Source organism: Anolis carolinensis, chromosome 5 (assembly GCF_035594765.1).
Source record: "Anolis carolinensis isolate JA03-04 chromosome 5, rAnoCar3.1.pri, whole genome shotgun sequence".
Taxonomy (NCBI): domain Eukaryota; kingdom Metazoa; phylum Chordata; class Lepidosauria; order Squamata; family Dactyloidae; genus Anolis; species Anolis carolinensis.
This window is the reverse complement of record NC_085845.1, coordinates 60737677-60881855: the sequence shown is the minus strand read 5'-3', so window position 1 is coordinate 60881855 and position 144179 is coordinate 60737677. Positions and strand designations below refer to the sequence as shown.

Here is a 144179-nt window from a genome sequence, read left to right as displayed (position 1 = left end):
AACTGCCAAAGAACAGCTGCTTTATTAACTGTGTCGAGATAAGAAATATGATGTGCTGTGTGTCCAAGAAATACACAGAGATAAACAACAGAAATGACCAAAAGTCCCAGGAATGAACTTAGTGGCGGAAAGGCCACATGCGCAGTATGGAAGTGCTGTCTTTGTAAAACCAGGCCTCCAAGTCAGCAGTGTCCATAACACTGAAGAAACCAACATAGAGATTATAACAGTAGAGCTTAGTAATGTCACAATTACCTCTATGTACAAGCTCACAAATGAAGAGTTTTGTTTCTCCTCTCCTGAGAACTTTGATAGGCACCAAAGGGCAGTAATAATTAGTGGGTTTAACAGCCATAGCCACGTATGGGGCTATGCTCAAGAGGATAAAAATGGAGAGCTTGTTCTTTCCTGAGCTGAACTGCATAAATTATTACTTATTCATAAGAGTAAGCTTGCACCATACTACAACAGTGGGAGATGGCACCAAGGATATAACCCAGACCTTCTATATGTGAGTGACAGTATCGTGCAACAATGCACTAAATCAATGGGACCACCTATACCAAACACACAGCATTTGGCTGATAATATGCCAATGGTTTCCAATTGTAAGGGCTCAGGAAGTTTAATTTAAATGAAGATTCAACTTCAGAAAGGCAGATTGGTCTAAATTCTCATATATGTTAGATGACAATATTATATTGATCACTCCAACCCCTGAGGAATGCGAGCGCTTTATTGAAATAGTCGAAATCTGCTCATGGGCTTCTATACCAAGAGGCTGCAGAACACACTACCTTCAGGACATTACTCCTTATACAACTGCCTTTTTGGAAGACTATTACAGACTCCACGATGAAGACCCATTTAGGGAGCAAACTCTTCAGGCAGAACAGAGCATTCTGTCCTCCATCTCTGAAGCCAAGAAAGAACAGTGGATAAAGCTGAAAACAAAATTCGATATGGGCAGGAGTATTCAGAAGAAATGGAGACTGTTAAGACGGTTGAGCAATGATCCCTCACAAACTAATATCAGAGGGCTTATCAACTTCTGAAGAATGGGAAAACCAACCTTGCCCCCAAACTAGAAAGTGCAAAAAAAGAAAAAAGAAAGTGTAAAAGCTGGGTTGCAGTTAAACATCAAGAAAACCAAGATTATGGCAACCAGTCTGATTGATAACTGGCAAATAGAGGGAGAAAACATGGAGTCAGTGATAGACTTTGTATTTCTAGGCACTAAGATTACTGCAGATGCAGACTGTAGCCAGGAAATCAGAAGACGTTTACTTCTTGGGAGGAGAGCAATGACCAACCTCGATAAAATAGTGGAGACATCACACTGGCAACGAAGGTCTGCATAGTTAAAACAATGGTTATTTCATGTAGTAACCTATGGATGCGAGAGCTGGACCATAAGGAAGGCTGAGTAAAGGAAAATAGATGCTTTTGAACTGTCATTTTGGAGGAAAATTTGGCGAGTGCCTTGGACCGCAAGAAGATCCAACCAGTCCATACTCCAGAAAATAATGCCCAACTGCTCACTGGAAGGAAAGATATTAGAGCCAAAGATAAGGTACTTCGCCCACAAAATGAGAAGACAGGAAAGCTTGGAGAAGCTAATGATGCTGGGGAAAATTGAAGGAAAAAGGAAGAGGGACCAACCAAGGGGAAGATGGATGTTTGGTATCCTTGAAGTGACTGGCTTGACCTTGAAGGAGTTGGGGGTGGCAACAGCCGACAGGAAGCTCTGGCGTGGCTGGTCCATGAAGTCACGAAGAGTCGGAAGTGACTGAATGAATAAACAACAACAGCCTTTTAGTGAATATAATGTTTGAACTAACTTCACTAAAAAATACTGTATGTGTGGAAATGTGAGGTGATGTTAAAGTTCTTTAATTGTGTTTGATATATCTCATTCATGTATAGTGCAATCATTAAATAATAAAAAAAATCCATGTGGGAGTCAGCCTATGAGTAGATTATCCAGTTTCTTAGGCAATTATTAGATATAAGATAATATATGATTTTACAATATAGGTCATAAAAATGCAAATCATAAAACAGAACCTGCAGTAAAAAGTTATTCCAGTGGGCAAAGAGGGAGAAACGTTGTGCACAATGTGAGAATAGCTAGGCAGTGAATTAAAATTCAGGTAAAGACAAGCTTATGATCCTTTCCCATGGTTCAATCAATTACACTTATGTTGCTAAATCCAATCTGAAAGCAGTAGTCTTCTGCTTTAATGTGTCTTTAACTTGGCCTCTTTGCAGAAAACCAGCATATATGCCGCAGAATCTCTAAACCTTGTAGAAACGTGCTCTCAGGCAGGGGCTCTCAGACTGTGGTCTGAAAGGCAAACCTACAGTTATCAAAACATGAGTTACTGATGTCTTTGGTTAGCAGAACAAAACAGCATCTGTTAAATGTGTTGTCGAAGGCTTTCATGGCCGGGATCACAGGGTTGTTGTATGTCTTTCGGGCTGTGTGGCCATGTTCCAGAAGCATTCTCTCCTGACGTTTCGCCCACATCTATGGCAGGCATCCTCAGAGGTTGTGAGGTATGGAGAAAACTAAGCAAAGAGGTTAATATATATCTGTGGAAAGTCTAGGGTGAGAGAGGTCAGTGTGAATGTGTGTAGTTAATCACTTTAATTAGCATTGAAAAGCTTATCTGCTGTCTTCTTCCTGCCTCTGGGGCATCCTTTGTTTAGAGTCGTTAACTGCCCTTGGTTGATTCATGTCTGGAAATCCTCTGTTTTCAGAGTATTGCTTTTTTATTTACTGTTCTGATTTTTGAGGTTTTTAATACTGGTAGCCAGATTTTGTTCATTTTCATGGTTTCTTCCTTTCTGTTGAAGTTGTCCACATGCTTGTGGATTTCAATGGCTTCTCTGTGTAGTCTGACATGATAGTTGTTAGAATGGTCCAGCATTTTTGTGTTCTCAAATAGTATTCTGTGTCCAGGCTGGTTCATCAAATGTTCTGCTATGGCTGATTTCTCTGGTTGAATTAGTCTGCAGTGCCTTTCATGTTCTTTGACTCTTGTTTGGGCGCTGCGTTTGGTGGTCCCTATGTAGACTTGTCCACAGCTGCATGGTATCCGGTAGACTCCTGCAGAAGAGAGAGGATCCCTCTTGTCCTTCGCTGACCGTAGCATTTGTTGGATTTTCTTCGTGGGTCTGTAGATAGTTTGTAGGTTGTGCTTCTTCATCAGCTTCCCTATGCGGTCAGTAGTTCCCTTGATGTATGGTAAGAACACCTTTCCTCTGGGTGGATCTTTGTCTTGACTCTCATGGCTTGTTCTTGGCCTTGCAGCTCTTCTGATGTCTGTGGTGGAGTATCCATTGGCCTGTAGAGCCCAGTTTAGGTGGTTGAGTTCACCTTGGAGGAGGTGAGGTTCGCAGATTCTTTGTGCACGGTCTGTCAGGGCTTTGATTGTGCTCCTTTTTTGACTTGGGTGATGGTTGGAGTTTTTATGAAGGTATCTATCTGTGTGTGTAGGTTTTCTGTAAACTGTGTGGCCCAATTGTTGATTGGGTTTGCGGATGACCAGAACATCTAGAAATGGCAGTTTTCCTTCCTTCTCTTTTTCCATGGTGAATTGGATGTTTGGGTGGATGCTGTTAAGATGGTCCAGGAACTTGCTGAGTTCTTCCTCTCCATGGCTCCAAATTGTGAAGGTGTCATCTACGTATCTGAACCAAACAGTTGGCTTTTTTGGTGCTGTTTCTAGGGCCTGTTTTTCAACTGGGCTCTACAGGCCAATGGATACTCCACCACAGACATCAGAATTGCTGCAAGGCCAAGAACAAGCCATGAGAGTCAAGACAAAGATCCACCCAGAGGAAAGGTGTTCTTACCATACATCAAGGGAACTACTGACCGCATAGGGAAGCTGATGAAGAAGCACAACCTACAAACTATCTACAGACCCACGAAGAAAATCCAACAAATGCTACGGTCAGCGAAGGACAAGAGGGATCCTCTCTCTTCTGCAGGAGTCTACCGGATACCATGCAGCTGTGGACAAGTCTACATAGGGACCACCAAACGCAGCGCCCAAACAAGAGTCAAAGAACATGAAAGGCACTGCAGACTAATTCAACCAGAGAAATCAGCCATAGCAGAGCATTTGATGAACCAGCCTGGACACAGAATACTATTTGAGAACACAAAAATGCTGGACCATTCTAACAACTATCATGTCAGACTACACAGAGAAGCCATTGAAATCCACAAGCATGTGGACAACTTCAACAGAAAGGAAGAAACCATGAAAATGAACAAAATCTGGCTACCAGTATTAAAAACCTCAAAAATCAGAACAGTAAATAAAAAAGCAATACTCTGAAAACAGAGGATTTCCAGACATGAATCAACCAAGGGCAGTTAACGACTCTAAACAAAGGATGCCCCAGAGGCAGGAAGAAGACAGCAGATAAGCTTTTCAATGCTAATTAAAGTGATTAACTACACACATTCACACTGACCTCTCTCACCCTAGACTTTCCACAGATATATATTAACCTCTTTGCTTAGTTTTCTCCATACCTCACAACCTCTGAGGATGCCTGCCATAGATGTGGGCGAAACGTCAGGAGAGAATGCTTCTGGAACATGGCCACACAGCCCGAAAGACATACAACAACCCAGCATCTGTTAATTGGTCTGCTGAGACATTCAGCCATTTTCAACTGCCCCACAAAAATACCAAATGTGTTTATGAAGCACTGCTCTAGGATGAATACCTACTGGTCTCACTATTGCTGCACATAAACTGAACACACAATAGATCACAGTCAATGCTCCCTGGAGTATTGTTAGGGAAAAGTCATGGTGGCAATGGGCAACATGGTTTCCAGGAAAGGACCATTGCTGTAGTCATCATCTGGGACCTCTGGCAAACCTCTGGGGAGCACAGTTTAGAAAAGCCTGCTCTACAAAAATGCCTATATGAAGTTCTGATTCACAATTGCAAGAGTATGCTCTTTTAAAGCAAATCAAGTGAAATGTGGCATGGAATCCAAAAATAGGAAAATCAGTTCCCATAGTGCTTGTGCATAAAATATTTATTAGAGAAATCAAACAGAAACAGAATCCCTACAGATTTCTCTTCCCTTCAAATATACATATATTTAATCAGTTAAAAGCCTGTGCCAGGCTGCAATCTTACGCACACTTTCCTGGGAGTAGGCTCCATTAATCACACGGACTATGTAGACAATCCCCAAGTTACAAACAAGATAGTTTCTGTAGATTTGTTCTTAAGTTTCAATTGTATGTAATTGTAACTCTAGCCATGTGTGTGTGTTTGGGTGTGTGTGTGTGTGTGTGTATTGGATAGCATAAGGAAGGGTTAACAGCCCTGTGGTGTTTGTTTGGCTGGGCTGTGTCCCTGTTCAGAATATTTCATAGAATCATAGAATCATAGAATAGTAGAGTTGGAAGAGACCTCATGGGCCATCTAGTCCAACCCCCCACTAAGAAGCAGGAAATCGCATTCAAAGCACCCCCGACAGATGGCCATCCAGCCTCTGCTTAAAAGCTTCCAAAGAAGGAGCCTCCACCACAGTCCGGGGGAGAGAGTTCCACTGTCGAACAGCCCTCACAGTGAGGAAGTTCTTCCTGATGTTCAGGTGGAATCTCCTTTCCTGTAGTTTGAAGCCATTGTTCCGTGTCCTAGTCTGCAGGGCAGCAGAAAACAAGCTTGCTCCCTCCTCCCTATGACTTTCCCTCACGTATTTGTACATGGCTATCATGTCTCCTCTCAGCCTTCTCTTCTGCAGGCTAAACATGCCCAGCTCTTTAAGCCTCTCCTCATAGGGCTTGTTCTCCAGACCCTTAATCATTTTAGTCGCCCTCCTCTGGACGCTTTCCAGCTTGTCAACATCTCACTTCATCTGCGGTGCCCAAAATTGGACACAGTATTCAAGGTGTGGTCTGACCAAGGCAGAAAAGAGGGGGAGCATGACTTCCCTGGATCTAGACGCTATTCCCCTATTGATGCAGGCCAAAATCCCATTGGCTTTTTTAGCTGCCGCATCACAGTGTAGGCTCATGTTTAACTTGTTGTCCACGAGGACTCCAAGGTCTTTTTCGCACACACTGCTGTCAAGCCAGGCGTCCCCCATTCTGTATCTTTGATTTCCATTTTTTCTGCCGAAGTGAAGTATCTTGCATTTGTCCCTGTTGAACTTCATTTTGTTAGTTTCGGCCCATCTCTCTAGTCTGTCAAGATCGTTTTGAATTCTGCTCCTGTCTTCTGGAGTGTTAGCTATCCCTCCCAGTTTGGTGTCATCTGCAAACTTGATGATCGTGCCTTCTAACCCTTCGTCTAAGTCGTTAATAAAGATGTTGAACAGAACCGGGCCCAGGACGGAACCCTGCGTCACTCCACTTGTCACTTCTTTCCATGATGAAGACGACGCATTGGTGAGCACCCTTTGGGTTTGTTCACTTAGCCAATTACAGATCCACCTAACCGTAGTTTTGTCTAGCTCACATTTAACTAGTTTGTTTGCCAGAAGGTCGTGGGGGACTTTGTCGAAGGCCTTACTGAAATCCAGGTACGCTACATCCACAACATTCCCTGTATTTCACTTTACTTTCTGTCCCTGTGATCACTAGATTTTGAAAAACATTGCCTTGTTATGGAAACAAGGATTGGTGATAAAGCTTCAGTGGAGACACCTTTCCCATGATAACTCTTTCAGGAGTGAATTTCCCTTCTGAGGGGTAGATGTTTGTAACTCAGGGACTGCCTGTAACAGATGATACAACAACTACATTAGCAATTTGCTAGCTTTTGAGATTATTTTGTGGTGCTGGTTTTAATTTATAACCTGATACAGAATCTGAGCCAGATGTATATTATTAACCTCAATGTTCACATGAGGGGACTGAAATCCACCCTTGATGGAAGTTCAAAGAAATGTTTAGTCATGAAATTCCCAATGATATGGAATAGGTGATGCTATCGAACCTGCCACTGCAAATATTTGGAAAGATGTGTGAAATTGTCTTCCAGCAGGATTACCAGGAAATGTCATAATGTACTCAACTGATTGCTTTAATCTTATTGAGTCAGGTGATGGGAGGAACAAAATGTTACTCATTGATTAAAACATGTACATTTCTATGTTCTAATCAAGTTTCAAGGCAGTCAGCAACCATAACAAAACATAAATGCAGAACATTTGTTTAGTTAAAAAAAAACACTGAAGATGAATAAAAGTAATGAAAATGAGCCAGTTAAACATAAATATCAGCAATGAAACAAAGGCAAATAGAGGTGTCTCAGAACACTTAAACAATTTGTGTCCAGCAAGACTAAATTGGAATTAATGAGCCCCTCTGAAAAGAGACATAGGCATCCATTGGAAACTTTTCATTTAAAAAAGAATACAAGTCAAGCTTATTGCTATTGTTGACTAGGATCAAAGGAGGCAATAGGTAGGCCACCTATGTTGACAGTGATTTTAGGGGGGGGGGGGGGGGAATTGTGCTCAGAGAGAAAAAAATTATTCAACTTGTTTTGAAGTCTGAAAAAGCACGATCAAATAGAAGGATGTTTCATTTTGAATATAATCTTATTCTATTTTGCCTTTCATAATCATAAATGAAAGGGAGAATTTCAAGATATATGGAAATTAGAAGGCAAGCCACAGTGAATATAGGCCACTTATTGCCAATCTTTGAGATTCTGACCTCATTCACAAATAGTATAATAGAAAGAACGTGCAAGATGGTAGACAAAATCGCCATGCTAAAATTATAGCTATTTCACTTGCTGTCTAGAGAACTGCATCAGACACAGTCTTCTCTGCATATTCTCCCCATTTCTCTGTGCTGCTGAAATGAGAGTCTGGTTGGCAAGGTCTTTTGTAGCTGGTGGTTTAACGCACAATGCTAGCCGCGGCCCCAGTTTGCAGCCACAGTTGATAAACTCTTCTGTAAGATTAATGCCACAGCTAAAGAGAACAGTCTGTTAATATTATCTTACCCCTTTATATCATGTATACACTACACTATAAATATCTCAAAACTGTACTACCCATTGGGATCATGTTTATTAGTAGTTTCTGTCCATTTGAGATAATGAATAATCTCTTGGCTTCTGTGAGACTCCTGAGTCAATCCAAACCACTCCCACACTTAATGCTTTAGCTACTATTATTTGAAAGCATGGGTATAATATTCTGTCCACATTACTAATTAGTAATGCTATATAATGTAATTCATATCTGTTTTTGCACACACACACACACACACACACACATATATATATATATATATATATATATATATATATATATATATATATATATATAAACAAGTCATGCCTCACCAGGTGCTCACTGAAACTCTGCATCATGTGAACCACCATGCCCTGGAGCTGGATGCCACACCTAAAATGGTTCACTGTTGAGGTAAGTGGTGCCAACCCCTCACTTAAGACTTGTACTGACTGCAGCTGAAGATACCAGCAAAGGGGAAATGAGGAGACAAGGCAAAGATGACTTTGGAAGACAAAGTGGAAAGAGAGGGTAGAAGGTGAGGGAAGGTAACAAGCTCTGATCATTTGCCTCTTCAGGTCACACTGCCCTGAAGGCTTGGTTTGCCTCGTTTTAAGTAGAGTGGAGCCACTGTCAAGGCAGTTTGATGATAGATTGGATTGGGAGTGGAAATATGTTACCTCTGTAACCAGGGCCATAGCCAGAAAAAAATTTCGGGAGGGGTTTTGAAAATTTCGGGGGGGGGGGGGGGGGTTAACCCTTAACACACGCCCCTCCCCGCTACAAACCTGTCAATATCTGCTTGAGATAGTGCCTGGAGGGGCTCTTAATGTTTTGTGTCTCATAGACTTAGCATGGGCATTTGGTTAACCAGTTAAAATTCATGAGTAAACCAGGTTTTTTTTTATAACCTGAAAAAATTCGGGGGGGGGGGGGGTTGAACCCCTAACCCCCCCCCCCCCCCCCCTCTCTACAGGCCTGTCTGTAACACACGAGAAAGCACTTACCTGGAACACATTTTCTCTCTTTCATCTGCATCCTTGGCCTGATTTTATCTGAACAAGATAGTGTTAAGGCTTCATCCCTACTTGCATCAAGGGACCTGCTTTCTGCCCTTTGTTGGTTTGGAAAGAGGGCTGCTTCACAGTCAACCCCTTTCCCATCCTTTCCATGGCCAATGAGCCCATGGTCTAGGACAGGGCAAAATATGATTCACATGCATCTCTTCCTTTTAATTGTTCATGGTTTACTTAAAGGTAGGCCAAATATGGATTCCATCAGTATTTTCCTCTCTGCTTTCTTCAGCTATACAGTGAACATTGTTATGGATGTGTTAGTAGTGGTTAATACAGATGGCCGGGAAGGATTTTTCCTTTGTTCACATTGGCTTCAGCAGCCCAGGGATTTTGTATTTCTTATAAACAGACTCTATAAAAGTATTTCTTGCTGCACAAGGATTTATTTCTTACATCACAACTGTACCCTGTCATTGATATTTGTCATTAGGGCATCACATATGAACCAGACCATAGAAGTACAGCTAGATTCTCCACTCATGAAAAGGGGACCACCTTTAGATGAATTGTGGATATATAATCTGTATTCCGTTGCCATTAGAAACAACAATACAATCAAAAGAAAGGTTCAAGTTATCGCAGTTTCACACCTTCTGGCATTCACTCAGTTGGTATGCTGGGACATATCATTTTGACATAACCCATGTTCATAGAAAAGAAATACTTGCCTCAATGCAACACTATGATATGCAACAGATATGAATTACAATTGTAGCAGTTTCCTACCATGTCCCAGTAATGTGTAATATGTTTTTCTTTTATTTCTGTGTATTTCTTCTTCTTCATCAATTCCATTTTGTCCTAAACAATGCTCTTTACACTTTTTTTTTTTTTTTTGGGGGGGGGGGGGGGGGGGAACACAACAATAACATCTAATCTATCCCTAAGATATTACTAGTCAAACTATCTGATGTAGCGGACTTAGTATTTTTTTTCAATGTGCCATTGACTGATATCTTATTTGTTTATTTATTATTTAAGATTTAAGTTGTCTCACAATAATTTAAAACAAAGTGCAATGAAAAAATCATAAATACAAATGTTAAATATGGAATTAAACCAAAGTTCTGTTTAGAATGCACATGTTAGAAGCAGTTTGACAAGTATGTTTAAAACACAATATAATATTTATGTTATATTAGTATATTTGCATAGCTTCCTGGAAACCATCTGCAGGCGAATGGCTAATTGCTTGTGAACAGGAACCGGATCACAGATCTCCACTTTGAGTTGCACTGATTTCATGCGTGTTGAGGTTTCAGACGAGAATGAGTTCACTTGATTAAAAATGCAGGTGATTTTGCCTAGAGAATAGTCCACTGTGGACTGTCTAAGGAACAGGTATTCTTCAGATTAAATAGATTGGCATCTATCCACTTAAGAAAATAAAAAGAACTTCTGAGACTGCCTTCTTGCCAGTTGAATAACCTGATAGTATCTTTGCGGACTATGGTTTTGAAATATCACACAATGAAGTCTTGATTTATTCTGCAATCTAAAGGGCTGTCTAGAATCCTATTTTGAAAACAAGGCTGAGATGTAGTTACACTGCTTTTTTTTTGGAGGGGGGAGGGGAGTGTAACCAACTGGCAGACAGTACATGACAGGATAAATGGAAAATAAAATACAAAACTGAGAAAGCCCCTAGAAGATGATCTAAATTCATAGCTGTTCAATAAAAGCAGTGTGCCCATTCCTAAGATGAAGAGCTACCTTACCCTGTTCCCTTGCACACTGTTCCCTTGCATTGACACGTCTCCCATCTCACATGGGAAGCATTACCTGAGTGGCGAGTATCTGTGCTGGCTCCATTGAAATGAGCACAACACAGGAAGGCTCCTGTGTTGGGAGAAAAGCACCATATGATTTCTCCACTCCAATTGTGGGCAGGGCCTCTGCCGGAAGTTTATTGATGTCGTGGGATGGGCAACATGCCCATCCAACTCTGGACTGGCGGAGAAGTATCTTGGTCTCCCCTTCCTATTATAAAACATTCAAAAATTATAGGTTTACATATCAGGTTATTTTATTTTATTTTAATTAATTTGGTGGGGGGTTTTTTTACCCCATCCACCAGGAGAGACATATAGTGACAATAACTACTAAGGCTGCATTATAGAACTTCTGCTATGCATTTGACAAATGCCACATCTGGGGAGGGGGGTTCAATCTGAATCTAGTGCTGCAGTCCAAATGACGTATAGCTACTTCCAGGGAAGATTCATATTTTTGGTGTTACCCCAACTTTGCTCTGAGCTAAACAAAGGTTGAATCTCCACTGATATATAATGCAGTTTAGAAATATATTATATGGGTTCTACAAATTATATGGATCTACAAACTGTAGATCCAGCCAAAGACAGGGAAATGTCTTTCTTGGGAACTCTGGACTAGCCTTGGTTCTTTTGCTGTGTGGACAGCTGAATCAGGTCTCATTCAACCCAATTGGTCATCCTTACCTCTTGCTCTCCTTGTCACAGCAGCCAACAGGTGAAGTATAGGTCATACCAGAAACTCATTGCCTAGAGTGACATTGGCCAGGGCACTAGAACAATGAGGGATAGGAAGGGTAAATGACTCTCTTCTCTTCTGTGATCACCTTGTCACTCCATTCAGGGTCACTAGAGGCAATGAATGACTGGAACAACCCATGTCACACTGTTAGCTGTTGTGATGAAGAGCATGGGGTGGAATGGGTAGTGAGTGACATCCTGTGACCCTGGGTTGCTTGTGCCTGGAAATTATGAGATGTAAATATGGTAGTTATAGGCTGTTCCATCTTGGAGCCAGCCCAACTGTTTACACGGGTGCAAAGTCATGGTTTGTTTTGGATTCTAGATGAAAATGGCTTTGATTAATGCAGTTAAAGGCCCATTAAACAGCTTTGGCCCACATTAACCTGGTTCAGCTTTGTGCATCATTTAGTTGTCCTAGAACTGATTCATCAGCCTTAGCACTAAGTGATCAGTGCAGATCTGATCCCAGTTGGCATGTGTACATCTGCCCCTAACCAAGGTCAAACCAGGAGCCACTATACCTTGAATTAAGTGGCCAGTGTGGACATTGCCAAAGTGAATTGCCAAGTGACTTCATCGCATGATGAGCTGCACAGCTGATGGATAGAGCCCCATGCCGCCCATCACACAATGCAGGCTGACTTCCAGTGCGTTTCCGTTGGTGAAATCGGGCACAAGCATCCTATGACACTGAACCACGGGGCCAGTGTAAGAGGAAGCCACACAGCAATGCTTCCCCACATGTGATGGGGAAGCATCACTGCCTGCAATGCAGGGTGCTGGGTGCTGGGATTGCCCAGCTGCCCTGCCAATTTTCCATGTAGGCTGGAGAATTGCCCCGTGGGACCTCACATAGCAGATTTGGAATATTATGAAAAGGGGCAGCACATGGTTATTTATTTTATTACATTTATACTGTTAGAGATAGGAAGAGATGCTTTGGTAATGACCTGCCTCAATTGCTAAAATAAATTGTTGCCTCTGAGTACTATTTACTTTGACCTGGGAAAATGAAGACTGCTATTTGTTATTCTGCCTTAGGCAGTAATATGTTTTGGGCCAACCCTGGTGCAATTTGTTCCTGATATTTCTCAGGCTTATTTAAATTTAAAATGGCTTACTAGTACACCATGTAATAGGCATTTTTTTTCAGGTTCCCTCTCAGTCACATTTTTTTCTCTTCCAAAACATGATATTCCTAACAGTAACTGAATGACTGATATAGGTCATGAACTCCTCAGAACAAGGACTGCTTTGTTTTTGAAGGTATATACATATGTGATGTTAGCTTAAGCTTTCTAGGTCATACTGTTTGGCAAATAAAGAAAGGCCATAGTGATCAGGAAGGGTAATATTTACAAATGCTTCCTTAGGTGCCACCAACAGCTGCCTGTAAAGACATTAATCATGAACCAATTTTAAAAGCTTCTGGGATCAAAACTACAGGTTCTTTATTTAGCTATATAGTCCACTCATGACCTGAAGTCATAGCTACAGAAACTCCCTTTTCTTCAGGAAAAACATATTTGGTCATTGGTTTCATTCTGTTGTCACCATGAAATGAAATACCACATTCAGTCCAGTATCCTGTTCATGATTTAAGTCTACCTACCGTGTTTCCCCGAAAATAAGACAGTATCTTATATTAATGTTTGTTCCCAAAGATGCACTAGGTCTTATTTTCAGGGGATGTCTTATTTTTCCATGAAGAAGATTTCACATTTATTGTTGAACAAAAGAATGAGCATTTATTATATACTGTAACTGTACAGTAGTTGTCATCACAAACCAGCATAACCAGACAAACTGTGAATCCTATCAAGAATTCCTTGTTACTGCCATTATTTCCATGTAGAACAATCTATGGTACGTACATTTACCAATCCTGCATGCTCTGGTGTTCTGTTTGGCGGGCATGCTTCCAAACACAAACTTTGCTAGGTCTTACTTTCGGGGGATGTCTTATTTTTGTTAATGTGGGATTTGTGTATTGATAGTGTTTAAATGAAATTTGTGTCTTGCCTGTATTGCATACTGATTGCATCATCCAGAGTGTACTATAGTCTGGAAAGAGTTAATTGCTAAGAAGTTGTGTTGACCTTGATGTGTGGCTGGAACCTGGGGAGTGTCCAGACACAAGTGTGTATGCATTACTGATTGCATCAGTTCAGTTCTGAGTTGAGTGCTGTCTGCCTAGGTGTCAAATCCTGTGTTTGTCTGCAAGCTTGTTTGTTTATTACTGCTTACAGTAAAACTTGTATATAGTTTTACCAAAGTCTCTGGATGTCACTTCATTCTGCGTTCCACTGATTCCATCCAACTACTGCTGCGCTGCTATTACTCTGACAATTTTCGGGAAAACAGGGTATGTGCAACACACAGCAAATGTAAGTTCCTTTTAGGATTAAACACAGAGGGAGGATTGCTACATTGGATTCTGAATGGGGATCCTGTAATAGACATGTGCACAAAATTTGTTCCTATCATTATACTATTCTTTCATGACTTCCATTTCTTCAGAAGCAGGAAGCCCCCCCCCCCACATTAAAATCTGTTTGACATGAATGCCTGCTTACGTGTGCATCTGAACTTGTCTCTTTGCCTTGCAAAGAGAGTGTGTGTGTTGCGGGGTGTGCAGGCAGGCAGGCCTGGAGCTTGGCTGCCCCTGCCACACACGCATTCTCGGAGAGTGTGGTGGTGAGGCATTTGTGGTGGGGCAGGCAGGCGGGACAGCAGCTCGGATGCAGGCACGTTCCAGGCCTGCCTGCACGCCCCGCCACACAGACACTCTTGGAGAATGTGTGGGTCGTATGTGGTGGGGTGTGCAGAGCATGCCTCCAGCTGAGTCCCTTTTACTCAGCAGGTGCCAGGTATGAAGAATGCACTCTGGGAAGGGGAGCCAGTAGGTGGGGAGCCCCCTCCCCCAATAATTGTCTGATTTTCAGGCCCTGAAATGAAAGAACCAAAAACAACACTCCTAATTTCGGGTGGCTTACAAAAAATGGACCGGGGCCCCCAACGAAAGCCAGGTCACAAAACGGGACAAGGTTTCCCCTGAATGCACATATCTATCCTGTAATGCTAAACCCGAACAGATTTTAGAGAAGAATGAGGTATGATGGAGCTTCATTGAACCCCATAAAGTCAACTATGGATGCATCCACACTACAGAATTAACACCATTTGACACCACTTGAACTGCCATGTATCAATGCTATGGCATCCTGAGAGTTGTAGTTTGGTAAAGCACTAGCACTATTTGGCAGGAAAGGATAAAGAGTTTATAAAACTACAATTCCCAGGATTCCATAGTATTGGGCTGTGACAGTTCAAGTGGTGTCAAACTGCATTAATTCTACAATGTAGATGAACCCTATGTGGAGTTTTCATTGGAAAATCAGATATAAATATTGTTAATCAAAAGAGATGAATGTTGAAATAAAGCTTTATTCTTTACTTACCGGTACATAGATATTGAAAGAATGAAGTTTTATTTCAATACTCAAAATTATGCATCTTTTGTTTCTTGAATGGAAAATGCTTGTTTTTCCCCCCATACTTAAAATTCCCTTGTAAAGACTAATGAATTAGGATGCTTTGCAAAAGTACATTTTGTTCTCTCTCACCCAGTTTAACCCCCTGGTAGTTTGTGGTTGTGAATATGCATAATTCTTAGAAAATAAGAACCTGAAATGCTGAAATCTTGTAGATGTAGCTTCTCAGAAATTCTAAAACTGCCTTATCTAACTTGATAGCCTCAAAAACTTTTGTACTAAAGCTCCCAATATTCACAACCAACATGCCCGCGCTGGCTGGGAATTGTAAAAAATGTAAACCATCATGTTTGAAAGAAGGACAAAGCTATTGTGCAAGAAAAATAAAATATTATGAATTAGAAGACTAAAATTTGCTGATATATACTTTTTTCTTTAAATCATACTACAGACAATGTTTTGTTTTTTTAAGCGATTTATTTATTTAATTGCCCTCTTTTGATATGCCTGGTAGGAAATATTTTAAAAATAATTTAAGCTGATGTGACAATAAATCTACTGCAGCCCAATTGAGAGTTTGTATATTCAGAAGACAGTGCTACTAAGTTCAATGGGATTTACTCCCAAAGAAATATCCATAAAATAGTCCCATTAATCTTCAAAGTGGCACAAGACTAAAAAAACATTTTTTGTTGCAACTGATTAGCATGGCTTTAAAGTCTGGGGCACATTTATCTAAGCGTCCAGCTAACATTTACACCCAAAGTACTCAAGAGATACAATTAAGATAAGAAGTTTTCCTGTTTGTGAAATACGAGTTCCTTCATTTTCCTGACTGATTTGAAGGAGAGAGAGAAAGCAAGGGGGCTGGGGAGAGACTTCTCCCTTCACTATGCTGTACTTGAAAGATAAACATAAAACAGGAAAGAACAAAGGTCAGCTCTGTGTCAGAGGCAGTGGCCACTAGCCAGCATGTGATTTCAACTTATGTGTTTAAATGCGCTGTTGGGTAACAAGCTGAGCTGATACTTAATCAACTATGAAATAATGTAAATTCAGATCCAAAGAATCATGGAACTAGTTTACCAAGCCAAGGTGGCTTAACCTGGATTTTTATTTAAACTACACATGCTCAATTGAATTTGAACATTGACATCAACAATATAATTTGATTGAAGGGAAGTCTAAACAATTTTTCAAAATACCAAGGCCAAAATCCCATTCAGGGAAGACAAATATCTAATATGACCCTAAAACCACAATCCTAAATGTACTTTCCTGTAAAGACATCCCTTTTAATTCAGTGGGGCTACAGGACTGGTAATCACTTGTCCCACCTATTGTAATATTTGTTTATATCAAGCAGAGTGCAGAATAGCCACTGCAAAATGAGCTTGTAGTAAAAAAAAAAACAGGAGAAAATACTCATGATGCTCTTGTAAGGTAAAACAGATATGAAAGGAGATAAAGAAAAGAAAAGAAGGTGACCCAACTTTTAGTAGAAGAGCCTATTTATTTATTTTATTTATCATGTCAGAAGTGAATTGAGAATACAGTTTTAATGTATAGAAAAAAACCCAAAGTTTAAAACTTGCCCTTATACTAGATTTCCTTTGACCAGAAGCTGGCCACTTGGAGTGCCTCTGGTGTCACTGTAAGAAGGTCCTCCATTGTGCATGTGGCAGGGCTCAGACTGCATTGTAGTAAATGGTCTGTGGTTTGCCTTCTCCACACTCGCATGTCGTGGACTCCACTTTGTAGCCCCAGAAGAGCCCATAATGCTAGCTCTCATGTGTTTATGCAATCCATCCTGTAGCTGGAGCCTCATAAATATTCCCTTTCTAGGCAAAGGGAGACAAAGGACCAAACAATTTTGGAAGGAAAGAGGTTCTTTCTAACGCTCCCTCTCACTAATCACTGAACACTAGCATTAATGCCTCTGCTTCCAGCACTGCCATCCTCACAGCAGGCCCTTCTACGCTGCCCGATATCCTGCAACCCATCATAGGTTAACATGAGGCATCCAAACGATGCCTCAGGTTAACCCGGATTAATAAGGAATATATTTTCCAATTTACTCCACATTAATTTGATACCTGCAAATATCCAGACCTTAAGGTAAAGTCTGGATCCTGGAAATCTTCCCTACCCCCCCCCCCCCCCTCACACCATTTTCACACATCAGGAATACTCTCTGGAGGAGGCTTCTCTGCCAACAGATCCCTTAGGTAAGTTTTGAAAGGGAAAATGAAAGGCTGGAGAAGAACTGGAAGCCATCCTGGGTCAACCTTTGGTTGACCCGGGATGGCATCTAGCCACCCCCCCCCCCCAGGGATATCTGGGGCTTTAGATTGGGGGGTAGGGACAAAATCTCAGGAGGAACAGGCAATATAGATGGGCCCAATTTCAACAGGTGACAGTGCTCCCAAACTATAGAACTCCCTCCCAGAAAGCCTAGCCTTACTATCATACTCTAAGCCAGGGGTCCCCAAACTAAGGCCCGGGGGCCGGATGCGGCCCATCGAAGCCATTTATCCGGCCCCCATGGCACAAGGGTAGAAGGGGGTTGGGCTAAATGACCCAAGGGGTCTCTTCTTCTCTTACAACCCTTATTATTATTATTATTATTATTATTATTATTATTATTATTATTTGAAATACAACAAGATGAGTCCACAGCAGACACTCTGCTGGCTGTTGTATTGGATCACACATCGGACACTTGCCAAGTGTCTAGGACTGTGTGATGTATCGGCAAATAATGCGTGCAGATCCCAGTAAGGTAGCCTTCTGCATCTGGCAGGTGGTAATTTTGTCAGCACCAATTGTGTTTAAGTGCAGGCCAAGACCTTTAGGCACTGTGCCCAGTGTGCCGATCACCACTGGGACCACCTTGACTGGCTTGTGCCAGAGTCTTTGTAATTCAATCTTTAAATCCTCATATCGTGTCAGCTTTTCCAGTTGTTTCTCCTCAATCCTGCTGCCACCTGGGATTGCAACATCGACAATCCATACTTTGTTTTTAACCCGATTGTGAGGTCAGAGTATTGTGTTCCAAAACCCTGAGTTGTTATTATTATTATTATTAACATTGAAGCTGGGTGGCCATCTGTCAGGGGTGCTTTGCTTGTGCTTTTGGTACACAGAGGCAGAAGGGGGTTGGACTAAATGGCCCAAGGGGTCCCTTCCAATCCTCTTTATTATTATTATTATTATTATTATTATTATTATTATTATTATTATTATTATTAACATTGAGGCTGGGTGGCCATCTGTCAGGGGTGCTTTGTTTATGCTTTCAGTGCACAAAGGCAGAAAGGGATTGGACTCAATGGCCCAAAGGGTCTCTTCCAACGCTCTTTATTATTATTATTATTATTATTATTATTTATTAATTAATTAATTTATTATTATTGCTCGGTGGCCAACTATAGTCTGGCCCTCCAACAGTCCGAAGCATTGTGAACTGGCCCCCTCTTTAAAAGGTTTGGGGACCCCTGCTCTAAGCAGTTAAAAAAACCTTTTTGTTCCAGCCTTTTTGTCTATTGTTGTTTTAATTTGTTTTAACTGGGTTTTAAATTTTTCATTTTAACCTTTCTTGGGTGCTGTTTAATTACAGTCCCACTACCTGTAAGCAGTCACTGCAACCAACAAAGGTCTGTTCTCCTTTGACTTGGGAAGCCGCTGGGTACCATTCTGACCCCCTCCTATGAGCAATCTCTAGTGTCACAGACAGAAGCAGGACTTCCATCACAAAATACTCTCATGTCAGAGACTGATCACACACTGGTAACAGGTTCCCGAACAATAGGGAACAGATCTCCATTGATTGCAGTGACCGTTTTCAAGGAAATAAGGATTGAGAGACTCTCATGGTCCCTACAAAACCCATAAAGTAGAGACTATAGGGACCATAAATATATAACAGTCACAAGTACATAACTTCAAGTTACATATTAGTAGCTGCCATAGAGGATTTCAGTCAAGAAGAAGAAGCAAGAGGAGGAGGAGAATCACCTTCAACAGCAGCATGTTTTCTGTTAATCACTTTTAAAACTGTATTCACACAAGGAATTGGGTTCTTAAAGTTGTATTTGAAAAGACAACCCCACATTTACAGGTTTTGTATGAGTTTATGGCAACCTGGAAACACAGTGTCTTCTGTTGGTTTGAAGAGTCAACTAGTACTGCAGCCAGTATACTCCAGTCCAAATAGCTGTTTGCTGATCCAGTCATTATAAGATGGAGCCCCAAGACAGATGGTGGTATGCAAAAGGTTTTTCCAATATGCACTCTAATCCATCATGCTTCACTAAGTGATGAGGACACAGAAGAACTACCTGCAATCCTCTCATAAAACACAATTATTACATCAGTCACCGGTCAGATCCGTTACTGAGTGTATCACATTCTGTAATATCCATAATATGTTTCAATTAAGCAAGTATGAAAACACTTACACCATATAAAATAAGCACAATTATTATCCTTCATTTAAGAATGTGACATTGTGGGCACTATAAATGTTTTATTGCCATTAGGTTTGCTACAAGACACGTGCCAGGGCTGTAAGTGAGTCATGGGGCTTCACAAACACAGCAATAAAAACTTTTTAACAGCTTATGCTATCCCATAATTTGACATGCTCAATTTGTCCCAGCTTTACCTGCCTTTAGTCTTTCCACTTTTCTACCTTTGAAGTAACTAAATGACTATGTAGGAACAATGAGGTCATTCATTCATTGGCAAAGCTACCTGCAATCACCCACGGCATTTAGTCCAGTTAGGTAATGCTTTTCTCTCTCTCTCTCTCTCTCTCTCTCTCTCTCTCTCTCTCTCTCTCTCTTTCTTTTTACAGAACTGGGGCAGATGAAATACTGTATTAGGGTGTGAGTGTGCAGGGCCCCTGGAACTAAAATGTCTATATTCTGTCTGACTCAATGAATATACCTGTATGACTCAAGCACCACTGGCATCAACTAATAACAAAAGTTGGACCAATATAATAGTGCTGTCTTGCTTTGTTTCTATCACTGAAGTATGTTTGTCTACTTTGATCAGACCTGTCTCTCTACTTTTAACATAGAAGATAGCTATCTTGATGTTATTAGTTGTCCTTGTGTCAGCTTCCTCTTTTAGCAACCTAAACAAGAGGCCTCCAAGAGTGTCAATCATCGGTTGTGGCTTCCTTGGTTGAATCAGTACACACGCAAGGTGCTTTCCCTCTTTTCCTACTGCCTTCGACTTTAGCAGAATTATTCAATTTTTGAATGAGTCATGTCATAACAGCTATCTCATACCAAGTCAGATATTGGGTTCAGCTAGTTCAACACTCTCTACACTGTTTGCTTTTGCCTAAGCCTATTAAGAAGGGTAAGAGTCCCCTTCCTCCTAAGTACAAACTATTTTTTGCATTTTGTTTGTTTGCTTATTTGGTCCATATGTTGGGTTGTGGGATGAGGTTTTTGCATTATTTAGTTGTGTTCTTCTGTATGCCGCTTTGAGTCCCATTCATGGGAGAAAAGCGGGATGAAACTATAATAATAATAATAATAATCCCCCCCGCAGGTGCCACCTTGACGTGGTGGGGGGGGGGCTTAACTGCTCCAATGATGACTGAGGGCTGTGCTGGCGGTAGTGTAACTGCCGGTAGGTCCAACCAAGCCAGAGAGGCCTCAGCTGAGGAGCAGAACTAAGAGCACCTAACCCATTAGCATTATGGAGAAACAAACCCAAACGAAGTCTATACTGGCTCGGTCGTCGCCCAGGATAAAAAGGACCGCGGTGGATGCTGCTGATTCTGGACATCCATTGACAAGTGGGCTACGGAATCATCAAACCCCAAATGAACAGTCACAGAAGCGGCAGAAATACACAATGCCAGAAAACCGCACAATTATGAAATGCTACTACAAATCTGAACCTCAAAGGCGTGGCTACCAAAAAAGGATGCATCAACTGTGGAAACAAGAGTACCCTGACTCACAGATAACAGAACCCCGACTGGCTGACCAACGAAGATTCATAATCAGAAACAAAGTGTTCAGTGAAGTTGAACTTGAAGAAATCCAGAAAATTTGCAAAGTAAATTACCATCAGACCACAGCACAGACAGCAGCAGAGACTCCAGCAACACTTGGAATGGTGGAACAGATTGAACCAGAAGAAAGTGTGGAGCTTTTGCAAGAATTACATGAACCAGCACTTGAAACATCTGCTGAACCACCAGGAACCTTGACAGCAAGACAACAAGAGCTCAAGGATAAGATCATGGCTCATGCTGCAGCAAATGCAATAAGAAAGCGGCTCCCAACTCTAAAAACAGTGCCCAAGAGACACCTGGCGCCTCTCATGAAAGATGTGAATGCAGTACTCTCCACTGTCCAAATAACATCAATTGAACAAACAAACCAGTATGCCTACAGTGCAGCAGTGATAGTAACAGAAGAGCTTGGGCTCCTACAACCAAGGCAGCCCCAAAGAAAATCGACTGGAAAACCAAAGTGGAAGGTCAGGCTAGAGTTGAAAATCAAAAAGCTTAGATCAGATGCAAGTAACCTGAAAAATATGAAAGAGAAGAAACTGAAGAATGACAAAATCAAGCAATACCTGATCCGAAAGTACTGGCTGAACACCAGAAAAATTGAAGAAGCTTTGGAAATTGTGAAAGAACAAATTACAGCAACAGCCAGAAAAATTGAAAGGTATGAAGCCAGAATCATCCAGTACAGACAAAATCAACTGTTTCAATCAGACCAAAGACAGTTCTATCAGAGCCTGAACCAAAAAACAGACACAGTAACCATAAAGCCAGAGAAAACTGCAACAACAAAGTTCTGGAAAGAGCTTTGGGAAAACAATAAGAACTACAACAAAAACGCTGGGTGGATAAAGGAGTTTGAAGGAAAATTCTCACAGAACAAAATGGAACTGATGGAAATAACAACTGAAATGATCAGCAAACGAGTGCAAAAAGTCAAGAACTGGACATCGCCTGGTAGTGATCAACTCCATGGATTTTGGCTCAAACATCTGATTAGTTTACATGGAAAAATGGCCCAACAATTCAATGAGATGCTGCAGAAAGGAAGTATCAGTGAATGGCTAACAACTGGAAGAACATACCTGATACAAAAGGATTCAGCAAAAGGAGCAGCACCAGGAAACTACAGGCCAATAACGTGTCTGCCCACTATGTTTAAACTACTGACTGGCATCATAGCTGACAGAATTCAAGACTATCTTGAAGAAAAAAACATCTTGCCAGATGAACAGAAAGGCAACAAACGGAAAAGCAGGGGCACAAAAGACCAGTTATTGATTGACAAAATGATTCTGGAGAACTGTAAGAGCCGAAAAGCTAATCTTCACATGACGTGGATTGACTACAAAAAGGCCTTTGACTCACTCCCACACAGCTGGATCATCAAGTGCCTGGATGCCATCGGGATCAGTAAAAACGTTGGCACCTTCATTGAAAACATGATGGAGCACTGGAAAACTGAACTGTTTGTTGGAAATGAAAGTTATGGACTTGTCAACATCAGGAGAGGAATTTTCCAGGGAGACTCATTGTCCCCTCTGCTTTTCATTATTGCCATGATCCCTCTGTCAACAATCTTACAAAAAACAAATCTCGGCTACCAAACATCTAAGAATTCTCACAAAATTTCACATTTGATGTACATGGATGGCCTGAAGCTATATGGGAAAACGGAAACTGAAATCCAATCTCTGACCAACACTGTCCGAATTTTTAGCACTGATATCAACATGGAGTTTGGTTTGGACAAATGTTCGACAGTGGCATTGAAGAAGGGAAAAATAATTGAAAGTGAGGGCATCAATATGCCCCATGGCCAAACAATAAGGTGTCACCAGCCAGAGGCCTATAAATATCTGGGCATATTACAGCTGGACAACATCAAGCATGAACATGTGAAAACTGTGGTCAGTAAAGAATACACACAAAGGGTCAGAAAAATTCTCAAAAGCAAGCTCAATGGAGGCAACACCATCAAGGCCATAAACACCTGGGCCATACCTGTCATAAGATATACTGCTGGCATTATAAACTGGACACAGATGGAACTGGACAATTTGGACAGAAAAACAAGAAAACTCATGACCATTCATCATTCACTGCACCCTCGCAGTGATGTTGACCGGCTGTATCTGCCTAGAAGATCAGGGGGCAGAGGACTCTTGCAAGTAAAACAAGCAGTCAAAGAAGAAGAACATGCCCTGGCAGAATATGTAAAACAAAGTGAAGAACCTGCTTTGATTGAAGTCAAAAATCAGAAACTCCTCAAAGCACAGCAGACAAAAAACCAGTACAAGAAAACCGCACTACAAACTAGAGCTGACAGCTGGCACAACAAAACACTGCATGGAAAGTTCCTTGACAAAATTGAAGGAAAAGCTGATAAAGAGAAGACCTGGCTCTGGCTCACGAATGGGACCCTGAAGAAGGAGACAGAAGGCCTGATCCTTGCAGCCCAGGAGCAAGCCATCAGAACAAATGCAATCAAGGCCAAGATCGAAAAATCAGCTGATGACCCAAAGTGCAGACTGTGCAAGGAAACCAATGAAACCATTGATCATATCCTCAGCTGCTGTAAGAAAATTGCACAGACAGACTACAAACAGAGGCACAACTATGTGGCCCAAATGATTCATTGGAACCTATGCCTCAAGTATCACCTCCCTGCAGTTAAGAACTGGTGGGATCACAAACCTGCAAAGGTTGTGGAAAATGAACACGCAAAGATACTGTGGGACTTCCGAATCCAGACTGACAAAGTTCTGGAACACAACACACCAGACATCACAGTTGTGGAAAAGAACAAGGTTTGGATCATGGATGTTGCCATCCCAGGTGACAGTCGCATTGAAGAAAAACAACAGGAAAAACTCAGCCGCTATCAGGACCTCAAGATTGAACTTCAAAGACTCTGGCAGAAACCAGTGCAGGTGGTCCCAGTGGTGATGGGCACACTGGGTGCCGTGCCAAAAGATCTCAGCCGGCATTTGGAAACAATAGACATTGACAAAATTACGATCTGCCAACTGCAAAAGGCCACCTTACTGGGATCTGCACGCATCATCCGAAAATACATCACACAGTCCTAGACACTTGGGAAGTGTTCGACTTGTGATTTTGTGAAACGAAATCCAGCATATCTATCTTGTTTGCTGTGTCATACAACGTCGTTGTGTCAATAATAATAATAATAAAGCCCATCTTCCTCCTACCATGGAATCCAAGATCTTGAACACAGCTTGCAGCAATTTAAATAAGCTGAAGACAAAGATCTCATCTACAAAACTGCATTATAGTATCGGTGTAGATGCATATAATGCAGTTAAACTACATTATATGAGTCTACACAGACCACATAATAGAGCCCATGTTGACATAGTGGCTGAAGAAGAGAAATTTGTTTTAAAATCAACTGAAAAATGGGGATGGCAGAAGATCAATTGGAACTGTTCCTGCTAAGTCAGGAGATATTTACCGGGAACAAGAGCCTTTTCAGCTATTTGGAGAAGGCAAGGACTGAATATGGGGGCTTTTTGCCTAAATCCTATTCTGATTCCTAATTAGAACAGACTCATCAAATCAATGCAAACTTGGTAAATCAATACAGACATATGTCAATTAACAAAGCCTTTGATAAAGAAGGTCCTTATTACAAAGTCTTTGTATGGGAGCCTGGCCCAGCTTCCCTTTTTCTTGTCTTTTGTCAGCTGCAAAAAATTTTGCCGCATTGGCATTACAAGATGATGAGGGTAGAATGGAGAAAGATAGATTTTTTTGATTGACTGCAGTAGCAAATCTATAATACACAATGAAATAAATCTTGTCCTGGGAAAGAATGGGATTCCTCTCTAAGTCATCCTAATATCGTAGTTTGACATGGAATAGACTTCCTCGGAGAGGAGTGGACTCTCATTCTTTGGATATGTTCAAGCAGAGGTTGGATTGTCATATCTCTCAAGAGTGCTTTATCTGTGTTTCCTGCAGGGGTTTGGATTAGATAGCCCTTGTGGTTCAGGAGGAAGAGGTCTTAAATGGGAAAAAATTCCAAACAGTTAATTAAGAATGAAACTTGCTGAGTAGTCATAGAAAGTTTAAAAAGAAAAACAGGGAAGGGGTAGATGTATAGGATGGGATAATATAAATGGAATGCCCAGAAGAAGATATGCCTGATTAGCAAGAAGCCTGAACAGGAGCAATCCCAGAAAAAGTTGAAGATACACCACAATATTTTGTGTAGGTATGATGTACCCATGTGCATACAATTTAACCTCTAATGGTCTATAACATTTGTAATGAAAAATTCCCTGAATAAACAACTTTGATATGTAAAAAACAGTTTCACATAGATCTCTGTTGCTGGATTCGTAACATAAAAATTACTGCTATTTGCCAACATAAAAATGAACAAACTGGTTCAGTGTTATATTGAGTTTTTCAGTCAGAACTATGTGAAGCTATGGAAAGGTATATTATATTTCATTAGCATCTAGTGCTTTTATTATTTGTTTATTTATTACACTTATATACTGCTTTTCTCACCACTAGAGGTACTCAAAGTGGTTCCCAACATAATCAATGGCAAAATGTATAAAACAACACATATCAAAACAACAGCAATGACAATATATTAAACAATAGTACTTTTATACTGTTGCACTTTTGTATTGTCAAAACAGCGGTCAACTCCCCTGTTTAAGGAGCTCCACTGGCTGCCGTTCATTTTCCGGGCCCAATTCAAAGTTCAGGAGATCACTTACAAAGCCCTAAACAGTTTGGGACCCGCCTACCTTCATGACGGTATGATAGACCTTATATTTGCAGCCATTTCTTCATTTTCTGCACTTTATCTTGCCCTATCAGTTTGTTTACAGTCACAGGGTCTACCCTTCCCAAGTTGCTTTCTCATTGACGGTTGTATTCAATCAACTACCTTGTGTTATAATATTCACTCGTTGCACTTTGCCCAGTTCATTTTTTACCTCTTTACTTGGGTGCCAAATCCATGTTTTATTATGTTTTAATATGATTATTATTTTATTCTTTTGTTATGTTTTGTTATGTTGAATTTTAATAGCTATGTCTGTATTTTTGATGTTTTTATTTAGGTTGCTGTTTTTATCCGGGCTTCGGGGAGATGGAGGCAGGGTATAAACATTAATAATAATAATAATAATAATAATAATAATAATAATAATAATAATAATAATAATAATAATAATTAGTTTGTATGCAGATGGTCTATGGTCTAGGCATTAAGAAACAACTAACCATTCACTCTGTGTGCAATCGCATCTGGATACTGCTCAGGACACCATGATTTCTTCAAAAAGAGAAATAATCCAACTCAGCCATAAGCAAAAAGCATAACTATTCCACAAACAATGATCTCTAGCAGATGTAGGCTGTCAAAATTAGAATACACCTCTAACCATTTCCATTGCAGATATTACTAACAAAGCACAGTTCTTGCCAGTACTGTACTAAAATATAGACAAGAAAAGTAAGGAAAGCATAGGAATCTCAAACTAATTTCAATGTTAACATGAAATTGTGGGGATAGTCTTTCCACCTTTTAGGTACTGTATCAAGCTGTTTAAAATTCCTTTATTGCCACCTTGTGGCAACTTCAATACATGCATTAGACATATTTTTCCTTACCCTTTATAAAGCTACAGGACAGTACTGCAACAAAATATTACAGCATTGTAGGATTGAGTTTGGAATACAGCTACTCCCTGTTCCATCAGCTTTCTAAACCCTTTAGAGGCAGGATTCCATGCCTGTAGTGTATTATAAATACTATATACGTTGGGTTGCTGTGAGTTTCCCAGACTGTATGGTCAAGTTCCAGAAGCATTCTTTCCTGGCGTTTCACCCAACATGGCCATACAGCCCAGAAAACTCACAACAACCCAGTGATTCTGGTTATGAAAGCCTTCAACAACACTATATACTTTTTAAAGGAACTACCACAGAGTCCATTTTCCAAACAAAGGAATTATTAATAATATTAGTACTCTTTTATAATCATTATCACTGTCATTATTATTATTTTTGCATATTTGGGGATTTTTCCCAGACCTAATTATTATCTCTCATTTTGATATAAAATCAAAGAGGTGGAAGCAACCCCAAGCGCTATCCAGTCCAGTCCCATTCTGCCATGGAAGTATACACATTCCAAGCTCTCCTGGCATATGGCCACCCAGAGGAGGAGACTTCACCCCCCTCCAAGGCAATGAATTCCACTGTCCAATAGTTCTTGCCATCAGGAACTTCTTACAAAAGTTTCAGTGGAATCTTTTTGCCTGCAGTTTGAATCTGTTGCTCCGTGTCATAGTCTCCTCTCATAAGGAGAAACATATATTTCAACAGTGAAAAATTCCCCTATATTGTTTATTAAATGAAAATCAAAACTGGATTCCCAGCTTCTTCCAAACTTGAGTGCTTTGGACTAACTCTAGCCCACAGGGTCCTAATTTGTCCCACTGGAGTTTCTCAGTTGTACAAGCCTCTATTGCCATTGTTTTGATAATTCCCCAACTTTGTGTGGCTATTTCTCCATTTTGAAAGGTTGAATTGCTTCTTTTAAGATTTGCTTGCTGGTAGCAAGAGTTTTACTTCAATGTGTGCTACACCCTTTTACCATAGTCAATACTGGAATATGTTCTGCAAGAAATCAGAGGTCATTCAAATCTTGCTACTTTTATGGGGTGATTTGAGGGAGTATTCTAGGGGACAATTTTCCCCTCAAATTTTAGGTCCTTTTGTTTATTTAGATGGACTTTAATTTTTTTAAACTCCTTAAAATGGTGCAAAATAACACGTAACATAAAGAGCAAAATAATTAGTTGCCCCTTTTGAAAATCCATAGCAAGTAGTGGCAACAAGCAATCTTTTTGTATTGCAGTGATTAATATTATTGATTCCTTTCCAAAAGAAACTTCCAAGCTTGGGACAGAGTAGAAAACAACACACTGAACTTTGTAAAATAATTTCTCTGTTCATTTTAGTGCACATGTTTAATATGGCCTTTTCAGGGGGTTTTCACATTCACCTGTGTTTCCACTACTAAAATCTGTGATGAAAAGTATGGAGGTTTTTATTGAGACATTATCACATTATGGCTCACAGCAGAAAAGGTACTCAACTTTCCTGGACATTAAACTGCTGCAAAGGGAACCATTTTGGAATTGTTCCAAATTTTGTATACATCTTTGTCAAATATGAGGCCCTGGAGATTATTTGGGAGGGGAAGGAATATTAAGAATGAGACAACGCTTGATTTATGAGAGAGAGAGAGAGAGAGAAGATAGTGATGATAGTTCAAGACACTCTCACCAAGGAGATGATGACTTAAAGGGAAGAAAACATGAAACTGAACAAATGTTTTCCCCATTGCATTGCGAAATCTGCTTAGCTTATTCTCAATGGAGGAAACATAAACCAGGTTGCACTGTATTTCAATTAATGATAAAGAAGCAACTTCAGCCAGAAAATAAAAATGATATGTTATAGTGTGTCTGCGCTCGCGCGCACACACATTAATAATAGGAAGGTTTCATTGATTTTTGCCAATATCTTGTTTGTTTGTTTCCTTGTTATACAAATGTGTATATAAATGTAAAAAACAAACAAACTAAAACTGTGGGATAAGTTCATCTCACAGGTGCCATGAGTCATACACAACAACAATAGCACACTAAGTGCATTTGGTTTAAAACTGCACAGAACTGGGGAATTGTATTCAATTTGATGATGAATTCTTGCACATGCTAGCTAAGTTTAGCTGTCAGTATCATATTTGTAAGAGGAAAGATGATTTAAAGGTGGTTTGTGCAAAGCAAAACCAAGAAACAAGTAATCTTTTGTTAAAGAAATCACTATTGGAAAAGATCATTGAAACTTCCTCATTGTACTGAAAGAATATTCTCAGTAAAAGTGGCCTTACCATTTTATAACTCAAGTTGGTTGTCTCAGGCTTGAGAGTATTCACCAAATGTTGTGTCAAGCCATTGGAAGACAGACCTGTGAGGGACAGAGAGCCACTTCTGTACCCTATACTTACTACGTATATTAGTGTACAGTACAGGGCCGGCCCCACTCATGCGGCAGCTGACGCCGCCGCCTCGGGCGCAGGCCCGGGGGGGCGCCGTCAGGCTGGGCGGGAGGCGGGGCACCGCCCTGACGGTGCCCCGCCTCCCGCCCAGTGCGCCCTGGCCCGTCTGGCCTGCTTGAAAAGGCCAGACGGGCGAGCGGGAGTAGCGTGGGAGGCGGGGCCAGCTCTGACGCCGCTCCCCCCCCCCGCCCAGCGTGCCTTGGCCCCGCCTCCCACGCTGCGTGGGAGGCAGGGCCAAGGCACGCTGGGCGGGGGGGGAGCGGCGTCAGAGCTGGCTCCGCCTCCCACGCTACTCCCGCTCGCCCGTCTGGCCTTCCTAGAAGGCCAGAAAGCAGCGGAGGTCCCTCCAGGCCGCGATTGCGGCCTGGAGGGACCTCTGCTGCTTTCTGGCCTGGTAGGAAAGGCCAGACGGGCGAGCGGGAGTAGCGGAGGCGGAGCCAGCTCTGACGCCGCTCCCCCCCCGCCCAGCGTGCCTTGGCCCCGCCTCCCGAGGCGTGGGAGGCGGGGCCAAGGCACGCTGGGCGGGGGGGGGAGCGGCGTCAGAGCTGGCTCCGCCTCCGCTACTCCCGCTCGCCCGTCTGGCCTTTCCTACCAGGCCAGAAAGCAGCGGAGGTCCCTCCAGGCCGCAATCGCGGCCTGGAGGGACCTCCGCTGCTTTCTGGCCTGCTAGGAAGGCCAGACGGGCGAGTGGGAGTAGCGTGGGAGGCGGGGCCAACTCTGGCCCCGCCCCCCCGCCCAGCGTGCCCTGGCCCCGCCTCCCACGCAGCGTGGGAGGCGGGGCCAGGGCACGCTGGGCGGGGGCGGGGCCAACTGTGGCCCCACCCCCTCACTAATCGCCATGGCCCCGCCTCCCACGCAGCGTGGGAGGCGGGGCCAGGGCGCGGGAGGCGGGGCCGGTGGCGGGGGCGCTTTTCAGCACCCCCGCTTCCCATTAAAAATTATCTCCGGCCGGCCCTGGTACAGTACAATTTTTGTATCAGTAGGGGATATATTCCCTGATTTAGCATGGATACTCAAAACCACGGGTAATAGCAAATGACTAGAGGGCATATTTTGTCAAATGTGGATAAATAAAGATGGATCTATCATCCATGAATTTGTCCATTCCTCTTTGAAAGTCATTTGAATTGGCATCCATCACCACTCTCTGTGGTAGTAAATTTCACAATTTAACTATGAATTTTTTGAAGATGCACTGGAAAATACTTTATTTATTCTCATTTCTTTTATGTTATTTAAAGGAGTGATCATCGATCTTATCCATTGTGCAATGTGTCAGATGGGGACATAATCTATGGGGCAAAGGATCATCCTGAATCTCAGCGGGAATCAATCTGCCTGCTGCCCAGAACTTCTCCTTCGGGGATCTTGGCTATCCATGGGACAAAGGTCCAGGATGAAACCTTGATTATAATCCATCAACAATAGACATCTTTGGTACCCTTTCTTTGTCTTCCCAGCATGGGAAAATGTCTGGAACAACAACCCTCATTGTCCTCTCCGGCAGTATCTGCATTATTCTGTCAAATCATATTTTGGATATTTCTTTGTCTTCACCATTCCATTACTACACACCCAGAGGTTGGCATAACCCCTGGAGACCTCGCTGCCCCCCAAGACTGCCTCTGCCAGCCCATTGGAAGCCCCAGGGCCTCTCTGTCCAGCTAGGAGGAGATCCCTGGTTATGTCACTGCTTGTAACACTCCTAGGCAGCGCGAACACTGGGAGCCAACACAGAGGCCAATAAACAATCTAATATCTTTATTAAAGCAATTAATGTTTCAAACAAAAATAAGCAGAATAGATAGTCAAGCAGTTGACCTTTCAGGAAAGATCAAAATTAGTCCAATAAATGAAAGTCTTATGTCCAGTATTAGAGTCCAAAGTCCAAAATTCTGTTCGCCTACACTTGAAAAATACCTGGGGCCAGCTCTGAGTGTAGTATATCAGTGGTTACTTGGGTGGATGAAAACTGGGCAGCTTTTGGAGGAACCGAATTATATTAGAAATCTCATCCTTTCTGGTTTTGGTGGCTGTGGGAATAGTGGTCCAAAAAAGTAACTTTTCCAAGCCAAGAAACTCAAGAACACCAGGTTCAAATCCCCAGTTCAATATGTAGCTTTTCAGAATTGGACTAATCACTGCTTCTCAGCTTCAACCACTTCACAAGGTGTCTTGAGGTTGAATGTGGAAGGAGGAAGAGCTGTCTGTATTGTCCTGTCTGTCCTGGGAGAATAAAAAGGTAGATATGAAATAAATGTCTCTGTGCTCCCTCAAGAAAAAGAAGTCTGTGTCAGCCGTTTGTAATGTAAAACCAATTCTGACAGCACATTGATCAGATATGGGGGGACGCACACAATACTTGAAACTGTCTTTTAAAATTCATGATGCTGTTTCAGTTCCCTCTGAGATCAATTTCTTCTAACTGAAAATGACTTGTACTTGTTCAAGTGTTTAATTTTTTTTGAAATCTTAATTTGTAAGGGGGAAAAATGAAAAACGTTTCTGCGATATGAGACTGATTAATAGTCCATTTCTTCCTGTGGCAGAGTTTTTTTTCCTTTCATTTTATAAATTGAAAGCTCTAGTGCTTTGTCATATTACCATGAAGTGTATATTTGCATATAAACAACGAGCAGCTTTCAACATTCCATATAAAATGTTGGTCTCCTCTGTTAGAAGCAGGGCCGGTCGGAGATAAATTTAAATATTAAGCGGGGGCGCTGAAAAGCGCCCCCCGCCGGCCCCGCCTCCTGCGCCCTGGCCCCGCCTCCCAACCAGCGTGCCCTGGCCCCGCCTCCCGCGCTGCGTGGGAGGCGGGGCCAGGGCACGCTGGGTGGAAGGCGGGGCCAGGGTTGGCCCCGCCTCCCATGCTATTCGCCCTGGCCCCGCCTCCCACGCAGCGTGGGAGGCGTGGCCAGGGTTGGAAAGAGGGAGGCTTCGCCGCCCGGGGAGGGGAGGAGGGATCGCCTCCTCCCCTCCCCGGGCGGCGAAAGAACCAGGCTTCGCCGCCCGGGGAGGGGAGGGGGGATCGCCTCCTCCCCTCCCCGGGCGGCGAAAGAACCAGGCTTCGCCGCCCGGGGAGGGGAGGGGGGATCGCCTCCTCCCCTCCCCGGGCGGCGAAAGAACCAGGCTTCGCCGCCCGGGGAGGGGAGGGGGGATCGCCTCCTCCCCTCCCCGGGCGGCAAAAGAACCAGGCTTCGCCGCCCGGGGAGGGAAAGGGGGATCGCCTCCTCCCCTCCCCGGGCGGCGAAAGAACCAGGCTTCGCCGCCCGGGGAGGGGAGGGGGGATCGCCTCCTCCCCTCCCCGGGCGGCGAAAGAACCAGGCTTCGCCGCCCGGGGAGGGGAGGGGGGATCGCCTCCTCCCCTCCCCGGGCGGCGAAAGAAGCAGGCTTCGCCGCCCGGGGAGGGGAGGGGGGATCGCCTCCTCCCCTCCCCGGGCGGCGAAAGAAGCAGGCTTCGCCGCCCGGGGAGGGGAGGGGGGATCGCCTCCTCCCCTCCCCGGGCGGCGAAAGAAGCAGGCTTCGCCGCCCGGGGAGGGGAGGGGGGATCACCTCCTCCCCTCCCCGGGCGGCGAAAGAAGCAGGCTTCGCCGCCCGGGGAGGGAAGGAGGCGATCCCTCCTCCCCTCCCCGGGCGGCGAAAGAGGGAGCCACAAGGCCAGGGCGCACTGGTCGGGCGGCGGGGCACCGTCAGAGCGGTGCCCCGCCTCCCTCCCAGCCTGACGGCGCCCCCCGGGACCTGCGCCCGAGGCGGCGGCGTCAATGGCCTTTATGGTGGGGCCGGCCCTGGTTAGAAGAAATAGAAGAAAGCACTCCTTTGCAGTCAAATCACATGGAATTGATTTATATCAGTATCAGCAATGAGGACATAAGCATTTTCAGAGTTTTCAAAACATATATCACTCTTCCTGTGTAAATTTATTTCAACTTGTTCAGGAAATCAGAATAATATATGGTGGTAGTTGAATTCCACACCTATTCAAATGCATTGCCTCTAAATTTTCCTGCCCAGGGCTTCATAGTCCAAGGTAATCTGTTTAAAGGTCTTCTTTGCGATGTTGCTTCGTCCACATCAATCTGTTTTCTTGATGAACTTTTGCAATAACAGAAAGACAGCACACATTCAGATTCATCTTGTCCATCTGGCAGATACTGTAGCTTCCTCTATTCCTCTGAGCTGTTGAGGCCTGGTCTGAGGAGGAGGAGGGGGGGGTGCTTTGGTGATGGGGCCTGATACTCTTGAAGTAAAGTCTGAATGGGAGCCCACCATTTATGTAAAGTCTCGGGGAGAAAGTAATTCTTCTCAGGATGATGGGAATTGCTCCACAGACAGATCTGATTGTGGTGAGAATCTTTCACATGAAACGCAGCCAGAGGCTCAGCCTGACCCTGGAAATAATGCAAAGGAGGAGAGAGAGGGTGGGTTGTTAGCTATATCTCAGCGTGTTAAGTTAAGGCAAGATAACACGAGCTAAAGGTAATTAAGGTTCTCACAGTGTATAAAAGATAAACAAAATGCCAGGTGATAGATCATTAGTGTCCCAATGGAAACAAGTTGGTTTCTTAAGTCAGCTTTGTGAGTTGTTCTTTATGAGAGCAACTTTGCATTTTCAAGAGAAGGTTATCCTGTTTTGATCAGCTCTGGGATAGAAGATTTTGGGCCTTGCTTTCACGTCATTTTTTCCTGGTTTTGAATTAGAGGGTCACATTTTGGATATAGTTTCTAGACTAAATTCTGTGGATTGCTGGCTTAACTTTCTATAGTGATCTGTGTGATTTGCTGCATCAAGAACATTACAACTGTAACCTTCATTTTGGAATGTTCCTTGAAACCAGGATTTGGAATGTATTCATGCTTCTGCTTTTTATGTATACTTTGAAGAGACTTTTCTAGCTTTTATTTTGGAATGTATTTTTGAACTAGCTTTTTCTATATTGCACTTCTTTTTACAATAAACTTTAACTCAGTTGACTGATTCCGTGTTGACCAAGTGTTATTTTGGGTGCAGAGATGTCAAATCAGTGGCTGGGCTGCAACATGAGCAATGAGTTCCATACCGTTAGCAGCTTTCTTCTTCTTGCTGCAGTTCAAAATTAGGTTGTCTCCTTCCCTGCCCATGTTCTCAGGGCAGCCTCTGAACATGCTGCTGAGATGTTGCTGAGCCAAAGCCCCACGGGAAGTAGCCCTATGTCATGTGATGGGCTTCATCAGGTTCCATCTTGGCTGTATCTTGGCAGCATCCTAGGATGGGGAAAAAGCCCTGTGTGATGAGGTTGTAAGACGACTAGCAGTCACTAACTCTACCCCCAAACAAGTGAGCTAAAGTCTCACCCCTTAGTCCATGTGCTCAAGGAAAGAATATGGTCAAAACAATCTCCCCCCTCCCCCCACTCCAACAAGCCTTCAGAAATCCACATGTCAAGGATGACTCTCTGTTTCCAAACAGTTTACCTTCCACTCTCTCCTGAGACTTAAGCCAATCTCTCATCCTACAAGGAATGCATGACAAACATCCTCTGATGAAATTTGGCTAAGAAACCCCTAAGAAAGGGTAACCATAAGTGACAGGCTCCATCTACCTGATCAAACTGCATTATATGGCAGTGTGGATGAGGCCATAGTCAACCTGAAGGCAGATATCAATTTTTCACTGTAACCCAGTAGGAATACACTGGCCAATGTTGCTTTTCATAGAATCATAGAATAGTAGAGTTGGAAGACACCTCATGGGCCATCCAGTCCAACCCTCTGCTAAGAAGCAGGAAATTGCATTCAAAGCACCCCTGACAGATGGCCATCCAGCCTCTGCTTAAAAGCCTCCAGAGAAGGAGCCTCCACCACAGTCCGGGGAGAGAGTTCCACTGCCGAACAGCTCTCACAGTGAGGAAGTTCTTCCTGATGTTCAGGTGGAATCTCCTTTCCTGTAGTTTGAAGCCATTGTTCCGTGTCCTAGTCTGCAGGGCAGCAGAAAACAAGCTTGCTCCCTCCTCCCTATGACTTCCCCTCACATATTTGTACATAGCTATCATGTCTCCTCTTAGCCTTCTCTTCTGCAGGCTAAACATGCTCAGTTCTTTAAGCCTCTCCTCATAGGGCTTGTTCTCCAGACCTTTGATCATTTTAGTTGCCCTCCTCTGGACGCTTTCCAGCTTGTCAACATCTCCCTTCAACTGCGGTGCCCAGAATTGGACGCAGTATTCCAGGTGTGGTCTGACCAAGGCAGAATAGAGGGGAAGCATGACTTCCCTGGATCTAGATGCTATACTCCTATTGATGCAGGCCAAAATCCCATTGGCTTTCTTAGCAGCCGCATCACATTGCTGGCTCATGTTTAACTTGTTGTCCACAAGGACTCCAAGATCTTTTTCACATGTACTGCTGTCTAGCCAGGCACCCCCCTTTTCCTAGATTAACTGGCTATTTCATTGAATTTAATATGTATAGTTCCTTGGTCCCACCTTGAAGCGAAATCCAGCCAACTAACAAGTGAAGATAGATTATTTGCAGTATTTTGAAAATGATTCCTTGATTTGGGGGGGGGGGGGGCAAAGAGAACGTTGCAGAACATTTCTTCAGCTCCTATACTGCTGCCTTGGTGCACTAACCATAGTTAATGGAAAGAGAAAGGTGTGCATTCACATATACAGTTTTATATGTGTTGTTTCTATGTCATGTGCTTTAGAATGCAAATCCTTGCAAAGTTCAGCACTGAGTGTCAAATATAAACATCAACCATATCCATAAAACCCAAGAGAGTAGTAGATTTGCAGTACCTCTTAATCTTCCCAAATGATCATGATACAATTCAGAGCTCTTTTTTTGCAAAGCATTTCCCAGGTTGCAGAAAACTTTCACATGTTCAATATCAAACTATTTAATACTGTATAACACAGAGAGGAGACAGAGGAGGACATAACATGCTATATACTTTATTCTATGCCCCCAATGGCCCCATAATTCTAACTTGGAATATACGGGCAGCATATCAGCACTGCAAATGGGTTGAATCCTCTTGGTGGTCTTTAGTCCACTAAACCTCCAGATTTATACAGACAGAGCTATGAGATTTATTTTTATTGCTTTAAGAGTGAACATCTCTATTCTTTCCCTGGCTTCTTTTCAACTGATTGTGTCTGCAAAAACTACAGCTTAATTTTCTTTACAGGATGGTCTGAATAAGGGAAAAATATTGTTAGCTCTCTAGTTCATGGCGGCATCAACCCTGAGGACTCACTTATCCCCACAATGCACTTGAACACTCTCAAGAGTTTTAAATGTGAACGCCATGAAAAATGAATAACCTCTTTAAAACTGTGAACAGCTGGGCCCATGGTGCTAAACAACAGTGTTATGTCTCATGTAACCTCAGTAAATTTTGGAACAATCAGGTTCTGCCTGATTCATAAGCGGACAGTAAAGGACACAATTCCTTCTGCATACAGAGTTTGCTGTAAACGACATTATTCAGCACATAGAGTACAGTTGGAAGGGTGCTTGGTTGCCTGCTCAGATTTTATTGGAAATTTTCTGCTATTTGACAGTAGGCAGCGAACATAAGTTGTCTTGTACTGAGGCAGTGACAATCTGCCATTTTAGAGTGAAAAAATATAATTAAAAAAACTGAAGTACTGCTGTGTCCTTTCACAACACAGCTCTCTAAATGCACTCTAAAATGTATCACCACAATATAATGGTGATACATTTTCAACTTATGGCAACCCTAAGGTAATTCTATCAGTGTTTTTGGAAGGTGAGGGTGTGGGACTTGCCCAGTGTCACCCATTGGGTTCCCTGACCAAATGGGGAATTGAACCCTGGTCTCTAGAATCCAGTGCACGAACCATGACACCAAGCTGGCTCTCCACCCTTATTAGGCCACCAGACAGTGCAAAATACATCACAGTGGGTTTCAAAGCTCACTACCTCCTTTATCAAGCAAAATTGGCAAAGCATATATAGCAGTGGTTCGCAACCTGTGGGTCACCAGGTGTTTTGGCCTACAACTCCAAGAAATCCCAGCCAGTTTACCAGCTGTTGAGATTTCTGGGAGCTGAAGGCCAAAACATCTGGGGACCCACAGGCTGAGTACCACTGATCCACAATACCATCCACTCTAATACATTCGAAGAATGCCATGATGGGAAAGACTGGGTGAAACCATTTTTCTGTTCTGTTCTCAAAAACCCTACAAGTCTCACTGGCAAGCAGTAATTCAGTGAGCCATGGAGCTCGTATGTTACATATGTACAATGAAACAAAGTAGTAATGTTCTAATGAAGAAAAAGGCAGTGGGAAAATGGAAGAATAAAATGTTCGCCACAGGCAAATTATGAAAGGGGAGCCAATTGGCAGTCACTCCATTTATTAATATTGTATTTTCAATACTAGGCAATAGGCGTTTGCGGAATTTTCTGCTTCAGTTGGCAAAATAATTGCATCTATAGGGTTGTAGCTACCGGGGGGATTATTTCCTCTCCCTATAATTTTCAGAAGTTCCCATATTGGTAGCATAGCAATATATGTACGCCTCAAAGGTCTTAAGGTGTGCAAACATTGCAAATATCAGAGTTCTAGATGTGAATTATTTTCTGTGTATACAATTTGGAGACTGGAAGAAATTTCATATAGGGAACAGAATTCAAATTGAGGTAACAATGTCCTCATTTTATCGCCTAACCTTTTGGCAGGGCAATGCCCTTTTCAGAGGGACATAAATTACGATTCTGACTTAGGAAGCAACTAATTTTGGGATGGGACTTGCTTATTCAGACTAAATCTACATGTTTACCCTCAGTTTGTTAGCCATTATAGACCACAGCCTTTTATTAGGTTGGACTTGATGCACTCAGAGAGGAGGAGGGGAGGAATACCTCTTAATGTCTAGAGAGGATTAGTAAGAAAATGTTCCATTAGTCAGACCAATTTTTAAAAATCTCTTCATTATTTCAAGGACCAATATTTGATAAAAACCAAATAGCAGATTTAAAATGAACAAAATATTCCCATACATGACTTCATGTTTATTTACCTAAAATTACAAGCCTAATGTAACCAACCACATAATTTCTTCCTTCAAAAGGTTAATGAATCATAAAAGCTCTCAATTTCTGCCATTTTATTTTAAGCTCCCTTTTTGCTGACGTTTTGTTCAGCAATGCATTAGCGGCTACGCTAACAAGTGCTAATGTAGATCCTGCCAACTCTCCAAAGAGCTATAAAACGCCAGTGCTTTCAGGATTTAAGCACAGGTATAAATCTTGAAGCCAGGTGTTTCTATATCATTTTTTTGGTAATCTGTAATTGATACTGCCTTTCCTAACTGATGCAAAATTTGCCATTTCACGTGTTTGCAGTCAATGTAACCTGCTTATAAATGAAAAGCACACCAAAATATTTTACTTTGGGAAAAACTGTCAGATTGAAAATATCAGCCATAGAAAAATATGCAAGAGTGACAAATGATGGCTGAAACATCATTCAAGGCCAAAAAAATATAGTAGAGGAGTAAGAGTGTCTACTTCATGTAGAATTTGTCATAATTTATTACCTACAAGAGTCTTCCAATTTATGTCACCAATGATGATCATTCATGGGGTTTCTGTTTGTTAAGCTGAACCTTTTCCAGCATCATGAATATGAACTGTGGGAGCTGCTCCTTAAAAGCAGGTAGGAAGACAGAAAAAATTGCCAAGAATCCAATTCTCATTTATTCACTCATGAATTCACTAACTCTACCTTCAGTTTTCATCTGGTTCCATGCATTTTTCTACTGCTGTAGGAAAACCTTCCCTCATTACTCAGAGTGATTGCTTCAATTACCAAATGAGTAAGTCACTAGTCTAATGTTCTAAGCTTCAGTCCCAGGAAGGTAAAAGGTTCAACTTTATGCTTCAGAGCCACCTAATTAGGAAGAAAATTAACTTTAAATGGTCCAAGAACACATGGCAGTGCCAGCTTGCAACTGTTCAGTTGAATAGTCTCCGCGTACTATCTGCACACCTTTTCTGTTTTCTGTGACCAGAGGTTTGTTTACTTTGCACATTTATTCCAGAATAAATGGCTATGATTAATGGAGCTTTCCACTGGAAATGACTGAGAATTTAAGACGTGTGGATAGCAATATGAGGATGATTGGGACAGAAAATATATAAAACACTGCAGCTAGTACACTAATCATGCCACAATTTATAGAGGTTTAACTTTTGCAGCACAAATAATTCTACAGAAATAATTATTTCAATGGGGCACTTCAAGGTAGTAAAGCGTATTACATGCTGTACAAAGTAACTATGTCTTTCTCTATTGTTGAGTTTATTGTTCAGTGGTCACAACAGTTACTTTAAAATAATCATATGAAAAGCTAGGGACCATTCTAGAACAGTGGTTCCCAACCCGTGGTCTCTGGACCAACAGTGGTCCACAAGAACTAAAATATGGTCCGCGGCCTCACCCTTACTACTACGGATAATAACACAGCCCAACCAAAAAAGAATTTCTTGATGTCTTTGTTTTTAGGCCTGTTCCTGGGATTATTTGTTGTGCTGATTCAAAACATTGCATTGGATAGACCACATCAGCTCTAGATTATTAAATATGGGTTTCTGTGGGCAAGCAGATGGCGACTACTGGATGGCATATGCTCTATATCAGAAACTAGAACTGATGGGGTCTATCCAATGCAATTTTCTGAATCAGCTCCCCAAATAACCAAACCGAATCTTAACTTGACCAAAAACTGATTCGTAATCCTTTTGGTACTAATGCCGGAGAGTGGTCCCTGGTCAAAAAAGGTTGGAAACCACTGTTCTAGAGCGTACTTGATTCCAGATCTGGAGAGAACAGCACACCTTATAGAGGCATAAGGATCCCTATGGAAGAATTAGGATGTTTTGTGTGATGTATACAGTAGTATCAGCCTTCAGCTCAAGGTTAAGTAATTGAAATTCTGCATGCACTACCATGCAAAGATCGAGAGTATGCAAAAGTGATGTAGGATCTCAATCAGACAGTATTGATGTTTTGCAAACAAAGACTTGGGGTATTATTTATTCATTAACAGAAGTATTGGAATTCAGGGTTTGGAAAAAAAATTAAGAATCAAATGACTTGCTGAAGCTATCCAGAACTGGGCATTGATGGGAATGATGCTCTTGAACCCACATTTTTTTTCTCTTCACTGCTCACTTATCAGTAGCTTCAGTGTGTCATTATATTCATGTGTTCATCTCAAAATAACTCTACAAGCTCTGCCAAAACAGCAGAGAGAATATTGAAATATAGCACACATATGGTTTAACACACTCAGTTACTTACAAATTCAGTAATAACAGAGTTTATTTTTCTTTCATTCACACTGCACACTGGGTCTGCCTCATAAAAGCACAGCCCACAGCTGTTTCTCCTAGCTTTGTTGCATATTGCTAGGCATGTGATATAGGATTTCCTGTCAACTGATATCTATAGACAAAGCATATTTCTAAAGGGGACTTCCTACAATACCTTGCAATCCCAAGGACTCCCCATGTCATCACACAGGTTTTTGAACAGCCTACTATTTTTAGGTCATGATTTTATAAAATGTATTATTTTAACTGTTTCATCCAAAACTTATTTTATAGGTGGCATTTTCTTCATGGCAAGAGCATGACAGTGAAGTCCGCAGTGGCTGCTGTTGTACCCCTTGGCTTTTTCTTTTCTTTTGCAATTGCAGCAGATATCTTCCCAGTCATCGCTTTTGCTCTATCTGTGCACACATCAGCACAGTTATCCTGAGATGCTATTCTCTGTGAAAAATTCATCTAATAATTTAAAAAAATTCAGTGCCAGTTTTAGTAGTCTTCAATGTTTTGCAGAGAAGTAGGTCCTCTTGAAAAGAGTCAATGTTTGAATAGCGCACAAATGCAGTAGAACCTCTACATACAAACACCTCAACCTAAGTATTTTTAACTTATGTATCCTCACTCAGCCTAGAGTGACGTTTTGACATCCAAATGCTGTTTTGAAATATGAAAAGTGAAAAAGAAACCTCTTTGCCCCCTAAACCAGTTCTAACAGGAAGGCAGAGAGAAACAAAACCTAGCCAGATCAGCTCTGGCTCATCCTGAAAGGCAGAAACTCCAGCTCCATGTGATTGCTTTCCCTAAACGTTTTGGGAGGAGTCCAATGTGGAGATTCCATTCCAGAGATTGCAGTGCACACAGCTTAAAACAGCGAGTACAGGGCTGTCGAACTAGAGAATCTATAGTTTGTGTTTCACATGGAAGGTACTAAATATATACTCTACACTCTCTACACGAGATATCTAGTACAGGCAGCCCCCAAGTTACAAACATTCAACTTACAAACGACTCATAGTTACAAATTGAGGCAACATGAAATGAGATAAATTTACCCGTAGGAAGGGAAATTCATCCTGAAAGAGTTATTATGGGGAAAAGGTGTCTCCACTGTAGCTTTATCACCAATCCTTGTTTCCACAATAAGTCAAATTTCTCAAAATCAAAATATCAAAGGGACAGAAGGTGCAGTGAAATCTTCTGAACAGGGGCACAGACAGCAAAACAAACACCACAGGGGTATTAAACCTTCCATATTCTATCCAAAGCTAAAATATATAAAAGTATGGCTGGAGTTATACCTTAAAATGTATCTGTTCTGACTAAAAAACAAGTTCAACTTAAGAACAAACATACAGAACGTATCTTGTTTGTAACTTGGGGACTGCCTGTATAGCATTTCAACAGAAATGTAGAAAATAAACACAGGGATCTACAGCTTCTCAATAAACCTATGAAGTCACCATACACCCGTCTTCTGTCAAAATCTCGAATCTTTCATCCATCAAGTATCACGTAATAACCACACTTTATACTCATTGTCTTACAAAATTCAATGAGAAGAGACAGTTGTAAGCATGTGTCACAGCTGTGTACTCCGGGATTTTTTTTAAAAAAATGTTGAAAAAAATTGTATGGATTCTAGAATTTGGATAGGGCATGAATTCATTTGACTATACATTTCCATTAGACTCTGCTGTTTTCTTTTTCTTTTTTTCAATCCACATTTTCAGTTTGATAAATGACTTAAATCAACTAACTGCACAGGCTAATTTATTAATGCTTTCGGCCTGGCCACAAATATATAAACAGGCATTTAAAAACTAACTGACATGAATATATACATTGTGCAATGCCACATTATTTCAGGGCTCGAGCATAGGTTCACTGTGGGAGTATTTATTCCTTGGCACTCTCCCACCCCAAATGATTTATAAGGTTCTGTCATTAATGTGATGTTAACATAGTGCCTTACAGCTTTGCTGGTATTCTCCTGTAAGGGATACATTTTCCAGATTGTCACTTTAAACATAAAAGTATTATCAGGATATTTCAACTCAGTGTGTTCTAAGGCTAAAGAAAACTGGTCTCTATAATTATTTGGGGGTGCCTCCCTCCCCGATGCACTGGTTTTATATTCTCTGATGTAATGGGGAATTCAGATGGTATAGATTCATTTCAGTAATGTGAATAGTGTGATCATTTTTTCTTGCCTGCCTTCTCATAGCTGCAGTTATATACCAGCTTTTGAAGAAAATCCAAAGGACAATTTTCTGAGCCCATAACGACATGTTCTCCAATGACAGGCCATTCTTTACACTACCTTATAGGCAACTAGAGCATCTCAACTGAATGTGGAAGTGGTTCTTTCAAGTAAATTTCTCACGTATAGTGCACAGCCTGTTAGCTTTTTGATCTGATGTCCAATGGCCGACATTAAAGCATCCTTGATGTAGGGAACATGGCCAGAAGGAATCAAGAATCCAGAACACAGAATCCAGATTTGTTGGAGCTCACTTAATGATATGTTTAAATTTGTCACAATATGGAATCTTTACAATAAATCAGTTTGTTTTCAAGATATATCAGGAAGATTCTTCTTCTAAGAACAATGCTTCCACTTGGGTGCCATGGATTAAGTTGCCACTCTGGATAGGGTATGGCTTCTGTTCCTTTAATAGTGTGGTAGAAGAGAACTAGAACTTGGAGCTATGGGTTCAAATTACAAGATTCCACCTGAACATTAAGAACTTACTGACTATAAGAGATTTTGAACAGTGGAATTCTATGACTCGGAGTGTGGTGGAGGCTCTTTCTTTAGAGGCCTTTAAACAGAGGTTGGATGGCCATCTGTCGAGGGTGCTTTGATTGTGCTTTTCTTGCTTAGCAGGGGTTTGGATTACATGGCCCATGTGATCTCTTTCAACTTCTATAATTTCAGCAGGTGTTTCTTGCCACTTAACATAACACACAACACTTGCTAAACCTCTCACTTCTGTACAACCATTGAAAATACAGTATTCTGGATTCACATGTTTCTTTGGTGATAAGCTGCTCCTCACCTGAGCATTAGTATCCATGCATTCCTTGCATTATATTTCAGTCCAAAACTTCATATTGGGTTGCTTTTTAATCCGAATTCATTAGTTGGAATAAGAAAATATTCCAATTGCAAAAATTAATATATTTATGAGGACCTGTTCTTTGTCTCAAGCCCCTTCCACACTACACTATATCCCAGGATCTGATTTCAGATTATCATTTTATCCCAGATTATCTGGTAGTGTAGATTCATATACTCCAGTTCAAATCAGATAATCTGGGATCAAATCCTGGACTACAGAGCAGTGTAGAACCAGCCCCAGGCATTTCTCTGCTTATAGGGGGGGAAAGGTACATGACAAGTTGCAGAAATCTGAGGCTGTTTTCAGTTGAACATCTAACAGACCAAAAATCTTTGTGCAGGCAAAGTCAAATGGCTGTATTATTTGGGACTAGCAACATGATAACATGATGGAGCCTCTGGTGGCGCAGCTGGTTAAACCGCTGAGCTGCTGAAGTTGCTGCCCGAAAGGTCGGCGGTTCAAATCCGGGGAGCACTGTTAGCCGCAGCTTCTGCCAACCTAGCAGTTAGACAACATGAAAATGTGAGTAGATAATAGGTACCACTCCAGCCGGAAGGTAATGGCACTCCATGAAGTCATGCCGGCCACATGATCTTGGAGGTGTCTACAGACAACGGCTTAGAAATAGAGATGATCACCAACCCACAGTCGGGCACAACTAGACTTAATGTCAGGGGAAAACCTTTACCTTTAGCAACATGATCCTTTTATGTACCCGTTTGCACTACACCTTGTACATGCAGAGAAATGAGAAAACCTCAGAACACAATTTAAAAACCAGATTTCCACATGGTTAATGGAATTTGCTAAAAAAAATGAACAAAAACAATAGCTTATGGACTACTTTTTGACTTACATCAATGCAATGGCATATGCATGTATGGCATATTTTTGTATGGCACACAATATATTTTGGCTACCTTAACAAGTCTTAGAACTTCTGCTATTTTATAGTAAAATAATTGATACATGAAATAATTATTTTCTTATACCACAAGATGGTGCCACAATTCTACTGTATTTTGTAACAATTTTTTAAAGTAAAATACACTCATGATACTGGATACAGATCTAATGCCTGATTCACATTATCTGCTTCTCCTGTCCATTTATCCCAAAATCCCATGACAGCCCCTGTATCTCCTCCCCAAACTCTTAGATGAGATAATGCTTCAGAGCAAGATGCAATCCATTATTCAAGATACGAGGAAAAGAAATGTCTGCCCCAAATGCTCTGATCATGCCACAATGACTTTTTTCTTCTAGAAAATTCATTAAAACACTCCAGATGGTTATCAGAATCACAGAAAGATTTTTTTTTAAAAAAAAGTTTAGCCCTGTATGTAATTATATTTAATTTCATATGTAAACTGAATTGGAATCATGATTTTTTTTCAGTGACCATGGACAGGAAGAAAAAGCCAATTGAGTATTGTCTAGCAGCATATGTGGAGACATTATTGGGTTAAAACTATACGGAGGCAAATGGAATGTCTGTTTAGGGGATGAAGCGTAAAAAAAAAGGTTTTAAGTCACTTTTTTCTATGGTGTACTAGCAGGAAATGTATCTGTTAGTGATTATGAGTCACAAGAGAAACATTCAATATCAATACAGATGGAATGACGGTCCAAGAACCAGTGTAGTGTAGTGATTTGAATATTGGGTTAGTAGGACGTTAGGGGACTATGGTGTAACTTGTTGTTCTGCCAAGGAAACCCATTGGGTGACCTTGAGTAAATCACACTAAATCAGGTGAACTGCTCTGAATAATTTATGTCAGGAAAATTGCATGACAGGGTTACCATAAATTGAAGTCATCCTCTTCATGGAATAGGCTTACATGGATTTTTCCCCCTTGGAAGCATATGAAAAGCAGCATTGAGGGAGTTGTTGTTTATTTGTTCAGTCACTTCCGACTCTTTGTGACCTCATGGATCAGCCTACGCCAGAGCTCCCTGTCGGCCTGCCACCTCCAGTTCCTTCAAGGTCAAGCCAGTCATTTCAAGGCTAACATCCATCCATCTTGCTCTTGGTCTGCCCCTCTTCCTCTTTCCTTCCATTTTCCCCAGCATCATTATCTTTTCCAAGCTTTCCTGTCTTCTCATTATGTGGCCAAAGTACTTCAGCTTTGGCTCTAATATCTTTCCCTCCAATGAGCAGCCGGGCATTATTTCCTGGAGTATGAACTGGTTTGATCTTGTGGTCCAAGGGACTCAGAATTTTCCTCCCAACACCACAGCTCAAAAGCGTCTATTTTCCTTTGCTCAGCCTTCCTTATGGTCCAGCTCTCGCATCCATAGGTTACTACAGGGAATACCATTGCTTTCACTGTGCAGACCTTCGTTGCCAGTTTGAGGTCTCTACTCTTCACTATTTTATCGAGATTGGTCATTGCTCTCCTCCCAAGATATGTCTTCTAATTTCCTGGCTGCAGTCTGCATCTGCAGTAATCTTTGCACCTAGAAATACAAAGTCTGTCACTGCCTCCACATTTTCTCTCTCTTTGCCAGTTATCAATCAGTCTGATTGCCATAATCTTGGGTTTCTTGATGCTTAACTGCAACCCAGCTTTTGCACTTTCTCCTTTCACCTTGGTGATAAGGCTCCTCAGCTCCTCCTCACTTTCAGCCATCAGAGTGGTATCATTTGCACATCTAAGGTTATTAATGTTTCTTCCAGCAATTTTAACTCCAGCCTTGGATTCATCAAGCCCTGCATGTCGCATAATGTGTTCTGCATACAAGTTGAATAGGTAGGATGAGAGTATACAGCCCTGCCGTACTCCTTTCCCAATCTTGAACCAGTCTGTTGTTCCGTGATCTGTTCTTACTGTGGCTACTTGGTCGTTATACAGATTCCTCTGAAGACAGACAAGGTGACTTGGTATCCCCATACCACCAAGAACATGCCACAATTTATTATGATCAACACAGTCAAAGGCTTTAGAACAGTCAATAATACAGAAATAGATGTTTTTCTGAAACTCCCTGCCTTCCTCCATTGTTCAACGGATATTGGCAATTTAGTCTCTCGTTCCTCTGCCTTTTCTAAACCCAGCATGTACATCTGGCAACTTTTGCTCCATGTATTGGAGTCTATCTGGCATTGAGGGAGACCTAGGCTCAAATCCCAGCCTAATCATGAGAATCCACTTGGTGACCTTCTGCAAGGCACTCTATCCCAGCTTCAGAAGCAGACAATTCCAAACTGTATCTGAACAAATTCTGCCAAGAAAACCCATTATAGTTGCCATAAGGCAGAAATGACTTGAAGGGATGCAACAACAACATAGGCAGTGCATATAAAAGCTATTCATCTTCAGAACATATAAAAAATTGGAAGCGGCATTATCTACAAATTTAAAAAATATTCAAAGAATTAACCTATGGTACTTGTAAAGATCAATAATACTCGGAGAAGCATAGTAAACAAACTGATTTGAAAGATTAGATGCATACAACTAATCTATACTACCAGTTATACAGTGATATGGTTTATTTAATGGAGAATGTGATTATAGGTTTCTGGTCCTGGTCTAATTTGGCAGTTCTTATTTTGGCAATAAGGATGCTACTTAAATTGGAAATACAGATTTGCAGGTCTGACTTTTGCAGATTTGATTAAAGTGTTCTCTCTAGGTCTCTGATGCATTTTATAGTCAGCTTCCAGAAGTTGACCAGAGTCATGTTGGACAATCTAAAAATGTTTAGAGAGGTGTTCTTTTATATAAAATAAGACAATCTAAAATGTTTAGAGAGGTGTTCTTTTATATAAAATAAAAGTTTTTTTAATTTGCATTTTTTCCATTTTCACAGGGGTCTTGCAAAAATGGAAAGAGAATGTGTTAGAGAATATGTTTTAATGGAGTGAGAATTTTTCAATTTACACACCAGTTAGCTTAGAGTGGTTCTTGCATATTGTATAAACAGACAATGTAAGGTTATGAAATCAATTATGTTTTACAACAAAAAAGGAAGAGCTGTTTTCTCATTATCTGCACACTATGCCATTAAAAAGGAACTGATGGACATAAGGTTAACACACCTTCTGATTTAAAAGTTTCCTGTGTAACACATAGGTACACAGTATTTTAGAATTTAAATATGTCAAGTGCCTTCCTCTCCCCAACTCCTGTGTTTCACCTGAGTATATCATTTTTATAGTTGTTTTAAATAAATGTTCGTCTCTGAAGAATCATTTTATATGACTTTGAATCATAAAAAGTGTTGTGTATCTTTGTATACAGACTGGATGGCCTCCATCTGTGCCGCCGCTCTTAAAACGTGTCAGGTAATACAGCACTAAAACGCTCAACACGTTTCCCAGTCAAAATCTCTGGCGTCACTTATAAATTTTAATGTTTGGGATCAAAATGACCTTCACTTTGTCAGTATGAATGGAAGCTACAATAGGGTAAGGTTAGGTGCTTTTGAACCAAGAATGATTTTTTTTTTTTTTTTTTAAAAAGAACTTTAAAAGAACACATTTACAATATGTGTACTTGAGTTTTCATTAAGTCTTGTACAACTTTACAGATGGCACGATGGTATGTACACAATTCTCTTGGGTGCAATATGCGAGTCCCAGCTGGAGTATTTCCAACAGGATGTAAAGCGCAGTACTTGAGCCTGCCCTCTTAAAAAACATATTACTTCGCACAGTGCCAGCAAATGTCAATACCAAAATAGAGTGCAGGAACAGGAACAACTTCACTTGCATACAGATGTTATTTGCACAGAAAATAATTAGATGTGGCTAGGTGAAAATTAAACCAATTGCAAAATATTACAAAATATTTATTTTCATTAAAAGGGATATCTTAAATAATTTCAGGCACAAAAAAAAAATCAGAAAAGGAATCAAACAGCTCCAAAAATTTACAGACCCATGTAATTGCTTTCAGATAGCTGGCTGCGTAAAGCAGAATACTCTTAAGAGGTGTTACTTGAGGTCTTCAACAGCTCCGAGGTTTCTTCAATCCTAGAGATATTATAACAAATAGGTTAAATAGGCCAAACCAAATTGGCTTCTTAGAAAGAAGTGACATTAAATAAGCACCTAATGGATTGCCCCCTATTTCTATTGAAGATATTTATAGGCTGAAGAGGCATAAAAGAAATAAGATTAACGTTTAAAAAACAGGTCATATACATTTTACTTTCATCATTAACATTTTAAACATCACATTAGGAAGCCAATTTGGATTAAAACATTCTTTTAAAATACTAAATGATAATCTGGAATAGAATTACACAAAAGTGAAAAAATAAGGTGAAGTTTCCCAGTCATACTACTTCAAAGTGCTGTTTTAGTTAGTTCAGAAGTGCCATATGTTTCTATCAAACATTTTTAAGTTTGAAGAGAAATATTATTTCCTTTTTAAAAGCCATTGGTAGGAAATCCTAATATCAAATAAATTAAATCAGCACTCTAATCTCTAAGAGCTACCAGTGAATTCACCTAGAGTTGCATTTTTGAAATAAAAATACTGACTCATCTGACAAACACAGAACTGTTGCTGGATTTATTATCCTGTACAGTCTTAAAGGAAATGCCACACCTGATGCAAAGACCTTTGAGGTTTAGAAAACACATGTACTTTCTATAGATGTTTTAAACCAAACAATTCCCTGCTGAGAAATAAATCTGACCTGCTTCACCCCTCAATACTTACATTTTGCTTATTCTTTCCATTCGTTGTATTGTTGTATCCTGTAATTTAGAAGGTAACAGATTAAAGGTATTCTTCAAAGTCAATGTTTTTCAAAGTTCAAATATACAAAGGTACAAACAAACATGTCCAACCACTTATTTTATCAGGAACACTTTGAGAGGGAGAAACAAGCATGTTTTATAAAAACAGATCAATAAACATCTGCTCATTTGAAGAGTTTGTTTCCAAAAAGTACCAAAGAAGAAGAAAAGAAAAATAAGATATAAGAAGCAGCATTTTTTTGGCTAGGAGAATATTATGTGCAGATCAAAACTATTAAAAGGGATCAAATCACTTCAGTACAAGGCTCAGAAAACTGCATTTTGCAGCAAAAGAATGCATACCCTCAGAATTATTTTTTCCCCATTCCTGTAAAAATGGTTCAGATGGATTTGGTATCTTTTGGAAACAAGCTCTACATTTCTACTTACTTGTCTACTTACTTTTGAAGATTCTAACAAACCGTGGTTATTAATGACTGTGGCTTTGGGAGATGGTTCAGCCGATAACTGTGAACTGTATCCAGATGACTGGTGAAGGCTATCTGGCAGGTCCTCCTTTTTCCTATCTGTGAAGCATTCGTTTTAAAGATCAACTTTGCCTTTTTGCTCTCTTGGATTAGATCAGTAATAAAAGGGTTTGATTTACAATACATATTGACAAAAATTATAGAAAATTATAGAAAAGCAAAGCTTTAAGGCATTTATCTTGTAGTCATGTTTTGGAACCATGTATTGCAATTACACCATAAAAACAAGAAGCTAAACCTATCTACGAATGTGATTAATGTTATCATAATTAGCATCAATGCAATCTGACGGAGAAGGCATAATTCCTGAAGTTATGATTTCCATATAATTTTTCTTCAAAGACCTTGTAATTAATGCTGCTTACTGAGTTAATTAAAATATTTAAATTATCTTTATGGACAACAAAAATGGCACCTAGTGTTCGAGCCTTTGAGGAATTCCATTCTGAGCTTGACAGTATCTCAAAATAGTTTTTTTTTTACAGATTATCCAAAAGATAAATGGAAACTCCAAAGGTCAAATTCCTATTAAGATACAATAGCTATATCTGTTCTATAGCAAGAAAAAAATCATATTATGTAAAAGATCATTCTTACTGGTGGACCTCAGAACAAACAAACAGCAGCTATAGTATACCATATGATAAATCAATTCCCACTTGGAGGCTAGGAATGAGCTAGGCTCCATTAATATGTTTTAGAGATTATGGAAGAGGAAGTGGTAATGTGATACAAAATTTTAAATATGTCTCTTGCAGATGAGGTTAGAAAAATATTGGAATGATAAACAACATAGGTCAGAGCAGAAGGGACAAGGCCCATAGATTAATTTTGTTACCGACAAGCTTTGGCTAGGATACCATACATATTTAAGGAACAAGACACAAAACGCTAACAAAGGGTCCTTGTTAGCAGTAACAAACTAGTGAAAAGGAATTTCTCTGAACTTTATGAACTAATTTTACCAAGCCGCTGTGATGTTTTTAGATATTTAAAAAAACCACATTAACAAACCTGAAATAGCTAAAGGATTTCGCTTGACAAGTAGACTTGTTCCCCTAACAATTATATATAACTAGATGCAGGTGATCAGATGGTATTTTTTGTATAATATACAAAGTGAGAGCAACACACAGGAACAAAGCAGTAGTCATAGAAATGTTGTCCTCTAGAATAAGTAAAGTTTTACTTGTTTAGATTACATAAGGACACAACATCAGTTAAAAAGACTACATTACATCACTGTTTTAAAAGTAAACCAAGAAAAGCTGCATGGAATACCCACCTGGAGAAACCGAAGTCACATTATTGGCGGAAATATCTTTTTCATCAGTGTTATTTAAGTCTCTAGATAAATCAACCTGAAATTATAAGACATTAATGCAGAAGAAATCAAGAGCTCATATGTGCCAATTTTATCCTCTCCAACTACAGATTATGGCAATACCCGAAGAAGACAAACTATGGTTAGCATTTAAAAATCTGACCATGTTCTTTAGACTACGACAAATCCTTTGTCTGAGAAAACTGTAGCTAGCTATTTGTTTCGCACTCCACTTATTTAAGTGTAGTTCTGTTATTATCCTTCTGGCTTCTGTGAAAATTAGAAATTTGGTCTCCCTCCAGCAACTTCCCCTTTAACCTAAAAGTATTTTCTAGTGGTCTGAAAAACTCTCTGGAGTATGTTTCTGATGCCATAAAGGGCTGTAGAAGAAGGAGAAGACTTCAGTCATGTCTAAGAATACCACTGGATTTTGGCCTCACTGTTTATATTTCATAACCCAAAGGTTAAAATCCACAGGTGTATTTTTGGTAGTAGAAGTCCTGTTCTATAGCAAGAAAACTTTTTTTTTTACTTAGAACTAGATGCCTACAAACACATTGATAATTGAGATCTACAGATGTGCATCTGTATGGGAAGGCATTGTACGTTCTTCTGGTACAATGCTTTTCTGCTAGCTTTAGCCCAAGTCATAGAATAAAACAGCCAGGCATTTCTTCCATTATTACTTCTCAGGACTGGGAATCCATTGTTTTCAAAGAACCAATATTCCTCCAAAATAATACACACATTTAACATAATAATAAATTACTAAAGACACAGGGAATGCAACTGGTTGAACAATTTAAGCTTGATAAAATTCAAGGAATGAAAAAATAAACATTGATCTATTGATCTATATATATATATAAGAGTGATGGAATCCCAGCGACCAACAAAACAACAAAACTAAACACCCCACAACCTAGAAAATTGACAGCACAACCCCTCATCCACGCCTCTAGGTTGATACAACAAAGAGAAAAGAAAAAGTCCTAATTAGAGGTAGAGGAATAATTGTTTTTATCCAATTGCTGCCAGTTAGAAGGCTAAGCTCCGCTCACTTGGTCTCCTAGCAACCCATGCAGCCCAGGGGACAGGCAGAGTTAGGCCTCACTTAGGCCTCTTCCACACTGCCTATAAAATACAGATGATCAGATTTGAACTGGATTATATGTAGACTCAAGGCCCTTCCACACAGCTATATAACCTATTTATAATCTTATATTATCTGCTTTAAACTGGATTATCTTGACTCCACACTGCCATATAATCCGCTTCAGCATGCATTTTATCCAGCTATGTAGAAGGGGCCTCATATAATCCAATTCTATTCTAAGCAGATAATATAAGATTATAAATATCCAGTAGAGTCTCACTTATCCAACATAAACAGGTAGGAAGAACATTGGATAAGTGAATATGTTGGATAATAAGAAGGGATTCAGGAAAAGCCGATTAAACATCAAATTAGGTAATCATTATACAAATTAAGCACCAAAACATCAAGTTATACAACAAATTACAGAAAAAGTAGTTCCATGTGCAGTAATGCTATGTAGTAATTATTGTTATTTACAAATTTACCACCAAAATATCACAATGAATTTAAAACACTGACTACAAAAACACTGACTACTAAAAGGCAGACTGCGTTGGATAATCCAGAACATTGGATAAGTGAATGTTGAATAAGTCAGATTCTACTGTAATATGAAATAATTACTGTGGTAGAATAATACAGAACAATATAATCTCTAAAACCAGGACAGTAAATAAAAAGCAACACTCTGAAAGCAGGGAAATTGGGAGTTCCACAAAGGAAACAATCAGGACCAGCTAACACCTCCCAAGAAAGGATTCTTCCAGAAAGGAAGCTGAGAAGGGAGTGAAGCAGTGCGTATTACCAAAGTCATTATTATTACTATTTTATTATGACACAGCAGGTGCCACACCCCCCCCGCCCGCGCAGGTGCCATCTTAACGTGGTTGTGGGGGGGCTTAACTGCTCCAATGATGACTGAGAGATGTGCTAGCGGTAGTGTAACTACCGGCAGGTCCAACCAAGCCAGAGGGGCCTCAGCTGAGGAATGGAACCAAGAGCACCTAACCCATTATGGAGAATCAAACCAAAACTAAGTCTATACTGGCTCGGTCATCGCCCAGGATAAAAAGGACCGCGGTGGATGCTGCTGATTCTGGACATCCATTGACAAGTGGGCTACGGAATCAAAATACAAATGAACAGTCACAGAAGCGGCAGAAATATACAATGCCAGAAAACCGCACAATTATTACTATCATTATTATTATTATTATTAGTAGTAGTAGTAGTAGTAGTATTGTGTTGCTGTGAACCGTGAAAATGAATACAATCTGGCTCCAAGTATTCAAAAACACGAAAATCAGAATATATAAAAATTACTGTGGTATAATAAAACAGAACAATGCAATCTCTAAAATCAGAACACTAAATAAAGAACAACACTCTGAAAACAGGGAAATTCCACACAGGAAACAATCAGGGCCAGCTAACACCTCCCAACAAAGTATTCCCATCACTAAAATCTGGCAATTCCTCTGTTTTCTGAGGGCCACAGACAGTAGAAGCACATAAAATATCGCAAACAACACCACTCTGAAAACAAGGGAATTCCAGACAGAAAACAATCAGGGCCAGCTAACACCTCCCAACAAAAAATTCACTCAGGGAGGAAACAGCCAGGCTTTAAAGCTGCAAGGCCATTACATGCTAATCATTTTGCCTAATTGCAGCATTCATACTTGTCTCCAACAGACAAAAAAAACCAATCAGAAATATTGTATATTCACAAACTTTAGGAAATAATATCCCCTGATAGTGCAGCATGTTAAAGTGCTGAGCTGCTGAACTTCTGGACTGAAAAGTCGCAGGTTTGAATTGGGGGAGTGGAGAGAGCCCCCACTGTTAGCCCCAGCTTCTCCCAACCCTAAAGTTCAAAAACATACAAATGAGAGTAGATGAATAGGTACTGCTTCGGCGGAAAGGTAACGGCACTCCATGCAATCATCCCACATGACCTTGGAAGAGTCTACAGACAACGCCGGCTCTTCGGCATAGAAATGGAGATGAGCACCAACCCCCAGAGTCAGACACGACTGGACTTAATGTCAGGGGAAAACCTTTACCCTTTACCTTAACTACCACCAATTCCTCAATACTTTATTTCCCATACCACCATACTTCGCCACACCAACGCGTGGCCAGGCATAGCTAGTTAAAATATATAAGAAACATGCCAAGCACCCAATAGCTTTCTTGATTTATTTTGTTAAAGTCCTGGTTTTGGGGAAAATGTGGAATATGAATTGATGGATAATATATTTTCCCCTAAAACTGGACAAGCAAGAATTGTACAAACAATAGTATTTAGTGAGCACAAGAGAACCGTTTCTTGTACTGCCCAAATGCTTATGACAAAAATAACCATTACATCCATTCAGTTTCAAACAAACATTGACGAATTGCAAGCTTACCAGCTGTACCTAGCCTCTAAATTTCCAGAAACTCTACGCTTGACCATCCCCAATATGATGGGATTAAAAACTTGCCCTAAGTGTTTAGGAGGTACACATAACCTGAAAACCTACCTAACCTATAAATTACTTTCAACCACTCATTGGCCAGCAAGATGGATATAAGGCTAGTCAGGGATGCAGAGTGAGTGAGGGATTGGCTTTCTGTTTGTCACTGTTTTACATTTCTGTTTCAGACGGACTTAAGACACCACCTTTGCATTCCACTAGATGTCACTATGCACCTTCCTGAAGATATTATAAATTAGCACAAACAAATATGGGCCATCCCATACATATGGACAAACACTGAAACAATAATAGCTGTTATAAACCATAATCTATGGTCAATGCGACTAACAAATGATAATGCATACAAAAATATAAGCCTGATTAGAATACGACAACTTAACAATAAAAGGTAAATATAAATGGGTCACTTCTTAAAATAATTCAACAAATTGTAACAAGGAATCTGTTACATTTTGCTATACGAAACTATCATCTGCTGCTTCTTATAACACACAATCACAAATCGCTAACAAATTCACAGTAACTCTGTAACACTTTTTAATGGTTGGCAACAAATCAGTAACTTCAGGTAGAAAATAAAGATTAAGGACCTTATCAGATAGACAGGGGTAAAGTGTGAGACAGCAGGGGAAAGCACGGGACATCAGAGGGAACCATCAGGCTCTGCTCCCTTCCATTGGGGTCCATCTTCTTACTTCCCACATCATTTCCCCTTCTCCTTCTTTAATGAGGAATCAAGAAACACTCAATTCCTCTGGGCTCCACTTCTCTCTGTGGCTGAAACGGAGCCCCACAGAGTCCCGCCAGAAGTAGCCCTGCATCTTGTGATGGACTCCATGGGACTCCATTCTGACAGCAGAGGGAAGCGGGAGAAGCCACTCCTCTCCCTGCGTCTGATAAGGTCCTAAGAAAGACACTTGGAATTACAGATTATGAAGGAAGTTATGTATCCACATACCATCTTTGAACAACAAAGTACTGGTAAGCTTTTTTACACTCCTATACTGAAATACTATTACTTTGTCTCAATTAGAGGGTAACTATTCAATCAATTATGGCAAAAAGAAAGAAGCAAAAGAGTTAAACCTATCTCTGTTGGGGAGACTCTAAATTATAAAAATGATTGTGTTATCTATAATGTTTATTCTTTTTTATACAAGAGTGGTTATCATAAAAGACATTAACGAGGCTACGGATAAAGATCAAACCAAGATTATACTAGAAAATGTCACTAAGAAGCTTTATATAGAAAAGAAATAACTGGTAAAGTGATTAACATATCAAGATATGTTGGCAAACTGCCAAGGATAGTATACTATGAAAATTAAAGAACAGTTATTGAGGGAGAGTTATGAATTTTAATTATAATCTTATATGCAACTGTTTGAACACTTTAAAAGAAACCATGGTTAAAATTGTTAGGAACAATGAACTTTAAGTCAAAAGCTTTTGTTAGAAGCTCAGATCAAGGAGAACAGATGAAAAATTTTATGATTACAATGAGTGAAAACCTTTGGATACAATATATGAATTGGGATTTTTTGTGTATGTCAGGAACGACTTGAGAAACTGCAAGTCGCTTCTGTAGTGAGAGAATTGGCCATATGCAAGGACGTTGCCCAGGGGATGCCCGGATGTTTTGATGTTTTACCATCCTTGTGGGAGGCTTCTCTCATGTCCCCGCATGGAGCTGGAGCTGATAGAGGGAACTCATCCACGCTCTCCCCGGGTTGGATTTGAACCTGGCAGCCTACAGGTCAGCAACCCAACCTTCAAGTCACAAGGCTTTAACCCACTATGCCACCGGGGGCTCCACAATTGGGAAATAATGTGGTTGAAAGGCTTAGAATTTACTTTATTTTTTAAAAAGGTTTACAAAATGTATTCTTGGCATATGACACCAGACAAATTGCATCAAACGCATATTGAAAAATCTTAAATAAGAATGGTCTTTTATAACATGTTGAAAAGGCTAAACAATATCAGGTCCCAATAGTCTTATTTTTTAAAAGTTAGATTAATGTTCATGTTAAACCTAAACATTTCCTTTGGGGTTTGACCTGCAACCAATCAGAGTAAAAACAAGGATTAAAATTTGGACACAAACTGTTTTTTAAAAAACAAAAACAAAAAAACTGGAATTATATTTGGTGTTTTCACTGTATATTCAGCTTTTGAATCAGATCTTCTGAAATGAAAAGTTCCTTAAATCACTGCTTCTTAAATAATTTCAACACATGAGAATAGAACATTATATACTCAGAAATGGAGGAGTGATTATCTACTAAAGAGGTATAAAAATGAATGTTTCAGCAAAACTAGAAAAACAATCAATTTTGATTAAAGGGGGAAACTAACAAAATCTTGAAAAAATGGAAAACTGACTGAATGTTTGAAACAGAAAAATGGTGATCTGATGCCTGTTGGTTTTATCAATTAGTATGATTAATTATATAGACATGTGAAATAGTTTAAGTAAAGAGAGGTAGAAGTTTAAAAGTAAAATTAGACTTACAGCAAAGGTAGTTGAAAGTGATTTAACTTTTCTTTTTTCATTCTGTAAATTGCAGAATGTATTTATTATATATCTAAATACGTAGATATGGTGTTTGTTTCATTGTATTTTGTTTCTCTCTAGTTTGTAGTATGTGTGATAGATCTTATGTAATTTCTATTTTATGCAGAATTTTATTAAATAAAAAATACTGATAAACTGTTACATGATGAGTCAGTATGTAGGTAAATCTAAATTATTCAATTATTCTCCTATAGATGGAATAAACAATAGGATAAAAGCCCTCTTATTAACCAAAAAGATATGCTAATAGCAAAACATACCTTTTTGCAGTGAAGTAACAGTTGGGTTTCAAGAAGCAGGACTCGGCTCAATAGATTATTCCAGTCTTTCTCATCAACAATGATCCTTCCTTGCAGTTTCTCTTCTAAAGCCTGAAGCTTGTCTTCTACCCACTTTAGTTTATTAAGCTTTTCCTCTAGTTCAACAATTTGGCTCTTTAGTTTTTCCATGTTACTGTTATCTTTCATATTCTGAAAATAAGGATTGTGTCATTTATTCAAGCTTTGAACATTTATAACTTCTTAATGTGTTAACTGTGTGAAGAGGTCTCCATGCAAAAAGATACTATTTTTCCATTTCATTTCAGCAGCAAAATAATGAGGAAGAGACTTAAAAGCAGCCTTGCCTGTTCGCATTCTTTGCCCAACCTATCAGCACCACTGTTCAAACTATAAGCCACACAGACAGCTTTGTTTCCTCCTTCCTCCGAAACTTCTCTGACATTATCTCCACGTATACAAGCACAAGTTAGACTGCTAGAACATTCGATTTCAGGATTCTTTGTAAGTGGGGCATCCTATGAAATAGGAATAGCAAAGAGTGTTGAAACAAACAACCAAAACAAGAGCAACCCACTCACCAATTTCAAACACTTGGAGAATACATGCAACCAATCTATGAAAGACTTCAATTATGCTGTTAGTTTTAAAAGACAAACAAAAAGATGAATAAACAACTTCAAATCTAATGGGCAAGCCCTAGATCAGATGCAGGGAATATTTGACAGTACCCCCCCCCAACACTTTAAGAATTTCTTTCCCAGAAATTCCACCCTATAGGTCATATGTTTATTATTTATTTTATTATTTATTTACAGTATTTATATCCCACCCTTCTCACCCTGAAGGGGACTCAGAGCGGCTTGCGCATACGGCAAACATTCAGTGCCAATTATATAATTTACAAGGAGAAGACAACATGAACACAAACACAGGTAAAGGACGTTTTTCCCATCTTATTTCTGGCATCTTGGAAGCTGTGCTCGAGGGACAATGTTAAGAGACAATGGGAGATATAGTCTAAAACATCTGAAGAACTGGGAAAGCACAGGCAGTTTTGGCTTCTTCTTTTTCCCTTGTTGCAATAATGACACACTCAATCTGGTAGAGTAGTTTTTCACTCATGGATACATTATAGATTATATGCTATCTATCGATATGTATATAATAAAAGTCTCTCTATATATTCATGCATGTATCTATCAATATTTGTATGTATCTTAGAAGATGGCTCCCAAATTCAGAGAGTCCTCTGACTCCCACCTAAGATGGATCTGGGCCAAACCTGGCACACATACCCACCATGACCAACTTTAAGTAAGGGTGGGGTGAATCTGGATGAGAGTTGTAGTTCACCCACATCGAGAGAGCACTGTGAATGCCACTGACAATGGATTTGGGCCACATTTGGCACACATACCCAAAAAGACCAACCTCACTTAATGGTGTGGTGTGTGTGTGAGAGACCAAGGATGATGATGATTATTATTATTCTTATTATTATTTATTCATTTCTATCCCACTTTTTCACATGGGTGGGATTCAAACTGGGGTACAAATGTTTTTTTAAAAAACAGAAACATATACATAAATACATAAAATACATAATCAACTAAAAACATCATACACCAATTTAAAGGGAGAAAACCCGCAATTTGAACTCCCCCAACCACAACAACAGAGGTTATTTGTAAAAATAAATTAAGCAGCTCCTAAAAGGTTCCATATTCAAAGGCCATGTCGCACTTGCCAGGACCAATAAAGCAGAGGTGAAGAAATAAATTATTTCTTATTTATAATTTTTATAAATTATTTATAATTACAAAATACCTAACCTGGCATCACCAGATATCTAATCTATCTATCTATCTATACATGTGTGTGTGTGTGTATGGATGTTTCCAAAAGCTACCAAATCCATCTGAACAAATTTTACAGGAATCGAAAAAACATGCTGAGGATATGCATTCTTTTGCTATAAAATGCAGCTTTCCAGACCATGTATTGAAGTGACTTCATATATTTCTATAGTTTTGAACTGTACATAATATTCTACTCTTAGCTAACAATGTGTTGCCATCTATAACTCATTTTTCTTTTTTGGATTTGGTACCTTTTGGAAACAAACTCCATATATATGTAAACTATATAAAATTCATGCTGCTCATCTGAACATGGTTATATGCACTCCTTTGTTAAACAAAAATTTCAGTTTTATTTCAAAGAAAAATAATCAGAGAACTACTTAAAGCAGCCGTACCTGTTCATATACACTGTCCAACATATCAGCCACTGGATCCAAGCCATTACCCATACAGACAGCTTCTGTTTTGCCTTCCTCCAATACTTCCCTGAAGCCATCTTCAAAAATACATGTGCTAATTAAATTCCTAGAACGTTCTTCAGGTTCTTTTGTAAGTGAAACACCCTAAAAAAACGTAAGAGTATAGTGTGCTGCAACATAAAAATAGCAAGCTATGCACCAATTGAAACCACTTAAGGCAGTGTTTCTCAAACTCCTCCAGATGTTTTGGACTTCAGCTCCCACCATTCCTCTAACAGCTGGTAAACTGTCTGGGATTACTGGGAGCCAAAGTCCAAAACACTTGGAGGAGCAGAATTTTAGAAACACTGACCTGTGGAATACACCTAACTGACTCACAAAAGATCTGAAAAGTGCAGGTACTTAAAAAGATAAAATAAGAACATAGACAAAGACCCTAAAGCCTAAGGACTAAATCCTAATTTTGATTCAGTATCAATCACTCGTCTACAGAATGAGTTTGGGAAACCTTTGCCACTCCCTCTATAACTTTGGACATCTGTTTCCAAAAGTTCCAGCAAGCAGGTTTTCTGGTAATGGGTTATGGGAGCTGCAGCCTAAAACGTATGGAGAGCCACAGACTGGTGAAATCTAAAACTGACTAGGTTTTCAGAAGTAGTTCTGCTGATATCTTGATCCAGTGAGCAGTAAGCCACATGCAGATTACCTGCTTTAGAAACTTACTAGCTGTGCCCGGCCACGCGTTGCTGTGGCGTTGTCTGGTGGTGTTGGTGAGAAATTGTTGAGGTAGTGGTGGTATTTGTGAAGAAGTGTATAATTATATTTTGTTTATAGATGATATGTGTATTTGATTTTGTTTATACAGCCAGGTTTGGCTAAGTTTAAAATGGTGAGTATTTCAGTTGACCATATGTATGGGGGAAGGTAGCCATCTTAGAATGCTAGAACAGGTTACCATAGCAACAGGGGCGGAGCCAACCGCCGCTTGGAAAGGAAAAGGGGAATGTTTTAAAACCCAGCAGTTGGTGATTTTCCAGTCACAGGGAAGGATCTGGTTCTTGTGTGGAGAATCAGACTGGCTTAAATAGAAAGATTTGAGTCAGATTTAGGTTAGACCAGACTAGGCAAGTTAGGTGATTTGTCTAGGGTCATCTGTAGAGTCTGTGGATTAGAGAACATTAATCCCAGGGGATCCAGTAGGATCAGGGTTTAGTGTAACTTAAAGAAAGAAGTATTTTGAAAGTTTAACCACCTCATAACTGTCTGTAACCATTAAGCGAAGTGCCTTTACCAAGTTATCTGAAACCACCAAGCTCTGTACCTGCAATAAACTTGTTTTGATTTTATTCTAAATAAGCCTCTGTCATACTCTCATATTAAGTTAAGTAACATCAACACCTGAAGTGGAACAAATAGAGAAAGCTTATAAGAACCAGTACCATCTGCCTGATGTCTCCATTGGTGGCAGCGAAGAAGATAATCAAACAAAACATTAATTAACATCATCTCTCACAAAACATCTTTATTAAGTGGTGGTATCTGTGTGTGTGTGTGTGTGATCAAAAAAGGGTTCCATCACTGATACACATTCCTGTCAGACACCTCACCTCTGTACAATATTGGTGGTAAAGCTGAGGGACTCTAAAAGGGATTCCATCCTCTGTCAACCTCAGCTCCTTACAGTATTGAATGTCTGTTGTATGGTAGTCTTTATGTTTAGTATGCACACTGAAGTGGATCATATGGCATTGTGGAGTCAAGATAAGTTCAAAGCAGATAATATAAGATTCTAAATGGGTTATATAGCTGTGTGGAAGTGCCTTGAGTCTACACTGCCATATAATCCAGTTAAAATCTGATAATCTGTGGAAGAGGCCTAAGTGAGTCCTAACTGTGCCTGTCCCCTGGGCTGAGTAGGTTGCTAGGAGACCAAGTGGGCGGAGCTTAGCCTTCTAACCGGCAGCAATTAGATTAAAACTATTATTCCTCTCCCTGTAATTAGGACTTTATTTTCCTTTTCTTTTTGTTGTATCAACCTAGAGCCGTGAATGATGGGTTCTGTTGTCAAATTTCGAGGTTGGGGGGCCTGTAGTTTTGTTGTTTTGTCCGCTGCCCTGATGCCATCACTCTTTTATATATATAGATGAGGATAAGGTTTTTTTTAAAAAAAAAAACACCTTTCTCAGTGGCTAGAAGCATGTATGCATAAAAAGGGGTAAATAGATCTACATGGTCAAAAAAACAACAACTGCTGACTTACTCCACAGCCAGTGCCAGCAGTTCAGGTGCTGTCCCACTACATCTAACAAGAATCCATTTTTGTTTGGCCTTAACCTGACTTTGCTCACGGATATCGGTCTTAAAATACTTACACTTGGTTTAGGTTCAGAGCAGTGAATTTAAAATAACATAGAATTTGCCAAGCATTCATTTTAACACTCTTATGTAGCATCTTGTACCTGCATCTATTTCCAGAACATTTATTTGTATACCACTTCCATAATTTAAAAATCTAATAAAACAAAGTCTGAACATATGTAACAGAAACAACTGCACTGCTGTTCCCTGTTCTTTACTACTACAACTAGTAACTACCTCTGCTGTTTTTCTCACATTAAATTTTAGATTGTAAGGGCCAACAAATGTACCTTTTAGTTTTCAGCTTCCAGGGTACTTTGAGATTTATAGTACAAAAATCTAAAATACTTCCAAGTAATCCTACCTGTTGAAAATCCGTAGCATATACAGTTGTAAATTCAAGCTGATTGGAAAAGTTTGCATACTGCTGTGGTTTAATAGAAGAGGCTCTCTTTTTTGCTTGGGATTTCATCTAAAACATACAGAAGTTCAATTTACATTAGTGATACTTCTTTTAACTTGGCAAGAAATGTATTCTTTAAAAGCTACAGTTCTGAATCCTTTTTCTATAGACTTTCTCCCCCAAGGTGAAGAAGAGGAAAAGCTGAAAAAATGGTTGAGAATGGTAAATAAAATGTTTATGTCAAGGTGTTCATATAATGCTAAGTGGTCATTATTCTCCATTCCCGATTATTTGTAAGCATACTTGATATTGGAAAGGGACTTCTGAATGTTGTGTGTAACAATGCAATACATGATTCTGCCATGCAAACTGCAACATAGTATGAAAGTAGCTGTGTCTAAACTGTCAGATCCTTTTATTTCTCATCTCCCTCCGATTCCCCACTTGTTCACAATACATAGATAACAGTGGCCTATTTTTGGGAACACATGAAATCAAGAAATAAACTGATGTGAAAGCTTGCCTCAACCAGGAACACCTTCATTTTTACATGATCATGATGATAAAAATGGAGTTGCAGAAAATAAACAAAAAAAACCCTACCATTTGTCATAGCTAAAAATGTGCCTATTAGACAATGTTTAATGCAGAAAAATTAGCAATGAATCAATGTGGGAAATCTCTCTATCCTGTTATTTTTTTTGAAAGCAAATGCTTATTCTAGCTGCTTGATAAAGTGAAGTAATCTATTTTCAGAATATGACATAACATCCTTGATCACCTAAAGTCTGCCATTAGTGCATTTTCTCATAGCTCAGCAAAAACGAAGAAGATGATGATTATTTATTTCTCTCCACAAAGGAGATTCACAAAGGAAATTCAAAGTAGCTTACATCAAAACTATTTCAATAGAATTTAAAATTTAACACAGAATTAAGTATCAATTGTATTAAAAATAAAAAATAAATTTTTTTCTTAAAAATAAGAAAAACTGATTAGAAAAACATTCAAAGCTAAAACCATGGCACCCCTTGACTTGATCTTAAAAACCTTCTTTTCAAAAAGCCTGCTTAAATAAAAAGGTTTCAGCCTGCCACCGGAGGACATTCTGGCTTGTAATGACTACCTGAATAATAAATATAGTATTAAATGTAATAAATATCAACATATATATGTGTGTGTGTGTGTGTGTGTGTGTGTATCTATATACAGTGTGTGAGTGTGTGTGTGTGTGTGGGTATGTATGTATGTATACACACACACATATATATACTTTTCAGGACAAAGTTTTATGAATCTAATTTAAGATTCTAAATAATCAAGTGACTTGATTTTTAGCAAAGGAAGCTAAATATAGGAATCATATGTATTTAATCCCAGTCACTTTCTGTAAGTTTCACTTTTCCCATGGGAAAGGTAAGTGAGGAGGGAATAAGGCCCCTTCCACACAGCTGAATAAAATCCCACGTTATCTGATTTGAACTGGAATATATGGCAGTGTGGACTCAGATAACCAGTCAAAAGCAGATAACTTGGGATTTTTTGCCTTAATATTCTGGGATATAGTGCTATGTGGAAGGGATGTAAACTGCCCATCACTTGACAGATTCAAGATTTCTGGATTTGTTTTTAATCTCTAAGCATAAGATGAACTTAAGTGAATACTATATATAAAAAGCAAAGTGAAAGTCAAACTCATAAAATTGTACTGAACAATGTCCATCTACCATTTCCTCCCAATTTCCTCATTTGCACCAAATACTTGAAAGACCTTCTGGAGCAGATTTTGGAGCTGCAGAGATGCAAAGGGCAGTCAGTACATTTGTCTGACCATTTGAAACTTACATTAAGTTTAAAGTTCTTCATGAAAATATAGCACAGTGCTATGTAATTTTAACTGCATTTTTATAGCTTAAAACTTTAATATATAGTGTAGAAGAGGAAATATATTAAAATGAACTGAAGCTTGTACCCATCAGAAAAAGAAGGGAAATAAGACCTTAGCTAATAGATATACACAATTTTTCTCAAAACCATAAGAAATGTGACAAGAAACATAACAGAAATAAGGAACAGCAATATATCACATTAATTTGACTAGTAGATAAAAACATTTCATATTTCAACAGACTTCATTTTTCTTTTTCCAAAATATTTTTTAAAAAACAACACAATAATCGTATTACCTTACTCACATTACTTAGTTCTTTATGTCTTTTATAGACCAAACTAATAATGTCACAAACAATTTGTATTTTTCTCTCTGCAAAGCCATAATGGAGGAATTGCTGTTTCGATAAGATTGGCTTATACTGAAATTCATCACGGAGAAGCTGCAAGCAAAAAAAAAAAGAAAAAAAAAGAAGAAGAAAAAAAGGGGGGGGGAGTTAGCTTTTGTTCTATCCCAATCCCACAACTGAATGAATATCCTTTATATCTGTAGCTTTATTATGACTCAATACTGAACGCAAAGAAGTAAGCTTATATCAATAAAAATTCGTGCTAAAATAAAATCCAGTTAGTCTTAAAAGTGCTGCTAGTTGTTGTTTTTTTGCTCCCTCTCTCTTCGTCTTCTTATAATTGTGTATCTTGATATGCTATTTTTAAGGAAATACTCATTATATTCTCATTATATTTTTAGAACTAACCAGCAGTTAAAGGTTGGTTTAAATGTCTTAAACTTTCAACTTGTGACCCCTTTTGGCCTGAAGTACAGGAATATAAAATAGGTATAAAATCAAACATTTATATCACACTTTATCTCCCCAAATGGGACATTAAAGCATTGGTATCCAATTTAAAATATACAAATATACAAACATTAAAACAGAATTAAACATGAACAGTATTTTTAAAAATTAAATTAAAATCCATCAAACATGTTCAAAGTTCAAACCACAGAACACCCAAACCAAACACCTTCTTTAAAAACCTATTTGAATAAAAAACTTCAAGGTTTGCAAGGCTTGCTAAACAGATTGGTTTTCCTCTTCATGAATTATAGCAGAAGCAGCTGCTGCAGAGTCCACTGGAAACACTGTACAATAGATTAATGTAAATGTCTAAAATAGCCACTAGGTGATTTTCAGAAAACTTTTACTGTTACCAATTTTTGGCACCTGCATTAATCAGACCCATAATTTAAGAAGCAGTGATTTAAGGAACTTCTCATTTCAGAAGATCTGATTCAAGAGCTGAGAACACAGTGAAAACACCAAATATAATTCCAGTTTTTTTAAACTACTTTGTGTCTAAACTTAAATCCTTGTTCAAACAAACCAATTTTATTTCCAAAACCTTTTATGGATTTTGTATCACACTTCTATCCCAATATCAACATGGCAGATTGGGTTGGATTACAGAAGTTTACTAATAGATTTTAGTACTGCTGCAGCAGAAACTTTTATTTTATTGCCATGTAGAGAAATTAGGATAGGCAGGAACTATTATTTGAATAATAGAACAACAAATTTGAATGCAGTACTTTATACACTATCTGATACAGAAAACTTGTCCTATTTTCCTTTGTTTGCTTTGGTTATTGTGTTGTTAAAGTATCTGAAAGGACCATAGGTTTTGGTTTAAGCCCCTTCTACAGTGCCATATAAAATCCGGATTGTTTGCTTTGAACTGGATTATATAGAAGTGTAGACTAAGGCCCCCTTTACACTGTCCTATAGCCCAGGATCCAATCCAATATTACCTGTTTTGAACAGGATTATAAAAGTCTACACTGCCAGATAACCTGCAATCAGATCCTGGGATATAAGGGCAGTGTAGAAGGGACCTCAGATAATCAAGTTCAAAGCAGATAATGTGGATTACCTGCTTTGATAATCTGGATTATATGGCAGTATAAAGGGAGTCTTGGTCATCAAGATCAGGCAAGACTTTGGGATCCCTCAGCCCATGTTTACTTAGATACGTATTCCCTTTTCTCTATCCACTTAATATCTCTGATGGACTACAGTATATTGTTGCCTATAAAAACTGATGACTAATTAAAATCTGTAAGAACAGCGCACCATAAGTCTATTAGCAGCTCAGACCTGTTTTTGCTTTCCGAACTACCACAAGACTTTAAAATCTGCATCACTACAAACAAATAGTTGTGCCCTAGTAGCGTCCTATGTGACACCTACCTTATAAACAGCTTCAATAAAACGGAAATCATTCTTTGCTGTTAGTTCCACACCGGATTCAACCAGAAGTTCAGTTATACGTGTTGAGAAAGATGTAAAACAATAGCTGATGATAGGCAAAAATACGGATGGATCACCCTTTGCCAAACTGTAATGGCAGAAAAATGTGATTATAAATTATAAATACTTGAAATCTTGTCACAATAGAGGAAGTGCATCTAATTTCTTTCTTTTGCTGGAAACAGTGTCTTGGTAACAGAGTATTCAGTAAAAATGTTTATACTTATGGAGTGTTTAAAAATTAAGGAGAGTTTAAAAATAATTAAATTTCCAGGGACGTTGTCATAGAGAGTAAGTCATATTTTCTCAAGACTGGAAAGAAAGGGGATGCAAAACACTTTCCTGCTAATAATGGTTATTTCTTCTCTTTTAAAAACATAGATTTAATGCAACTGAAGTACATTTACGAAAAGAATTGGTCTGTCACTTAAAGTTAAAAAAAGGCACGAACCTCCAACTTACCCCGTATAATCCACATCATTAGGATAATTTAAATGCCGAAGTCCTTGCTCTATTTTACGTAGGTTTCCTTTCAAGTCTCCTGTAGCCATGTTGTAATTCCTTTGACTCTAATAAGTGCTCAATATAGGCTAAAACATAAAAATGTTGTATTTCAAGAGAGAGAGAGAGAGAGAGAGAGAGAGAGAGAGAGAGAGAGAGAGATCCTAGCAGTTTAAAAGCATGCAGTGCTCAGTAGATCAATAGGTACTGCCTCAGCAGGAAGGTAAACGGGTGCTCCGTGTAGATATGCCGACATGTCGGCAACACAATCTGAGACATCTATGGAGAATAGGCTCCTCAGCATGGAAGAAGAGCACCACCCCATGGCTGGAGTTGAGCATCGCCTCCAGACGCTGGAGATGAAAAAGGGGGAAGACCTTTACATCTGTCTTGTGTATTGTATGTCATTGTGTAAAAGGCATTGAATGTTTGCCTTATTTGTGTTCTGTAATCCTCTCTGAGTCCCTCCTGGGAGATAGAGTGGAAAATAAATGAAGTATATTATTATTATTATTATTATTATTATTATTATTATTATTTATCCCAAATACAATTTTATTCAAACTAAAGAGCTGGTTCAAGCCAAATCTGGCTAAAACTATCTTCATCAATATTGTACATAGCCTAAATACATTAATAGCATCAGACCCCATCTGATGTCAGAAGATAAGCAGGATTGACCTTGGTTAGTACTTGGGGGGAGTCTGCCAACAAAAACAAGTGCTGTAGGCTATATTTTAGATGAAGGAATTGGTAAAACCACCTCTTGAGAATTCCTTACCTAAGAAAACCTAATGTAATTGTGTAAGTAAATAGGCAACTTGAAGGCATACAAACACCCACAAGACATAACAAATTAATGAGAGCTTTTGGACCCTAACAAGAACTTATCTAAGAATTTTCTTGGCAGGAGCTTGCCTCGGCATTCATCTAAGGCTGAAAGAATATGATCTGCCTAAAAGGTTCAAACTCTGTTCTACAAAGTCACAGTCCAGCATTCAAACCACTACATACCTCACTGGCTCTCACACCTTGCCTTTTAGAAAAGCAGTTCTCATTCAAAACTCAGTGCCAATTACGTCCTTATAGATTGACCTAGGATATGGCTGTAAAGGCTCAAATCCTTCTTTGCCTCAGGGCCCTTCCAGACAGGCCTTGTATCCCAGGATCTGAACCCAGGTTTTCTGTTTATCCCAGATCACCTGGCAGTGTGGACTCAGGGCCCTTCCACATAGCCATATAACCCAGAATATCAAGGAAGATAATCCACAATATCTGCTTGGAACTGGGTTATCTGAGTCCACACTGCCAGATAACTCAGTTCAAAGCAAATAATTTGGGATTTTATACAGTTGTGTGGAAGAGGCCCCAAACAGGCCCTATATCCCAGGATCCGATCCCAGGTTTTTAGCATTAAACTGGATTATATGACTCCCCACTGCCAGATAATCTGGAATAAACAGAAAACCTAGGGTCAGATCCTGGGATATAGGGCCTGTCTGGAAGGGCCCTCAGTGGGAGGGGTTTTTTTTTACAAAAATGTAAAGAAAAAAAAATGAAAAGGCTTTCTAAAGCAATAAAAGGATTACAATTTTGATCTTGATTTCTTGTAAGGTCACATTGGCTACCACTAATAAAATTTCTCCCAAGACAATGACAGATTCTGTAGTTAATGCAGTTTGGCACAATGTTGACCCCTTCTACACTGGCAAACAGTCCAGATTATCCAATCAGATAATCCACATTAACTGTTTTGAGCTGGATTATCTGAGTCTGCACTGCCAGATAATCCAGTTCAAAGCAGATAATCCAGATTTTATATTGCAATGTAGAAAGGACCCGTAAACTGCCGTGGCTCAGGGATATGGTATCCTGAGAGTTGCATCTTAGTGAGAGCAGGCAAAAGGCCTCAGAAGACTACAACTTCCAGGATTCTATCGCACTGAACCATGGCAGTAAAAGTAGTGTCAAACTGCATTGATTAGTCAGTACAGAAACATCCTTGATTAGTACTGTCCAAAGTGGTTGGGGTATTTCTTGCAGCAAAACACAAAGGATACTATATTTATGCCATAAGCAAAACACAAAGGATACTATGGCATTTATCCACAAGCCAACTTCTACATGACAAGTCTACACATTTGTTGTTGTTATTAGGTGTTTTCTGGGGCTGAGTGTGACTTTGCCTCATTGGATTTCCATGTCCGAAGGGGAGATTCGAACCCAGGTTTCCGGCGTCCTAGTCCAGTGCTCAAACCACGACACAAAGGACGCAATGGGTCCGGCCGGGAAAACAGACAGTTCATGTTTGTGTTTCCCAGTTTCACATATGGGGAGTGGGGAATATAAGGCGTTCCAAATCTAGTATTTCTAGATTTAACGACAGCGTTCCCGGTCACCACAGAGCATTCCACACACAGCACACCATCTTTTACATACCAAACGCCGAACTATGACTGACTGACTGACACGAACCCCATTAAAACAACATCTCCACTGCCTCACCTCGCGCGGGTCGAACGGCGCGCTCGACACTTAAAACTCTCTCGCGATGATTGCTTGCCGTGTCATCGCGAGATTTCCATAGTTTCTTTGGGGAAGGGAGGAGTTCAAGCCCGGAGGTCTCGCGAGAAAGCTTCCTCTGTCGAGATTTCAGCAGGTTTCACACAAATGTATGAGGACAGTTGGGAAGGAAGAAAGTTGGGTGATGTGATAGATAATAATGTTTAAAAAATTTCAGGAAGATGATTTATACTAACAACCAGTAGGCTGTTAGGAATTGTGGGAGTTGCAGTCCAAAACACTTGGAGTGCCCAAGTTTGCCCATGCCTGCCCTAAAGGCTCATAAGTATAAGATCTAAGGTTTTGTTTAAATTTTAGTATAATCTTCTTTGATCATTTTGATTGATCAGATTTTTTCTAGGGTATGTATATTTTTATATAGTTTTAGTCCCCTTCCACACAGCTGTATAAAATCCCACATTATCTACTTTGAACTGGGTTATATGGAAGTGTGGACTCAGGGCCCTTCCAGTCAGGCCCTATATCCCAGGATCTGATCCCAGGTTTTCTGTCCCAGGTTATCTGTCAGTGGGACCTCATATAATCCAAGTTAAAGCAGAAAACCTGGGATCAGATTGTGGGATATAGGACCTGTCTGGAAGGGGACTCTGATAACCCAGAGGCTCTTAGATTGCATTATTATTTTCCTCCATGTATGTACAATAGATAGATGAATAGTATGCCTTCGACAGCTTTTGGTTGTTTCACTTGCAAAGCACTATGCATATTGTGTTACTTATCTGTCTATGCACATAATAAAAATGAAAAATGTGTTTATGTATATGTGGAGGAGGCATCCACTTACACACAGTCTCCCACTGCACAGGAGACACCAATGGTCCTCCCTCCACTGACATGCAAGTTATAATGAGTGCCATGAACATGTAGCCCAAACCCTGCCAGTGTCCTCCAAAACACCATCCTGCCCCCCACCAAAGTGAAGTCTTTCATGCAGGGGCAATTTCATCCTAGATGTTGTTTTTCCTCCAGAATGGACATCCTAAAGTTCCTTAATTTGCATGATCCCACTCATTGCCTCTCTCTTAACCCTTTCCCGTGGCCATAGTTAACAGGAAATGATTAGTAACTGAATAAGAGGTTTGGGGATAATTCACCATGATTTACAGGAGTTGTACTTGACCTACATCCAGAGAGCACTGTTAGCCCAACCAATGATGGATCTGGACCACACTTGCCACAGAAGATGAAACTTGCTGTACCTTCACTGATACTGTGACTCCCAACGACAATGGACTGGTACCAAACTTGGCACAGGGAAGCCCATGACCAACTGAACATACTGCAGGAGTTAGTGGGAATGGACCTTCATTTTGGGAGTTACAGTTCACCTGTATCCAGAAATACTGTGACCCCCACCAACAATGGTCCGGGACCAAACTTGGCACAGAGAACCCCATGACCAACTCAATAATAATAATAACAATTTTTGTATCACGCCTCCATCTCCCCGAAGGGACTTGGGGAGGCTAACATGGGGCCAAGCCCAATTACAATAAAACAAGATAAAATACAAAACACACGACAACATCCAATAACAATGCTTATACAATAAGATAGTAAAACAACATAATTACAGTAGCATAAAAATCAGAGTATAAAAACAATACAAAATTCAAAGTACAGTAGAGTCTCACTTATCCAACACTCGCTTATCCAATGTTCTGGATTATCCAACACATTTTTGTAGTCAATGTTTTCAATACATCGTGATATTTTGGTGCTAAATTCGTAAATACAGTAATTACTACTTAGCATTACTGCATATTGAACTACTTTTTCTGTCACGATGTTTTGGTGCTTAATTTGTAAAATCATAACCTAATTTGATGTTTAATAGGCTTTCCCTTAATCCCTCCTTATTATCCAACATATTTGCTTATCCAACGTTCTGCTGGCCCATTTATGTTGGATAAGTGAGACTCTAATTGTAAAAACTCGTGGATGCAGTAGATAGATAACGTGCTGCATATAGTGGGAAACTCGGGTGGGATAAACAATGAGGTTTCTCAACTGATGGATGAGATAAGAGTGCATCAGGAAAACAGCTTAACACTGGGACGAAACCTGACATGGGAATTACTCAATCTTCAAAAGCACACAAAAAAGCCAATTTTTTAAACTTTTCCTAAAGGCTGCCAGAGTGGGTGCTTGCCTTATCTCCCTGGGGAGCAAGTTCCAGAGTCGAGGGGCCACCACGGAGAAGGCCCTCTCCCTCATCCCCACAAGCCGTGCTTGCGAAAGCTGTGGGAGCAAGAAGAGGGTCTCCCCCGAAGATCGAAGGGATCGCTCAGGTTCCTAGGGGGAAATGCGATCACGAAGGTAGGCGGATCCCAAACTGTTCAGGGCTTTGCAGTTGATAACCTGCACCTTGAATTGGGACTGGAAAATGAAGGGCAGCTAATGGAGTTCCTTAAACAGGGGGGCTGACCGTTCCCTGTTATTCGTTCATTAGTAATCTGGCTGCCGTTTGCTGGACCATTGAAGTTTCTGGACTGTTTTCAAGGGCAGGCCCACGTAGAGTGCAGGGGTTAGTGGAAATGGACCTTGATTTTGGGAGTTGTAGTTCACCTGCATCCAGAAAGTACTGAATCCAGCCAACAGCGGAATCATAGAATCATAGAGTTGGAAGAGACCTCACGGGCCATCCAGTCCAACCCCCTGCAAGGAGCAGGAAAATCTGGACCAAACTTGGCACCCAGACCCAACATGGCCAATGCGAATACTGGCAGGGTTTGATTGGCAGGTTGGACTCTGGGTTATATGGCTGTGTGGAAGGGGAGATTCAAAGCAGAAAGTGGGATTTTATTCCGCTGTGTGGAAGGGGTCCTGTAATGTAGGCGCAGCTTTTCTCTCCCCGACGGAGCAGCTGTTTTGAGCTCTCCCGCGGGAAATCGAAACCATCCAGAGCTTCCTCATCGGCACATTCGTCAAACCTCACTCACTTCCCAAAAGAAAATATTTCTGAGAATAACGCTTATGTATGTGGAAAGCTACCTTTTTTCACAGCTCAGCCCGCCGCTTTCTTAAAATAAAATCTGATAATATTTCCAAGGACGCTTAAGCCTACTCAAGTTGACGGCGGAATCTGCGACGGCGAAACCGCGGCTGCTTTCCCCGAGGGGCGAGGAGGGGAGCGTCACTTCCGGTAACAACATACACGGCAGCCTCAAAAGCTCCAGCAGGGAACTTCCACCTTTGGCAGCTCGCGGTTTGGGGCGGGGACCCGGGAACCTCCCCAGGGCATCGCCAGCGCCGCTGCCGTCTCTCCAAACCCTCCTTGTCAAGCTTGGCCACCGACTGGCACGACACTCGTCGCGGCGGCGGTTGGGACTCAATTTCGGACAGGTAAAGGCACGTTTTCTCTCCTCGCCTCAGTGGTCCGAAGGCACCGGGACCCATTTAATCGTTGTGGGCTATATTTCAGAGCAACCCGCTTCAGCGTATCTCTTGCCTAGGAAGAAATTCATGAACATTTTATTTTTTATATATTTATTTATATATATATTTATTATATCCCGCTTTATCTCTCCATACTTAGGGCCCTTCCACACAGCCATATAACCCAGAATATCAAGGCAGAAAATCCCACAATATCTGCTTTGAACTGGGTTATCTGAGCCCACACTGCCATATATTCCTGTTCAAAGCTGATAATGTGGGATTTTATTCAGCTGTGTGAAAGGGTGCTGGAGACTCAAAGCAGTTCACAATTAAAAACATTACAGCTTCAAATATACTAGTATGCAATAATAAAATGGTATTGTCATTGTATATGAGCATATATTGCCAGTAGTGTTATATTATTACAGTGTACTAATTTTTTATATATAAAATATTCATATATATATATATATATATATATATATATATATAAATATATATATATATATATAATGTATTACTACTCTTATATTGTTATATTATAATATTAGTAATATTATGGGGAGAAAGTGGGGTGTAAACATTTTTAATATAATGATTGTATCTTTGTTGACTTTACTTGTTGATCTTATTATACATTAAGAAATCTCTGTACTACGATGCAGATGCTGTTTTTATATGTTCTGCTTGCATATGTTTTTTGTTGGTTACTATATTTGGAATTTTGGGGTTTTTTAAATAAGAATTATATATTTAAAATGTTTATTTATATCCCAATCTTTCTCTCCACACGGAGACTCAAAGCGGCTCACAACTAAAAGCCTTTCAATAAAACTTAAAATATACAAATATTAAAGGAAGCCCCTGATGACACAGTGGGTTAAACCACTGAGCAGCTGAACTTGCTGACTGAAAGGTTGGTAGTTCAAATCTGGAGAACGGGGTGAGCTCCTGCTATTAGCCACAGCTTCTTCTAACCTTGTAGTTCAAAAACATGGAAATGTGAATAGTTCAATAGGTACCACTCCAGCGGGAAGGTAACGGCGCACCGTGCAATCATGCCAGCCACATGACCTTGCAGGTGTCTATGGACAAGGTCTGCTCTTCAGCTTAGAAATGGAGATGAGCACCACCCCCAAGTCGGACATGACTAGACAATGTCAAGGGAAAGCCTTTTACCTTTACAAGTATTAAAACAGTATTAAACAACATTAATATTGAAACAATCCTGGTTAAAACCATAAAAGCATATAAAATCACTGGACAAAATCACAGCAGCTCTTGATGGTCTTCAACACCTTCATCTTTAAAAGCTTGCCTGAATAAAAAGGTTTTAGCCTTCCACCAGAAGGACGGCAGGGAAAGGGGCCATTCTGACTTCCCTGGGAAGAAGGGAGTTCCAAAGTCAAGGGGAAGCCTTCGAGAAGGCCTACTCTCTCATTCCCACCAATGGAGCTTGAGATGGAGATGAGACGGAGAGAAGGGCTTCTCATGAAGATCTCAGAGCCCAGGCAGGTTCATACAAGGGGATGCGATCAGCCAAATAGCCTGATCCTGAACCATTCCAACCGAAGCTATGGTTGGAACCCAAAACCCAAATTAGTTGGAGCCCACTTGATGGTATCCTTAAATTTTGTCACAATATGGAACCTTTACAATAAATCAGTTTGTTTTCAAGATATATTGGGATGAAATTCTTTCTCTAAGAACAGTAAACTTCCACTTGTGTGCCGTGGACTCAGTTGCCACTCTGAAGACTCCATATGACTCCTGTTACTTTAATAGTGGGTTAGAAGAGAACTAGAACTCGGTAGTATCTTCTCTTTGGTAAAAAGTCATGATGGTGACTACTAACGCATTCTAGCCGTTCTTCTGTTATTGTGGTATTTTATACTTGCCCAACATCACAGAGACATTTAACCCATTTGAGTTTTCCTTATAGCTTCCTTTTTTACTAGTTACTTCATTTTATATACAAGAACTCTTTTAAAATCAGATAGGACTATGTTGGACTTCTTTGATGCTTTCCAACTGCTATATACATTAAATGTAATATGGTCACTGTTTCTAATCAGTGGGACCATACTTACATGTGAAATAGTTTTCAGATAGTAGCAGGTCATCTAGTGTCACCTTGCCATGAACTGTAACCAGTTCAGTGGCCAGCTGTTTGGGACACAGACATTTAGCATATCTAGAAATGTTTACCACTTTGTTATTACAAGAATATGCATACCCAGTCAAAGCAAGGGTAGTTCAAGGCAGTATTATTTATTTTATTTATTTACAGCATTTATATTCCGCACTTCTCATCCCGAAGGGGACTCAGGGCGGATCACACTACACATATAGGCAAACATTCAATGCCTTTTAACATAGAACAAAGACAAGACAAACATAGGCTCCGAGCAGTAATTATTACAAGGTTGTCTCCTTTGAATGCCTCCCTGATTTCAATCCACCTGAACATTTAGGTGAAGGAACGATAATAGCATGTCCTTAGTATCTATTATTTCTGGTGTTTTGTATTGTCACTCACAGTGATTCTACAGAGATGTCTGATAAGGTTTTAGCTTTCCGTAATATATAAAGCAGTAGCATCTCCAATTCCCGTTTACCTATTGTTCTGGTAGAGTTTCCTAGTTGGACTGCCATCTCTGCTGTGTCATTTAATTTCTGCACAGGATGTGAAGGAAGACGTTCTTGTGCCATGGGAAGAGAACCAGAAGATGTAACAGCAGGGTGAGAACAAGCAGAGCAGAATGTGTTGGAATGTACAGACATGGTGGGGATAATAAAACAGAGCAGCCTGCATGCAGAATATGGAGATATGTGAAGAAACAGGGATGAGGGTGTGCCATATAACTTCAGACGGAGGAGAAATGTAGACAAAGTGATAATAGTGGTTGTGAAGTGGCTTGTATGCATCCTGCTATTTTCAGAGATGCAGTCGAGTGACTGGAGTTTTCTCCATCCAGCTAGAATTACTCTCTGTAGTCCTCTGTCCCAATTATCTGAAACTGGCCAGACACCTTCAGTTTCTTCTGTTGGTTTTACCTGGCTGTCATTTCTGTTCTCATCAGGTTTCTGCTAACACACAATTCAGTGCTTTCTTGTATTTTTCTTTTGCAGTTCTTTGTTTCATTCCTCTACTTCAGCTCTCCTTCTAAATTCACATTCTCAAACATTTGTTTCATCTTTCTTTAATCTTTTACAATGTTACTAATTTTCTTATTCCTGTATCTTTTATTATTTGTGTTTCTCTTAACCTCTTTTTGGGCAATCTTTCATTGAGTGTCTCAGGGAAACGATGTAAAGTCATGAGAGTTTATCCCTTCACTTTGTTTTCATAGATTACTCCTTCCAAGCTTTATCAGGTCAAGACTTCAGTGGAAATATTTATTTGGGTTGATCTCAAGAATTTTAATTTCTAACATTAACTGTCAGCCAAGACTGTTGTTCACAAAAGATCATAGACAAAATCATTTCTCAATATCTTGTTAAATATGTATTTCATTATTAACTTAGTTATGATTTGCAAAGTTGGACAATGCTCGTTTTATGCAACTTTGCAGTTCATTGAGAATACAGGAAAGGAAGGGATTAGAGATATTACTGGGACTATTGTGAAAATGGATCCAAACAGTGTGGCCATTGCACAAGGAGTCCTATTTCTCAATGGGCACTGAAACACTGTAGGGCTGCTGTACAAAGGAAACTCCCAATGTGCAACTGAACACTATTTAAGGTGCCCTTATATGCACCATCTCAATTAATTAAAACAATTGCATGTCCTATCAGGACATAGCTTTGGTTTTCCTTTATGTTGTGTAGGGTAAGATTTGACATTATACGTCAGCTGACAAATGTTAGACGAAATACAGCTAAAAGTTAAAAATATAACAACACTATCAATAAGATTTAAATCAGTTAACAACACAACCATTAAAAATAAAAAATAGACAATACAGCACATTATGCAAAACCTTTTCTCCTGAGCCGTCCAAAACTGTTCATCTGCCTTTGGAAGGAAAATGCCAATCTAACATCTCTAGGGAATGAGTTCCAGAGCTAGGAACAGTTACCAAAAAGATCATCTGCTATTTCCAATTTAGTGTATTTGTAAGAATAATGGGAGCACCAAATAAAAAAAGATGGTAAGGGAGAGAGGGAAAGCAAATTCTTCAAGATACAGAGTTCTTATATCATCTGGTTGGGATCAGAACAGTTTGGGGAGATGTGGAATCGAAGATAGCTAGTATTTCAGCAGCACTACTTAAATAGCCATGAGGCCCTCGGTGGTGCAGCCGATTAAACCGCTGAACTTGCCGACCGAAAGGTCGGTGGTCTGAATCCGGGTAGCGGAATGAGCGCCTGCTATTAGCCTCATCTTCTGCCAACCTAGCAGTTCAAAAACATGCAAATGTGAGTATTTCAATAGATACCGCACTGGCAGAAAGGTAACAGCGCTCCATGCAGTCATGCTCACCACATGACCTTGTCTATGGACAATGCCAGTTCTTCGGGTTAGCTCTGTTCCTAGCTCTGGAACTCGTGGAGATGAACACCAACCCCCAGAGTCAGACGGGACTAGACTTAATGTCAGGGGAAATCCTTTACCTTTACTTTACTTAAATAGCCATGGTTCCCTTCACTCCTTGTGGTTGAATTGGTGCTCCATCTTGAGTAAGTCAATGCCAAGAACTACTTAGGAATGACACCTCCATTTGCATAGACACAATATTGTACTTGCATATTTTTCATTTCTAAGAAATGGAAGGCAGTGAATACATTTTTGTCAGAAGAATTTAAGGAATGATTAAACGTCTGTCTGACAGAAACGCAGTAGCTGCAGATTCCTAGGCTTAACTTAGGGTTGGTCGGATCACTGCTTCATAAACTGCAAGTCTTGACCCCAAATGGGGTCCCCTTTGCTCAGTGTTGGTGTCATGAAAAAAATTGACAACAGTAAAATGTTTCTGAATGCAATTCAATTGCACAAATCTGTTAGGATTAACATGCAGTAGTTACAGTGGACTCTGCAGAAAGTGCTTCAGCTGTATTCCACAAGGAAAATCAGCTTGTTTAGCAAGAGTTATAAATGCTGATTTATTACCAGTAAATGTTTTATTTGTATACCTATTTTATATACCTATGTACCTGGGGTCATGTAAACATTTATCCGGTGGAAAGGGGTTGTGAGTCAAAAAAGTTTAAGAAGCCCTGGTCTAGATGACCCTTCGAATCCACCTATCTTTACAATTCTGTGATATAGGGAGTGTATTTCTTTCTTGCTTGTACAGTACTTCAGATTTCATGACATTGGTTAATAATTTAGTTGTAACATTTACTTAGTTGCTTCTCATATCTGCAGCTATGTTAAAATCAATAAAACCAGATAGTTTAAAATAAGAAATTAGAAATACTTTTTTTTAAGTGAGAACAGTGGGATAACGACTGTATGTTTCAAGTTGCTGTTACATATGTTATATGAAGAGTAGTATGTCATTCCTTCAAGTGAGGCAAATTTAATAAAATTTGAAAACCTATATCGTAAAATAAATAGAGGCATTTTAAATATATATGCATGTGTGCAATGTTGGCTTCTGTTTGAAGTCTTAGGTGGGGCCTGTGATGCTTTTCCCATGCAAACTTTGGAACAATGCATAGTTGTTTATAGAAATCAGAACAAATCTTGAATTGGTTTGTTAATATGTATACTGAAACTTGAAATAACTGTGAGTTTTAAATTTCATACAATTCATTTAATTTCTGAAAATCTATACAGTTTTACTATTTGTTCGTTCTGCTGTACAGTGTTTATAACAGGAGGATTCATCATAATATTCTAGTGAGTTTCTGGAATTTCCATCACGGGATTATCGCAAAGCTAAAAATAATTGCTTCTAGGGGAGAAAAGCAGAGATAAATCCTTGGACAAGCTACAGGAAAGCTTTGGCTTATAGTTTAATAGCATTCATTGGCTGGACAAGTAATATATGTCAGTCTGTTTTTATCTGTGTAGCCTGTTCATTTGTTACTGAACATAAAGTAGAGCAGAATCTATTTTGGTAATGTTGTTGGGATAAATCAATATATATATTTAAAAAATAATAAAGCCACAACAGCAATAATAACAAAGCATTTGTGTTATTATCTGTTGTAAAAAAAAATGCAGCTGGTGCAGTTTTACCAGCAGAGGTATCTGGAATTAAAATAGTTTAGTTCACCTGTACTGGGGCAGGAAAAGTATGACTCCCAGAATACATGAGATCCCCAGTCCCCATATTTGTAACTCCTTAAGCCAGACCATCCAAGCCCCTCATTCCTCCATTTTTTCCACAGAAGTAGCATTCATTTTGACCAACCTTTGCACCAAAACCACTCAAAAGCCTCCCCCCCTTACTGTTGTTTAAAAAAAAAACATGCAAAGAGCTATTCTCTCATCAAAGAACCGATGAATCCCCCAGTATCTCCAAGTATCACCTGTTTTTAAAGGTCAGTTGTATGCAATATGCAATCTTGGCAACCTCTTGAATGCAGTCTGTAAGAGTTTTTCTGAAATGCCTGTTAACAATTTGGCTCCTTTAGCAGTTAGTGTTATTGATTCAGTATTCTTGGACAGAGTTTAGTTCAGCACTATAGACAGCGCTCAATTTATTTCACTCTGTCTAGGCAGCAAAGACTTCACCTTCATGGGAGATAGAGTTGAAAACATGACTTCATGTGCCTGTAATTCTCCCAGATTTTCACCTTAATTTTTTTGATAACTTGAGAAAGTAATATGCTTTGGTCTGTGTTGATGTGCATAAAAATACATTGCTATCTATAAGCCACCACATGCCATTTAAGGGCAGACTAGTCCAAATAACCAATGTGTCTGTTACTTTCACTGAAAGAACTAAAATAATCTATGTTTGCTATAATTGCTCATAACTCATTGCAATGTAAGCTTATACATTTTTTCTAGCCAATCAATAAATTGTTCCTCTTGACTCCAGACTGATTTGTGTTTGAGGTGAAGGGAAATTTTTAATCAAAAGCTCTTTTAGGGTTTATTGACAGTCCACATGCCTTAAATAAATACACAGGCGGCAAATCTGGCGTTGCAGAGGCAATAAGATTTGACAAAACACTACAATATTATAATAATAATAATAATAATAATAATAATAATAATAATAATTTATTTTTGTACCCCGCCTCCATCTTCCCGCAGGGACTCGGGGCGGCTAACATGGAGCCAAGCCCAAATTTCCACAATAAGCAAGATAAAATATATTCACAGTAAAACAAACATCATTGACATTTAACATTACACACATTAAACCACCATTTTAAACAATAATATAATGGCAAATAAAACCGCCAAATAAGAACAATAGAGCGGTTAAAATAGTAAAAGGCTGGGCAGTGGTACGAGGAGTGCATAATTAAAATCTAATTAGGTAGATAAAAGTACTGCAGTATAAGAGGAGAATTCGGGGTGGGATAAATGAGGAAAGTAATTACCAAATAAGGGCAAGAAAACAATCCATTAGGCTTGATAATAATCAATACTGAGGAGGTTATTGTTGTGATCAGTTGTTGAAAGCACACTGGAAGAGCCAGGATATTGTTTATAGATGCTTATTTATGTTTTATTGATTTTTAATGTATGATTTTTATATTATGATTTATATATTGCTTTTTAATATATTGATTTTTTTATATATGTGTCTTCAATTGTTGTTGATTTTATATTGTATTTGATTGTATTTTAACATGTTGGAAGCCGTTTTGAGTCCCTTCATGGGAGAAAAATGGAATATAAATAAAGATTTATTACTGTTATTATTACTCCCTTCAATTGTCCATTTCCTAAATTTGTTCCCACAATCAATATTGCTCAATATTTTATGTCTGATATTTAGGGTTAAATTGTGTAAATTGTATGCTAGAGTTAAAGATGGCTGCAGCGAGTCTTTAATTTTTAATGCCCAATATATTTCAGAATCTCTTTACCGTAAAATGTGTCTGCTTCTTTTAGCACCTCTGAATGTATTTCTTCATATTACCAGAGCAGAACTGCAAGTACATCAAAATTTCACAGTTGAAATGTGGTCACAGTGTGCCTTCTATTGCAAGCTCACTTCTTTTTAAATACTTCTGTGGTCTAGCTAAGCAGAGATTTAATTTGGTAGTCTATAAATTGCTCTACAAGTCCTTTTCAAAGCCTGCCTTTGCTTACTTGATCATGATAGGGCAGTAGAGGACTTCAAGTCTCTCATCCTTCTTCTAATCCATTCAGCTTCATTCCTTCAACGAGGACCCCTTAATCCAGAGGGCTGAGTTCTCTGGGAGTAGGAGGGAAATATTTCAGTTGGCCCTATAATGTACCTGGTAACACTCTGGCTCTATCTTTCCTGGATAACTGTTATACTTTTCCCCCCTATTGATCTCTTTTTATTTTTCCAAATAAAGTTTATTTCTGTGATTTAAGAAAAAAAGATTTGTCAACTCCTCTTTTGTCTGACATGAACACCTTTAAAAAAAGTGTTTTCATGGTCTAAGCATTTTTAATGGTGTACATTAGAACAGAGCAGTGGGCTGGAATTTGGGAACTGAATTCAGAAGGCCTGTTCTGCAGGCACAAACCTCACTAAAATGAGTAGGTTTTATGATAAGGAATTTGAGCTTATATAGTTTCCCTTCCCCTTTATAGTAAATACAAGCTGTTATTTAAAAAACGTACTGTAGGTGTCTAATTTACAAGGTGACTGAACTAGACTTCAGGGAGGATGTTGTTTAATTGCCGTCTCCTACAGAAGTCAATTAACAAACAAAACACACTTTAACAGAGAGAAAGATTAAAATAAAAGTTGAGTTGGGAGGTCTTTGCTGGATCCTCAAGGTACAGTTATGATAATGCTACCAGTCCATCATTTAACTGATATTGTGCTGTCCCTTCTCTCTCCCTGCATATCTGTGTGTGTGGGAGAGAGAAAGTATACATCAATATTAAAAAAGAAAATTATTTTGTCCTCCCATTCTCCACAGTGTCAAATATAAAACATTCACAATTACCGATGCCCCATTTCATAGTGAATTTGTTGTGGGGTGTGGGGATGCCTTCATAGAAGATCACACAGAGGTGTTGGTAGTGTCTGCTTCTTGCTATTAAATGGTCTTCCCCAGAGGCTCCCCAAAATATAAGCTTGAGCACTTTCCAGAACAGTTGTAAGACTTTTTTGTAGTTTGTTTGCATTGGTAGATTATAGCTTGCAGATGTTCCAAATGTTAGGGAGCCAGAATTATTTTAATTCTGTTCCCTGGCCAGAGGCATGTGGAATTTTATTTCTGATTCTATAATGTTAGCATCTCATTTCTAGAGCCCCTGGTATTTTGAATTTGTCCAGCTTTACTGTCCTCCTTTATTAGCAGCAGTTTTGTTACAGATCAGATTGCTTGGGAAAATAATCCCTGGCTGCTGAAGTAATTAGAGCACCTAATTTCACCCCATCAACAAGTGGGTTAGTTAACAATTGCCAACAGACTAAGTGTGTTAGTCCTTTGCAGAAGGAAAAAAAGAGTATTGCAGCTATGTAAAGTTTTATTGTCCTTTACCTTTTTATGTAGTAAATGCAAATCAAAAAAGTAGAAACATTTGTGAAAACAGTCTTGTGAAATAGCCTCATAGACATCAGTGTGGATTTTCTGTGATTTTCTGTTGACAGCACATATTAAGGTTTCCTCATACTTTCATGTAGTTTGGGAACACCTTACATAAAAATCACTTTTCATTCTGTGGGCTGTTACGCCTTTTCAGTAGGATTTAAGTGCACTTGCCTTTAATTTCTTTCTTCCACAAATATTAATGATATAATTGTGGCTTTAATGAACTAATTTTTCCCTTTTTGTTTACATCCTACAGGCTTGCAGATGGGTCAAGGGCTGTGGAGAGTAGCCAGGAACCAGCAGTTGCAACACCAGGGATATGCAGGACAAAGCTATCTTTCCAGAGAGCATGGTAGAAGGATAGCCGCTAATAACGTTTCAAACACAAATCATCGGAAACATGCCCAAGGAGGCATTGACATTTACCATCTGCTAAAAGCTCGAAAATCAAAAGAACAAGAAGGGTTCATCAACCTGGAAATGTTGCCTCCTGAGCTTAGCTTTACCATTTTGTCATACCTGAATGCAACAGACCTCTGCCTGGCTTCATGTGTCTGGCAGGATCTTGCTAATGATGAGCTACTGTGGCAAGGGTATGTTAATGAGAGGTCATGAGCACAGGTTACAATACCAATTAAATCCACAATTTTTTCCATAACATTTGTTTCTTTAAACAAAACATCAAAAGTGAAGGATTACTGCGTAATTGTACTTAATAATTAAAAAGGGTTCAGGGGAGGGGGCTTAAAAAACTTCATCTTACACTGAGAAGCAATTACATTGTGATGCTACAGAATGAAAAGAGTGTACCCTCTACTTATACAGAACCATTTCAGGAGTTTCAGATTCATCTTTGCTCAAAACTCTGAATAGTGGCTCTTTATCGCCAACCTCAGAGCTACTTTTGAACATAGCAGTCATGAACATCATTCAGTTTCTAGCTTTGGTCTTCTTAAAGCCAGTGAAACTGCTAGTGCAAATGTTTAACAAATCGGCATTTTGGGCTACAAAATATCCTAATTGGAAAATGACTATTTTTAGAAGCAAAATCAGCATATACCAGTAGTATTCATAAACTGAAACCCATCTCCTCATTGCTTCTTCAAAGGGCTACATGTTCGTCTGGGATTTGATGCAGCGTTTGCAAATGAAGGAAATTGTATTTCCATGCACAATTTCCACACATGTGGGCATGCATTATTCATATGTTTTTCTTACGTTAGATTAAGGACAGGAAAATCCTTTACAAAATTTGAGCCCCACTATTGGAGTTGCTTCTTGAGATATATTACATTTAATGTGATAGCACAAATGGGCTTAACAGCAAGGTGTGAGTTTCTTTAAAGCTTTTCTAACATTGTGTTTGTTTTTAATGTGACTGAAGTGCTTCTTGCCCTAATCAAAAGAATAAATGCATTGTTAATTTAGATATTTATAGAAGAATGATTTTATAAATGATTACTTGCTTCAAATACAAATAGTACATTGCTGTACAGATGTTATTACATTTAAAAAAACAGCAAGGGACTTATTTTATAAGCAATAATAGAGGTGTGGTTTCCATTAATATTTTCCATGGCTTTTGCTAAAAGGGGTTTCATTTTATTTAAATTGTTATACAGTAGGATACTTATAATATTCATTTTTGTTGCACAACACTTCTATAACTTTATACATTTATTATATTGGGTTGGATCCAGATGTGCACTTCTTATAGAAGAAATGCAGTAGCACAGTCCCACAAAATTCCCATGTGGCATTGCAAGATTACGTGTTTTTACAGTCTAGCACTTGTGGAACCTCAAATGCCATATCCAGATCTATGCTTTCACAGAATGACATTGCACCATGGTAAAAATAAATCAACATGATACCTTTTACTACTATGGAATCAAGTCTGAATACAACACAATATAATCTAACATGATTTTAAATCTGTTTTACTATAAAGAACAATTTTAAATGAATTTTCCTTTTAAAAAAATAATTGACATTTAATGCAAATAAAGCACTTTACAGTATATTAAAGAATATAGTAAATGACATAACACCTTGACCTGTTCAGTTCTTTGTAACTTTGATAGGATTAGTGCCATGTTCTCAGTGAGAAATGTTACCATTGGTGGTGGTGCATGGTATTTGTGCAGGGCTTCATATTGTCTCCTGTGCTTCTGTATAAAATTGTTGATGTAAATCATTACAGCATTTGGAGTGAAATGTCAGTTAGATGACTGCAAGCAGTCCCCGAGTTAACAAACATCTGACTTACAGGTGACTCATTTAAGAACTCTAAAATGCTTTTCCTGCAATTCCATTGCTTTTTCATATAATTGGTAGCATACCACCCTCAAACCTGATAGGATTAAGGATGGCATATAAAGATTTTCAGTAACTACTCACAAAATATAGTTTTCTAATTTGTATTAAGATTCCAAGTATCTGTAAGTTATCTGACTGAAAGCAAAATCCAAATTCACATGAACAGATTCTCCCCTACTCTTTTTTCCTAATGCAGCCCAATCCCCAAGAGGGATAATTAAATGCAGTCCTTTTGTTTTCCAGGCAAAATGAAACCTTTAAATGCATTTTTCAGGTTTAGTGAGGGAGGTTTCATTAAAGTTTGGGGTATAAGTGGTTTAAGGATTAAAGTGTTATGTAATATCTTCAAAATAGTAATGCAATACTTTATATTCAAAGCATGCTCAAAATCCTAACGTATTACAATTTACAGTTTAGAGCATGGAAATGAATTTTTATACTGAACCTTGTCCTTTCACTTTTTGTAGATTGTGCAAATCCACTTGGGGTCACTGTTCCATATACAATAAGAATCCACCTCTTGGATTTTCCTTTAGAAAACTGTATATGCAGTTGGATGAAGGCAGTCTTACCTTTAATGCCAATCCTGAGGAGGTAAGTACAGTTCTGCTGAAATTAGTTAGTGTTGGTATACTTCTGAGGCTCTTATTGTTTATTCAAGTGCTATTTATATCTCTGGTTGTTGTAAGGCAGTGATGCCGATTTGATGAACAACTTAGGAATAACAATTGTCTGAAAAAAATGGTAAACTTTAGTATACTTCATGTAGAAATCCATTACTGTCTTTCAGTCGTTATTTGGATTGGAAATCCAGTACTTTCTTGCTTTGAAGAACTGAATTTAAGAGAGAGTAATTGTATTATATCCCTTTCTAACTTTGGGCTTTTCAATTAGTTTTTCTGTTTGATAGGACAAATACAGAAAATAAATACACAGAATGCTGTTAGTCTATCGTAGCAAAACTGTGCATTAGGTATGGCCTTTAAGACTCTTTTACTTCGACACATGGAGATATTATACCTAGCAGCTTTTCACCATAGAAGCAAATGCTGTTAGCCTGTCGTGGCAAAACTGTACATTAGGTATGGCCTTTATGACTCTTTTACTTTAACACAGGGAGGTGTTATACCTGGCAGCTTTGCACTATAGAAGCAAATAATGAATCTCAGATAAATGCTTGGAAAAATACTAGGTGTGCTATGTTTGTGTGCACAAGTCTATCTTACATCTTTAAATCTCTTCATTATTGGATCATGTGTACTTTCTAATTACTTCTTTGCTTTTTATGTCTTGTAAAACTGTTTTAAGGATTGTGTAACCTAAATGATAGCATTTATGTCAAAACCAATAACAACTTTGCCTCTCTCCCTAGTTCCAGATTGATATCTATGTCTTCATAGACATCACTAGGGCTTGAATGTACTAAAACTATATATACTAGAACGTGTGGTAAAAACAAAACAGGGCAGCTAGTTTTGAATGATTTGCAACGCTTAAATCACATCTTTGAAATTTGAGTAAGTGCAGACTGAGGAGTTGTAGGCTGCTACTGTAGTAACAATAAAAAGAAAAGGCAGCACCAACAGGACTGAAAGCCAAAAGGGGGACACAAAAACTCACAATGAGGCTTGGAAGAGTTATATTTTACAATGTAATTTAGATCATATATTACTTCTCTGCATATTGTACCTACTGAACTGAAATGCATATAAATCAAGTTGAAATTACAAGAGAATTGCAGTCTTCATATTACAGCTATATAGGATAGAGAATAGACAGTGCTAGAGAAAAATAATAAGGTTGTTTGATTCACGGTTCACACAATGGCATGCTGTCACATAGTTATAATGGAGTCCAGCACTTTGAAAAAGAATTGAACCACTAACCTCTGCTCCACCTTGACATAGGAACACCTTATGATAGGAAACAAAAGTGTTGCAGAGCTCTGTGGACAACCATGAACTAATCAAAAGCCTATTTTATGTTGTGCTTTAATATCAACAGTGACACTACTCTTGTCAGCACCAAACAAGCATAATTGCCTGTCTCTTATATGTTATGTTAAGGACAAATGCTACTGCAAATGCAATGTGTCTGAGCTAGGGGAGCCTATTCTAAAACATGAGATCATAGGCCATGGCTTAAGATGTAACTTTCAGATGTTATGCTTCTTCATTATCATTTTTGTTGGGAAAATATTTCTGTCATAGGCTTTAAATAACTACTTTAAGGTTCACAGTAATTTGTGGCAGAAGGAGGACAGTTACTGTATATATTCATGTATAAGTCGACCTCATGCGTAAGTTGAGGGCAGGTTTGGCCAAAATTATGGATTTTGATATGATTTAGTGTCCATAAATAAGAGTCATTCTGTGGAGAGAGGAAAACAAAAATGCTGCCTACTGACCCTGGTTGTAACTAATGTTTCCATACCTAGGCATTCAAAAAGGGCGGAAACGAAGCCACACCAGAGAGGATCAGTGCTTCTTTTAGGTTTATCATTTGCCACTTTACTCAGAGAAGATGATAGTTCCTTTTTTTGATGAGAGTTAAGGTACATTAATCACATTGACCCATGAATAAGTCAGCTCACGTTTTGGCAGTTGATTTTTTGACTAAAATTTCTAAACTTATACATTAATATACAAGGTAGATAGGAAAACTAAAGCATTTATTTGAATGTACAACTGAACACCAAAAAGACACTTTAAAATAAAACAAGACTGAATAATGCATTTTATGTAGCATTTCCACATGAGCCCACATTAGGAAATTAAATATGGTACCACAGAAAACTGGAGCACAATTATGTTAACATATGTTTTGTTTGCATATGAGTTAGGCTGAGCATATTGAAATGTAGTTTTGAAGGTATAATTTCTGTTAGTTTTGTTTCCTATTAAATACTCCAGTTGTGCATTTAAAAAACTGACCATACATTTTATAGAACATTTCTTTGTTCCAGGGAGTAAACTACTTCATGTCCAAGGGAATACTGGATGATTCACCAAAGGAAATAGCAAGGTTTATCTTCTGTACAAGAACACTCAATTGGAAGAAACTGAGAATCTATCTTGATGAAAGGTAATTTGATTATGAAATGGAAAATGGTGTGTTCCCTTTTATTTAATAGCATTGAATTTCTTATGAAAATACTAAAATAATGGGTTATTAGTAATAGTTTTTTAAACAGCAATGATGGCAATGTATTTACTTTCTTTTAGTTTTCCAGATAGTATCTATGAAATTGGCTCAATAGAACAAAAAGTCTATTTACTAAGTAAATATCTTGGAATGACCAAAAGCCAGTATTTATTAAAAGTCACTGAATAAATCTGCTTTTTTGTTCTATACACTACGATCCCCCATAGCCATGGGACTGGGATCCAAAGTGTCAACGTCCTCCAGATGATTCTGGGGCATGCTTTTGCTGTAAGTTACCACTGAGTTGCCTAAAAGGACCTAGCAAATTCCTAGAGAAGATAACCCATAGGCATTTTCTTGGTCGTCCTGGGTGCCTCTTTGAACACTTCCAATGGAAGGATAGCATAGACTCGACTGGAGGACTTTGAAAATTATTATCCAGTTTCCTGTTTTCACTGTAAATTTTGCCTGCGAATATGGGGATCATACTTCATTTCAAATTTTACATAACCAAAGAGGCCTTTCAGGCATAAGTCTAGTTGCTCTAGTCATGTTACATTCAAGCCACCTGGTCATTCTTTGCTCTAGTGCTTAGTCAAGTTCAAATGTGTGTGAATTTGGGGGTAAGTATTGTCTTATATATTACATTCAAAATGGGAGTAATTATTTCTGTATATGCACAAAATTCTCTAGTTAATCCTAAAACTGTTAATTTGAAACATGTATCCAAAAGGACCTTCAAGGAACTTTTAGAAGGCCTTATAACTCCATGTCCCTCTGCCATTCTGATCAGTACTGGTATCAATGAAAGGTAGTCATGCTAATATTTACATCTTACTACATTAGCCCTCGTTTAATCCAGTATAGTAGTTCCCACAGCCAAGTTTTCAGATATTATTGGATTCCCATTTCCAGGAGCCCCACCTAAAAAGACCATCAATATTAAAGTTTAATCCAACTTTAAAGTTTAATTTTAAAGAGCTTAAGCTTTGAGAATCACTGATCCAATTCATGAACATACATTTAATGTTGCTGTGATTCCATCATATAGATCTGTGTGCCAGTTCTATATGCACTTATCTCAAAGGTAGGTCCCTTGTAATTTGCTGGGACAAAATGCATCGCATGTGCAGAATTAGGGTTTAAATTGTATTTGTAATATTTAGAAAAGATGTTGCATATTGGCTCAAATGGGTAGTTATTCCTAGAACCTGAACATTTTTGAGAAGTGCCCCAAGTGTTAGAGTTGCACATGTTCCCTTGGCTAATACTAGTTTTCCTGTATTTCTTAGGTCAGCTGTAATTAAAGCTGAGTCTGTGTTACGCAAAGAAAAGAATGTTTCCAGTGTTTTTGTTTTCAAAACTCTGGGCTCTTTCTGCTGTGTTTCTTATACAAGCCTGTGGTGACTCTGAGCAAAATCTCTGTGATGAACACCTATAAAATGCATTATCCTTTAAAACAGTGATTCTCAACCTGTGGGTCCCCAGATGTTTTGACTTCAACTCCCAGAAACCCTAAGAGCCGATAAACTGGCTGAGATTTCTGGGAGTTGTAGTCCAAAACACCTGGAGACCCACAGTTGAGAACCGCTGTTTTAAAAGGAGAAAGTCAGCTGCACTGGTCTCAAACATTCAGACCTGCTTCAGAGATATTTGGGCATGGGCGGTTGAAAATGGTTTCCATAGACTTCAGTTTTACTTAAGCAATCTGGCTGATTCTAGACATATAAAAAGTTTGTATGTACTGTATATACAATGACTATTCAACAAGTCATCTTGCAATTCAAAGATTTGCCAGAACTGGAATTCATTTTGTTAGAAATATAAGCTGCCTTTCAAAATACAGGTTTTTTGTACATTATGCATGCACAACATAATTAAAACTTGCATCAGAATTAAAGTAATGACCTTATTTTCCCATTACAGCTGTATTTATCTGATTCTATCGGCTATTGGTGAATTTAAGCAAGCTACTGCACAACACTCCCATGTAGCTAGAAATAATCAACATTTGTATTTCACCTTCTCAGATGTTTCTTTGCATATATCAGTTTTCACTGAAGCTCTGCTTTGTTTCATTATTTTAGGAGAGGAACTGTGTTACTCTTTATGTTAGTCATATCTGTTCTTTGTAAAGTATCATGCACTTAGATGCCGTTTGTTGTTTTGTGCCTTGAGGTTGTTTCCGATTTACGGTGACCCTAAGGCAACCTTATCACAGGTTTTTCTTGGCAGGATTTGTTTGGGGGGGGGGGGAGGGAGGTTTGCCATTGCCTTCCTCTGAGAGTAAGAGTGTGACTTGCCCAAGGTCACCCATTGGGCTTCTTTGGCTGAGCGCCAGGTTCAAATTTTGGTCTCCAGAGTTTTAGTCCAGCACTGAAACCACTACACATTGCTGGCTTGGATGGTAGCTTTACTAAGGGTAGAAAGATCTTCTGCTTAGGGTAGAAAGATCTTTTGCATTTTCTGAATATCTTGTCAACCAAAAGATACATATTTGAAATATGCTTGATCCAGACATATTCATTTGTAAAGTAGAGTCTCGTTTATCCAACCTTCGCTAATCCAATGTTCTGTATTATCCAACGCAGTCTGCTTCCCACCTTGATCCACAACTGTTCTCTAGGCAGCAACGTGCAGTGGGCCAACATGCCCAACAACAACACAAGTGCAGCCACACTCCCAAACAAGTGGCAGACTTAATGTAAAACATGATGTTTTGGTGCTTAATTTGTAAAATCATAACATAATTTGACATTTAATAGGCTTTTCCTTAATCCCTCCTTATTATCCAACATTTTTATTATCCAACATTATGCCTTCCCGTTTATGTTGGATAAGTGAGACTGTACTGTACTAGTGAAAGAAGACTCCTATTTATGATAACCCCTCCACCACCAAAACCCCCAAAGATACAGAGAAGCGTATTTTGACATCTGACTACAAGGGAGATTGAGAATCCCGAAAGGGTAGCGGGAGGAAGTCTGCTTTTGTTAGTCCTGTTATGCATACTGTAGATAGGAATCCAGCCTGAATTTATTTTTGCCATACTGAATGCATTGAAAGAATAATTATTGTGTTTCAGAGCGCTTTTGAACATCCACCCCCTATTTCTGAGCATATCCTCCAAAATTAGAAGCCAAATGGATAGGGAAGATGTCTGTACAGTCCCAGTCCAATCTCTGATGCTAAGTACATTCAATTGCAGATTGACCTGTGCACTGTGGCCAGAATCCAACAGTGTCATTTAGCTAATGGAAATGATAATTACATTCACAGACAAGGAGTTCTGGACTGTGCAGGAGGCAAGTCCAATACAGTTTCCAGTTGAATTGATTGCACAATCAGTAGCATGCCTAGAGACCTCAACTAAAAATGTGCTACTATTTGTACAACTGGAAAAAACAATGTAATTCTGCTGGCATGCTGTTTTACTCCACTAATGGTATATACTGACTATAGGTTTATTTGTTTTATTTGGATATTATTTCATTGTTAAGTAATCAAGAATGAAAAGTTTTTAAAAAGTGGGAAGCCCTTGAAGTTATATGGTTGTAGTCCTATATATGCATACTTGTAAGCGTCATAGAACTGAATTGGGCTTACCTTATATATGTATAAGTCTAGAAATTTTAGTCAGGAAATCAGCCAAAAAAACTTTGGTTCAGTGCGAGTATTATACTTTCCTTAACTCTTACAAAAAATAGAAACCAGCTCCTCCCCTGAGCAGAATGGTGAAAGGCAAAGGTTTTATCTGTCCTAGAGGAACCTAAAACAAGCATGGACCTCCTCTGCTCTTTCTGAATATCTGGATGTGAAAATGGCAGCAGTGTCCAAAGGCAGCTAGTCCCTTGAGGCAGCATTGGCACTTTCCCCTCTCCGCAGAATAATCCATGACTTGTCCACAAGTCATATCAAGATCTGTAATTTTGGCCTCAAAACCTTCTTTCGACTTATACATTGTGCTTTTGAAATGTATGCCTTGTGTCAGTGTTTAAAAAGTCAACTTTTGGTCTCAGAATGCTTTTCTTTTTCCTTTCCCCCCTTAAATTAGGCGAGATGTATTAGATGACCTTGTGACACTACATAACTTCAGAAATCAGTTCTTGCCAAATGCACTAAGAGAGTTTTTCAAACACATTCATGCCCCAGAGGAGCGCGGCGAATATCTTGAGACTCTCATTACAAAGTTTTCGCACAGATTTTGTGCTTGTAATCCTGATTTGATGAGAGATCTCAGCCTTAGCCCAGGTAAGAGAGGGGAATGTGTATGCATTTTGTATATGGCTTGGAGCATCTTACTGCATCACAAATTAAGACCTGAACCGTTTTTTTTACCAGTATGTTCATTTTTAAAACCCGGCATGTTTTAATAATAATTTATCTGCATAGAGATATATCTAAGTAATGAAATGAAAAGATGCTTATATCCAGTAAATGGACTTAGGATCCGTGTGTAAGACTGTAGGCAAGTGGTGGAAGTTATGTGGCTCTCCAGACGTTTTCAAACTACAATGATGAAAAGCTTTAGCCAGCTCTACCAAAGGAGAGGAATTCTGAGAGTTGCATCCAACATCTGGAGGGCTGATTGCTACCATTGCTATGATCCAATAAAACCTTAGGTGCTTTTAAATTCACACAGATTTTGTATGACTTAAATATTAATAACAAAACAGTGGGTAGTGGAGAACTAAATAGTCACTCCCATTAAGTATATTATACATTTGCAGAAATTTTCACATATACTGTATATATTCGAGTATAAGCCTAGTTTTTCAGCCCTTTATTTAAGACTGAAAAAGCCCCCCTCGGCTTATACTCTGGTGAGGGTCTTGGTTGGCTTATATTTGGATCAACTTATACTCGAGAATATATGGTACATTTATTATTTTTCTCTATTATTGTTGCTACTATTACATTTATTTTACTCTATTTTTATTATTAATACATTTACTAGTTCACTCTGATCTTATTATATTTATTATTTTACTCTATTACTACATGTATTATTTTACTCTATTATTATTACTACATGTATTATTTTACTCTATTATTATTAAAAGGATACATAAGCACATTTACATTGAAGAAGATGAGAATAATGATTTAATCAGAGTTGGACAATCTTATCTTAAATTAGAGCTTTATGTAAATATTCAAAAACATTTAACCTACCGATGCCTCAATTAATGTAATTTTATTGGTATCTGTTTTTATTTCTGAAATTTACCACTCTTGGCTTATACTCGAGTCAATGTTTTCCCAGTTTTCTTGTGGTAAAATTAGGTACCTCGGCTTATATTCGGATCGGCTTATACTCGAGTATATATGGTAGATTCATATTATTTTCTGTGCTATCATATAGCCTATTCTGAAACTCTAAAGTAATAAACCAGTTATCATGATATTAACTTCAACAAATGGGAGGTTTTTTAAATTTCTGTTTTTTTATTGAGGGAAAAGGCATTTTGTTTTGTTTTGTTTTGGTAGTGTTTGAGTAGTGACCTTTTAGCTATAGGAAACTCTCCCCAAACACTGCTATATTTGAGGTACAAAAATATTAGACACCCTTGCTGTCTTAAGTGCTTTAAACTCTCATTTTTAGTTGTATTCTGATTTACTGGTTGGTTTATATATACAAGTTGAGTATCCCTTATCCATAATGCTTGGGATCAAAAGTGTTAGATATTCGGATTTTATAATATTTGCTAATGGGATACCTTGGTGATGACACCCACGTATAAACATGAAACGGATTTATGTTTCACATACATCTTATACACATAGCCTGAAGGTAAATTGATACACAATATTTTAGATAATTTTGTGCATGAAACTAAGTTTGTCGATAGTGAACCATCTGAAAGCAAAGATGTTATTATCTCAGCCACTACTTCAGTGGACAGTTTTGGAGCATTTCCAATTTCTAAATACAGAATACTCAACCTGGATTGGTTTTTATTTTATTTTATTATTATTGTAAACAATTTTCAAGTCAGTATATAAATATTGTATTAAATCAATATATAAAAAGGAGTACATACCCAATATACTCATATATGATCATATTTTTTAATTTGAATAATCAATCCAAAGAGCCTGAGTCAGCATATCCAGGGGTCAATATTACCACTATACCTTAACTCATTGGTTCTCAACATGTGGTTCCCCAGATGTTTTGGCCCTCAACTCCCAGAAATCCTAACATCTGATAAACTGGCTGGAATTTCTGGGAGTTGTAGGCCAAAACACCTGGAGACCCACAGGTTGAGAACCACTGCCTTAACTCTTAGCAAAAAAAAAAAAAAAGGAAAGGCAAAAGACAAAAGCTTAGTCAGTCCTGGGAAAACCTGAAAGAAACAATACTTATTTCTAATTTCTCTTCCATGTTGCCACTGCTGGCCTTTTTGAATGCCTGAGTGGGGAAATGTCAACAGCAGCCAGGGATGGCTGCTTTTCCCTCTGCAGAGTGATCCTCAACTTACCCACGGGTCATATCAAAATCTTTAATTTTGGCCGCCAAACTCACCCTTGACTTATATATGAGTATGAACTGTAAATGGTTTAGCAAGTAGCATACAAGAGTATTCAGCTCCTCATAAAGACTTTTAATGCTTAGATGTAGAGTGACTGGTAGTATAGCATTAGTTTGTTTTCTCCTTTACTCAGTTGTCATATTCTTTGCTAATGCTGTGCCCCTCCTCCTTTCCCTGTTTTTCTTAGATGCTGTCTATGTCCTATGCTACTCGTTGATCCTGCTTTCCATTGATCTTACTAGCCCTCATGTGAAGAATAAAATGTCAAAGAGGGAATTTATCCGAAACACTCGCCGCGCTGCTCAGAACATTAGCGAAGATTTTGTGGGACACCTTTATGACAATATCTACCTTATAGGCCACGTTGCTGCCTAAAAAGCACACTTTGCTTGGACTTACAGTTTATGCTTAAAAGAAATTAGTTCCCCACAGAGTTCTCCTTTTTTGTAGATATGGGGGTTATATTAGTGCTGGTCATTCTAACCTCTTTCTGCAATCAAAATGTACGCAGATAACTTTTTTAGCAACTTACCATGGGAACTGAGGAAATTTTTGCAGATTTTTTAAAAAAGAAATTTGCTTACAGTTTGCACAAAACATTGCCATTAGTCTGACACATTACTTTATCTGAATGTTAAAGTGACATTATGATTTTCAACTGACAAGATGGAGGACTTGTGCAATAGATTTGCTTGAAAACTTTAACCTGTTCTTTCATTTTTTTAAAAAAATACCATGTAATGTGTACATATTTAACTAAAGAGATTTATAACCATAATTATTTTATTGTAAAATATTTTAACTAAAGTTTTCCCCCTGTTTCTCTCTAATAGACTGTGTCTTTTGTATTTTTTTACATTGTGAACCTGCACTGGTTTATTTTTAATGTTTGTGCCAACTGAATATTCTCATCATTCTAGAAATGTTCATTTCAAGGTACACATGATTCTGAGCTATCACTTGCTACCAACAGCACTCACCAGAAATGAGTGGCTGATTGTTTTTGTGAATCAATTTTGGTGCTTAGATATAGGTAAACGTTTTCCCCTGACATTAAGTCTAGTTGTTTCCAACTCTGAGAGTTGGTGTTCATCTCTATTTCTAAGCTGAAGAGCTGGCATTGTCCGTAGACACTTTCAAGGTCATGTGGCCGGCATGTCTGCATGGAGCATTGTTACCTTCCCGCTGGAGCAGTACCTATTGATCTACTCACATTTCCATGTTTTCGAACTGGCAGAAGCTGGGGCGGGAGCTTCATAGGGACAGAAGGGAAAAAAAAGTCCCATTGCATGAATGTCATTTCAGTCACATTTTTCTGGATATCACTCAATTTCACCATATGTACTTGTGTACAAGTTGAGGGCAAGTTTGGGGGTAAAATTAGGGATTTTCATATGGCCATTGAATGTCAAAGATCATTTTGCAGAGAGGGAAAAGCATTGCCGGAGGGGGGGTTGATTGATATTCTATCAAAAACAAGCAAAATGTACATCCAGGACCATTTCTTTTCTTCCCCTGTATGCTTCTTTGCCATTTTTGCTTGATAAATGAGGCAGTGAGCTTTGAAACTCACTGTGATATATTTTGCACTGTCTGGTGGCCTAATAAGGGTTGAGAGCCAGCTTGGTGTAATGGTTTGATCACTGGACTCTAGAGGTCGGGGTCCAATTTCCCATTTGGTCTGGGAACCCAATGAGTGACATTGGACAAGTCCCATACTCTCACCTCACAAAAACACTGTGATAGGGTTGCCTTAGGGTTGCCATAAGTTGAACATGTATCACCACTATATTGTGGTGATACATTTTAGAGTTAAAGACTTTGGATTTTGTTTTATAGTCAGCACATCCACCAATAGACTGAAACCAGTTCATAGTATTTTATGATTATTTTTTATTTTAGTTTTAGATTATAATTATTTGAGGAGTTTGGAGCTCTTGAGATGAAGAACATTAACCAACCAAATCAATTAAAGTTTTCAGGAAAATAGAAGAAAATGTTAGCTTCGTCCACAAAAAAAACCTGGCTCATTCTCGGTGAATGTTCCTTCCTCTCGTATGCAGCTCAAATCTGTTTAGAAAGCAACGGGGCTGGAATACCTTTCCCTTCCCAAGGCATTTTCATTTGTAAAAGTACGCCTTCTCCTTGGCAGCGTTGGAGAGGAATGTTGGATTTAATTTAAAATGATTAATGAGATTTTGTCCGACTCCTGCCCTCTACTGCCACTGCAGTATGTCAGCCCAACAACCTGGGAAACTGGGACGCCACTCTGTCGCCCCAAACAGCTTCCCCAAGAAAAAAAAATAAAGCTAAATAGCCAGCCTCAGGTACTTGTCAATGGTATTGTCTTTTGGCTGCTGACAGTTCAATGCTAGGTTAAGATATTTATATGTTAAGGATAGGAAAACCTCCATTACTTGCTGAGGTGCTCCCCTCTTTTTTAAAAAACTAGTACTGGAAGTCAATATTCAGTAAACATTTTGGAAAGCAAATAAACTCTAGGGCGATGGAATTAAATTGCATGTCTGACACACACTACTCTAGCAAATGTAGGAGGTTAAGCAATTTTAGGGGAAATAAGATTCTGTCCTGTTTGTTGAAGAGAGGAAAGAGGGAACATGCTTTGTGTATTCTTATATGGATTTTTCTGCAGCTGATCCAAGAATGTATGCAATCAGGTTAGGATGTAATCAGAGCTAGAAAAAAGTTATTTTTAACTCCCACAATCTTCCAAATAGTATGACCACTGGCTATGCTGGATGGAGAATATGAAATAGGTCCAATGTACCTATCCAGTAATTTTTCCAAGACCTATATATCATACACCTGAGGAGGAAATTCTGCAGATTTTCTCTTATGTATCATTATACTATTTCAGATGCTCTTATCAGAGGATCTATAAAAGCAACAGGAAAAAGGCACTCCAAGATTGGAATACTAAATGTTTCTCAGGAGTAAGTGTCATGACATTCAGCTGGATATGTCTTTCAGAAGACATGTACAATCATCCTCCACTTTATCTGGAATTAACAAAGGTACCTGAATATTTTGGGACATTGCATTGGGCCTACCGGCTAAAGAGTTTGTCTGCCTCACTCTTTCCTATTGAAAATAATAGTAATTTAATTCAACTTGTTTTACACATGTTTTGTACAATAGTAACATTTATAAACTCTTCAAATTGTTTTGAGTTGTGCAGAAATGGAGATGAATGTGGAAAGAGACTGAGACTAAGAGTACATCACTTGGCCAGTGGGTTTCCATACTGAGTGGGAACCCTGTTTTCTAGAGTTGTAGTCCAATGCCGTATTGCCACATTCATTCCACTTGCAGTTTAGGGAAGGGTTATTAAGAATTCCCATTCTAACAGCTCTAATGTGTCATCAAATTATAAACCTTTAGTCTCACAGGATGCTGATTTTGTGTGTGTGTGTGTGTGTGTGTGTGTGTGTCAGGAGCGACTTGAGAAACTGCAAGTCGCTTCTGGTATAAGAATTGGGCATCTACAAGGACGTTGCCCAGGGGACGCCCAAATGTTTGATATTTTACCATCCTTGTGGAATGCTTCTCTCATGTCCCCACATGGGGAGCTGGAGCTGACAGAGGAAGCTCATCCGCACTCTCCCCGGATTTGTACAGGCAACCTACAGGTCAGCAACCCAACTTTCAAGTCAGCAGTCCTGCCGGCACAAGGGTTTAACCCATTGAGCTGATATAGGGTCACCATAAGTAAACAGGTGACTTGAAGGCACACGTGTGCATGCACAAACACAGGCATATGCACCTTGACAATACACAAGGCTTGTGATGCCATACATTTTCCAGAAAGAGAAAATCATTTAAACCAGACAGATCTCAATTATGCTTGTCTGCAAGGATGGTATTTTAAGCTTTGTTTTCATCCTCCTTGCACTCTCCCATCTCCCACTCCACGCCTTCATGTTTAATTTCATGAACATAACACTGTCATATGTAGAATGATCCTTCCAAATCATTTCTTAAAACTCAACTAATGTCTAACTGGCTTTCTCTTTTTCTCCTAAGGCACAGAATTTGAAAAACAAAGGAACCAGCATTCTCTAGTGTTTTGAGAATTGGACTATGACTCTGGAGAGTCTAGAATTCAAATACCACCCAACCAAGGAAACTCACTAGGTGGCCTCAGGCAAGTCCTGTTCTCTCAGCCAAAGAGGAAGGTGACAGCAAACCCCTCTAAACAAATTTAGGCAAAAAGAAATCAACCTGTCATAAAATCACCATAATTTGGAAATGGCTTGAAAGCACACAACAGCAAAAAATATGCACTTATTTTTAGAAACTATTCTCCATATTATATTGCTGTTGTTGTAACGTTCAGCAGTTCTCAACCTGTGGGTCCCCAGATTTTTTGGCCTACATCTCCCAGAAATCCCGCCTGTTTACCAGCTGTTAGGATTTCTGGGAGTTGAAGGCCAAAAACATCTGGGGACCCCAGGTTGAGAGCCACTGTTGTAGTTGATTTATATAGCATCAACAAATGTACTTCACAATAAAATAGTAGAAAACAAAGCAACCTATCAAAGGCATACATTCCCTAGAGTTCCATCAAACCATCATGTTTATGCTATCTGTTCAGGATGTTTTATCTCATGGGATTGGGGACGTGAGTAGATTGTCAATCCGCCCTGCGGTATTAACTTCAGAGATAACTTCAGAGCTTGAGAAAGTGGGGTTTTTTTTAACTACGAGTCCCAAAATCGCCACTGACTATGCTGGCTGGATATTTGGAGACTATAGAACACCAAACCTTTTCCAGCTTCACATGTACTCTAACCCAGTGCTGTTGTCGGTGTTTACTCGGGTACTGCAACTTGGTGTTTTTTTAATCAAGTAAGATTCTTTTTTTTTTTTGTTTGATTGTTTTTCGCAGCTTAAAATTCACAGAGAAATTTCAACATAATGCTATGGATAAAATATTTCACCTGTTGAATATCCTCAGTTTAGGCAGAAAGCCACAACACCCAGCTGAGGGCAGAGAAAGAGAGAAAGGAAATGACCCTCTAAATCCGTGTTATTCAACAGGGGGCTTGTGTGCTTGCCAAGATTAGCTACAGGCTTTTAAACCGCATGACCCAGTTTTCTCCTGCCTGTCTGCCTGCCTGCCTCTTTCTCTTGTCATTTGAATTCTTGTCAGGCATTTGGGCAATATGAAAGCAAATCTTTCCTCCCGAAACCTCCAATAAGGGGGGGAGTGGTCTGTTTCCCTTTCTCAGAGTGCCTGCCAGTTATCTGTTGTAGGATCAAGGGCATGAGCGACTGCCATAAAACAGAGATAAGCAACACAGCCTCCAGGGATTGTAACTCTGGCCCAGAAAAAAATTAATCATTCTCTCCTTGTTCAGACTGAGCCTGAGAGGGGACTTTTTGATGGAGAAGCTCACAGCAAATGGAGAAAGTTTTCTATTGTTGGTGCAGGGAGAAGGGGACAGAGTACTCAGAAAAATTAATTCATGCAACACCTAAAACGGCAATTCACTAAACCTCAAAACACAATTTCGAATGACCCACACAACCAGCAAGCATGCGGTGGCCACAGCCGGATCAAAGAAAACTAGGTGTGCTGTTCCCTGTCTGCAGTATGTACACATTTTTTTTTTACAAAGCTTTGTAAAAAAACATAACCCTGCTGATAGGGAGATTAGCAGGAGAACAAGTGAGACGTGCAACAAAATATTACATTATGCAGTGTGTTCTCGGTTGAGATTTCAGCCAGATGTGTTTTGTTCTGGGGTAGTCTATTCTGTCCCCCTTGCCTCTTCATTATTCACACTCCTTGCAAAAATCAGGCAGCATTCTCCACTTACGAAGTGTATTCTATTCTCACTGGTGTTCTTGCAAGTCTGCATACCTCAAATAATTAAAAATTATTTCTGAAAGTTTAGAATTTTCTCCAAACCTGTTCATATCTCCATCCCATTCACAGATAGTCTAATTTTTTTTATTTAAAGATACATACTTAAATAACAATTTTAGTACAGTAGAGTCTCACTTATCCAACACTCGCTTATCCAACATTCTGGATTATCCAACGCACTTTTGTAGCCAATGTTTTCAATATATCGTGATATTTTGGTGCTAAATTCGTAAATACAGTAATTACTACATAGCATTACTGAGTATTGAACTACTTTTTCTGTCAAATTTGTTGTATAACATAATGCTTTGGTGCTTAATTTGTAAAATCATAACCTAATTTGCTGTTTAATAGGCTTTTCCTTAATCTCTCTGTATTATCCAACATATTCGCTTATCCAACTTTCTGCCGGCCCGTTTACATTGGATAAGTGAGACTCTACTGTATTAGTAATCAGGACACTTAAAAGCATGATTAATTATATACCAGTGCATAAACTAAAGTAACTATATTTCCTCAGGAATCGTACAATTTTATATGACGCAAAGCAATCATACTTATTTTCCTCCACATTCTTCCCTCTTGTTTCATTTACATTTGTGTGTAGTCTTCCAAATAATGGCATTCCTAAGAATTAACTTGTTTTGCATTTTTAAAAAATGTTATGTGCTGCTAGAAAATGATGATGTTAACTCTAGGACTGCCCTAAGGCGACACTGAAATTTCTACAGATTTGGCCAAAGTCACCAATATATACATCTTTTTCTTTGAGGTATATGTTCATTTGCATCAGACAGAGTTTGATAAATGTAGTATTTGAGTATTCAATGGGTTAACCTAATACCAGGCCAGAATGAAGGTCAGATCTTTACATATGGCTTATTTGGAAAACCATGGCTTACAATTTTATTCTTTTAGTTAAAAAATGACCCTTGTCTTTTACTGTTCTATATTTCAATCTATGCTGTTCACCATTTTGGGTGGGTGGTTTACAACGTAGAGAAAGGTGTGATTTTAAATAAATGGTACATCTGTGCAAACCCCAGAATCATGTACAAAACTTACTATAGAGATAACTGGTCTTAGTCTTTGTAATTATGCTGTGCTATAACATGTGGTAAGAGACGGGAAGCAATCTGATGATCATTTAGTCTTACTAAAGGCTCCTTTCCCCCATTAATGCTAGTTTAATTAACATAATACATAGGTATAATAGGAAAATTGTATAGTTACTAATATAAATGGGCCACTCTGCAGGGCATAGTCCTCTAAGCAGGGATTTGCAGAAAATGAACTAAAATTACTCAATGCATTCGAATTATACTTGTAAATTACAAGACTGGACACATTTCACATTTCAAAGACCCACACTTTAAATGATACAAGCTGTCCCTGACTGTATCTTTGTTATTTGTGTCCACTTGCAAGTGATGCCTAAGATTTCATGTATCTGAAGAAGAGCATTCTAGTTAAAGTCAAATCTAATTAGTTCCATTCCACTAAGGATTTAACCCCTACCCCACCCCAATAAATCTTTAAGTTGCCGTAAGGTTGCATTCCTATGCACACTTCCCTGTCCTTGTGTCCACTGAAAAGAGTGAGGCTTTCTTTTGTGTTGTTCTTGCAAGTTTGTGTTGTTCTTGCAAGTTTGTTTTTGCTGTATTAGAACATTATTGTCATAGGGAGAAGGATAAACTGATATATAGTTATGAATAAACTCACAAGTGTGTGCTTATTGTATTTTCCCCAGCACTGGACAATGATATTAATACAAACACTAATATAATACAATATAATAATATTAATTATATATTATATATTACATGTAATATTACTAATAATATTACAGTATAGTGGTATAGTACAATATAGTAATATATAATACTAATATTGTGCTATGCTAATAATATAATTTATTGTATGTACAGTACACATAATTTGTAAGCTGCCCTGAGTACCCTTCGGGGTAAGAAGGGCAGGATATAAATGTAGTAAATAAATAAATAAATAAATAAAATACAGACAATAGAGGACACAGAGTGAGAGAGAGAGATTAAATTTTCAATGAATCAAATAATCAACAAAACTAAAAACATTTTAAAAAACCAATCCACTAAGGGAAGGGAAAAACCCAGCATGCCATGGTATTAAAATCCCTTTCTAATAAAAACTCAAAGTTCTCCAAGAATAGATGGATGGAGAGGATGAGTCCCCTGCCAATGACCAAGCAAAATGAGACTGCCAAAACTCTTACGTAGTTGAGCATTCTCTGGAATTATTGGTTTGAATGAGCTAAATAATCAAGTATTAAGAAATATCCATGATCAATTGCACCTTCCCAGGAGTAAGCTACAGAGAACCTAAATACACTGAAGGCACCTTCCTCTTTGATCTTGAAATCTAAACAAGGTCAACCCTGGTTGGTACTTGAATGAGAGGTTACCCAGAGCCGGCCCTAGGTATTTTTCAAGTGTAGGCGAACAGAATTTTGGCACCCCCCCCCCCCCCAAACCAATCACTGAAAAATAAATGCGTTGGATAAGCGAAAATGTTGGATAATAAGGAGGGATTAAGGGAAAGCCTATTAAACATCAAATTACATTAAGACTTTACAAACTAAGCACCAAAACATCATGTTTTACAACAAATCAACAGAAAAAGCAGTCTCGACTGTGCCCCCGTACTGCCTAATTCGCCTCATTGTTGGACTGCCTTTGAGGTTACCAATAAATACTGAGTGCTGTGAACAGAAGAAGGAACTGTTGATCCACCTCTGAATATTGCTTGCCCAAAAAAAACCCTATGAACAAGTCATCCGGTGGCCATAAGTCAATAGGAGACTTAGGGTGCGTCTATACTTCTTGAAGTTTGGTGAAGCACCCACTCTCTTTGACAGAGAATGCCCAAGACAATAACTCCCAGGATTCCATAGCATTGAGCCATGGCAGATCAAGTGGTGTCATCTACAGTGTGGATGCATCATAAGTACTTATGCCATGAACAGTATTAAAAATTAGAGCAGGAAAGAGTTGAAGGCTCAGTGTGGTAATATATTGATTTGTTGTTCTTTTTTATTTTCTCCACCAGCTGGAATTCCAATTCAAAAGTGTGGTAGGGTTCCACATTCACACTCTTGCTGTCATTCATCAGAAAGCCTTCCAAAATCCAGTGGCTCACTCAGTGATCTGCAATCCCCTTAAACCTGCAGACATGTATGTGTGCATATTCCAAGCCCGCATAACCTGTGGCCCTACAGATGTTTGGGACCCCAGCTCCTAGCCTAGCTAGTTTGTTCAATGGTCAGGAATTCTGGGAGGTGAAGTTGAAAAAATCTGGGGAGGCACAGGTTTTGCAGGCTTGGTGTTTTCAAATCACCTGCCAAATTATGGTGATCCCCACCCATACATTTCATAAGGTTTTTAAATACAAGGAAAACTCAAAGGTGGTTTTGTCAGTTACTTCCTCTGAAATACAACACACAGTACCCAGTATTTATCAGTAGTCTCCCATCCAAGTACTAACCCTGCTTAGCTTCCAGGACCAAAGGGGACCTGGGATTTTTAGCGTGTTTAGACTATCTGCACCTGAGAGCAAAATCCCACTGAATCTTGTGGAATTGACTTCCCAGTAGCCATGCATACAATGGCACAGTCAACTGGTTGGCCTTACTTCCAGGAAAGGACTTGTAAGATTGCTACTGAGGGCTTCAGCAATGCATGCATATTTGAGGGACAGAGTCATTGAATTCAATAAGGCTTATGTCATTAAAAGCACGGAACAACTTAAGAGTGCATCTACATTATAGAATCAATGGAGTTTGACACCACATTAATAATGGAATAATGGGAACCATGGGAGATGTAGTTCTGCAAGAATTTTAGCCTTCTTTGCCAAAGAGTGTTGGTGCCTAAACTACAATTCCCAAAATTCCATAGCATTCACTGGCAGTTAAAGGGGTGTCAAATTGCATTGATTCTGACTTTTCTCCAGGAGCTTCCGTCGCTTTGGAGCCTTTACTTCTTCCAAAGCCGTGAATAAAAGTCTGCAAATCATCCACATATTTTACAAAGATAATGATCCACTTCCGAGAAGCTGTGGTCGGGTGGGTGAAGGAGCTCTGGATTATCTGAAGGATTTTGAGATGGAGATTCTTTAATATAGACACACACCCCCTCCATTGGATATGTAAATATTTAGATACGTCTAATGCAAAATAAATGTTGAAATCCAAACTTTCAGTGGACTTCAAAGCTATTGTGGATTCCTCTTGGAAAGGACACTGTCTCTGCTCTCAACATTAAAGCTTCAGAAGTTTTGTTTTGAAAGACTCCAAATAGATTTGTTTATTCAAGGCACCAAGGTGCAATAAAGCCGGTGCTCTGCATACGAACAAGGAGGGAAAGTCCTTTTAATTTCAAGCTTCAAGGACATTAGAATCATTTCACTGGGTGCATCTAGACTGTAGAATGATTGCAGTCTGACACCACTTTAATTGCCATGGCTCAATGCTATGGAATCAGGGTAGGTCTAGTCTTGCAAGACTTTTAACCTTTTCTACCAAAGAGTCCTGGTGCCTCACCAAATTACAAATCCCATGATTCAATAGTATTGAACCACAATAGTTAAAGTGGTGTCAAACTGCATTAATTCTACAGTGTAGATAAATTCTACAGTGTAGATGCATTCTGAAAGGTTAATACCCATGATAGAAAGGGTATTGGTCCCCTTATGCATAGTCCTCTGCACCTTATTTGTGTGTTTTGCCTATTCTTCTCTGTGAAAGTTAGCTGGCTTAAAAGCACACAGTTTTTCACACACACAAACACACATCAGTATTTTTTTTATTTGTAACTTTGACTAGAAATAAACTCTCATTGTGTCAAAACCTCCTTTATTTCCCCTCCCAGTTTCAGATAAAAAGAGAAGAGGAGAGAGTTGCCTTTATTTCTTAGGTGAAAGAACACTCTAGGATGGAAAGATTCCACTGGAAGTCTACAAGAATGAAATATCACCATAAACTCACAAAATTTGGTGAAGTAAATGCAATTTTATTTCCAAGTCTGATTGTTTTCCAAATGGGTTTGAAGATGAATCCAGTAAAGAAGAGGAATAATTTTGCGCCTTCCCCAGGTAACTCAGTCTTTCAGTCAAAACGAATTGGGGAATAATGCTGGATCTACATGGTTAAGCAATGCATTTTGAACTGCATTATGAGACAGTGTAGATCCAGCTTAAAAACCCCTGAGGTTCAAATTGAATCATATTTCTTTCTTTGTTTGCCATTGAAATAATATAACGATTCTCTGAAATGTTTGGAAAGCCAGCTGCATCCTAGGCACACTTTCAGGGAAGAGAATGTATCTTACATGGCATTTATCATATATACTCGAGTATATATGATCCGAATATAAACCCAGGCACCTAATTTTACCACAAAAAACTGGGAAAACCTATTGACTTGACTATAAGACAAGGGTAGCAAATGCAGCAGCTACTGATAAATTTCAAAAATAAAAATAGATACCAATAAAATTACATTAATTGAGGCATCAATAGGTTAGATGTTTTTGAATATTTACATAAAACTGTAACTGATGATGATGATGATGATGATGATGATGATGATAAGTAAAAGGGAAAGGTTTTCCCTGACGTTAAGTCCAGCCGTGTCTGACTCTGGGGGTTGGTGCTCATCTCCATTTCTAAGCCAAAGAGCTGGCGTTGTCCATAGACACCTCCAAGGTCATGTGGCCAGCATGACTGCATGGAATGCCATTACCTTCCCGCCAGAGCGGTACCTATTGATCTACTCACATTTGCATGTTTTCGAACTGCTAGGTTGGCAGAAGCTGGAGCTAACAGCGGGCGTTCACTCCGCTCCCTGGATTTGAACCTGGGACCTTTCAGTCTGCAAGTTCAGCAGCTAAGTGCTTTAACACACTGAGCCACCAGAGGCTCCTAATAATAATAATAATAATAATAATAATAATAATAATAATAATTTAATAAGATAAGATGGTCCAACTTTCATTATTTCTATTTCTGCCCCTGCCTTATGGAATGCCTTGCCGCCCTATATGAGAGCCATGCGTGAGTTAGGGCCTTTTACCCTAGCAGTCAAGACCTGGCTCTTTACTAGAGCTTTTAACCTAGGTTAATTTTATCAATATTTGTATGTATTTATTTTTATCCTTTACAATTTTATCTTGTAAATCGCCTAGAGCATCTTGGATGGAGGGCGATTAATAAGTAATTAAATGATGATGATGATGATGATGATGATGATGATGATGATGATGATTATATACTTGAGTATATAATAACCCGAATATAAGCGGCCAATACTCTCACTAGAGTATAAGCCTTAAAAAAGGGCTGAAAAATCCATCTTATACTCAAGTATATACGGTACTTCCAAAAACATCTGCACTTAAAGCCCTGAAATATTAGACACCCCCCCCCCCCTGATTTATTCCCCTTCAGTCTCTGACTTTCTAGCACTGAATCAACTTAAAACTCCAGTTGAGCTTTAAGGAATACAGTTTAGGCATCGGAAGAAAAGGACTAGAGGGAGTTACCAGGGGAAGGTCAACACAGCAGTTTGTGTGTGAATGATTTTTATTGCTTCTGAAAATATTAGAGACCAGAGGTCTGAAGCAAAGTTTTGTTTAGGGGACAGAATTTTTTTTTTAAAGCACACACTTTCTTTCCAACATGTACAAGAGATGTACAGTGTCCATTCACAACAACTTCAACACCTAAACTTCAACCCCTCTGACTGTTAGAGAAACCAGTTAGACCAAGTCCTTCCTGAATATAATTGAACTTGGACCATGAAGTGTCTGTGTGTGCACTGGACTTATCGAGACCCTATGAACTGAATAGGCTTTTCTTAGACAAGGAGTACTCAGAGGTGGTTGTGCCAGCTCTTCTCTTGAAATATAGCCAACAATACCTGGGATTCATCTTCAGTTTCCTATTCAAGTACTAACCAGTAGGCTTGAGCGATCCACGAAAAAATTGATTCTAAACTCGTTTCAAAAGTAGGGGGGGGTAGCGTTTCGTTTCTGATGTCATTTCCGAATTTTGCCCCCATAAAAATTCGAAATTAACGAAAATTCGTTAGTTTCAAAAGTAATTCGTTAATGGCGGATGCGCATGCGCAGTGGCCCAAAACAGCACAAGGGGGGGGGCTTTTATGGGGCTCTCCTGCACTCATTTTTTCAGCTATACTGATCAAATTTGGTACAGTGGGAGAACACAATCCACCCTGCTTGCTCGCTAAATTGCAGAGCGTTTGCCCTTTCCTAAGATTTATTGTGCAATTTCATAGTTCATATTAAAAAAACTTTATTTAACAATTGCAAAAATCTGTTCCTGCTTTTGAATTGTTATTTCCTGTTCAATAGGGGTTCCTTCACTGTGAAAGTCCTTCTTCTACTTGTGTAACTTTGTTTCAGTGCCCGTAAATCTGTCAAAATGTTAGGACATTGGTGGCCATTGGCCAAGAGACACATTGTGCTGCCACAATGCGCAATGACTTTCCCCAGGCATCCAGATTGGAGGCCATTATACCACAGTGGTCAAGCCCCTCCCCCTCCCAATAAATGTAAGATTTGTGCGACGTTGGTTTGATTTATTGCCTGATGGCAAAATGGGGGCCACCGTGGGGTGGCTCCCACCCCCGCCCCTTTCCGCAAAGCAGCAGGGCGGGGGCTTAACTGCGGAGATAGACATGGGGGCTTGGATCCCACTCCCCTGGGGAGCTGGCCACCGTGGGGCGGCTCCCACCCCCGCCCCTTTCCCCAAAGCAGCAGGGCAGGGGCTTAACTGCGGAGATAGACAAAAAGAAATACACCCTCCCTTTTGTCCCAACCAAGTGGTATTGCGGAGGATGATGGGACTTGCAACTTTTGGCCAGACTTTGCTAGGGTTGATAGGAGAAAGAGATTTGCTGCAAGCCCAAATTGAGCAACTCAGAGAAAGGAAAGAGGGAAAAACAATACACCCTCCCTTTTCCCCAAGTTGTTTTTCGGTGGATTATGGGGAGTTTTGCCAGACTTTGCAAAATGAAAATTGGTAAATTTGATTTCTTCTATTTGCAACTCACTTTAATGCCTATGCAAAGAAAAGTTTCCTAATCAAACGCCCAAAAATCTGCTGAACTCCTCTTTGTCCGAAAGGAAAAAGCCCACCCCGCACCAGGCAATATGGCGCAGCAGAAAAGTTGCAGGGCTGCAGTGTGGGCAAATGGCAAACACCAAGCTGGTGGGGAAAAAAGCCCACAGGCCTTTTGGAAAAACACCCTGCACAAACACCCAACAGTTTCCCACCTCACTCACCCACCCTTTTCTCCCGGGCTTCTAATCTTTAGCTCAGCCAAGGAAGCTGTGACGCAGTAATGCAATCTTGCCTGCCTGCCTGCCTAGAATCTCACTTCCACCCTCTCCAGATTCCCGGTGCAAATGAGCCACGAGGCTCCCTGTGCTCGCTCTTTTCATTCAGGACGTACAAGCCCCTCCCCTGAGTTAAACGTACTCTCTGATTGGCCACAAGGTGGAAACAACACGCTAGGTTGCCCCAGTGCACTGAAACAAGTTTGGGTGATTTGCAAAAGCTTGTTTTCCTAACGAAAAAAAACGACAACATTAGAAAAAGGGCCTATCGCAGTTCGAAACCGCGGGATCCACACGAGTGGACAATCTAGGTCGAATATTGCTTCACAAGTTACAAAACTAACGAATTAGTAACGACAAACGGGGAAATCGAATTATTTGAGCAAGCCTACTAACCATGGTTAACTCTGCTCAGCTTCCAAGATTGGAATTGGAATTCACAAAATAATTTTGTCATCCTAACCATGCAAAGTTGTATATGTTGTGGTGCAGGGTGGATGTGGGGAGACAAGAGAAGATCCCCCAACCTGCACTGTTTTTGTTTTTAAATTGAGAAGAAGAGATTACTATGAATGGGTAACCTAGTGCACCAGCTAGGAACAACAAGGCAATATAACAAACTCCAGACCTCTAGTCTGCCTTTGTTCTTCTGAAGGCCAACATGCAGGTGGTATCAAAGGTTTAGTTGCTGCTATCTTTGAGAGGATATCATGCAATTCTGCTAGACCAAATTCTTGTTGTTCATTTAAACCTTGCTGCCCTGGATGATGTCCCTTGCAAAGGATCAGAAAAAGAGATGGGAACAAAACACATCCACATCTATTAACAAAACACATCCTATGTGAATGCAGGCAGTGTATACTGAATCTTCTGCCACTTCAACTTCAGTCAGGCTTTTTCACTTCAGTAGAAATGGTTTTTAGGAGAGAGAAAAGGGAATTGACAGATCAACGCTTTTTTCTAGGGCCATTCTACTGTCGGGGACTTTAGAGGTAGCCTTGGGTTGCATAACACCTGCAGGCCATACTCTCCCTATCGCCTACATTAAGACTAATGAAATCTTAGCAAACACGGGATGTCATGGAAGTACAGCCTATTCATTTATTTCATTAGTTATTGTATTTTATTACAAGTGATTGGACCAAATGCTTATAGATTTGTTTGTATTTTGTATTACCTGGTTGTCTACCCCATTAATCTTGGTTAAGGCAAGTGAGATACATTGTTTGCTGCTCTACTTCAGGCAGCCCAATGTCTTATGCTGACCCAACTTCTTGAAGCAAAATTAGCTGTAATACTGGCAAGCAGAACAAGCAGCAGATCTACTCAGATGTTAAGGGTCATTGAGTTCAATGGGTTTTATTCATAGGTCAGAGGATATTGGATTGGAACCACTGAATTTAGTTGGGCTTACTTCTGAGCAAACACATTGCATGGCATCTTTGTCAGACTAAACCAGTGGTTTTCAACATTCCTGATGCCATGACCCTTTAATACAGTTCTTCAAGTTGTGGTGACCACCAATCATAAAATTATTTTTGTTGTTACTTCATAACTGTAATTTTGCCACTGTAATTAATTGTAAATGTAAATATCTAATATGCAGGTTGTATTTTCATTCACTGGACCAAATTTGGCACAAATAGCTGACACCTGGTGGGGTTGAGGGGGTTGATTTTGTCATTTGGGAGTTGTAGTTGCTGGGATTTATAGTTAACCTACAATCAAAGAGCATTTTGAACTCCTCCAATGATGGAATTGAACAAAACTTGGCACACAGAACTCCCATGACCAACAGAAAATACTGGAAGGATTTAGTAGGCATTTATCTTGAGTTTTGGAGTTGTAGTTCACCTACATCCAGAGAGCACTGTGGATTCTAACAATGATGGATCTGGACCAAACTTGGCATGGATACTCAATATGCCCAAATTTGAACACTGGTGGAGTTTGGGGAAAATAGACCTTGAAATTTGGGAGTTGTAGTTGCTGGGATTTATAGTTCATCTATAATCAAAGAGCCCCTTGAACCCCACCAACTATAGAATTTGGCCAAATTTCCCACACAGAACCCCCATGACTAACAGAAAATACTGGAGGGATTTGGTTTCCTAAGACCATCAGAAATATGTGTTTTCAGATGGTCTTTGGTGACTCCTCTAAAACCCCCCTCGTGACCCCCCCCCAGGGGTCCCGACCCCCAGGTTGAGAAACACAAGACTAAACCCTGTGAAATTTGCCTCCCGATTTACCAGAGTGGAATGTTAGTTGGTTTCATTTGGGATATAGAGCTCCAAAACTAGTTAGATATTATGAAGTGTGAAGTGGGGGAAAAAACAGAGAAGATTAAGAATAGAGGACATCAGACAAAGTGCCCACAACATTCCATAAACTATACTATACTGGGGTTATAAAAATTGCTTTAGCACTAATATCTGTCCCCTTTCCATTCCCTAGCATAGACAATCTAGTAAATCAGAGATGGGTTGAAGAAGGCACTATGCTGAATCTGGTCCTCTACTATAACACCATCATTGGGTGTATTCCATACTTTTGCCTGTTTTCACTTTAACACCATCATTCATTTGCTATATTCCATGCACTTCTATGCTTTCTCCATTTGAAATAGATAAAATGTTTCTCCAAAGGTTTCATTATTAGAAACAAGCACTTTCAGCTGGAATATGGGGCCCTTTTTGCCTTTGGTCACACACATCATAGAAAGACGGTTCCCAAGAGCCTTCCTGAAATTAAATTTGGCCCTGGGGTGGAAGAGCTCTCCACCCTTAAAGTAAATAATGATGTTTTTAAGCTTCTTCTTTGTCCAGAAAGGAAGATTTTATACTTTCCATGTTAGGCTAATGTTACTAATCAGGCATATGGTTACTATGTTTCCTGATTAGTCACATATGCACCAGTTTTTATACTGGCAAGGGTTTTAATCTAATTTCTGAAAAGGAGGGGCGAAGTGTATCCTAAGTATGCAGTTCATTACAAGCATTGAGGACTGGAATGCTTTTTACAAGGCTGAATGCTGTTGCTGCTGATGGATGGATTGACTGACTGACTGACTGACTGACTGGGGAGTTCCCCCACCCAACAACTGAAGAGTTTTAGTCCGTAGTGCCCATTTGAGAATGGACAAGTTAGTCTGGGTGGTGGGGTACAAACTTCTTCAGTGCATTCCTTAAACCCTGAGAGATTTTCATAATTCCAGATTAAAGAAAACGTCAGAAGCAATTGGTTTCAAATATTTTTAGAATGGAATCTAGAGAGTATTTTCACTTGAGATGTCTACAGTGTAGTCACCCCCCCCCCCCCCGTCTCCTTCATGGGATTTCCTGGGGGCCCAGTAATCATCGCCTATTTTCTTGTCTATTTTCGCTACCTCTTTCTTGTTTTCCTGTCAGGTGTTCTGGTCTGCCTCTCACACACACCAGTGCCAAAAGAATAGTTGCAAGCCATTTGATTGGTGACACCTACTAGGGAACCCTAACCTGGATGTATCCCAGGACACACTAGCTGAGGCTGTAAGATGTCTCTTTGGAGAGCCAAGAAAGTTCAAAACACATTATAAACTCCTTGAAGCTCCCATAATATAGGTGGGCAAGACAAAAATTCAAAGGGGAAATCTCAAGGATCTGGACCTTTCTTGGACTTAGGACTCTGAAGCCCTGGATGGTTAAAAATATGAATAATAATTACCAAATAAATTTTGGTAGCTCAGTAATCTAGTGAATGGGTATAACATGTTTCACTCTATCTTAGCAAATCCAAACTTTCCATGAGCACAAACATTTATTAATAAGAATCACATAGGAAACTGAAATCAGAACTCTTAGTGAGGTAGATTAAAATTATTGAAATAAAGTTGTATAGTGAGTGTTCCAAACGTTATAAGAGCAACTATTTGTCCACTTAGTATAGATTTATAATACATACTTAGGGTATAGTTTGCTTAAGTTGTGTGCCTTCTAGTAATTTCCAGTTTATGGAGACCCTAAGGCAAACCTATAACAGGATTTTTGAGGGCAAGATTTGTTCAGAGATTGTTTGCCTTTCCCTTCCTCTGCAGCTGAGAACATGTGGCTTGTCTAAGGGGACCCAGTGGGTTTCCAGGTGAGAGACTATTCAAACCCAGGTCTTCAAAATTAAAGCCCAGTGCCCAAACCACTACACCATACAGCGAGTTCCCAAATTACAAACATCCCATTTACAAATGACTTATAGTTAAGAATGGAGATGAGACAAAAGGAAGTGAGAGAAATCTACCCCTAGAAAGGGTTATCATGGGAAAAGGTGTCTCCACTGAAGCTTTATCACTAATCCTTGTTTCCACAACAAGCCACATTTTTCAAAATCCAGTTTTCACAGGGACAGGAAGTGAAGTGAAATCTTCTGAACAGAGGCCCAGACAACAAAACAAGCACCACAGAATGATTGTGCCTGTTCTGACTTACAAACAAATTCAGCTTAAGAACAAACCCACAGAATCTATCATCTTCGTAACTTAGGGATTACTTGTATTTGTCTGAAGATGAGTCCAAAGAATTAACCATACTGCCAAAGAGAGCCATAGCATCAAAGGAAGAAGAGTTTGGTTCAGTTTAATATTTTTGACTCTTAAAAACATATATGTTAAAATTACAGTTTGAATATATTACCTTTTTGTACTACAAGTCCAAGAATCCATCACCTAGTAAGGCTAGTGGTCTTACTGACTAGGAGGTACTGGTAGTTTTTGTGCAAAATATTGTTCTCAAGCTCTGATCAGGACATTGTAGTGTAGTGACTGCTTAAGTGGTTAATAGACTTTGATTGCTTTTGCTAATGCACAGTGAAATCCTAGTAGTCAACAGCATCTCAAATATTCGGATGGGGGATTTGCCTGGTTTGGAGTGAAAGACTAACCCATTGCAATGGACCTTGTAAGTTTCCACATGTTCTGCCCAACATCCTTTGAGCTCTGTCTCTGGTTCAATAGTGTGGAGTAAGTACAGTCGGTATATTCCACCCTCCCAATTTGACACTGGCATTTTTGATTTAAAGCTTGCTTCATCAGGAATACAAATAAATAACAAACATGATCTCAGACTGACATGAGCTGCGGCTTAAAATGCTGTGCTGGGATGATAGAACCACAAATGTAAATAAATGTTTGGTACCTAATTGAAAGGAAGAAGAAAGCTGTTTGTATAAATAGTGCTTCAGACAGAGGAAAAGCAGAACCCTGTGACATGAGACAACTGGCGGTCTACAGGCACATGTGTGCAACTACGGGACGTCTGGGTACACTGGAAAGCTCACTTGGCCAGCTGGGGCAAGGCTCGGCTTGTTCAAAAGGAAGGGATCAGCACTGTTTTTCCTCACAGACTGGAGTCCTGTCAGGAAATAACTTCAGTTTCCACTGGTGACTGAAATTCCATGAATAATTAGCTGGAGCGGTGGGAAAATAAATTACTTGTTTGGACTCCAACTCCCAGAATCCCTGGGGCCAGGATTGTGAGCATTGTAGTTAAAACAGATAACTTTCTCAGGCTCCAGTAGGTATAAAGGAATTTTGTGGTAGTGTTAAGAGTGATCTAAGAAAAGTGTGTTTCTAGGCTATGATGAAGAACACTGGGATCCATGAAATCTTAGGCTGGAAATTCCTTTTTCTCAAAGATGATTTTATATCTCTATGCAACAAACGACTTTCACTGATTGGAATATAATTCCATGTTTTATAATTAACCCAACACTTGAATCACAAATTGACACTTGAGAGTGTGGATAGACAGTACCACAATTTCTATGTTTGATTTCCCAATGTTCAAGAATTACCTCTGTGGGGAGGGACTGCTCTTGTGAAGTTACTTGTCAAGGATTGTGATTTTTTACTCTAATACATGTAACTGCTGAGGTCCAGAGACCAGCATCAACTAATGGCTTGAGTGGAAAAAAATCTGAAATTTTCCTGGCCTGTGTTGTTGGTGGCTTAAATCCAATGTGTATTTTAAAATTTAGAGTTCAGTCCTCCTTGAAGACCTCTGTCCTAGAAATGGAGAATTGCATGTCCTAGGCTGATGGAAGAAAGTCAGAGAAAGAATTTCCATGGCACATTGATAATTTTACTGCTTTCTTTTGATTTAAGTAAGTTTGTTGATTTGATTTAAGTAAGTTTGTTTAATTGATTTAACATCTTTCTTCCATCATGCTGTATATGAGATACCCAGGTAGTTAGTCGGGAGCACCATTTGCTTTGCTTCACAATCCTTCAGTCCCTGGCAAATTGGTTTCAATTGCTATGCATTTCTAAGGAATAAAGATATGCAGATGATACCACTTTGATGGCTGAAAGTTATGAGGAGTTGAGGAGCCTTATATCCAAGGAGAAAGAAGAAAGTGCAAAAGATGTGTTGCAGTTAAACATAAAAAACCAAAATTATGGCAACCAGACTGATTGATAACTGGCAAATAGAAGGAGAAAATGTGAAGGCAGTGACAGTATTCATATTTCAGATTACTGCAGACGTAGACTGAAGCCAGGAAATCAGAAGACATTTACTTCTTGGGAGGAGAGCAATGACCAATCTTGATAAAATAGTGATGAGTAGAGACATCACACTGGCAACAAAGGTCTACATAGTTAAAGAAATGGTATTCCCCATAGTAACCTATGGATGCGAGAGCTGGACCATAAGGAAGGCTGAATGAAGAAAGATCGCCGCTTTTGAACTGTGGTTTTGGAGGAAAATTCTGAGAGTGCCTTGGACCGGTCCATACTTCAGGAAATAATACCCAAATGCTCACTGGAGGGAATGGTATTAAGGTAAAGATGAAGTACTTTGGCTACATAATCAGAAGACAGGAAAGATTGAAGAAGATAATGATGCTGGGGAAAATAGAAGGAAAAAGGAAGAGGGATTGAGTCTGCACTGCCAGATAATCTGAGATAAGCAGAAAACCTGGGATCAGATCCTGGGACATAGCATCTGTCTGGAAGGGCCCTTAGATTCTTAACTCTCAAAATCTGTTGATTATCTTTAGCATATTTTGTATGATTTTCTGACTATCAAAGGGTTATCTGGAATTCAATTGATCATTTAGTTCTAAAATCAGGAAACCCAGACCTTCCAGATGTTGTTGGATTCCTCTGTCTATCATTTCCCCCCACTGACCATGGCTCAGACTGATGGAAGCTGTATTTAAGTGACAACTGGAGGACCACACATTCACTGTCCCTCTTTAGTTCAACCTCTTGTCCCCAAGGCAGCACTGGAACATGGTTGTTTGACCTTTCCTTGAAAACATCCAAAGAAAGAGATCCTACAATTGTTTTCCTAGCCAGGAAGTTTGTGTGACATTTAATTGAATCCTCTTTGTGTGGCTCAAATCCCATCGCGCTAGACTCAGTGGACGGCTTGAATAGTCCTTCCTACTCTTTTTCTGAGAATATATGAACTATATGAAAGCCATCATTGTATACTGAGGCAGATAGGCCTTTCATCTTTAGTTCAGTGCTGGATTATAGGACACTGGAGCCCTTTGAGAAATGATATCATGGCCCTCAACACAATGAATACATTCACAGGGACAAAGTGTTTTTTTTCTGTTTTCTGGCAACTGGGAGTTTTGGTTCCTCTCTCCTGCCAGGAAATATATAGAATCAATATATAGGACAATATTACAAGCCGTGCTAAATTTTAAAGGGGCTCAGGTGCTTTGAAATGATTACATTGCAGCAGGTTATTTAGTTAACCAGATCCTTATTGAATCAAATTAGGAGAGGAGGGGAGTCATTAATATCTCCTTGGTAAATGTTTCTCATTTGCTGGTGTTCAAACTCAGCTTTTAAGACATGAGTGGGAATCATGCAGTCTTCCTGATATTGTTGAACTAACTCTCAGCCTTCCTAGGATAAAACAGCTGGAGGGCAGCACGATTCCCACTAATGTCTTAGCAATATACATGTGGATCAAATATTAGGCACAACAAGAATAGATTGATTGAATCAATTATATTTATATAAATGTTAACTTTCTAAAATTTCACTCATTGATGTAGGTAGGTACTCTAATTGGGAGAAACCATTTTAAGAATGAATAATAATAATAATAATAATAATAATAATAATAATAATAATAATACTTTATTTATACCCCACCACCATCTCCCCACAGGGACTCGGGATGGCTCACATGGGGCAAGGCCCGAACAATACAATTGAACAGAAACCACAGCATAAATATAATTCGCAATATAAAAGATAAAACAGTAATACGATAAGACAAGAATTATATTCAAAAATTAAAATATCAATCAACCAACCAGGTACAGTTCTTTCGTCTATGCAGGTGGAGGAACTACAGCAGCCATGTAAGAATAACATAATAAGTTAAAATACATACACAATGGGGACCTAATAAAATTCAGGATAGAATTATAATGCCATCTGAGGCTGTGTACTAGCATACTATCCAAGTGGTGCATCCATACAAATGTGTACATTTTGAAAAATGTACATAACACCAGCATGTTATGGGAGGGGAACACTATGCAAAGATTTTATTCATTTTAATATAGATGTGGCGTGGTCTGGAAACAGAGGTGGATGAAGGAGGAAACCTGTAGAAATAACCTTGTCAGAGCAAGCAATTTTATATTTTATCAGTGGGTATGCCATATATTTTGCCATTTAATATCTTATAAGGAAAATGGGGAGATAGAGTAAAAAAATATGCTTCTTCTCATAGGATTTGTGCTAAACAAACATTTCCACGTGAATCAAGGACCCGGATTTTTTGTCAAGGTCATTATTCTTCCTCTGCCCCCGGCTAAATATGTGTAGGCATCTTTTCTTGAACTCAATGTGCAGATGGCAACTTAACTAGGTGCATTGAGCTGATGGAATGGGCAGAAATTACCCAGATCCTTGTAACAAGGTATATGGATTTCACTCAGTGTTACTGCTTGAGTGATGAACAGAAGTCATCTGCTGCATACGTTTTTTGATACGTTCCTTATTGTGTATTAAAACAAACACTAAAGATGGAGGTTCCAGACTGGCCCCAACACTACATTTCTATGGACTAACTGTCCTCATGCACCAACCAAATTTCACAAGAGGTTTATGGACCTGCAGAACTGACAACAGCTGTAGAAACAATTGGAGCCTCTCAGCTTGAAACAGAAGGCAGAATGCCAGATGGCAACCAACCAGGCAAGGATCAAATAAATACTGCAAAGGAACAAGGGACAATCCTTTAGGGAGATCCATATTTCATTTTATTGTCTCCCAAATCCACTCTTGTGCGTTCAGACTGCCATACTCGAAATGCTGCAGAATGGCTCCTAGCAATTTCTGAACCAGAAAGCTGATCCAAGGAACGCTGCCATTTTCATAGCGCTGTTTGATGGGCTGTTTAGCCTCGGCTGTCATTTTTCTTGTCTCTCTTCATAATCCCTATGTAATCCAGAAACAACCAGTAGAAAGAGAGATTTTCTGTTTGTTTAATTGCTTCCTGATAATTTGACAGTTACTACTTCAGTTTCAATGGCTAATCTATATTTAAGTAACCTTGCTTGTCAAAGACAGCATAATTGTTTGACTCCACGGACTTCCCCAAGCTATATATCATTCCTATCAGAACTAAACACTTCCAACAGACCTTTATAGACATCGGTTTTGCTTGCATTGATTTCAGAGTAACACCACTGAGGTCAATAGGATGATTCTGGTGAACACTTGAGTTTCACACAGTTGCTTGATCTATTTACATCTTTAAGCATAAGAAAAGAAAAGAAAACCCTATACTGATTAGGCAACATCTTTTACTTGTAGTCTGAGGAATGTAGCACTCGTAAGAAGAGCCAGATCAAGAGCCTTTCTCACCTAACCAAATGCCTATGGAAGTCTGCACATAAGAGTATTATAGCACACTCCTGTTTGTGTTCCTCAGGAACTGATATGCAAAAGTATATTGCTTCTGAAATTGGGGTAATACACACCTGTCTTGAAGACAAGTAGCCGCATCTCTCACCTCATTCATAAAAGTAGACTTATCTTTTACCCCATTCATAAAAGGATACTCTCCTCCAGTTTGAAACATTTTAGTAATGTGAACTTTGGTCTATATGAGCTTATATTTTTGTGATCCACCTTGTGACAGCTCCTGTCTCCTTGGCTTACCCAGTTCCAACACTTGGAATCTTGCCGCTCAATTTGCCCTTGTTTTCTCACTTAAATCTCCTTAATATGTGGACCTATGCCTGTGTTGTGTGGGTTCTTTATGATCAGAGGACTTGACTTCCTATCAGACTTGATAGAAGCAGCCAGAGACAGTTTTAAAACAGAATATCAAATGTAATTTTAATAAAACTCCCTCGACAGTACATTGACTTCTGAATATCATATTCTTTCAAGGCTCCCACAAACACAGCCAGTTCACTTTTCTGACTAATTTTCCTATTTCTGTAAAATCCAAAAACCTTTCTATTTCAAACCCAAGCTCTGCCTCAGACTCAAATCCGACTCCATCTGTTCTCCTAAACACATGATTTTCACCTACAACCCTTGGCCAAATTTGCCCAGCATATTTGTCATACACCTTTAGAGCCAAAGGTGGAAATAAACAGATACATGATTAAATTAAATGAGATGCCCCCAAGTACTTGTATTAAAGTCATATTGACTTTGCAGATGTCTTAGACTTTAACCTTGAAGGCTCCTTAAATATCTGTTGACTTTCATGGCTCCTCTGAATTTTATACTGAACTTTAGAATGGTTTTCCAAGGAACTCTTATTGCCAAAACTGAATGTGCAACATGGAGAGTTCCTTGTTGAGAATAAGATTCAGAGTAAATGTCCTGCCTTAGTGATATGGAAGGCACCAGTTGCCACCTTGTTTATGTAAATCCATTGAGATTAGTTCAATTTCCTGAGTATATTTCTGGGTAGGAGTATGCTCTAAGAATTCATTCTATGGTTTGTACTCTGAAAAAATATACCTACTGTATGATTATTTTATTCATTCTGAATTAAGGGACACAGAATTATACCTGATGTTTCTGTCCTCATAATAAGCAATAATATGGAATCAAATTACACGCATAAAACATGATCCATACATATAATTGTTTTCTGTACATAATATACTGCATTGAAGTATATTTATGTATATGATTATTTAAGTATAATATGGAATTAAATTACATTCATAAAACAGGATCCATACATACAATTGTTTTCTGTACATAAATATACTGCATTGCTGATGTGTTTGTGGCTGACGGAAAAGCTAATCAACCATTCCTATCTACATTTATGATATGTGTCCATTTATGATATAGTGGTATTGTTATTATGTGCCTTCACGTTGACTCTGATTTATGGTGACCATTCCTTGCCCATAAGCAGAGAGAGTTATCCTGAAGTTGTCATGGCAAACAAAGAATTTGAACCTTAGTTTCCCAAAGTGTTAATGCAACAATTCAACACTAACTCAGAATAATATTCAGGAAAACAATCTAAAAACACAGCTACAAGTCTGCAACTCAAAATACAGAAGTGATATTCCATTTTAAGCAGACATAAAACTCCTATAGTTATTTCAAAGTAGCCCAACTGACTCAAATGAAACATTCAAAATGAGACTGTTCAGTGTTGTATTCCATGACCCTCACCCCATACCTCCAAAGCCCGATTTTACAGGATTAGAGAGCTGTTATGTTAGCAATGGGCAGATTTTATGCTTCCTGAAATGAGCAAATCTCCTGCTGTGATTTATAAGCTAGGCTTTAAAGAGTTCATAGCATAAAAATGCATGTGTTCAGTTCAAAGAAATTCCAAGCAGAATTCCACCTGACTTCCTGCTACAGTATATAGAGCAAAATCAGTCCTCCACTAACTCATTCATATATATCAACTATGGTCAACATGCCTTGATTTAATCATATTAAAGACGTCTCCTCATGGATACGGGGCAGACTCTGAGAATTTCCTGCATTCCTAAACTCTTTATAAGGAGCTAGCAATGACAGCGAAAAGAGCTACTACCACTGTTCCTCTTGTACTTCTATAAGCAGGGACATTTCTTACGTTATTCAACTCAAGACAGCTGTCTTGAACAGGGCGAAACACAAAGGGGACATCTTTTGCAGAAGCATTTTAAAAACCAGGTAGATTGCTTTTATGCTCCCATTCTACTGCTTTCTTCTGTGTTTCCATGTGTATATGTATCCACTCCCCAAACATAGACATACTTAGCTGCCAAGAATACACTGTCATTATTTCTCTTACATTGCAGCAGATGCCAAGGTATCTTGGCATAGTTGGGGGACAACTAACCAAAACTGTAACTAGTTAAAGTTCACTTTATTATGGCCAATGACCAATTTGTGAGACGAGGGACATAGTCCCGTAAAAGCATATCAGAGCTATGGGTTAAGAGATTTAAAATTGTAACATTTTTCATGCCAGGGCCAGCCCTACCATTACAGAGAATAAAGCTGGGGAAAGACACTGGGGATAAACAACACTACAGCCATGAAGGAATTAAAGTGTTAGCAAAAGAAGCTGGTCAATCTTATTTTCTCTCACTACTAATATAGTGCACAACAAGAATTATATATGTATTCTTCTCAATGAAATGGCATGGGATCTGTGTAGGATTTTCTTCTCCATGTCCTAAAGGAATTTGGTTGGGTACTATGCACCCTGACTTTGGACATGAGTGCCATGTTGTTGTTGTGTTGTTGTTGCTGCTGCTGTTGCTATTGTTGTTGTTGTGTCTCTAATAGCAAATTCTCGTGGACTTACCCTTAGTCACATCTGTCCAAGACTTGCCAGATAGACCCACATTGGAAAATGGGAATATGTGGAGTTTCTCAGTATAGTCACTATAGCTACTAAAATTAGATAAACATAAACAGTATTGTGCACTCGATGGCTTTCCTGTGATTGTCGGACAGTTTACTCCAAAGTCTATCATATTGTAAGACTTCTACAAGCAGTTTGGGGATTAAATTCATAATATATTTTGTTGCTATTGAGTTTGTCTGAGGTGCAATGCAGGACTCCACTTTCTTCCTCTGCTCCCATTTCCTTGAGTGCAAACTCCTTTTGCAATTTGAACTCGGTTTTCACTAATTCAAGTAAGCTGAAGACAAAGAGGGGAAGTGGGTTGAGGGGAAAGAAACTTGGACATTTTAAAAGGTGCTGGAAACATGGGATTATAGATAATTAATTGAGACTGCTCCTGCCAAATCAGAATAGTTGGATGTTAGTTAGTAGCTATAGTGACTATACTGAGAAACCCCACATATTTCCATGTTCCAATGTGGGTCTATCTGGGACCTCTTGGACAGATGTGACTAAGGGTAAGTCCATGAGAGTTTGCTACTGGAGACACAACAACAACAACAACAACAACAACACAACAGCAACAAAAACAATATGGCACTCAAGCTCAAAGTCAGAGTACATAGTGCCCAACCAAATTCCCTTAGGACATAGGGAAGAAAATCCTACACTGATCCCATGCCCTTTCCGTGGGAGAGATACACATACAATGCTTGTGGTGCACTATATTAGTGGTGAGAGAAAATAAAATCGAGCAGCCTCTTTCTCTAACACTTTCCATTTTTGCAAGTGTCCCACCCCTTACGCAAGCAACAATCAGATGTGTCACTTGGTTATACGATTAGTGTGCTTGTACCATTTAATACCCTTTATGGCTGTGATGCAAATGGAAGAAAGCTTTCAGTAGAAATCACTTCCACGTAGTAAAGAAGGAGCTTAGCATTTGGACTACCTTGTTTGGGCTATACTATCACACAGGCATGTGAAAGCTATAATAGCCATAATTTCCTATACTTTTAATTGAATATTCTTGATTAAACTATTTTTGGCAAGCATTTGAAACATATAGGATACCATTTCAGATGAATAAATATTACAAGCATAGTTAGTAACATAACTGTGTTATGTTTACAAGGACCACTCTGCCATTGCTCAGAAAATAGTTCCTCCATTGCATATTTTATTCTCTTGAATAGGACAGATTAATTAATTGTCTATTTTTAACAAGAAGGAACAGTGCTCACCTTGGTGGTTTTCTTCAACTTCAAAAAGAGGTTCATTTCATTATATAATTAATATGAAATAAGATTAACACCCTTCATTCTTGGACATTGTCTCTGGTAAATAAAATACCCTCCTTGTGGCTTTTAATTAAGCCTTTTAATCAGGTAACCTAAACCTTAAAAGCCATATATCCCATTCTAATTTTCTAAAAAATGCTGGTTGTGATTATTGTTCTGAATTAAAATCCCAAATAAAATATGGGAAGGCAAGAGGTAAAGAGAGGTTATATAGTGTTACCTGATAAAAGGAGACAGTAATATTTAAAATGAGGTAAGTGTTGGATCGATTTATGATGTATTTTATCTTCTGGAGGAACGCTAGTTTATCGTAGTGTCATTCAGCTTGGAGCATCAGCTGTATATCTTCCTACCTCTGACTGTAGTTCTGGGTTGAAAGGAAAACCTTTGCAAAGATGAGACGTATGGTCAGATCAAACGTTTGATGTAATTTTGCCTTCATAGTCCCCATATATATCCTCTTTAACACTTCCTATTGGCAAACATAAATGTTGGTCAATTACAGTTGAGAATATTGGTCATCATCCTTAATTCGTAGCTAAAATTAAAGATTATAAATCTATTTCATAAAGAAATTCAATGAATAATAGTTTTAAATTGCTGATGTGTTGCACAAAGGCAGGGCCACAAAATTCCTTAACATCCAACTTCTTTTCTTTCTCACTCTCTCATCTTTTTCCCATGCAAACAGTAAAACATAAAATGTAAAAAAAAAAGATATTTCCAGGTAAGAATGATTGTCATACTCATTCTAAAATCTACCAAATATTTATCAGAAGAAGCTCTCCTGACCACTTCTCAAGACAATAATTTCTTCCCCACCGTCTTGGCACAAAAGTCCTGTGAGCAGGAGTAGACTGAAGGTCCATCTACACTGTAGAATTAATACAGTTTGACCCAATGTCAACTGTCATGGCTCAACGATATGGAACCAAGGGAATTCTAGTTTGGTGAGACACCAAACTAAAGACCACATAAAACGACAACTCCCAGGGTTCCATAGCATTGAGCCATGACAGTAAAAGTGATTTCAAACTGCATTAATTCTACAGTATAGATGCACTTCAAACTACATTATGATCATTTTTGAATTACCTAGTGAATTTATATGGCACATTGGAAACTAGCATTGGATTTCACATGTCTCGGGCTAATTAGTGCATCACATTAGTTCTCTCTTTTTCAAATTGCATTTATTTACTGTATCAGGTCATTCAACGAATGATGTAAAACTTGGTTGAGAGACTTAACAATGGTTTACAGTATTCATTGATAAACAAAATGAGTTACTTTTCTTTTTTTAAGAAAAAAGGGGAAATCAAACAAACCTTTAATATTATTTTTGTTGATCAGAAATGCAGCTTTAGAAGTTGCTGCCAAGGAGTTATTCAGTGAAGCATCTTGAAAGCAGCAGTAGTTAGCCAGTGCTTTGAAAAGGAGGCTTTTCCCCTAGCCTTATGACTGAACTAATACCCGGTGGCTCCAGTCCTGAAGCCTGGTTAATACATCTGTCCAGGACACATAATTACTTGGTCATAACATTTCCCCGGCCACCAGCCAACAAACCAATCAGCATTTTTCTCAAACTCATGAGAATTTTTGCTGTGTCAAGCGGTTTGATCTTTTGGTTGTTGGTTTTTAAAAAATATTGAGGAATATCACACTGGAAGATTTTAATTTAACATAGTTTCTCATGAAAATTATGCATAGAAAGGAAATTAGTCAGTGAGGGAAGGAGTATCAACAAAGCTGATTATTTCATTCAATTTTTGGCAATGAAATTATATTGTTGTTTTGTTGATATAATTTTAGGAATTTTCCCATAAATTTACAATGGGATATATTGGTCTTGTTTTTAAATTCTTTCATATTTCTGTGCAATTGCTTGGAATGGAATCCATTTTTTCTTCAGAAGGCATACCCCCATAAATACCTGCATAGGATAAGAGTCTAAAGTCCAATGAAATTTACTGTAATAAAACAGTTCACTTTTGTAAGCTTTATTTATTTATTTCATTTCAAAAGCATTGCATAATAAATAAGCTTAAAACTGATAAAATAAAGAGATCACAAGCAGTTAAAGAGTTTTAGACCAAAAACAGGCAACAGGGACTGCAATGTCTGTAGCTTTAAACAATTCTTCCTCTGTACAGGAGGCAGGGCATTGTGGGCCAGCATACAGATGCTGAGTTGTTTGTTCTGTAAGCTGATGTACACAAACATTTAGACATGTTCACACCTGGATTCAAACCTATAGTGTGCAATAACAGACATGTCAGAGTTTCACATGTGGTGGATGTCGTTTTGGAAATGTCGAGGGAGAGAGAATTGATTTGGAGTTCTGTTGATCTACTTGCAATCCCCAAGTGTTCTCTGCACTCTCAGATCCCTCATATTGTTGTTTTATAAACTCAACCCATTGCTAATATCCTTGAAGCTGTTGCTTGTTGCTTCTGTAAGTCACAAATTACAAAACAATGTACTGTTATCTGGCTTATCATTAGTAAAAATCTAAGTGATCAGTATTAAGGGTCAGGTGTTTTGGTGATGCCACTATTATTGTGAAATTCTCTCCCATTGGATGTCTGTCAAACTCCATCTCTTTCTTTTCTTTGATTCTACTATCCTTATACTGTCTCTTTCCAGTTTAATGTACATTCTTCATATGTTGTCATTAGCTACTTTCAAGTCAACTTTGACTTCTGGCAGCTCTATGAATGAAAGACTCAAAGTCATCAATAACCCAGCTTAGGTCTTACAGACTCAGGGCTGTGGCTTCCTTGGTTGAACCTGTCCATTTGTAATGTGGTCTTCTTGATTTCTTACTGCCTTCTACCTTAACAAGTATGATTGCCTTTTCTAGTGAATCGTCTCTTCTCATAATATGGCAAAAGTGCCTTATCAGTTTCAGTTTAGCCATCTTGGCATCTAGGAAGAGTCCAGGCTTGATATGCTCTAGGAACCATTTGTAGAAGCTCACAGTATCCTTTGTAGTAGTCCATAGTATCTTTGCAAGTCCACTGTATCCTTAAAACATTTCTGTCACACCTCATTTTAGATGAGTTGATTTCTTCCTATCCACTATCTTCTCTGTTTTTTTTTGTAGTTGTAAAAGGTGGCTCAAAGGTGGCTTTGATTTTGTGAATCAAAAGATGTAATTCACATTGCAACTCATCATTTTTGGTTGTTGTAAAGATGGAATTTTGCTTTGACCAAAATCTCCTCCAAAGTCTCCTTTATAAGCTGTGTAGACCCTCCAAAGCAACCATTTCTTGTTGGGGAGCAAGAGATGAGTGGTGATGTGTTCGGCTATTTTCCTCACTTGGACATATTGTGAGGATGTTGTCTTTGTTGGTTGTCATCCTGGCTCAAGTCCCCAATGAGTAGTTTGGTAGAGGATAGGATTAGAATGAGGGAACCCTCTCTGTTTTCCCATGCATGCCACTCTTGTTCTCTTGTTTACCATTACTTCCTTTTTCGTTGTAGTAATGTGATCTCTTTGAGGGATGAGGTAACTTCCTCTAACTTTGGAATGTTAATTGTCCTTAGGCTTTGACCACATGATCAGCCCCATTTTGGCCATCCTTCTGCCTTTTGTCTCCTTCCTGAGATGCCACCTTTTGCTCTTCTCAAAGCAAAATGTAGATATTTAGATATTTTGTTATTTTTACCTTTTTACCTCCCTTAGAAGCTAGCGTAGAGAGCTAGTTAGCTCCAAGAACCTTTTCTATCTACAATCTTTTTACCACAATAAATGATTTTGAACCTATAATTGAGGCTCTGCAATCCTTTGCCATCCTAAGGAAGAAAGGCTTCTCCCAGCTCACCACACATAAGTTTCTGCTGTTTATGAAGTGTGCTTCTGCCACTCTGCTGTATTTCTGTGGAATCACCCCAAGAGAGGGTTATTTTTGAGTCTAACCCCTCAACAGATTCCCCAACAATCTTGCAGAACATTCCAAAGATCCTAAATATCTCTTCAGATGCTTGTTGTAGCATATTGATCTACAGGAAAAGTCACCAAATGCATTCCCACTTATCTATCTGCTCTCCAACAACTCCAAATGGCTATAGATTGTGAGATGTAGCTAATAGAGATGCACCTACATGATCAATACTTATATGTGCCCTCATGCAGGATTTCAGCCATAGTTTTTACAAGCAGATTGTTTTTCTAAAAAAATCAACAAAATGCAATGTTTCTCAAACAGGAGACAAAATGTGAAATGGTTCTTTTATCTTTTTCCCCTCAATCCCATCTGCATTGTGCCACATTGTACTGAGAAGGTGCAAAACCAAGAACCTCACTTGAGCAATTCAGACTTCTTTGACTTGACTTTGGGTGGTGTTCCTCTCCCAGCGTAACTCCATTTATATACTCCTTGTAAAAAAATGGTATGTCATCCTAATATGTGTGGGAGGAAGTGTGTAAATAAATTATCAATCACATGCGCTACCTCCCATTGGATTTCATGCAAATGCAATATCTCACAAGACATCTTGGACTGGAAATGCACTCACATTGATAGGAATTTTCACCATTCCTATGTACCAGATAATGCAGACTGTGGTTTGTAAATAAACCACACAGAACTGATATAGATTGTAGATGTAACCATCTTTAGTTAACTCATTTTCTCTTGGTATCCTGCTCCCCTTTTGGGCTTAATGGGATTTTACTAATGGCATTTATTACTTGTTAGTAAACTGTGCAAGACTCCAACTGATAAACTAATAGCTCCAAAACAATCCTACTGAAGTGTGCTCTGTCAAAAAGGGTTTAGTAATTACAGTGCCTTCTAGAAATCTACTTTAAGAAACAATCATTTGCAATATTTAATTTACACTTGAAAAAAAAGTAAATTAAATATATAATATAGCAAGCAGATGTGGCTAAGTGTATGAAATTTACATTCTTTAATGCTGTAGTGGGATGGCTAATGAGTAGCAAGCCAAGAAATGATATCATTCATAGACAATGACTAATCTGAAACACTGAAAGGGAGAAGCTAATATGACTAGTGTTATGTGATCCTAAATGAAAGGTCCAGGAAGAAGAAAAGGTTTCATGGGCTTTGTACTATTTTTTAAAGCTGCTAGAAATGTTTGTGAGTAGATTTTTTTTCAGCTGTCAAATACATAAGTAGTATTACTTGGTCTACTTTATATTTTTTAAAATGGATTATTTTATAGATCTAAATTTGAGTCACCTCTTTCATCCAAAACATTCAGAGTTATTTAACCAGTTTAGTTTCACATAACTTAGGAACAAGGTTTTCCATTGTAGCCCATTGTCACGTACTGGTTTAAAGTGTTGGACTGGAAGTTGGAATATCCAGTCAGAACTGAATCACAAATCTCTTTGGGGCCTGTAGGTGTGTGATCAGAGCTTTTGTGTGTGTGTGTGTGGGGGGGGGGGGGGGATCGGGTCTTTCTTTACTCTGTGACCTTCACAATTGACCAAGTAGTCTCGTCACTGATCATGATATTCCTCCAATTGCTCTCCAAACAAAGTCACTGAGATGCTGTAAGCATAAGGCTGACGTGACAATTCAGGTACTTGGGTTTATTACACTGACCAACACACATTTTGGTGCTTCAAATGTTAGTCTCATTTCTAGGTATATTTGGTCTGTTGATTCCAAAAATTGCCCCTATTTTCCCCTATAAAATCTAGTTTTTGAGAGACTGAACATATGCCATATGCCAGTTGCCACCTGCTCACCCATACAAAACCATGATTACCATATCTAAGAAACTAGAGATGATGTAGTCTGTCCAATGCAATTTTCTGAATCAGCACTGCAAATAACCCCAGGAACAAACTTAAAAACCAAAGCACCAAGGAAAAGTTGTTGTTGTTGTCGAACTGTGTTATCGGAAAAGCAGGATATATATATTTTTTTCGTTTCAAGAGTGACTTGAGAGACTGCAAGTTGCTTCTGGTGTGAGAGAATTGGCTGCCTGCAAGGACATTGCCCAGAGGATGCTTGCATGTTTTGATGTATTTACCATCCTTGTGGGAGGCTTCTCCCATCTCCCCACGTGGAGCTGAAGCTGATAGAGGGAGCTCATTCACGCTCTCCTCGGGTTGGATTCGAACCGGCAATCTTCAGGTCAGCAACCCAGCCTTCACTCCTGCCAGCACAAGAGTTTAACCCACTGCGCACCAGGGGCTCCTCAGGATATAAATGAAAATAGTAAATAACATGTAAGTAAACATGTGCTCTACATTGTGTTGTGAAATTTAATTCTGACATTTATCAAGCAAAGGGATTGTCATGACTGTCTATTTTTATCCACTTACAATCTGTTTACATGGCTAAATATTCCAATGGCTATTAAGTTTAGTTTATTATCTCAAAATAATATCATTTCATCCCTCCCTCCCTCCCTTTCTTCCTTCTTAATACCAGATATTTTCTTACTCCTGAAGGCATGTAAACATACCATCAGAGAAGTAGTCATATTAATCTATTCTCACCAAATTTACCAGTTTTATATATTTATAATGATAAAAGCTTTGAAGTTCAGATGGCACATTGTCAAATGCATGATAACAAAATACTCAATGAATTTTTGCCTCATTCATATGATCTGATGTTGCGTTTTTAAGATTCAACAAGGCTTCTCAATCCCTCACCACATCTTATAATTCTTTCTTTGATTTCTGTAACTCCTCCTGTTATCTAAAGATGTTTCACAACAATGTATCACAAATAAAAAAATTAAAACTAAAAACAGCAATTGAAAGTAACAGCAATAGAAACAGAAACATTAACATTCAAAACATTAAATAATCAGGTAACATCATACAAGATAATTCAGATTTGAAGCATAAAATGATGATGTTGTATCCCACCTCGAGCCACAGAGTAATAAATTCATCATCATCATCATCATCATCATGATCATCATCATCATCATCATCATCATCATCAGGAAACCATTGTTTGTACATGTAGAAATTATTCCTCTCACTTAACAGGTATGAAATTTCTATCCAAAGCAGGCATGGGTAAACTAAGGGACTGGATGCGGCCCCCTGGGTACTTGCCTCAGGCCCTTCTCATTTTCCCTGTCCTCTTGGCAGAAGCATACGGTGACCTGCTATGCCCTTATGCTAAAAAGATGGGGGAGGAAGGCACATAACAGCTGAGAGCCCTTTGGAGTGCTCTCAGCCACCGCGTGCCTCGCCCTCCTCCCAGCATTAGGGCAGCTTGAGGAAGGCAGATGGCAGCCGAGAGCCCCCTAGAGCACTCTTAGCTGCCTCCTGTCACACCCTCCTCCCAGCATAATGCCAAGAGGACAGCCCGAGGATCTGGGGAGGAGGATTGGGGAAGTCGCTGTGTGTTCCGGCTTCCTCCTGGCATAAGGATGGGGTGAGCAGCCCCGTCCTTATGCTGGAAGGACAACCTGAAGATGACCCCGGCCTTGTCCTGGCCCTTCCTGGCCCCACTCTCTCCAGGACCCTCCAGCATGTGCCTGGCCCTTTTCCCTCCTGGCTCAGTCCTCCCAGCCAGGCCTGCAATGCGGCCCCATGCCTGCTCTATAGATTACCATTGGGCTGAGGGACCCTTTGTTATTCTCCTGTTATCACAAACTAAATGATTAGAGATAACAGATGGTATCTTGGTCGCTCTCTGTTATCCTGTACTTTGAGTAAACACTAGATGTGCATCTTTTCTATACTGAAACATCTGCAAAGGCATGTTTTTCAGGCTGTAATACTCTACTCCAAATATGTTATTGGGCTGTAATTCCCATTACCCCTACCTAGAAGAGAGAAAGGGTTTTTTTAAAAAAACAACAACTCTGAAATGTCACCCAATGATCGCAGGATGTATGGAATGGATTTTCACCCACATTTGAAAACCACTTTTTTTAAAAAAAAAGAAAAAAAGAAAAAAAGAAAAAAAAAGAAAAACAAGAGTTTTGAAATACCTCTTTTGCCCTCACAACAACAACAACAACAACAACAACAACAACAATCTTTATTTATATTCCGCCCTATCTCCCTGAAGGGACTGAGGGCAGCTTCTAACAAAAAAATAGCAAACATTCAATACCATAAACAAAGACAAAATAAACAACCCCTCCTAATTCCAAAATGAAGATAAGGACATTCTCTTCATGTGTTGGAGAGCTCACAAGCCAAGGGGAGGTCTTTTCAGAAACAAGAAGTGACTTCTGCTTACTTCTGGTTAAAAGAGGCCCAAAAAGACCCGGAAACATGATGAGAATACATCCCATTCCAAATAGAGGATATTTGAGGGCATTTGGAGGCAATTAATTGTGTTTATGGTGGGAGAGTGTAGGAGGGGGTGAGTTCCTCCAAGAGAGGGTTAATGCCACCTATTCCTGTTTAGAGCAATAAATAAAATACTTCCCATGTGTTTGCTCAGGGGTTAATGGGTGCATTAGGCCCATAATTTTTGAGTTCCATTAGATGGTACTTGACTCTGATAAAGAATACGGATTTGTGTAGGCATTAACATACAAACAAGAAAAAGTAAATGTCTTCTGTTTTTTGAATTACAGTACTTTGAGACTCAGCACTTCATCACATTGAAGCAGAAAAAAGTAGGTTTATCATAGAGCTCCATTTTGAAATGAAACGGATTATTTCCCTATCTTCATCACACTATTAAATCTATCAGTTGTACTTTCAGTTCATTTGTCATCACACTGTAGGGATTTGGTGTCACCCACCATCCCTCTCCCTGTATTCTTTGTTAAAAAAAACTTGTCTTTGAAATGTCAGCTGTAATGTGTCTTCAGTTCCCTGAGCTTTCAGTCTAGCCTCTTTCTCCGCAGCCCCACCAGGGAAGGAAGCAAGGAAGGAAGGAGGGAGAGAGGGGAGGAGGGAGAGAAGAATGTGGGCCTTGGGAAACTATAATTCCCAGGACTGCATAGTATAGAGCTATGGCATTTAAAGTAAGGTCCAATGGCATTCATTCCACAGTGTAGATGCACCCAGAGAAGGGTGTGGACCTTGGGAAACGATAACTCCCATGAAGACTCAATTGCATGGAGCCATGGCATTTAAAGTGAGGTGCAAGGACATTCATTCTGTATTGTAAATGAACCAAGAGAAGGCTATGGACCTTGGAAAACAATGACTCCCAGGACTGCACAGCATGGAGACTAACAACAACAGCAGCAGCAGCATTTAAAATGTGTCCCTACTGTGTTTATTCTCCAGTGCAGATGCACCCAAAGAAGGGTATGAACCTTGGGAAACTATAACTCTCAGGAACGCATAGTATGGAGCTGTGGTATTTACAGTGGTGTCCAAGAGCATTCATTCCATAGTGTAAATGCAGCCAGAGAAGGATATGAACCTTGAAAGCAAACTATAACTCTCAGGACTGTGCAGCATGGAGACATGGCATAATAAACTTTCCCTAACTTTCCCTAACAAGGATATCATGGCTCCTCCCACAAATTGGGAAATGTCTCATTTTAATTCTGAGTGCAATGAATGCCATCACATTACTGAATTGGCTACTGGATTTTAGTAAGGCCTTCGACAAAGTCCCCCATGACCTTCTGGCAAACAAACTAGTTAAATGTGGGCTTGACAAAACTACGGTTAGGTGGATCTGTAATTGGCTAAGCGAACGAACCCAAAGGGTGCTCACCATTGCGTCGTCTTCATCATGGAAAGAAGTGACAAGTGGAGTGATGCAGGGTTCCGTCCTGGGCCCGGTTCTGTTCAACATCTTTATTAACGACTTAGACGAAGGGTTAGAAGGCACGATCATCAAGTTTGCAGACGACACAAAACTGGGAGGGATAGCTAACACTCCAGAAGACAGGAGCAGAATTCAAAACGATCTTGACAGACTAGAGAGATGGGCCGAAACTAACAAAATGAAGTTCAACAGGAACAAATGCAAGATACTTCACTTCGGCAGAAAAAATGGAAATCAAAGATACAGAATGGGGGACGCCTGGCTTGACAGCAGTGTGTGCGAAAAAGACCTTGGGGAACTCGTGGACAACAAGTTAAACATGAGCCTACAATGTGATGCGGCAGCTAAAAAAGCCAATGGGATTTTGGCCTGCATCAATAGGGGAATAGCGTCTAGATCCAGGGAAGTCATGCTCCCCCTCTATTCTGCCTTGGTCAGACCACACCTGGAATACTGTGTCCAATTTTGGGCACCGCAGATGAAGGGAGATGTTGACAAGCTGGAAAGCGTCCAGAGGAGGGCAACTAAAATGATTAAGGGTCTGGAGAACAAGCCCTATGAAGAGAGGCTTAAAGAGCTGGGCATGTTTAGCCTGCAGAAGAGAAGGCTGAGAGGAGACATGATAGCCATGTACAAAAATGTGAGGGGAAGTCATAGGGAGGAGGGAGCAAGCTTATTTTCTGCTGCCCTGCAGACTAGGACACGGAACAATGGCTTCAAACTACAGGAAAGGAGATTCCACCTGAACATCAGGAAGAACTTCCTCACTATGAGGGCTGTTCGGCAGTGGAACTCTCTCCCCCAGACTGTGGTGGAGGCTCCTTCTTTGGAGGCTTTTAAGCAGAGGCTGGATGGCCATCTGTCGGGGGTACTTTGAATGCGATTTCCTGCTTCTTAGCGGGGGGTTGGACTAGATGGCCCATGAGGTCTCTTCCAACTCTACTATTCTATGATTCTATGACTATTCACCCAGATCATGCCCCAAAAATCAACTTCCCCACCACCTCCTGAAACGTTTGAAAAGAATGCTGGCCCAAATGCTTAAAATATGGAAAGAGTGCTCTATCCTACCCAACCTAATGTGATGAACATAGTGGGTTACCTGATTTTAAGTGTAGGACTCGGTGGAATTTAGTAAATGTGATGAAATGGTCAGAGCATCATTTCATCTCTGATCAGTTATACAGTAGATAGCTTCAGATTGTCATTTATTCATCTGAAAAATAACTTATGAAATTCTAGAAGCATCTACTTCATATTCTACCCTGTTCATACTGCTGTATAAAGAGCATATGTTGTCCACATTTCCATTTTTAACTCCAGTATTGTGTTGTGCTTGTGCTTGTAGATGTGTTGAATGAAATAGTAAACTTGTTATGAAATCAGAAATCTATACCGTCCTATGTGTTTGGGTACATTTGTTAGCACTCGCAATGTGGACGAAAAGCACCATCTTAAATCTGTGCTGAAATGCACATTTGGCCAAACATGGGCTACAAGCTTTTGGGTGAGCAATGCATTTTGAATGAACTTTGAACACTATTTTTGATACTCCATATATCTATCCTTTCATGTGGGAAATGCATGGAACCACAGGGAATATACATTACACTCTTTACAATCTAGGCATCTGGCTGCTCTACATATTATTGCTTCCTTAGTATAACAAGGAAAGTAATGAAAAATGATATAAGGAATATGGATGAAACAGAACCTCTGGAGCTAGGAAATTAAGCATAAATTGAGGAGAGGTAAAATGTTCACTACTCATTTAGGGACTGATCCAACTCCCATTAACATCATTGGGGGGAATCCTCAGAAGACCTGGTGGAAGTAGCCTTATGACAACACAGAAACATATTGCAGGGAAATTACACACAGTGAACCATGGCATGACTTTATAAGCTTTACTTTTCCCAGGCATGAGAAGCTGAGCACTTCTACACTTGCTAGAACAATAACTCAAGCTCACTAAACATAATCCCTCAACACGCCATGACCAGGATTGATGGTGGACTCTGAGGCAAAGCGAGTAATGCAATTTCCTTACAAGCACCACAAGATACAAGATCACTTGAGAGCTCACAGAACCATCTGAGCAGTTGACTTCATCTTGACTCAGGAGAGGACTTTTGTAAGGCATTCATAGCAGGACTGTTAGATAGAGTGAGGTAGTCGTATCAGGTGGCACTAGCTGTGATATGTCAGCAAGATGTCAGACCTGTGTGTCATACAGTTGTCCCCATGACCCCTTAGCTAGCCAACTGCCATTAGATAAAGTGGAGGATGCAGTCTCATTCCCAGTGTTGGAGAAATCTACAATGGACAGTACATTCCAATTGTTCTTAGAATGGAAGGGGGCTCAATCTTGTTCTTCACTGCAGCAGTAACATGTCTTGGGTGAGCCCTGGTTTGTGTGTATGTTTGCTCACTGATTTCAACATCCATAAATTGTCTGTTCTGTTCTTGGGTCTGAACTCTTGTTTCCTTAATTGTCTCCCTGTAACCTTAGAATATGCAGACTATAATCTGTGATGCTAACAATTTTACATGTCTTTCCACACATGAATCTTGTCTCACTTTTGCCTGATAAAGAAGCCAGTGAGCTTTGAACCTTCTTGTCAGCCAACTAAAGGAATCATAAGTGTGTCAGAGAGTTCTGATGCCACACCAAACTACAAATCCCAGGATTCTGTAGGATAGAGCTATGGCAGTTAAACTGATATAATTCTGTAGTATGAATATGCCCTTAAAGGATTAATTGGGGGCGTCCTTTTCAAATTGAAGTACTTGGGTGATATGTTACTGACCACCAACTCTTGCTGCCTGAGATATTTATTTCTCTCTATCTGATTACCAGTTGGCCCCAAATATGAGTCAGGTAGAAGGTATGCTGTAGCTACCAGTCAATCAATAAAAATCTTTATTACGGTCATAGACTAGCATAAGTGGGATACAGTGTCATAGAAACATGTACATAAAATCTAAAAGGCTGAAAAAAACAAAGATAAGTTGAGGGATAAAACACAAACTCTTTATAGAAGGGATTGGACAAAAAAGGGATGGAGAGGGAGGGAGATTGGTGGATGGGTATGAGCATTCAGGGCACAAGTCTGGGGAACTGGGGTGAAAATAACTGATTTACATTTCAGTTAGCTGATAGTTGGATTGTTAGCTGTTGGATCCAGTCAACAATCGGTGGATTTTAAGTGCTGCTACCAAAAAGTTGGCGATATTGTAAGTTATAACTGGGCTGGTATCTGGCATTGTGAAAAACAGTGCATTTGAGAATTTTTATGTAACTTTCTGGTTGTCAGACCATTAATTTAATTTATCTGTCATTTCCTGACACAATCAATGCCATGCTCACATGGGTCTTCATGTCAATGTGTTAGTCATTTAAAAACAAGAAGCAGTTTTGACTCTTCAAGGACATTAGAGAAAGGGCAACTAATGAACAGTGAGTGTTGCGGTCATCTTTGATGCATAATAATAATAATAATAATAATAATAATAATAATAATAATAATAATAATAATAATAATTTTATTTCTTTCCCGACTCTCTTCATGGCTCAAGGCACGTTACAACATTGCTAAAACACTCTATAGAATACATATATTAAAACATATTTCCATAAAATACATATTAAAATACACTAAACAAAAGTTAGACATAGAGTGGAAGTTTAAAATTCATCATTTAAGCTATCTCAGTAGGCCTGTTGGAAGAGGTAGGTCTTCACTTGTGTCTTAAATTCTGACAGCTGATCTAGCTGTCCAAGCTCTACTGGCAGGTTGTTCCACAATAAGTCGTGGGGCAGCCAATGAAAATGGCCTCTGGGTGACAGTTGCCAGTCAGGTTCTGGCAGGCTGGAGCAGACGCCCCCCAGAGGACCTCATGGATCCCAATATCTGCTTGAATATGCAAATATGGATCCCAATATCTGCTTCCATACAGATACAAGAACCATACTGTATTATGGAAAATTGATCTATAGAAATAGATATGTGTTCATACAGTAATTGTATTTCCAGTCAGTTTATTACTTTTTCTTAAAGAACAAATGAAAATCTAGTCTTTGGATGGTTGCAGTGATGCCACATTTCCTAGCCATAGGACTCACTCTTTATTCAGCATTACATTACATGTTCAGATGTCCTAAAGTACCCTAAAATGTGTCACAGACATGACATCACAATCCAGCTAACAATGCATTCTGGTTGACCAGTGAGCAATTTTCTTAGAACATTAAAGGACAATCTTTCTCCCCAGCCAGAAATTGTGTGACAGGGAATTGATTTATTTTACATAATTTCTTTAAAGTTGATTTTGACTGTGCATCAAAATAAATGGTCAACCATGAGGCATGATGCCAACACTGAAGAAACATCGGAACTTGACTTGTCCCATATCTGATTATTTGTCCATCTAGCAAAGCAATACTGTTTCTGATTGGTGATGGCTGTCCGGGAAAAGGTATTCTTTTTCACATCATTATCTATCTCAGGCTTTTAATTTGAGATGCCACAGAACATCTCCACGCAGAAATGCTATTCCTCACTTTTTAAAAAATGTATGCGTATTAAGAGAGGTTGGGAAAGTTGAGTTTGTTTGTAATTTTGGATTACACTTCCCTCAATCCTCCAAAGTGAGCATTCTGAGAGTTGTACCTCCTAAAGTAATTTATCTAAATTGTTTCAATGCTCCACACTCTCTTCTTCCAAGGGTTTGTATGGGAGTTATGCAATTGCAGCATTATAACCACTTTGGTAGGAATTTCCAGGATCTTAAACTAACCAAAAGCTACAAGTATTTCATCAATATATCCTCATAGTTAATTGCTGATGACTGACCTTGAAATAATGAGACCAGACACTTAATTAGACCTATAACCTATTTGTATTTTAAGCTGAAAAGGAGCAAGGGGATGGAGTAACCTGACACAAGTCCAGTTGAGGCCAGTTGTCAACCCTTGACAATCTCCTCTCTCTTCCTATGGGTGAAGTACTTAAGTCTTGAGGGCAATCCAACAATTGGATTGCTTCCCAATCCACCATTTGCTGGAAAGTAAACTAGGGTGCTACCATCCAAGTCCCAGGACTTTATAGGTGAGAGAAAACTGCCAGAACAGACTTGAGGATCAACCCCTTCTCCAGTCTCTGGGTTCTGGGACCTAAATAGACCATTCCAGAGCTCCGCTCTTCATCAAAAGGGTGTCAAAGTGTAAACCAAAGCATATATTCTCCCCCAACTATCTGCCAGTGACAGCATTTTTATAAACACCACCCTTAACCAAAGTTCCCAATATACAGTATGGAGAAGGGAAAAATAACTGGTAAAGGGAGAAAATTCCTACCTAACCCCAAAACAGGCAGTTAGACATACATTTCTCTAGAAGAGGGAGTGTGGGCTTGGAAACCAACATCTAAAGAGTGGGTAAAGGGGTGTCCAGGCTTTAAATAACCCCTTTCTCCACCTTTTTTTATAAGCAGCACCTTGCCACACAATGCCACATACAAAAATCTCTGTTCTTTATCCTCGGGGGCCATAAAACCTATACTTCCCTTGCAGTGCAATTAACCAAACAGGTACAGATATGTGTATCATCACCCCAAATGCCATTCTAAGTGCTATTTGAAGCCAGGGATATAGTCAGATTTCTGAAAAGTTACTTTTTTGGATGAATCACTCCATGTGACTTGTACTCCAAAAAAAGTAACCTTAATAGGTGTGTTGCAAAATCCACTCTCACATTTTGAAACCTACTTCAGAGACTGGGTGGAAAGGTGAAGTTAAATCATCTCTAGGTCTTCAAAATATTTTTAGAACAAGTCTCCATTTTTCTGCCTAGAGTTCATTGTACAGTAGAATGCTCTTGCTCCGGGGTTTGTAGCCACTTCTGAAATTATTATGAAAACATATGCTCTTCCAGATGAATCAAAGATGACTGAGTTCCTGCATTAAGTCCTGATTTATGTTTCAACAAGTGGTCATACATGGTTTGCGGGATAGGGTCAGCTGGTCATCCTCAAAGTTTCTGAGCATTTCTCCCCTAGTCAAGTAAAGTCTGTTCTCACTCAGATGTTTGCTTTGCTACCCCCTTCAAAATCTTATTTGGATTTGGATTGACTTTGTTATGATGATATGGGAATACTCATCCATGACTTATGTTTGTATACAGTGAGATTTTTCAACTGAAGCCTTTGATCCTGACCCTTGAAAATGTCTGAAGGTTTGAATGAGGCAGCTTATCATGTTGTACTTGTGGAGGCCCACTTTCTGCTGGGATCTAACCATGCAACGTCTGGATGTCTCTCTCCAAACAGATATATTCCTGTAAGTGGCCCATTAGCGCTACACAGAGGAAACTTCCCATTTTCTTTTCCTTTCTTTCCTTTCTGTCTTTTGAACGTTCTTTAGCATTTGTCAGATAATGCTGCTGTTTGTGCTGATATTATGACCACTTCACTAAATTGAAGCTCTTTGGCCAATCTTGGCTTCACATCAGTGCCAGCTCTAACTGAAGCAAATGCTCCACATTGTTTATGCAGCAGTAATCAACATGGCCAATTTAGAATGCACTAGAATAAATTGTGATAAATTTCCTGCCCAGGGGGTGAAGATAAGCCAGCAGCTGATACAGTAGTTATCTCCTGAAGAACAGGAAATTGATGCACAGTCATCCCCCCCCCCCTTTCCAGGATATCACTTAGGGGGAAAAAAATATCTGGCATTTTCAGGAAAATGATGAGTTGTAACGCTCCCATGAACTTAAATGTTCAAAATAGATTCTCTTAAAATGATTGCTTATCTCCATGGTTCATTCAAACCATCATTTTTTTAAAAGAGGAGATATCTTTTAATGTACTTATTTTGTGAGGTTTCTTTTTAGCCATAGCCCAAGATTCTTCCATATTGAACAGTCAAAAAACTCAGAAGTATAATAACTAAACTTGTTTAACCCTTTCTTAGACATAAAAAGCAGATGAAATAAAACAGTCTTGCAGATCTTCTTTCCCTGTTCTTCTCTGGGTCTCAAACCTTGGTTTCTCAATCACACAAGGAAAGTGAAACCCAAAGGACAAGGAACTGTTTGTAGAAGTCTCCCCAACCTCATAGTCTCCAGCCAGGGCTGTAGCCAAGGGGGGCGGGGGTGGTTAGGGGTTCAACTCCCCCCCCCCCAGAAAATGTTCAGGTTTTTTAAAACCTGGTTTACTCATTAATTTTAACTGGTTAACCAAATCCCCATGATTCTTGAGTGTCCACTGAAGTTTATTGATGGAGCCTGATTTCTAAATTATTCTGCGTTATGGAATCATGCTTCATGATTCACTAAAAAAAGTCCCCCCCCCCCCGAATTTTTTTTCTGGCTTTGGCCCTGTCTCCAGCTACTTTGGTCTACAAGTTCCTAACCCAATGCTCAAACCACTACACCACTCTGGTTATCACACTTTCGCAATGTTAATAATATTTTCCCCTTCATACAACTTAATTGGCATTGTCTTCCCACTAAGATGTCCAGTTCACACAACACTGTTGCATGGGGGTGCTGCTCTTATAACGTTATAATAATAATAATAATAATAATAATAATAATAATAATAATAATAAAAAACAGCTTTATTCTTATAACCTGCCTCAGTTAGGGACTCGGAATACCTTCCATGGGAACCAGGCCCAGAAAAAACAGAGAATTCAAAATACAAAATTAAAATGAATAACAAAAAATGATATAATTAAAATAATTAAAAACCAAGGAAGTAAAAGCATAATAAAATACACCAATCAACTTCACAAACTAAAAGTGGGTATATTCAGATTTGCGAGGGAAGGGCAAGGCTTGTGCAAAAGGCAGAACAATAGAACCAGGGCTGGGGATAAAGTGCTGGAAAACTAGAACAATAAATAAATTATGGCTGGGTAGGGATGGTTGCGAGCTAAACTGTTATTGTATATATTTTTTGGGTTTAAGAGGACGATACAGATATAGATCCAACCAGTCCCTACTCCAGGAAATAATGCCTGACTGTTCACTGGAGGGAAGGATATTCGAGGCAAAGATGAAGTACTTTGGCCACTAAATGAGAAGACAGGAAAGCTTGGAGAAAACAATGATGCTGGGGAAAATGGAAGGAAAAAGGAAGAGGGGCCAACCAAGGGCAAGATGGATGAATGGTATCCTTGAAGTGACTGGCTTCATCTTGAAGGAGCTGGGGTGGTGATGGCTGATGGGGAGCTCTGGCGTGGGCTCATCTGTGAGATCAGAAAGAGTTGGATGCGACTGAATGAATAAACAACAATGCAGAAGTGGGACATCTTATGTATCTTTTCAACAACATAACTTAATAAACAGTAACAGCAACAACAACACAAGCAACAGTTCTGAAGCTGTACATTCATTTGGAAAATTGGTTGTTTATACACATGTTCTTTTACATATTTTTTGAAATAATAGAACTAGGCTGGTAACAATAGCAATGCTAGGTAAGGTGGTAGGTAATAGGTTAAGGAGACTGTACTACTATGTTTTTACGACAGATGACACTATAGGTTACTGGGCGCTGTTCTGAGTTCAAATTGTTGTCGTATATTCTAGTGGTTTTATTTTGTATTGTACTGTGTGTTTATTTTATGCATTGTTTTAGGCACCATATGGCATATGTAAGCCTCCCCAAGTCCCTTCAGGGAGATGGAGGTAGGGGTACAAAAATAAAGTTGTTGTTGTTGTTGTTGTTGTTATTGGATAGATTCAATGAATAGAGTCTCAGCCCTGGATTTGCAAGACCTCAGCAAAGTTATTGAGGAGGTACTAGCATGCCCTTCTATGGGCCGAACCGGAACTGCTTGCTTCCCTCTTCAGTTCTGTGCTTTTCCTGGAAATTTCTTTCAGAAGAATAAGCTGTCACAGTGAAGGCTACATGGTATAATTTCCCCTATTACGACAAGGAACTGGGGAATGGATTATGTAGCAAGGGCTTCAGGATGATTGTTTACTTTAAGGAGGCTGTACATGGCCTCCTGATGCCTTACCTATAGTCAAAACATCTATTGCATTCGTTAGCTCAATGTAATTTTCCCAGCATCTGTGCTTTGCACTAGTGACTTGGCAACCTTGACAAACAACATTAGAAAGAACAAGTGTGTGGCTCAAATCTCCGTGTTTGTTCTGATTCTGATCTCTCAGGATGGGAGACAGAAATGTGTTCCTTTCTCAAAATAAAAATGGATCCTTTATTGACCGGGTCTTCTGATTTCTCCAGAATTACAAGGGAAATATCATTCCCCTTCACTGTCAATAACAGGATGTTTTGAAGAGTTGCCATAGGGTCGCCATAAGTTGATGTTGGTGTGATGGCAATGAACAAAAAAAAAAAATGTGGGTAATAACAACACAGGAGAAAGATATGAGAAACAATAGCATTACCAGCCACTTCAGCGTCTATGTTGTAACAGAACTCTCATATTCAGGAAATGAGACAAGAGTGTCACAGCAGTCTGTGAATGCAAGAGCCACAGTCTAATCCTGTTTGACCCACTCTCCCAAATGGTGAGCGCTTAAAATGGTTTGCAAATAACACCTGGATTGCCTGCAATAACGGAGTGAGTGAACAGTATCTATTCTTGAGAAAAAAGAGCAAACTACCCAATTAGAAAAACTGATTTCTTTCACTGGGCCAGCTTTTAGCATTAGAAGAGACACTCAAATTGAGACTGCTTATTAAATGCCAATAGCCACGAGGTGGCAGTAGAAACCTCTAATATAGGATCCTCATCATAATGTTTGATAGCAAAAGATTTACAGTATAGTATATTAAATGGTTGGAGCAATACTCTACTAAAGAAATGGAAGGGAGAGCTGCAGGAGGATTCTGTGCAAGATTTCTTGGAAATATGCCCACTTGTCTCCTTAGATGATCGTTCATAGGATAGAAACTTTACATTGTCATAGGACTTCTCAAAGAGCACACACAATATCTGAGTGCATTGTTATCTAGTCCTGAAACCCCATTCACCACAAAAGAAGCATATTTTAAACAATACCTACACCTAACTTTATGCTCTTTTTCAGATGGGATTTTTTGTACAGATGCACTGATGGGAGAGCCAACAAATCTAAATTTTAATTCACAGCAACAGGAATCCTAGCATCATCCAGAGTTTTCAGATTTTCAAATGATTTCCATAGTAAAAATTGTAGTTCTGTTGTGATATTCATTATCCTTTTATCTTGCTAAAATTTCAGGACCATCTGTATGCCTATAAAAAATACTGATCCATGTTAGTCCCGCCTGTATGGTCCTTTCCACAGTAATAAGGTTTTGAAAGAAGATACTGTATTATTTTGTTGCTTGTTGTTATGTGTTTCCAAGTTGTTTCTTGTTTCCAACCTAAGGTGTAACAAGGCATAAACTGTGGCCATCCCATTTTCAGTGTAATCAGGGCTGAAATAATCACAAAGTTCTTGAACACTGAAGTTTGTGTCTTACTCATAAGCTAAAAGTTGATTCTGGTAAATTGCAAAGGTGCATATAAATGGCTAGTTATAAACTTTGAATATTTACCTTTCTTTCAGTTTTATGGTTATTAATTGGCTAAATTCAACCTAGGGCAGGAAGATCATGGAAATCTGGCATTAAAATTATAGAGATTGAGTGGGCTAAAACGTATTCTGTAAAGCTCAGCATCCACAAATATAATCCACATTAAAAATTTATAAAGATAGCATTACATCCCAACAGGAATGAGTAGAATTTATTCTTAATTTGACATCATTCTGTTGGATGGGCTGTAATACATTGGGTATGCTATATTATATCCAGACTTCATGTAAAAAAAAAAGTCAAACAGTTTTGGATGCACATGATTAATTTTGTTATATGAATGACAGGACAAAAAATACTTTTTCCTTAAAAGATATTACTTTCAATTGTCACAAAGCAGC

General features: G+C 39.2%; 2 protein-coding genes across 14 annotated transcripts; one reads left to right on the top strand and one right to left on the bottom strand.

Annotated features, from left to right (window-relative positions):
- Positions 1 to 33094: 33094 nt before the first annotated feature.
- On the bottom strand, positions 33095 to 73157 carry cep44 (centrosomal protein 44). 12 transcript variants are annotated; one of them, XR_010006402.1, is made up of 14 exons: positions 69990 to 70110; positions 67446 to 67573; positions 66924 to 67071; positions 64968 to 65114; positions 62743 to 62850; positions 59997 to 60164; positions 58084 to 58254; positions 57719 to 57928; positions 51257 to 51332; positions 49886 to 50010; positions 49404 to 49441; positions 48615 to 48709; positions 34325 to 34508; positions 33095 to 33655 (listed from the first exon to the last, which is right to left on the bottom strand). XR_010006402.1 is itself a non-coding variant. In XM_062981376.1 (13 exons), the coding sequence occupies exons 2-12, from the start codon at positions 67532 to 67534 to the stop codon at positions 48661 to 48663; spliced, it is 1329 nt and encodes a 442-aa protein (XP_062837446.1). In that variant the 5' UTR covers positions 67535 to 67573; positions 69990 to 70110; the 3' UTR covers positions 33095 to 34508; positions 48615 to 48660. The 12 variants fall into 12 exon arrangements, 3 of the variants coding, with proteins under 3 accessions (XP_062837446.1, XP_008105779.1, XP_016847977.1); XR_010006403.1 differs by lacking the exon at positions 49886 to 50010; XM_062981376.1 differs by having other exon boundaries at positions 33095 to 34508.
- Positions 73158 to 73190: 33 nt separating this feature from the next.
- On the top strand, positions 73191 to 95934 carry fbxo8 (F-box protein 8). Of its 2 annotated transcripts, XM_016992489.2 has the most exons (7): positions 73191 to 73412; positions 76133 to 76190; positions 83362 to 83698; positions 85892 to 86018; positions 88390 to 88508; positions 92623 to 92819; positions 95292 to 95934. In XM_016992489.2, the coding sequence occupies exons 3-7, from the start codon at positions 83370 to 83372 to the stop codon at positions 95477 to 95479; spliced, it is 960 nt and encodes a 319-aa protein (XP_016847978.1). In that variant the 5' UTR covers positions 73191 to 73412; positions 76133 to 76190; positions 83362 to 83369; the 3' UTR covers positions 95480 to 95934. The 2 variants fall into 2 exon arrangements, with proteins under 2 accessions (XP_016847978.1, XP_008105786.1); XM_008107579.3 differs by lacking the exon at positions 76133 to 76190.
- Positions 95935 to 144179: the final 48245 nt, after the last annotated feature.

Excerpts from the sequence above, each read along its gene's own strand:
- cep44 (XM_062981376.1), bottom strand. The coding sequence starts at position 67,534 with ATGGCTACAGGAGACTTGAAAGGAAACCTACGTAAAATAGAGCAAGGA. Across the intron at positions 60,165-62,742 it reads ATGCTACGGATTTTCAACAG|GGTGTTTCACTTACAAAAGA; the intron begins GTAGGATTACTT and ends ACGTTTTTTTAG. Across the intron at positions 58,255-59,996 it reads TGGACAGTGTATATGAACAG|GATGCCCCACTTACAAAGAA; the intron begins GTACGGCTGCTT and ends CCTATTTCATAG.
- fbxo8 (XM_008107579.3), top strand. The coding sequence starts at position 83,370 with ATGGGTCAAGGGCTGTGGAGAGTAGCCAGGAACCAGCAGTTGCAACAC. Across the intron at positions 83,699-85,891 it reads GATGAGCTACTGTGGCAAGG|ATTGTGCAAATCCACTTGGG; the intron begins GTATGTTAATGA and ends CACTTTTTGTAG. Across the intron at positions 92,820-95,291 it reads AGATCTCAGCCTTAGCCCAG|ATGCTGTCTATGTCCTATGC; the intron begins GTAAGAGAGGGG and ends TGTTTTTCTTAG.